This window comes from Lissotriton helveticus, chromosome 11, assembly GCF_964261635.1.
Source record: "Lissotriton helveticus chromosome 11, aLisHel1.1, whole genome shotgun sequence".
In the NCBI taxonomy this organism is placed as follows: Eukaryota; Metazoa; Chordata; class Amphibia; order Caudata; family Salamandridae; genus Lissotriton; species Lissotriton helveticus.
Window position 1 is genome coordinate 921,604,533 of NC_136072.1, and position 143,727 is coordinate 921,748,259.

Genomic DNA, 143,727 nt, shown 5'->3' on the forward strand with positions numbered 1-143,727 from the left:
CTACATCCATATTCGTAGGAGCTGAGATGGAAATGCTATTTACAATAATCTGGAGATGGGAGAAGTGTCAACAAGTTGCCTGTACTTGGGCACTGGTAGATGATTCTGCCCACTCAGCAGCAGAGCTTAATTTTTAGAAGAATTAAGTTTAGATCAGAGAAGCCTGCAACCGGTGCGGTCAAACGTTGGGCTGCCGAATACCAAGGCTGTGTAGTCATGCTTCCACCTCATGCCTCTTTCATCTACCAGCAGACACTCCCTACCCAAAGATGTCATGCTTTCAGTCTTTCATCCCAGTTTTCTTTCTCACTGTTTTTCCGTCTTTCTCTTCCTCCTTCTTTCCCTCTTTTGTGTTTTCCCTCTCTTGCTCTGAGTCAAAGCTTGATCTGAAAAAATATGCGCCGGTCCCCAAAAAACAGTGCTGGTGGGCCCGACCCCTAGCCACTAGCTCAAATTAAGCGCTGCCCTGCAAGATGTGGAGGTGGCCACTGAGTCTTCCATATCTCACAGGCCTTGGATTGACAGGATGTCCCAAGCGTTAGGCCCCTGATTCTGAGCTGGTTTTTAGGTCGAGGACTATCGGTTCTGCCGTAAGGCAGAAACCGGAAGTCGGAGATTTAATGATTCTTAGAGTGCTGCATTTATCCCTCCCTCTTTTTGCTCGTTCTCCATTGGCTGGCTTCCTAAACGGAGGCCAGCCATTGGAGGAGAGAGCCGTCCCTCCAAAGAAGCCCCGTCTTTTTCGGATTTGGGGGCGTCATTTTTGTTGTTCTTTAGACAGTGACGTCGTCTGTCACTCAGAACAGCAAAACACGCCCCCAATCCGAAATTTTCAGAAGTTTTTGGCCGCCATTGTTGCCTGTCCACCGCCGAGTCTTGAAGTGCAGAGAGCCTCCTCATCGAGTCGCCCGCGAGCCTGAAGGCAGCACCGCAGTGAAGGTGAGCCGTTTTCCTGCCTACCCCGGCCTTTGCAAACAGCGCTTGAGCCCGCGACGCGCAAAGTGCTCCTCGTGCCCCCCCCACCCCCCCGCCGTTTAGGTCTGCTGCCGTGCGAAGCTACGCGAGCTCCGAGGCCCGCATGACACTGTTCTCTTGCTGCTCCTCGCTGTTTCTTATCATTTGCATCCAGCCTGATCCCGAGTTTCTGTCTATCTCCCCCAACCCCCCCTTCCCTCCTTCGTCTCTCGTCGCACACACCCCCTACCCCCCCCCTTCGTCTCTCCTCGCCCCCCCCCCCGTTTCTGTTGCTCACCTCCCCCCACTCTCTCCCCACGGAGCTCCCATCTCTCTCGTCTACTTAGCTCTGAAGGACACTCCAGCAGTCGCGACGCCGTGGAGCACACACCTCAGCCCCAGGACGCAGAGAAGCCCCTCGAGCCCCCATTTTGAACTTGCGCAGAGTAGAGGACAGCACCTCATGCCCTCACGCGTCGTCGTCGCGGGCCGCAACTTTACCTCGCCAGCCTGGACTCTGACACTTAGACACAGTAAGTACTGAGGCAGCCTGCTTGCCATTTAGTGCGCTGTTGCTAATTATCACACTCTGCTCCGGTACCCGATAGCTGAATTCAGATCCCCAAAAGATAAGGAGCCTTCCACGTGATATGTGTCTCAGTGTTCTGTTATTGTCAAACAAATTAATGCGACCCAGCAGACAGTGTGTGCCTAGCACCCCCTCGTGGATCCGCGCCCTGCCTGCTGTTTTGTGTGGAAAGGCCTTCGCCCTGCTGACCACGCGTGCGGTACCCTTATTGGCCAGAGGCAGACAGATGGAAAACTAGCAGGCAGCTTTGATTTTCCTTCCCAATACACTCGCTGCCTGCCTAAGTGGCCGTTTTGGTCCACAGCACCCGGCCCACATGTGCAGCCCGGTATTCAGGAGATCATGGGGCCAGTGACATTCAAGGCAGTGTGGCAGGACAAGGGAGTCTGACTGCTGTAAACAACAAATCGAAAGGTTTAATAGGTATGTTAAAAGGTACTGGGGATGTGTGTCATGCCACCTCACTTAACATCTAGATAATAATTAGCTGCGGAATTCGGCACATTTCCCAGTTCCAACCGTTTTTTCTTAGCATGTAAGATTCATAGTTCAGTTTCTATTAGAAAAAAAAACGTAAGCAAAGGATTAGATGATAATCTCACCCCTGGCATGTTCTGGAAAACTTTGGAGCTTTTGAGTTGATAGCGGTGAGATGCTTTCACCAGATCATGGCCTATGCAAACATAGTTTGTGTCTGTTTCCATACTTGCTTTTTTAAAGGGGATATTTGAAACTACACATTTATGAAAACATTACTAGGTCACTTTACACTTACAAGAAGCATCAGATATTACCTTTAATTGAATTTTGGATTACAATATGGACCACACCTTTGCTGCTGGAGTGGACAGGAAGACAACACAAACATGAATGTTTCCTAGTGTAATGTAACTGGTGCTCGTTTAAAGCGCTCCAATACCATAATATCAAGTTCAAGTGGCTGCTGTATTCTGTGAACTGTATGCATTGCTCGTATTTGTGTGGGGGATTCTTTGCCCCCAGGCTTTCTAATCAGAAACCCTGCATCCGCCCCGGGCATATTGCCATTTTGCCGACTTTTGGCCCAGATGTCCCTGTTCCCTTGCTGCTGTTCCGGACTTTTGACCCAGATGTCCCTGTTCCCTTACTGCTGCTCCCGACTTTTGACCCAGATGTCCCTGTTTCCTTGCTGCTCCTCGCTGTTTCTTACCATTAGCATACAGCCTGATCCCGAGTTTCTGTCTCTCTTCCCCCCCTTCCCTCTGCCCGCAGCTCTCCGTCTCTCGTCGCACCCCACGCCCCCCTTCGTCTCTCCTCTCCCCCCCTTCCTTCTGCCCGCAGCTCTCCTTGGTCTCAAAAGTTACATGCAGCGTTGTAAACTCTTTTGCTGGCTGCTGTATTCTGTGAACTGTACACCATGACGCCCAGTGCTTAATTTTAGCCGGTGGCTAGAGACGCTCATTTTTGTAGACCAGGGCATTTTTTATCGTCAGGCTTTGGTTGGTCTAAGCTGGAAAGGCAGAAAAGGTGGAAGACAAGGATGAAGAGAAAGATAAGCAAAAGGTGACAAAGGGAGAAACATTGGCGAAAATACTGCAATATTAAGATAAAGAGACAGGGAGTGTAGGGTGGTGTAAAAAAAGGCTTGCTTGAAGTGGAATCAACTTCATCGGCAACCCCGGCATTTGGCAACAACACGCCACTAAGAAAACTTTGAGCCTCTGCACTTTTGTTTAGACAAATTCCATGCTAATTTGTTCCTGCATTATTATTTACGTTTGAACTTTGAGCTTTTGTATAGCATTGCAAATAATGTGTGTTTTTTGCAGATTAAACAGACTCATGGCAGTTATCCAGCCAATAAATATTCATTAACTATCAGAGCTTTGTAGCTGGCTAGATGTGTGCCAGGTTGAGGTAATATGTGCTTACATAATAACAAAATAAGGTAAGACGTGGTAAAAGTGAATACAATTACTTAGATTGGCAGGTCTCCCACCCCAGCACTCTAACACTAATCCTAGGACTGTATGTGTAAAGTTAACGCTGCACCTGAGATCACCTATTATGCTGCACAGTTGATTCCCACAACACTAACATGAGTTTCAAGAGGTGAAATGTTAGACATTGCTCAAAACGATGAACATTCCTTCAGACTATCTAAATTTTGTGATAATATATGGATGAATTGTAGCAGAAGTGACTTTCTTTTAATGACCTGTAAATGCGTTTTTTGTGCCGGGTAAACCGCTGTGCTGTTTCTCATTTTAATATAATTATAGTTATCATAGAGCTCACTGGGACTATGTCTTCTACAGTGGAAATATGAAAAACTGGACCATTCTTACAGACCTGACAGAGTGAGTGGCTCGATAAGATAGCAGGACTCTCCCCGGGCCGGACAGGGCGACACACTGCTGGTAGGGTGCCTTGGAAGCAGGCGCACTTGTAATCACGCCATTATTATTTTTGTAGTGCGCTGCCTCCTATGACATTTGAAGGGTTTTGTTTGCAACAAAATGGGGAAAACGTACATTACCTGCAGGGGGGCGTTAATTCAGAGTAGAGAGTGCAGAGTAGAGAGTGCAGAGTAGAGAGTGCAGAGTAGAGAGTGCAGAGTAGAGAGTGCAGAGCTGCGAGTGCAGGGTGAGTGTGTGCAGAGTGGTGTGTGCTGTTGAGTGCAGAGTGCGAGTGTGTGCAGAGTGGTGTGTAATGTTGAGTGCAGAGTGCTAGTGTGTGCAGAGTAGTGAGTGCAGGTGCAGAGTGTGTGCAGAGTAGTGAGTGCAGGTGCAGAGTGCAGAGTGTGTGCAGAGTAGTGAGTGCAGGTGCAGAGTGCAGAGCTGCGAGTGCATGGTGAGTGTGTGCAGAGTGGTGTGTGCTGTTGAGTGCAGTGTGTGAGTGTGTGCAGAGTGGTGTGTGCTGTTGGGTGCAGTGTGTGAGTGTGTGCAGAGTGGTGTGTGCTGTTGAGTGCAGAGTGTGAGTGTGTGCAGAGTAGTGAGTGCAGGTGCAGAGTGCAGAGCTGCGAGTGCAGGTGCAGAGTGTTGTGTGCTGTTGAGTGCAGAGCTGCGAGTGCAGGTGCAGAGTGGTGTGTGCTGTTGAGTGCAGAGTGTGAGTGTGTGCAGAGTGGTGTGTGCTGTTGAGTGCAGAGTGGGAGTGTGTGCAGAATAGTGAGTGCAGGTGCAGAGCTGCGAGTGCGTGCAGAGTGGTGTGTGCTTTGAGTGCAGAGTGCAAGTGTGTGCAGAGTGGTGTGTGCTGTTGAGTGCAGAGTGCAAGTGTGTGCAGAGTGCTGTGTGCTGTTGAGTGCAGAGTGCGAGTGTGTGAAGAGTGGTGTGTGCTGTTGAGTGCAGAGTGTGAGTGTGTGCAGAGTAGTGAGTGCAGGTGCAGAGTGCAGAGCTGCGAGTGCAGGTGCAGAGTGGTGTGTGCTGTTGAGTGCAGAGCTGCGAGTGCGTGCAGAGTGGTGTGTGCTGTTGAGTGCAGAGCTGCGAGTGCAGGTGCAGAGCTGCGAGTGCAGATGCAGAGCTGCGAGTGCAGGTGCAGAGCTGCGAGTGCAGGTGCAGAGCTGCGAGTGCAGGTGCAGAGTAGTGAGTGCAGGTGCAGAGTAGTGAGTGCATGTGCAGTTTAGTGAGTGCATGTGCAGAGTAGTGAGTGCATGTGCAGAGTAGTGAGTGTGTGCAGAGTAGTGAGTGCAGGTGCAGAGTGTTGTGTATTGGCAACGTAAATGACAATGCCATGTATTTATGATTTAAAGAAAAAAAAAAGAAATGTCATGAGCAATGCCAATAGCTCTACCTTTAATGATGCCGAGACCATTGCATTGTAAATGCTTGTTCATTTTAAAGAGCAAGGGTCACACACCTTTCTTGTTCCGGGAAGCTGATACTGTTGGCAGCAATGGTTGCTCAGTGCTGTACTTGGTACCTACTTTTCTAAACGGGGATAGATGAATGAATGCTTCTTTGTTGCCATCTAGCGGGGGCTTCGAAGAAGGGCGGTCAATCTGTCTTTTTAAAATGCTTTCTTTGTCATCCAGTTGGGGAGAAAAGTAAACTCGCTCAACTGGCGCAATTTTAACAGTCGTACGAGCTAGTGATAATCAACTCTTAAAGGCCCTCGTAAATTTCTGATTTCTCCCTTGTCTGTCGCCCACCCCATTCATCTGGCTTCCCTCCCCCCCTCCTTCTTTCTCTGATCTTCCTTTCTCACTTGTAGCTACTTGCCAACTCTCACCTTTTTTCCACCTCTATTTATCTTTCTTTTCTCTCTTTCGCACCTGCCACTTTCTCACCCCCTCTCTCTGCCACTTGTTTTGCTCCCTCTCTTCCGGTAAGCTCTTTCGCACCTCTCTCTCTCTCTCTGTCCTGTTAACACCTCACTCTCGTCTGTCTCTTATTTATCCTCTCACATTTCCCCCTCACTTTCCTGCCCACTTCTCCCTCTGTTTTCTCTTTCTCACAAAGCACTGATACAGACGAGGTTATATCTGCTGATACTGGAAATACTGAGCGTAGGGGAACAGACCTCTGCGGCTGAATCGGACATCCCACCACTGCGCAAATAATATTGAATCACTTGTCCACATTGTGTTGTTTAAAAGTTTAGAAAACGTGCTTCGTAAATATTTTAAACCTTGTTTTTTGGGCTTTGTAGATGCAGAAGTAAAGCTTATAGCGTTTTTAATTAATTTAAAGCTGCAACTCATTTGCAAGTCAGGCGTTTCTTTTCTACATGATTTTATAGGTTTGCATATTTAAATTATGTCTGGCAATCAAAATAATTTACACAGTTTATTCCAAGCTTAAATAAACATAGTTTTAAATCCCAAATTTGAACTTGCTGCAGTGGGCGGACTCAGAAGTTCTAATAGAAGGCACGATCTCGTATTTGAAGCAGAATAATAAAAAAATGACATTCCAAGGTCACAGGTAAACTGAACTCTTGCTTGCACTACTGAAATGGGTCGCAAAGCGCAGGTCACGGTTTTGAAACATTTTAGCAGATAAACCTAGATTACATCAATTGCACCGTGTTCCACCGTTTAAATGTTGCATTTTACACTGTGTTTTGAAAGATACATGATGCGTGGGGGTTAATCCTCACCTGCAAGTTATGAGTATACATTGTTTTTCTAAACTTCCTTTTTTAAGGGCAACGCGTACAGAAGTTGCAGTAGGAAGCCCAGTTCCATATTTAAATTCTGAAATACAACTCCTTTGCCACCTTTTCTATATGTGATTCATTTAGAGTCTTACACTCGCAATTATGCTTGAAAATACATTATCCCCACCTAGGCAATTTTTTAAATCTATCCTCGACCTTTTATGTTAGGTTGTACAAATGTTATTTTGTCACTTATGTGTGCGTTCAGCCAGTTTCTAAATTGAGAACTCCCCTTGGTAGACAGATGATGGAAAGTAGCCAGAACCGATTAACTGTGGTCTGGCTAAACTCTGATCGTAGTACGGCCAAGAGAGCCATTCAAGGGACAAATCAAACCCCCTTAAAAGTATGTTTGTCTGGTCATTAAATCGCATTACCAGGGGCAAGACTCGCGCTGGGCAATTCTGTTAGTTGCGCATAAAAGCACAATAACTCAAACAGCAGTACCTTTAAAAATAAAGGATGTTTAGCCCGAATCAAATTGTATAAAAGGAAATATTGCATTTACTACTCATCAACAAAAGAGGATATAGAAGAGATGGGATCAATGAAAACTGGGGGGAAACAGTCTTTGGCTTGATAAGCCCTCTACAAGTATAGTTACGGTTAGGTGACTTAAAAATAAAAATGTTTAAATAGAAAAACAAAAAGAGTTTCTTTAATATCAGATAGATGACCCCAGGTGGTAAGTATAGAACACAAAACAAATTTGGCAAAGCCAATAGACCTGGTTTATAACCAAAAGTATTTCTTCAATGATTGGTAATTTTATCTATGTTAGTTATTGTACTTCTTTCTTCTCTAACTGCCCTCTTTTTCTCCATGTGCAATAGCACTCTGTTGCATCCAAGAGGCAGTATGTATATTGTACAAAACCCCAACTAAAGACAGATTTTACCAAGATTAAGACGAGCAATAGGCCATGGGCCATGTCCAGTAAACTGAACACAGACAATGTCAGCTCCCATACTCACCAATTCCACGATGCTTCCCTCAGCGTTTACATATTTCTGGTGTGTCCTCTCTGAAGCAAACAATACTGATCAGAACTTTGACAAGTATATTATTAAATAATAGATCATCCCTCTACAAACAACTAGTCATTTCTGCTTCTGAAAACACAGGTTTTACCATCCCATTCTGCTTAGCGGAGCCTCAGAAATCCACTATTTTCATTGTGAGTCATTCCGTTTACTCTAACCTGGTTGTTTACACACCTTTCAGCTGTGCCGATTTTGACTGTTTAATCAATCAATTTTGGTAAATTGATTACCATTCAGCAGTCAAAGCAGAGGATGTCCTTGCTTGAGTTGAATTTCACTTCTCTGCCCTATAGAGCGACAGAAAAATCACTGAAGATAAACTGGACTTGACTGCCCTGTGTTTTGCTGTCACTATGTCCTCCAGTAGTTTTCTGTTGACAGCAGATTTGAAATCTGTCACTTCAACGAAGTATTTAAATTTAATTGTTTCCCTTTATTGTCGCTGAAGCACCCTCCCGAGCTCAATGTTAAGCGAGCTCGTTACAGCCTTTGCTGTTTGAAAGCTGCAATTGATATCGACAGCAATAAACTGTGCTTTTCTTGGCACTAGCTCACAGCACACTCTCGAATGAAATAGATGTCAAATGAAATAACAGTGTAGTTCTAAGGCGGTGTGACGTGGCTGAGCTAAATATTAATAACTACGTTTAGCTGCTTCTGACCGCAACGCCAATCCAAATTGAAGCTTTTTGTCAATAACATTTAATACTAAAATACTACTTCAATGCAGATGGCAAATCTATAGCCATTGCTTGAAATGGAAATATAGAAGTGCAGGTACTCCTTGTCCCAGAGTACCTCCTTGCTGCCGAGAAGTGTCTGTACTCTCCCATTAAAAGCATTGGAGCAGTGCTAAGAAGTGCTGGTACTACCCTTTCCAAATTAAAGAAGTGCAGGTATTCTTTGTCCCAGAGTACCTGTTTGCTGCAGAGAAGTGTCTGTACTCTCCCATTAAAAGCACTGGAGCAGTGCTAAGAAGTGCTGGTACTGCCCCTTCCAAATTAAAGAAGTGCAGGTACTCCTTGTCCCAGAGTACCTGTTTGCTGCCGAGAAGTGTCTGTACTCTCCCATTAAAAGCACTGGAAAGCATTGGAGCAGTACTAAGAAGTGCTGGTACTGCCCCTAACCAAATTAAAGAAGTGCAGGTGCGGAGTACCTGCCATTTTAAAGCACTGCTCCAAGCAAAGAAAGACTGATCCAGGCACACATAAAGCACGCACGCTAATAGACTGTAAACACATTCTAATGATACAAGATACTAACTGAAAGCTCCAGCCACTAGGTACATAGCACAGCTACATGTACGCTAATGCAGTGAAGTGTCTGGCGGAGTTTGAAAGAAATGAGGTTCGCAATATTTAAATCGGCAGAAAATGTTTTCAAATAGGACTAGTTATAGGTCTCAGACAAGGAAGGGCCTATCCTAAGACAGCACTATTAGGAATGTAGTGCCTTAATTAAGTAAGGTTACTGTGACGCTATGTCATTAAGCACACAATGCTGCAGTCCTGGGATTTTCTATGGCAAATCACTTTTTTCCAGGTGAAAAAGTTCAATTGGATCAAGTCAAATGCAAAGCTGGCTTGCAAGACCCACAAGGGTCTTTAATCCAAGTCCCCAGCTTTTCTCGCCTAAAAACTCATGATATCCGGAGTAGCCAGAAACTCCGGGTCCGCCAGAGACCTTTTGCTCCAACCTGCATGCTTCCGGAAAAAAAGAACGTACAATCGGGTCTTCTCTGGGGCTGCCCCAAGAATATGGAGCTCACTCCCACCCGCCATCAGAAGAATGCCGTCTATAGCTCACTTAAAAAAGGAGGCCAAAACTTTCCTAATGGGCAAATTCCTCTCCTAACGCTCATGTTACAATCACCTCCATACCCTGGCTCAGCCTATCGTTACGCCATTATCCCTGGGCCTTTTCTCCTTATGATACCCACCCGGCATTTCCGAACAAACCCCCCGGGTGTTGAGACTGCTTCTCTAGCTTAATATATCAATTTGTTCCTACCCCAAAATGTATCCGGATATTATGATTGTTTATTCTACCATATGTTGTATCTACCTGTGTCCCTATCCCTTCGGCTCTCTTCCCCCTATGTCCTTGTATCCCTCCTGTTACTACTGTAAAGTGCTCCGATACCTTCATGGGTCTGGTTTGCGCTCTATAAAACACGAAATAAATAAAAATAGATAAACTGATCTACAACTCCTAGAATAAATTTTGTTCTAAACTAAAGCCGGTGCTTAATTTGAGCCAGTTGTTTCCGGTTTGGCACTGGCATTTCAATGTCAACACCAGAGCTGGTGACAATCTGCCACAAGGTGGTATTGTATGGCTAATTTAGAGGTGACCACAACAGTAAATGATTAAGTCAATATCAGGGTCGGATTGGTAATGCGGGCACTCAGGCAATGCCCGAGGGGCCCGTATCAAAGTCCAGCTATGGGCTGCTTTTTTGAACAGCCTGGGGGCTGATTTGGGCGGTGGCTGTGTTGTCCGGATGCCGCCAGCGGCCCAGTGGATGCCGGAGTGGCCTTTCTGGAGGTAGATGGGCCTCCATTACCTCCCTTTTATCAACGGGCAGAGGTGTCATTTCCTTTCTCCCTCTGGGCTGGTGCATTAATGTATGCATATTGAGTACGGGGCCTGAACAGAAATGGCCTGACTTGTTTTCAGGTGTGTTTCACCAGTGTAAACTAATCTGTGTATTTCTTTTAAAAACCCTTCCCCTTTTTTTTAAAATAAAATTTAGCAGAAGCAGTGTTTTGCGGAAAGGCAATAAGCAACTTTTTTTAGCTTGCCCGGGCCGATTTTTAATCCCAATCCAACCATGAATACATAAAAAATGTCTATTGCCTGCTGCCCAAGCCATTCTTATAGCTTTTGTGGCCTGATATAGTCCAAATTGTCACACTTGTAGGAGTGTGATGGTTAGCAATTATGTTGTTACTAATATTGGCAGCGCTGGAAGGGGCAACATATGGTAAAAGCTGCAGCGGTCTCATGATGAGAGCCCTGGCACTTATGTTTTTTTTTCCTCTTCAAATTAAGCACAGAGTAAGCATAGGTGTGGACAGGGGCGCAACTAGACCCCAACTTCGGGGGGGGGGGGGGCTATGACTCCCAGCCAGGGCTCGCCCTAGCGGTGCACAGTGCAACAGTCTTTTTGGCACCCCTCCCCATTTCCTCCTTCTTCATGAATTCCCACACTACCACTCGCCAACAATGCACATCATCTCTCTATAGCCCCTTTCTGCCAAATATTTAATTTTTTTATAGGGGTACTCGTAGTTTACTCACACTCAGTTCTATGATTTGCATGACACACGTTCTTTTTAGAAGGCACATTAACCCTCTGTGCTGTGTGGGTGACAGGAGTGCCCATGTGAGTACAATGTGAGCGATGCAGCAGTCTGAGAGTAGGGTGAGAGAAGTGACTACAGGGTGAGTGAGGTGACCATATGAATTTGGGTGCGGATATAAGTCCAGAGTGGGACGAATTAATGTATGGTTAGTGATGGCCTTGTTTGAGTGAGATTGCAGAGAAACCAGTGAGGGGGACAGGTGAGTGAAGTGCCCCATGAGTGCAGGGTGAGTAGTGTGCTCGTGTGACTGCAGGGTGAGGTACAGGGTGAACAGCGCAAGTGCGTTGTGAGTGCAGAACGATCACTGCGAGTGCAGAGTGAGCGTTGTGCTCTGGGGACCGCAGGGTATGTGGAGGGAGAACGGTGTGAGTTCATTGTGAGTGGCATAAGTGCTGTGTGGTCATTGTGAGTGCAGGTTGAATGGTGTGAGTGCATGGTGATCAGTGTGAGTGCATTGTAATTGCTGTGAGTGCAGGGTGAATGTGAAAGTGAAGGGCGAGAATGAGGAGTGAGTTGTCTGAATGCCGAGTATATTCCCATACACTTGTAGTAACTCAGTATGTCATTGTGGGCTGGCGTAGGGTTTCAGATACAATTTAAACTATTGCTATTATGGCATTATTCAGGGACAAGTCCTGAGCTGGCATTTTCTCTGTGGTCCGGAAGGGAGGGGACTGGTTTTGGACGAGGGGGGGGGGGGGGGGGGTTGGTGCATGGGACCGGTTTTGCAGCAGTGCTGCAATATCGGCCCCCTGTACCAAAAGCAGCTGTAGTGTTTTCCACGCGTACTCCCCATGCCCAACCTCCCTCCCCTGCGGCCGGTCCGACTCAATTTCCAAGCCCGGTTTGCATTCCCAGTCCGGCTTTGTTCAGGGATCGACGGTGGAGGAAATAAATATTGTGCTCATCCTGCAACAAACTTCCAGTCTTGTGAATAGGGTTGCCGGCTCCTTATATTGATGTCCCAGATGGTACAAAAATAAGCTGCTTATTTTCAGCACTTATCTGTGCATATTTGGAACAGCACATATAAATAGAGAGCATTTTTAATTGTGTTCTAGGGCTGCTTGAATGATACATGACTGATAATTAAAAAGAACAAAGAGAAAAGTCACATTACAAATTAATACATACTTTTTTCATTTATAACCCAATTTAGTGTCACGACGAGGTCTTTGCAGCCTCTTTAAACAACACATGGCTGGCATTTTTCTTTTGGCAACCCTACTTTACATTTCTTTTCATGAAATGCATTCTCACACTAAGTCAGAGTTGTGGTCCACAGGGTACAGGAACCGGAAAAATACTAAGCCTCGGTAACCAGTTAACAAAGGAATGTAAATATGCAAATGGTCTTTAAAGACCTGTGAAAAACTCGGACGAGCCTGAGATAATACTCCAGACACTGCCTAGCCGAGCACACAGCAGCTCGAGCTGCAGGAGACCTGGCTGAGACACACAATAGTGGGGGGCTGAAACCCTTTCAGTCCTATGGGCGTTGCGTGCCTGGGTGTGGAGAACAACATCCTTGATGACACAAAGTCCTCGGATAACTTTAGCCGACCTACTATGGAAATAAAAAATATGGGTTGGTGAACAAAGTTCACCTAAAACAGGACACCTGAGCTTACTGAGGTATCCCCACTCCTCTCAGCGATGCCAGCCTCTCCTCAGCAAGTTTCTTCGCTCCACACACTGTACACTTTTTTCCCCTTTCCCTCTAATTGTATTATCTGTTCCTGCCACTCCACACTTCCCTTGACCCTTTTGTATGATGAGGATCTTGTACCATTGAAAAAACACAACTTGCAGTCATAATCAAAAATGTGAAAACATTGTCAGCAGCTATGCATGGTAAGAACTGTATTATAATCCCTTGTGCATTGCACTTATTAACCATGACAACGCATTGAAGTGCTTTATGGCAGGCAGCATGATACTCCCTAACCAAAATTTAGTGGTTAATCTAGTGGTATGTATATTTGATGGTTATATGGTTAGTCTTTTGGATGTAATTACATTGTTTGAAGCATTTCCTCTAGTTTTCAGTGGTGGATTAAATTAATATGAGTTAGATGTGATTATTGTTTATTGAGTGTCTTCAAGCAAGTGGAAAACAAGACAAGTAAATACGGTGGAGGAGTTTAACTATTGCAATTCTGCAAAAAGATTAAAAAGGAGGAGAATTTACTGTGAATTATTGTCTGCTGAGTCCATGTTTTCTCACCACAGTTGTGAGTAGTTCATCAAGTGCTGGTAGATTGAGAAACGCGAAAGCTAAAAACTCCTAAAAGAAAAAAAGCTCATGACTGGTGAAGTAATCACAGCTATCATGAGACAGCACTAGTACGTGTGAACCTGCAATGGAATCAGGGAACACTGCCGACTCCGTATTTATTTGGTATACGAGTGACTGCGGTGCCATAAACTGGAAAACTATTAACAGACCTCTGTGCAAACAGACAGCAGCTACACTTTTCAAAAGGAGCTTCATTGGGATTTGTTTTTAGTGGATTATCTGCAGCAGCTAGAGGACGCACACACAAAATGCAAGGGATTGAACAGTGTTTCCGAAACACCTCTTCCAAAAGTAGTAGAACTTGCTGTCAAAGGAAAAAACATTTAAAATATCCTACACACATGCTAACACTGCTTTCCTAAAATGAAACATAGCCAGATCTAAAAAAAAAAACACTGAAATTAGGTAACCCTAAATACCATCGACCTGTGTGACACAGGTATTTGAAAATGTGCTGATTAATATTCTGTTTGCCCCAGCTTTATGTATGTCCTGGGTCTTTGGGACTAATTGTGTTTATGATGTAATATGTAATATATATTGTATTTTGTGATATTTTGTTTAGGCCTATTTTATGTGTGTGCCATCTCTGTAATTTTTAATGTGATCACAATATGTTCTGGGCCACTTTGCACACTTCTGTATTATTTAGTTGTGTATTTTTTTCTGTGTTAGTGTCCCTGTTTTCTTTTATTAATTTCTTATGTTTTTGTATAATGTTGGTATGTTTAAGTTTTGGTTATGGCTTATATATTCATATATTTATGTATTTTTATAACTATTTTCAGCCCTGACGAAGTTCCCGTGGCACTGGGGAACGAAACGCGTTGGCTGTGTGCCGCTGTTGTTATCTAATAAAAAGAAGAACCTTCAAAGAACTTACTTCTCCTGATTGTTTATGAGTGCACCTTCCTTCTGTTCTTAATTCTTATTGTTAAATAGGCACCTTCCAGCAGCAGGTGCCGGAAGTTGTTGCACTCGAAGTAGTAATTGAGAAACTAAGTGAGTGAATGTGCTTTACCTTGGTCTGCTGCTGTGTTCCTATGTTACAGGACTTATAGTAAATATGCTGTTTTGTAAGGAGCATTTCATACTGCTGCACCAAATACACTTCCTGTTTACCGCAATCGAATGGGCGGTAATCCGTGGATCATGACTTTACAAGGTTGCAGATATCAAGAGATGAACGAGAAGCTTGGGCAGTGAACATGTAGCCCTGATGCTCTACGCTATTTTGTGATTCTCTGGTTGGAAATTTAGAAAGATTGCTGCTTTGTGCGGTTGAAATGAAGCTTCTTATGTTTTTTTGGTGTGCCAACTCTGGAATGTGCGTTCCAACTTAATTTAAATATATATAAATTCTACAATTAATATTTTAGACCAACAATAGCATTTGCTTCGGGAATTACTGGCTCTGAAGACAGAATGGGAAGCTTCAGGACCAAAAACTTTAAACAAAATATCATATCTGGTCCAGTAACCAACTAAATTTTCTATGATCATAAGGAATACAACATAAAGTACAATAGAGTAGAGTGCAGTGGCTTAAAGTATTGCAGAGTAGGGTATAGTGGTGTAGAGTGCATTGGTTTTGAGTAACCTGGTGTAGAGTGCATTGTCATAGAGTGCAGTGATGCACAGTAAAGTACAGTGATATAAAGTGGAGTGGCGCCCAGTGACTTACAGTAGATTGTTGCAGAGTAAAGTGGAGTGGTGCGTGGTAGAGTACAGCAGCGTAGAAAGCAGAGTAGATTAAACTGGAGTACAGTGGATTAGCATAGAGTGCAGTGGCATAGAGTGGAGTGGTACAAGTAGAGTGCACTGCCGTAAAATGCAGTTGCATACAGTGCAATGTTGCAAAGTAGAGATGCATAGAGTGGAGTGGTTTAGAGGGCAGTGGCAAAGAGTGCAGTGGAGTATAGTGGAGTAGTTTGGGGTAGTGTGCATCAGCGTACAGTGGTGTAGAACAGAGGAGTGAAGTGTGGAGTGGTGCAGAGTAGAGTTCAGTGACGCAGTGGGGAGTGGCATTGAGTGGTTTAATGTGGAATGGTGCAGAGTAGAGTGGAGTTTGCATGGTGTGGTAGCGCACTGCATTACCGACAACGCATCTTCTATTGAAATCACCATTACATTTGCACAGACATATCATTTTACTGATAAAAGTATACCGCGCACAAACGATAACGTTTTGAAATGTCATCAGCTAGTGTACTGTATGTTTTCATTGTATTAAAATATGTTTTCAGCACCACACCACATACAGAGCCTGACATTTGACCTCTATCTTTGCATGCACAGCAAATATGGCAAGATAAAAAGGCCTGTTTACAAGAATCCAGTACTAGTGGAAGAATACAGTAAATAGGATTTTGGCAAAGGAGGGATAAACTCATGCTGGACAGCCTAAAACGAATAGGCCCTGCAAATAGATAGCAACCAAATTTGAGTTACCAAGCCAATGGTAAGCAAAAGGCGGGATGCATTCCCAGGGAAGCTTTCTAAATGCCCCCAAGATGTTGTAGGCAAACCAGATTGCTGTGCTGACTGGGACTTAGACCTAAAAGTTAATGAACCAATGCCCCCAATCATCTAATTTGAAAAGCACAGTCTCATAAAATAACACTGACTTTTGAAGATCTCCACAGCTTGTATTCAAACTTCCCCTTTCCTTTTTAGGTCTCGCCTAGGTATCGCTTGCGCTGTCTCGTCAAGACATGCTGTATTGAGGATATATGCATGAAACTCTGCCTACTTTCCACCCATCTTTTAAATTAGATCTGGTCATGGTCCTTTATAAATGGTGTTGTTTCTTTGGTCATTAGGCTTAGTAGTCCCTCCTTAGAACCACTATTTCTCTTCTTGTAACCTCCCATGAGGAAACCCCGTTACATGTATTGCAACTCAGTACCTTTTAATTATCTCCTCGGAGCACTTTTTTCTGAAATGCCTTTCTCCTGCCTGCTGTTATATGCAGGATATATATATATATATATATATATATATATATTTATATTTATATATCCAAATCCCTGAGGTGCAGCAAATCCACAGCGACACAGCAATCAGGTACAGACCACTCCAGCGTTCTTAGTGCTTTATTTCTCCATATCGGGTGGCACGACGCGTTTCGACCGGGGCAACCCAGTCTTGATATATATATATATATATATATATATATATATATATATAACGCTCCAAATCCTCTCGATTTACAAAGAAGACGACAGCACTCGGGGGCTACTTTTCAACACTGCGGGTTTATTTTTCGCAGGCACTCTCCACAAACGCGTTTCGGCGTGTCGCCTTCGTCAGTGTGGTAACAGTGATTTTTACTATCGGGTGGATTAAATACACCATTTTCACTTTCTATTTTTCATGCATTGAAATAGACAGAGGACAACCTCACTGTAGTCGCTCTGGGCGCCATCTTAGAATGTCAGTATGGGTAACCTAGTGGTGATCACAGGTTATGCAATGAAGCCCCTAGATGGGCTAATCCATACAATTAGTGGGTATAAACGTTAGATTATAAGTTTCTGAGGTAAACAACAGAATCAAGCCGTGGATCGGCTAAGGTCCTCTATCTAATGGGTAGCATAATGGTCCATATATATATTTAATTTAACCAGCATGGCATGTCTCAATGGCGGTCACACCTTTCTTTTATTTGCCTTTCTCCTTCCTCTGCTGTTGCAGGCAGGACAGCCTCTGGACCGTCGGAAGCGCCGGAGGGACGCGGCTACAGTGACTGTGATCAGTTCGAGTCACGGTTTCGGACACGTGGACAGCTGACACGGTGTCCTGAGGAGTGACGCTGGTATGTGCTGATGTAGCGCACTCCAGGTCCAGTACAGGTTGAAAAGACTGAGAATAATAAACCCCTCATATGCCCTGATGAAATCGCCATAGAAGGAGCGATGAAACATGTCGGCTTGAGGAAAGGAACTTTTATGGTATATGAAATATCCATTTTTAATTAAGTAGTGCTCTGCTGCATCAGAATAAAACGGTAATAGCAAGCAAAGCACCACTACACAAATGATTTATTTTTCTCTTGGTGTTGTGGTTTGTTTGGGGTTCTGTTGAGTGTACTTTTGACACTTCTAACAGGTATCAGTGTTTTGATACGTTGGTCACTATTTGTGTTTTTCCTTCACTATTCTCACGTCCGCACTACTCTTCTGTTGAGTGCACGTTTGTCTTTTCACAATAGAGAGAGTTGCCAATGATGAGAAGTGGGTATACCGGTAATCATCAACCGGGAACCCCCTCGGGTTGTTCTACCGTGAGGTGCTCTCTCTATTCTTCACACTTTTCTAGGTGAATGTGCTGTTCCTGTGTGATTGTATTTTTATTGAACACGTCCAGACCTTGGAATTTATGTTATATAACATATATTTCTGGTAGCATTTAAATTGTGTTTCTACCGGGTCTATGATTGTACTTGGATGTGTATTAATGAGTGAGGCATTAATTGTTTGAACACTGTTTGAGTGGGGGGCTGCCTCGCCCATTTCCCCTCCCCCTGTACCCCTTCAGATTTTGTAGGACAGCCTCTCCCACAAGATTTTTTTTTTTTTTTTTTTTTTAAGTTTAACCAGCGTAGCTAAATCTCTTACAGATCCCAAAACTTCAAACGTGTGACACCATGCACATTTCCCAGTATAAAGTACGTATGGAAACTACAACATCAGAAAATACCAATGAGTGTCGTGCTGGGGATGGCCTTGCCACCGCGTGACATAATCAATTAGAGACAATCCGCTCCACCACTTGGGAGCACTATTGCTACTCTGGCAGGCATAGCTCTCAATCATTTTTGTGTACCACAAGACCTGCTACCAGGTTGGGTAACTATAAATAAATGGCCAACGGTAATAAGCCTGTGTGACAGCGACTGCTACCGCTACAGGAAGGAATTGGCAATGGTGAAAGTTTCAACCCCACCATCATTGTACTCATGGGAGCTGCAGGATGGGGAATCTGGATCACTCCTCTATGTGTCCTCGGCAACAAGGCATGTGACATTCCTTCATCTCAAACTATGCGGTGAGCACTACGACTGCTGAGACCCCTTTCCTGCACAAATGCAAACTCAAGGATGAGATTGGGACAGCCATAATGCAAACGAAGCAGAGGGGAGGAGAAAACAAATAGAAAGCTAGAGGCGAGGGTGCAGAGATCCATTTGGAATGCAATAGATGTAGTATTTCAGAAGGTTTGAGCTAATGGAGTTGCATTACTATTATCAACGCCAATAGCTCAAACTTTCAGCAATGTGAGACCCAACCCATTGCAAATGCTTGTTCTTTAAAAGAAATCACAACTCTTGATATCCTTTATCGATAGATGTAATCTTGATGTATTTTAATCATTAAATGTTTCTTCTCCAGACTGATTTCTTGACTTTAATGCAGTTTTGGTGCTGCTGAAATACTTTACAAGCATTTTCTCTTCAAAAAGGCTAGAAGGTAGCCGCCACGCCTACCAAGAGTAAGCAGAGGATTCCTCACTGACACCTGCTTTATTTAACAAGTCAATAAATGACTTACTTCGTGGAATTTCAACCCTCCTCTCCCGGCAGTAAATCATCCAGTTTCTCAGTTAGGCTCCAGAAAATGACAAACAGAATAAGGCTGTACTTGGCTTCGGAATTTAGAGGAACAGGTTGGAGCCAATTACCTATTCCATGAAGTCAAAGAGATTAAATTCATACTAAAAATACAGGTACTTATGCAAACATGCAAAAACAAGGATCCTTGCCAGCTGTGCATCATCATGACGCCCACCTCGGACGGCAATCTCTAGCCCTCCTCTCCTATGCTATCAATGGTAAGGGAAATAATTTTGAGAAGAAAGCACTCAAACCTTAATAGGGTCCAGAGGAGTAAAGGAAATCAATGCACAGGGTGGGAATTATAAGCATCCTGAAAATATTTACAAACTATTATTTTTATTTTTTATTTGTTTTTAAATTTAAAAAATTCAATTCAATTAGCGACAATTCAACGGTGTAGCAGATACAATGTGATGGTGGAAATATATAGTGTAGTATATAACTGTCGGTAGGATGCTCAGCCCCACTGGAGGTTGGGTGGGATCTTCCATCCTTCTGGTGGGGGCGGGTGGAGAGAAGGGGGCAGTTCGTGCACTGGTGGCCATCCAGGAGGGAACTGGAAAATGGGTGCTTCGACTAGTTGAGAACTGAAAAAGCAACACAGGCAGACAAAAAAGTCAGTTTAACTTCAGATCACATCTCTGTATACCTAGTCATGGGTCTAATGAAGGCAGTTTTGTTGTCTTCCAAACACCACTACCAAAGTTCAAACGTTTTCTTAATTTATTCTTGCCCAACGAAAAGTGATAGAATTTACAACAAAAATATATTTAACTCTATACAAACTTCCCAAATAATAACAGAATAAGGATTAAAGGTGCATTGATTAGAAAGACTTTGATTACAAAAGTGGGCGATATGGTGACTTTTGTACTCAACTGTAGCTGGATTACAAGGCCAAAGACCTCAAACATTTCTTCAGGTAAAAAGCCTTTATGCTCGATGTATGTGGAACACATGGCTTTGATTTCGAGGATTTCTAGATTACATTGCCTTTTATTTCAAATGGCTCTTGGGTAAGAATCTTAGATTTCAAAATGGATTGGATGTAGACCGTTGCAACAAAAATTCCTACCTTTTTGATTTATTTTTTCTGCAGTCTCTTTTAGCTAAAGGTACTCTCGCAAAAACGTCCTCAGTTAGGACCTTGGCCAACACTTGATAAACACAGGTGTTATTTGAAGATGATATTCCTATATTCGGAAAGGGGCTGAAGCCTTAAAAGAGGAGGGCTCATGGGGTTGCAGTGCCATTTGAACTTTAGTCTGAATGTGACATGGTACTACGGATTTAAGAGTGGTCACAAGGGTGGAAGTGGCAACTGAAATCCAGCTTTAACACCAGCATTGGTGCTTCAATCTCTAGAGAGGGCAGCAAGCACATCTAGCACGGTCATTTAAATGCAGGTCTTGAGTGGGCTAAGACTTGGGTCCAGAGCAGTAACAGCACCTGCCTGGTGACACCGCTTGGATAACAGTCTTACCTGGTACCACTTGCAAGTTTCTTCCGCTTCAGCCTCTTCTCCAGCCAGTCTTCGATGCTCCCATCTGGGTCTCCATGCTTGGCTTCCTGCTGCTCTTGTGCTCTCTTCTCCTCTGTGGTAGGAGTGCAGAAGGTTAGGACAAGGAATAAGGTGGACATCTACGTATTGAACTATAGCAGGGCTTTTGAAAGTTACCGGCTTACATCGGACATATTTTACCCACCTCCGCAATACGTGATTTATTGAATGCTTATACTCCACATGCACAGAAGGCGATCACCAGACCCCAAGTTTACCTTCACGAAAGGCGATGCTTTGTGCCACTATTCCACCCCATGTTCCTGCTATCACACAGAACATATTCTCCATATGTAGGGTGACTAGAATTTTAAAGCCAAAAACCGGACGTTTCACGAAAATAGAAGGACTACAATTTTACTTCAAGAGTGCGGACAGAATGACAATGCTCCTCAGCAGAGAATTATTGAACAGGCAGTTTGAACATACATAAAATGTAATCTTTTAAACCCAGTAGCTTGCCTGGTAATAAAATTGCTTTCTCGAAACAACTGATAACTATCCCTGCTTTGTACAACATAAAAAAATCACCTCCCACTAGTCGACCCTCTAAAAACCGGGAGAGGAGCTAAATTTCCTGAAATCTGCCGGGACAGCTGATGAAATACTGGTACCATACGGGCAAATCTGGGATGCCTGCCCCCCCCCCCTTCTATATGCTGCGCTTTTCTTTCCATACATATGCATCTCATCAGCACTTAATTTGTAAATAAATAAGTGCCAGGGCTCTCGTCAGGGGGTCACTGCAGCTGGCACCATCCATTGCTCCTCCCAGCACTGCCAATGACACTATCAATACAAATACTAACCCTCACACTGATACAACTGTGACAATTTGGACTATTTCAGGCCCCCAAAGCTATAAGAACGATTGAGTGGCAGGTAATAGTCATTTTTAATGTATGCTAAATTACTAATTATCAGCTGTTGTGGTCATCCCTAAATTATCAAGACAGTGTCACCTTTTGGCAGAAAGTCACAAGCGCCAGTGTTGGCAATTCAGTGCCGGTGCCGAGCACCGGAAACCACTACCACAAATTAAGCATTGCATCTCATGGAGCCAGAGGGCTGTACTGCAGAAAACAGACAGCAGGCATGAGACGTGGTGGTTCTCTCTACACGGATACTCATCTCACTGCCCAGTGAGCCGGAGAAAGTATTACATAGACGCTGTACCATAAACCCTCTGCTCCAGAGTGCTGTGCTGCAAAACACAGGCAGCAGACATGAGACGTGGTGGCTCCCTCTTCATAGATCTGCATCTCACTGCCTACTGTGCCAGACAAAATACTACACAGATGCTGTACCATGAAAATGTATCCATCTGCTCCAGAGTGCTGTGCTGCAAGAGAACAAAAAGTACTGCCCGTTGCTGCTCTCCACCATCCCACTGATATTTCTCTCTCTCAACAAAACATGAACTACAGCGCAACAGGAACTCTTTCCCGGATACTGGGCTTCCTGTGCCACAGATCTGTATCCCAGACTATGTGCTGCAACATCGCAGAAAGTAATACCCTGGATGCGGTTTCTCTTTCTGCATGTAGATGCGTCTCGAAGCCCAAGGGTGCTATGATGCAATGCTACGAAAACAATTACCCAGATACTGGGCCTCGGTCTCCGAAGAGACCCATCTCCCAATAAGGCAAGCATGGTGCCACACCACCACAAAAATGTCCTAGACACAGTGCCTCCCACTCCAGAGTTAGGCATCCGCAAGCCCTGGGCACTGATGGGCACATCCACGGAAAGGAATCACCACACTCTATGCCTTTCTCTCCAAGGATCCGTACTTCAGAGCCACGGAGCGCTGCACTGCACTACTACAGAAAGTGCAATATCGTCCCCATAACAGGTACGAGGTGAACCCTGACTGTACCAGAACATTCCCTGACCCCTGGCACACTGCCAACACCTGCACTCCTACAGGCAGAACCGTGATGTACACTCTGATCCAGTGCTTTAAATGGGCCTGTACTCACAGGTACTGAGTAACAACACTTCTTATTTTTATCACTTTGAGTACCGGTACTCATGAAGGGTAGGCACAATGAATGGCCTCTAGTGGTGGTAGCCTGTCCCTTTGACAGCTAAAGCACTTGTATGGCCCTGAGCTGAGCCCCCGATGAAGTATTCCGCGTGGGCTCATTTGCATGGTATCCGGGTATTCGCCCTCATGCTGTGTTGCAAGGAGTGGAGGCAGCCCAGTGATAGCACAATGAGGCAAGCAATGGGAGGCAAGGAGCTTAAAAGGGCTTTTGGCTGCTTATGTTTGTCTGTTTGCCTGCTTGTGTGTGTTTTTGTGTGAGAGAAATTTTACAAAATAAGGAAATGTTAAAATTATCACTGTGTTTGACTTTCGTTTTGTATAACGAATTAACCAGTTTTGTTTATAAAAAAAACATTTCTCGTGTTTTGGTATGTGCTGCAACTAGTATACAAGTCAATAAGCTTCGCATGCCTTGCCCTTAGCCTCGCCCACTCGCCATATTTAAAACCTGCACTATTGTTCCCCCATTTAAAGCACTGCTATGATATCTTCCCTTCCTATTACTTACTGTTTCCCCTCGCCACTACACTTCTCCCCCAAGACGTTTGGAAGCAGCCCTAGCTGGTAAAAGCATTGAACAAAACAATCACTCAAAATAAAACACAGGTTTCTAGCATTTTCTTGAATGATTACGACCACCTCCAGCCACTCACTCCGGGTCTGAGGTGAATGACAGCTCGCCCTGTTTTCCAGTCACCGAGGCCTCTCTCGCCCTCTGGGCTCCGGGGAGGAATGAAAGCTCGCTCTTACCTCTGACACCCAGTAACTCACTGCTTGACAAATGTGAGCGAATTTGAAACTGCGTGCTATGCATCGAGCAGGAGCAAGAAGCATCATTTGTCAGTCACGAGGTCCATCCCGACAGGCGATGCCCAGAGACCACAGCCATACGTCAAAGGACTGTCTCTAAAGACAGCGAAAGTGATGAAGGGCCGGATGTAAGAACAGGGTTACCCACTCTGTGTCTATGGACACGTGCGGGAGTTAAGGGCCGACTGGTTGAACCCAGGAGTGCGGAACACAAACCAGGGTCTGGGTCTGGGAAGCAGGAGGCGCGTCAGTGGAATCGCCTCCTTTTCGCAGGCCTCACTGCCCGCCCAGCTCATTCTCACCGCGGTGTTATTTTATTATCTATTCTGCGCTCCCAGTCACCACACCCGTACTGCGCAGAACAGCGGAGATGACGCGCCTGGGAAGTTTAGTAACACCGGGAGAAACGTGTCGATTGTGAAGAGTTATCTGAAGGGGTATCTTGCACTGAGGAATGGGGACACAAAAGGGTTAGCACAAGGAATATCCGAAAAAAAGCAGGTGTGAAAGGGAATCCAGCTCTGAGGAAAGGAAACCCCGGGTCGTATTAGGAGCCAGCCCTACCCCGGTTAGAAAAGGCCCGGCAAATGACAGGTAAGAACGGGGGTGGGGGCATGGAAGAGTGTCAAGAGGGGCTCCCAGCACCGAGAACATGTGTTATTGGAAGGTACCTCCAGCATGGGTATTTACCGACTGCTCCATCCCCCTTTACTCCTCACCAATAGCGGAAGCGCATTACAATACATTTATACTAAGAGATACACATTCGTCAATAAAACTCTAATTCTACTCTTCCCAAAAGCAAGAGATGTCAGACGTTGGCTTGGAAAAATATGTATTTCCGCCTGCTCTGTGCGTTAATGCATGAAACGTTTAATTCCTCGTTTAAAAATGGGTGTTCCGGCGCCAACGTGACATTCTGTATCTCCACACATTCTGCCGGTAGGTGTAACGTGTGGACGATAACGGGAAGCGAGAGCCCATCTGGCACAGCCGCAGTATGTGACAAGAATCATAAGGAGGCCGATCAGTTGGTCTTCTGCTGCCCCCTGCTGCCAGGCTTCAGCAGTCACATTTGGATAAGTCACTTAAGATCCTTCAAACTGCAAGTAGTTCACAAAAGGGTTCAGCTGGGGAACGGTGCGAACAGGGCAGGTCCGACCAAACTAAACCACACGGATTTCTGCGAGCTCGCTATTTTGAAATAATTCTGAAAAGTTTTTAGTGACGGTTGAAAAAGTTAAGCCAGTCACGGACGTCTTAAGAAGGCACAGTTCAATTTAAACGTATTAAAAGATTCAGTCAGAGCAGCTAGTTACACGGCATCAGATACCTTTCTCAATGCCCCTAGGGTGCGTTGATCCTAATCATCCCACATACAAAGAACCGCAGTGATAGACTAGACCAGAAGAAGGTGGTGGCGCCGCCCAATGCCGGACTCGGTTAAAGGCTGCTGCCTGTTAATCTCGACTATCTACTACTCGATCATGGGGTCACGCCGCTCGCTCCTTCCAATCTGACAACGAGCTCCCTGACCTCTCAAAGCACATCCGATCATGCCCAGGAGCACACCAATCTCCTTTTACCGCTGATGGAGGCAAGATCCTCTCAAACCAACTCACTCACCCTCACTTGACCGACTGTCGTGTTATTTAAAACCTATCTTTTTAATGTATAATGTAAGATCGACAAAAACTGCAATGAACTTGTTGATCTCTTTGGACAACCCAGGATTATATTTCCATGTAGCTTCTTATTTATTACATTCTATTGCTATTAGGAAATCTATTGTAGTCTGACAATTGAGGGGGTACAGCTAACCGCTCCTAAACCATTGATTGTTATTATGGAAAATGTTACGGCATCATCAATGTAAACATCACGATGCGCTTTACTTTAACATTTTATAGTACTGTTTAAACAATGGAAAACTGAAATTTGAATTGTAAAATGCACTTTTCCCCGTCCTTTCCAACAAAATTGTGAATATATGATCTTCTTTGTCGATTTACGTTTTTCCATTGACTTTTAACTGCTGGTATTTGCTGCCTGTTTTGTATTTTATTATGTCTTATTTTTATTGCTTATATGGCTGTATATTACACCCCAGTAAAAGCGTATGAACTGAACTGAACTGACCAGTCGTGTCTTAACATGCTCAACTTACCACTCACAACCACTCCATACAGTCCACCAACAGTTTTAACAAACATAGCCATGGCGAATACCCTATCCAAACTGAAGTTCTGACTGACTCATTTAGAGTCAGGGGTAGTCATGGGCGTCCGCAGACATTTTTCCAGGGGGGGGCAAAATGTTAACGTCATCACCATCCTCCGACATGATGTGTGCCAGGTGGGGCACAAGAAACACTGGGGCGCAGAACTGGGATAGACTCAATTAAATGCCAGGAATCCAGGACATGTAACTGACCCTGCCACAGGCCAACAAACACCACTTGTAGGGAAAACGCTAAACTTTCTGACAAGGTGCTTTATCTGTCTGCTAGGTGTGCAGAATTCCGGGTCCTCGATCCAACACCAATCAAGGCTGTCTTCAGCACGATTCGATTTTTATCAGAATAGTTTGAAACAGCCTATGATTAAAGCACCAGATTAAATATACTGTATGCACAGTGTATGTTAGGGATTATTTGTAGCACACATATTTACCAATATTGGCTTCTTGGTGCTAGAATTCATGATAACTTTTATCGAAAGTTAAAGCACAACGTCAAAGTTAGTCATAAATAATGCATCAATCACACACGCTAGTGATTCGCCAATGGGTGCTCCCTTTACTAGAATTCCCCAGGCATTGCTAAATTTTACACGCATTCAATTAACTTATACAAAATAAAATGTATAGGTCCAAATGTTAGCTATATTTTTTAAAAGAAACTTAGAGTCCCTCTACGTGTAGTCAATGTCAAACTGACAACATGCCCACGTTTAGGGATACAATAATGGCCAGCTCCCTTATGCGGAAGCCCAGCACCGTAAATGTGTGGCACATGCGGCGCCCGCAGCGGCGGCACATCACAGGTCCAGAAATGCTGAGTCTTACACAGTGGTCGAAGTGGGGGGAAAAAGTAGGGGAACAGTGGGCGGAGAATCAAAGGGCGGGAATAACCCAAGGATTGGATCTGTGGGTGGAGCCAGAGGTGTGGCCAGAATGCGCAGACATCCCAATTTTTAGTATTTGTTTGGCATTTCACTGCCCAATTTAATCAAGCAATTGATACACATGATTATTTGAGGTTATAATGAATTATTGACATTAAAATATATTCACAAAGTGGGATATGCTTCTAATCACAGAATGTACCAAATACGATAAAATGTAGAAACACAAGTCATTTGTCTCCGAGCCATGGATTTTCTGTCATCAGCACTACTCCCTTTTTCCACAACAGCAGTTCAAACATGAATGGAAAAATATCCTAGTTTGCAAATGTTTTCTCTAAAATTATGGCTCTGCCATATTTGCCTCATAATGCAAGATCTGCTGCATGATCTGACCATTTAAACTAATAAATTGTCTGTAGCTCAAACATATCAAAAGTTAATATAAAATGTGACTTGTGTTGCTGCGGAGTGGATGGCCTATTGTAAAGGTTGACTGATCACCTTTCTCACTGCTACGTTTCTATGTTACACTGGTACTAATAAGGCAAAATCTTTCCAGAGACTGTTAGCATGTGTACAGACGTCAAAATAATAAAATATCTGAAAATATACTGCATTACGCTGCTGCCTTTTTTTAATGCATAATTTAGTCAACACTACGGCATAATGTTGTCATCCTTTGCTGCATAATTAATTCCAGTGGCCCCACAGCAGGCAGCACATGTTAAAAGTGCTTGTGTATGAAGCCGGGTGACTGTAAGTTTGCGAACTTAGTTTGCTGTGCGTGCAAATCCTGCATTGCCAATCCCTGGTGAGTTGCAACTACTACTGCTGAAACAAGGCCAATGGAGGTACCTATGGGTGATGCAGACTGGCCTCAAGGGCAGGGCCAGCCAGAGCACTGGTGGTGTCCTGTGCATTAATGGTTGTTAGTGCCCCCCTACCACTCTTTAACTGTGCCCCCCAAGTTTCCATGACCACTCTCTCTCAGATGCATTTAATTTGATTTACAGCGCCACTCATACCATTGTAGGGTGTCGGAGCACTTTACATCACACACATTACACAGAGACAATCAATATGTGTGTAAATCACTGTATAGAAAATGTTACATAAGACTAAGGACTAAAAGGTGTAGGAGTCACATGACAACCATACTAGTAGCCTGTATAGTTTTATAGTGATTGGTCTGGAGAAACACAATACCCGGAATTTAAAACGTAATACCATGGTTGGGGGTTCTCCTTAATAATCAGAATTGATTTCTGTCCAAAAGAACACTTTTTGTGACATTAGGATAATCAAAGAGTGGGGGTGGGGGGGTACATAACACTCTAATTTATACCTTGCAGTTAGTATGCAGCTCTTAGATGACAGTTAATAGCTCACTGTTCTAAGTTAGAATTTTAACTTATAAACTGCAAGTAATAAAAGGATCTCTCTGACAAAAGCAGTAGCCCACTGACCTATTTACATTATGTGCACTTTGTGATCTGCATGGCGCATGTTCTTTGGAGCCGGTACATTAACCCTCTGAGCTACCTTTCCATGAGTCAAAACTTCCACTAGACAAAATTCTGATCTCTCTCTAGGAAGAACATTAATCACCAGAGTCATCATGACATTTTTATTGTAGCCGAAAATTGCTGGGGGCCAGGAAGGCTGCAGCAAGCGTTTTTAAAACCATAATATACTTGCAAACATGATGCCTCCACCTAAAGTCAGCACCCGGTGCGGTCACACTGGTTGCACCGCCCTAGAGCTGGCCCTTCTCAAGGGTCCCGTGACCTCAGTGACAGGATCACTGTTGCTCTAGGGGTGTGCTGCTTCATAGGCCTGCCAGCAAGACTGGAGGTGAACTTCAGTATGGATAGTGGTGGACAAGCCTTGAAGGTTAACCTACACTTGTCGTGCTAGGGTCCACCTGCTGGTGCGAATACACCAGGACTTCTAAGGTGTTGCGAAGCCTTCTAAGGTCAAGCATGTGATTGTGCTCTCGCAGGAGAGTGGTCTGGTGGACTGGTTATTAAGGCTAAACCCGGTTCCCAGTTCCAAATTCAGCAGCTCTGACCATAGTGCCACATCCTCTCCCCCACTGAACACCGTACTGCCCCACTAAGAAAAACTCCCACTGTCTTCAACTACAACCTAATTGTTGCCCGCTATAAACACGTGGATGTGGCTCAATTTAAATTACGCACTAGACAAGAGCAATATGCGACCTACGAAAAAAAAAGTAACAACATCCTGGAAAAAGCAAACACTTATAGGGAATGCAAAATTTAGCAAACCATGGGAAATGTAAGCAGGAACAACATGGTTAACTTAATGCTTTTGCACTCACTATTCAGAATCAGTGAGTGCTTTTTCCTGAAAAAGTTAAGGACACGACTACAGGACCCTGAATGGATCCATTTCAATGGCCATTGCTTATATCCTTACAAAACGTAAGCAGTATGGTAAAAAGACCACAGCCCTGGACGCAGAGCCACAGCACACATTTTGTTTTCCAATCCACACATTTTAGTACCTCCAGGATTGGTGCACTAGTTCCAAGTCCAGGGAAAACAAAGACAAGAAAACAAAAATAGCGCTTCACTGGCAAACTCTGTAAAAGTGGCGCTAATGTGTTTCAGTGTGAATAAAATCAGTTTAGCCAGTTTGCTACCACTCTGTCTTACTTTATTTAGTTATGTATATATTTTTAGCCTTTTATTCCCAATGCTGCACTTTGGTATTAAAATGTCAGAAAAATATAACATTTCCAGCAAAAGCGTCCTTCTTTTTTGGATCCATTTCACAGGGAAGCAAATAAAACAAGCATTTGCAATGCAATAGGTCTCGCATTAGGAAAGTTTGAGCTATTGGTCTTGTAAATGACAATTTTTTTTATTTATGTATTGTTTTGAAAATAGCTAAATTAATAGCTTTGTCATTTACAATGCCAATAGTTATAACTTTCGCAAATGTGACACCTATAGCATGTGTAATGCAACATGTTTTGTATTTACGTGACTTAGCTGTATTAATATTACAAATTACAATGGCTTTTAATTTTTTAAAATAATTAATACTTAAATAAAAGGGATTTTAATTTATAATGGCAATAGCTTAAACTTTTGTAAATAACTTTTGTGAAGATTATGTTTAGTGTATTTTATTGTGACGAAAATCCAAGAACAGAAGTGAAATATTAACAACTTTTTGTGACATTTGTAATAATGTTTGAAACATTGAGAGAACATATTTGAACCAGTTGTTGTTGAATGGTTGCGCAGATTGATGCTGGGGTGGAAATGTACTATATAAACACGCTCAGAGCATGCCATAATATAACACACTTTGTGATGTGATGTAGTGTAGGTGTGCTGCGTGTCAGCTTGCGGTTGCATGTGTGTGTTGCAGCATAGATAAACAGCAACCGTTGCTGTTTATCTATGGAATCATAGGTCTGTATTTTGTGTTTTCCCTGTTTGTGTCTCCGTTTGTTGTCTGTGCGCGAGTGCTTTTGTGCTTGTGTGCACGTTATGTCAATTGTTACATGTATCTGTCTGTCTTTGCTTTATTTTTTTTATATCTGTACATGTCTGAATTAGCTCATGCGTGCGTGAGTGCTTGTGCGGTCATATATGTAACAGTAATGAATGTAACTGCATAAACGTGTGGGTTTGTGCTTGTGTGTGTGCGTATTGGGGACTGTGCATGGTGTGGGTTGCATGTTAGCATCTGTATGACTGTATGTATTTATAATTGCCTGTGTGTGACAAGTCGTTGTGTGTGCATGCATTTTACTTGTCTGTGTGTGTCGGTGAATTTGTGTTTAAAGATTTGTGGCTTTGAGTTCCTGCCATGTTTAGAGCACACCGCAATGATAGAGAAAGAGCGGGAGTGGGCCCTGGAGGAGGTGGACAGGTTGGGGGCAGAGAGGCGGTGAGCGCGTGTGGGCGGTGGAATGAGCAAGAGAGAGAGTCAGGAAGGGAGAGGAGAGGAGAGGATGAGTGGGAGTCAGAGAGAGCTGGGGGAGGCAGGGGTGCGTGGGAGAGACGGAGAGCTAGAGAGAGCGAGGGGGAGGAGGGAATATATAATTTAGCTGCATTCATAAAACCCTATGCGGCTTGTACCAGCGCAGCGCTATAAAAGTAACAGAATGATTGCAATTCCATGGTTCCTGAAAATAAGGGGGGAAATAATTGCCTGCAACGAAGGAAGCAGCGGTCTTTTCATTGGACGCGGTGAATAGGTGTCAGGGGCACGTCAGGCGCCACACTGGGCAGCGGCACCTGGCGAAGGGGGGCGGGGGCGCGCGTGAGTGGAGCGCCTTCAAGGCTGCACTTTAAGCGTGGCTTGGTGCTGGCTATATTGAGAGGCGCAATTCCGGAAGCTTCCAGGGCCCGCAGTGGTGGCGTTTCTTGCTAATGCTGCGCTGATTTAAAGCCTCGAGCACACGTTTCACTGCTCACCTGTTCCCCAGCAGCCTGACGTGCACGAGCTCAGGACACATCCTAAAACACCCACCTGTTTACTCCGAACCACAGCGCAAGGCATCCCTGTACCCCAACATCCCAAATTACCAGGTTTCAGAAGACAACCCAATATGCACGAACCCCAATGCATAGAACTTCTACAGCATAGGCAAACTAGCAACCGGAAGTTCGGCAGCGTGAAGCCGGTCGTGGGGCGGGACTTTCGCCTTCTGCGTGAAGCCCGCATCCACGGAGTGCCAGAGAGCAGCATTGGTGACGCGGGGCTCCGCGGTGGCTGCAGAAGTCCGGAGTGGCGGCGATGAGGTGAGTGGGGCTTAGTTGTAAGGGGGGGCGGGGGTGTGTGTGTGTGTGTGCAAGGGGGGTAGGGGGCGGCGGCGTGTGTATGCGTGTGTGTCTGTGCGTGTCTGTGTCTGTGTGTGTGTGTGCAGGGGGGTGGGGGGGCGGCAGCGTGTGTATGTGTGCGCGCGCCTGTGTGTGTGTGTGTGTGTGTGCAGGGGGTGGGGGCTGGCTGTGTGTGTGTGCGCCGTTAGTGCATGCGAGCCAAGCGAAAGCAGGGGCTGTGTGTGCGTCTGCGCAAGCGCGTCTCAGAGGCGCGCTCCCGCGGTCAAAACTGAGAATGGAAAAGTGCGCGTTTGACTCGTGTCTACATTCCCAGAAATGGGTGACAATAGTTGTCGAACTCGACAATCAATGCTTCGCAGTGATTGCACGTCGAGCTCGACCTAAAAAAGGAGAGGAAAGAGAGTTAGAACCCCGTCTTGAAGTCACGGTTTCCATGGGCGTCCGCAAGGGGGGGGCAAGGAGGGTCTCTCCAAGGTGGGGCAAGCGCCCCTCCTTGCCCCCCCCTGCGGACGCCCATGGGCGTAGTTTAGGTATATCATCGACGTAGACTAATCCGTCTCAGCCTCTAACAGTCCTCCCGACTCCTCCGACGGATACTACTGCCTCTCCGCCTCGAACATTCCTCCGACAGATTAAGGGCCATTAGAGGTTTGGCTGTTTGTCCATCCATTCTATTTAGAGTTGGCTGACAAATAGCCTGTTTTTCTTTCACACACAAAACAAGCAGTAAGGGAAAGAAAAACATTTCAATGATCACGCCATGGGAAAAAACTCCCATGGCGAGGGGGGCATTTCTTCATCATTTTCAAAAAGAATATCCCCTTTGGGATTTTGTTTTTGAAAATAAAAAAAAGATATTGAAAGTGCTGTAAGGCAGTCATGGGGTTCTAAGTCACACAGCACACTTCCAATGTATTGACAGGAACCGCTGTGGTGATAAACGTCTCAAAATCTGGAGTACAGTCTCCAAACTTAACATTAGCTCATAAGTGTTTTGTGACAATGGAACCACAGACTACGATCTACACAAAACTACAAAGGCATAATAATATATTCTGGTCTGAAAGTAAATGACCACAAGAGATATATAAACTACGACATGAATATTCTAATCACAACTGCTGGGGCAGAAGGTCCTCTGCTTGGTAATAAGGAGCACGCACCTGTACCAAGTTCATCACAGCAAGCTGTAGCTTTTTGGCCACTGCCTCAGTACACACAACGATCATGTGAGTGTGTGCTGGAGGTAGTTTTTGTAACATGAATTGAGGCCCAGAGTGGCTCCTGGAGGGCACATCATGTGCATCCTCCTTATCAAGTATAAGTGCTATCGGCTCACCGGGACGCAGAGGACTGATAGTGGTAAACCTTTTAGAGTCGCAAGTCAGGGTTTAATACCTACCCCATCAGCAGAGCTCCTTCAGGACATTCCAGGGATCTTTTGTAATGAATAAGACGTTTGGTTGGAGAGAAGAAAGAGGGGTCCCTTTGAGAATTAGGGAGTTTTCCATATCCTTTTCTGGCCCATTATTCCTTCCCACAAACAGAGTAGCAGGATTTTGCTTGAGCCCCAAGCAGTACGAGGCCTCAACATTTTGCACTCTGCACTTTGCATGTTATTCTCTTTCTTCCACAACCCCAGAAGGTTCTCCTCTTTTTTTATTTTATTTTTTATTTTGTATTTTTATTTTAGTTCTCATTTGCCTCTTTTTCACCCTTCTTCTAACTTAACCAACCCAGGGTTTCATGCCTCGTATAAGCTGGGCAAATCCTCCTGCTTACACAAGGGGGGACTAAACAACCAGCCGAAGCAGATAAAAGACATTAATCATTGGCCTTACAACAGGTTGGAATTTAATTTGAAACAATCCCCCTCACATTTCGGAAAGAGTGGTTCATAAGGCTTGAAAGCGAAATTAGTTCATTTATTTGGGTGTCAAAAGGACCACGGCTTTCTTGGAAAAAATTGAGAAGGAGATTGATAAAGGGGGACTTAGCCTTGCCGGACTTATTTTATTCTTGGGCGTTTCTTTTGAAGAATGGACAGATGCTTTTAGATTCCCTGGCGAATACAGAGATAGGTAGGATGTTTGGAGAAATGCTGAGAGAAGAAGAGGGAGCAGAAATAGGATTTATGTTTAAATTTGCTGATCCGAAGTATTTTAAGAAGGTTAGATTAAAGGTGTTAAAAGCAATGGCAGAGTTATTCATACAATTCTGGCGTACATAAGGTGCAATCTTGACTGGACTATGAGATCTCCCGGGCCGGCCGCAGGGATTGACTGTGAGGTGGAATACCTGGAGAAGGGGATCTCTGACCACTCCCCACTTTTGGTTAGGACAGGAGGGAGGCCTAGGGCGAAAAGTGGAAATTGGAGGTTGACAGCTTGGGACCTGCAGAACACTGAGATATTGCGGGGTCTCCGGGCTGACACGACAGTGTATTTTGCTGAATATGTAGGCTCAATCCCTAGCACTCCCTAGCACTCCCTAGCACTCGGCACTCCCTAGCACTCCCTAGCACCCTGCACTCCCTAGCACTCTGCACTCCCTAGCACTCTGCACTCCCTAGCACTCTGCACTCCCTAGCACTCTGCACTCCCTAGCACTCTGCACTCCCTTGCACTCCCTAGCACTCCCTAGCACTCTCCAGCACTCCCTAGCACTCTGCACTCCCTAGCACTCTGCACTCCCTAGCACTCCCTTGCACTCCCTAGCACTCTGCACTCCCTAGCACTCCCTAGCGTTCTGCACTCCCTAGCACTCTGCACTCCCTAGCACTCCCTAGCACTCTGCACTCCCTAGCGCTCTGCACTCCCTAGCGCTCTGCACTCCCTAGCACTCTGCACTCCCTAGCACTCTGCACTCCCTAGCACTCTGCACTCCCTAGCACTCTGCACTCCCTAGCACTCTGCACTCCCTAGCACTCTGCACTCCCTAGCACTCTGCACTCCCTAGCACTCTGCAGTCACTCTGCACTCCCTAGCACTCTGCACTCCCTAGCACTCTGCACTCCCTAGCACTCTGCACTCCCTAGCACTCTGCAGTCACTCTGCACTCCCTAGCACTCTGCACTCCCTAGCACTCTGCACTCCCTAGCACTCTGCACTCCCTAGCACTCTGCACTCCCTAGCACTCTGCACTCCCTAGCACTCCCTAGCACTCTGCACTCCCTAGCACTCTGCACTCCCTAGCACTCTGCACTCCCTAGCACTCTGCACTCCCTAGCACTCTGCACTCCCTAGCACTCTGCACTCCCTAGCACTCTGCACTCCCTAGCACTCTGCACTCCCTAGCACTCCCTAGCACTCTGCACTCCCTATCACTCCCTAGCACTCTGCACTCCCTAGCACTCTGCACTCCCTAGCACTCTGCACTCCCTAGCACTCTGCACTCCCTAGCACTCCCTAGCACTCTGCACTCCCTAGCACTCTGCACTCCCTAGCACTCTGCACTCCCTAGCACTCTGCACTCCCTAGCACTCTGCACTCCCTAGCACTCTGCACTCCCTAGCACTCTGCACTCCCTAGCACTCCCTTGCACTCCCTAGAACTCTGCACTCCCTAGCACTCCCTTGCACTCCCTAGCACTCTGCACTCCCTAGCACTCCCTAGCGTTCTGCACTCCCTAGCACTCTGCACTCCCTAGCACTCCCTAGCACTCTGCACTCCCTAGCACTCTGCACTCCCTAGCACTCTGCACTCCCTAGCACTCCCTAGCACTCTGCACTCCCTAGCACTCTGCACTCCCTAGCACTCCCTAGCACTCTGCACTCCCTAGCACTCTGCACTCCCTAGCACTCTGCAGTCACTCTGCACTCCCTAGCACTCTGCACTCCCTAGCACTCTGCACTCCCTAGCACTCTGCAGTCACTCTGCACTCCCTAGCACTCTGCACTCCCTAGCACTCTGCACTCCCTAGCACTCTGCACTCCCTAGCACTCCTTAGCACTCTGCACTCCCTAGCACTCCCTAGCACTCTGCACTCCCTAGCACTCTGCACTCCCTAGCACTCTGCACTCCCTAGCACTCTGCACTCCCTAGCACTCTGCACTCCCTAGCACTCTGCACTCCCTAGCACTCCCTAGCACTCTGCACTCCCTATCACTCCCTAGCACTCTGCACTCCCTAGCACTCTGCACTCCCTAGCACTCTGCACTCTGCACTCCCTAGCACTCTGCACTCCCTTGCTGTTGGACAGGCCCAATGAAGGGCTCGCTCCCTCCCCGCATGACAGGGCCCTGGTACCGGTCTTCCAGGTACTACCCGCAGAAGCAACCCCCAACCCGTCCCCCATGGGACGTCTGCTCCTGGGAATCCCTGTGTCCCTGGCCTGGGCCACCGTCAGCACCCTTGCCCGGACCAGCCGCCATCTTAGACACTGCGCCACGAGGCCGCGTGGCCTCAGCTCGACCCCAACCCCGGGCCTGGCCAGGTCCCGACATCCCGGCACCACCATCCACCCAGGAGGTGAACGGACCACTTGGCAGGTCAATGGGAGTAAGAAGTGTCGATGGCTCTCTCCCGCCAGGTGCCGATCACCCCCAGCCTCCTCGGGCGCTGGCTCCACCCCCCTGCTGGGTGTCTGGACTCCCTCATCCCGGACCTCCCGACCTCCAAGAGCGAGGGTCCGGACATCAAAGAGTGCCAGACCTATAACTGAGGCAGCCCCAGAACAGGAAGGCAGTTGTATCCTGGAGTCGAGAGACACCGCGACGAACTCATCCTTGACGGACTGCCGCAGCCCTGCCTTGTGAACTATTGTCCTGCCTGCTGGCGCTGCCGCGGCCTTCTGCAACCTTCATCCTCGTGGGACCTGCTGGCGCTGCCGCGGCCCGTTGTAACCTTCATCCTCGTGGGACCTGCTGGCGCTGCCGCGGCCCGTTGTAACCCTTCATCCTCGTGGGACCTGCTGGCGCTGCCGCGGCCCGTTGTAACCTTCATCCTCGTTGGGACCTGCTGGCGCTGCCGCGGCCCGTTGCCACCTACGACCTCTTCGGGACCTGCTGGCGCTGCCGCGGTCTGACCCGTCCGAACACCGAGCTCGAGGATTGTGAGCTATCACCGTCCCCCCGCCGTACCTACGGGTACCAAGACTGTCCCGCTACCCCCTTCCCTAATAGAGACTAGAATTGAGAGGATCATCGTGTCCTGACCTCATTGTATCGTACTACCTTACTTCAAGAACTGCCTATAAAAGGTGTTAATCTGATCTTCGTGTGGTGTCCATCTGTGGGGGGGGAAGTTACTTGTCTGTACGATCGCTGGGGACGGCCCTCACCGGAGGCCTCTCCCCTTGTGCTCGGCCGACCCTCCAGGTCGCCGTCTAACATTGGTGGCCAGCGGCGCGATCCGAACCAACGCGTACCGTACAGATAGTAACTCACCCTACGACTAAACCACAATGACGACCAAAGAGAGCGGATCGGCAGAGAAGTTCCAGATGGAAAAACTGGAGGAATACAGCCACCGAGAGCTAAAACAATTTTGCATGGACTTAGGCATTGCTACCACCGGGCTAAGCACAAAAGAAGACTTCAAAAACGCCCTAGAGGCCTGGACAGAGACGAATACCGCCACACCCCGGGACCTCGAAGCCCCGGAAGTCAACACCACCCTGACGGAAGAACGGAGAACAGGTCCCTCCCGAGAAGAGATCCAGGAGCGGGAAAAAAATAGACTACACGAGCTAGACTTGGCACGGCTCAAATTAGACGGAGAATTGAAGCTGGCGGAACAGAAAATAAACTTAGAACACTTACGGCTCAGAGAAGAGCGAGAGGAAAAACAGAGACAGAGGGATCTCGAAGAAAAAAGACTGGCATACGAACACGAGTGCAAACTAGCAGAGATAGAAATACGCAAACTGAACACAAACCTAGGGGTGCCCGAGCCACCGCGCTCCCCGGGTACTACCGAACAGAAGGTCCACATCCCCAAGGATGTGGTCCGAGAATACCACCGGAACGACGACATACAGCAGTGGTTCAAGGCCTACGAGATCGCCATGACGGCCCACCGGATCGAAGTGACTGGGGAGCTGGGCTATGGGGAAGATTCGTCAATGAGGGCCGTGATGCCCTGCTGCAGCTTCCGGACCATCAAATGACGTCCTATGACCACATGAAGGCCGCCCTCCTCAGCCGATATGGGCTTACGCCCGAAATGTACCGCCAGAGGTTCCGCAACTGCACCCGGATCCCAGGTACAACTTGGTTGGAGTACGTAAACTATTTCAGCCGAGCCTTCGAGGGGTGGATCAAGGGTAACAACGTAACCACCTAGGAACAACTCTTCAATCTCATTGTGTGGGAGCACCTCTCCAACAACTGTTTCGTCGAGCTCAGGCAGCACCTCCTCGACAGTAAATTGACTGAACCACGGCAGCTCGCCACCGAGGCGGACCGGTGGGAGAGCACCCGAGTGGCCCGGAGTGGGCCGAATGAGCAGAACAGATCCAACCAAGGTCATCATCGTCCCCGAGGAGGAGGAGGAGGACCGGGCCGGGGCAGAGACGCTGTCCAGGTCACTCCCGCTAACACCACCCCGCCCCCAGCCGGCCGGGGAAACCCCCCGATGCGACCGGGGTTCCGAGCCAACGTTACGTGTCACCGATGCCAGCGAGTCGGCCACTACGCCAGTGACCCGACCTGCCCGAAGAACCCGGCTCCCGGGCCCCGCCAGGTGGCGGCCGCCGTCCTAGGAGAAGAACAAGTCTCCGAAGACACTGAAGCATACGAGTCGGAACAGTTCGAGTGGGAACCTGCCGCCATGACCCTGGCCTGCCTAGGGGGAAGAGACATGGTCCCGCGGACTCCCCTGCCAGCCAACACTCGGAAGTACAGCCAATGGGTGAGCATAAATGGGCGCAAGGCCGAAGCCCTGCGTGACACCGGGGCCAGTGTGACGGCCGTCCGCTGTCACCTGGTGACCCCAGAACAAATCCTGCCAAACGTTCTTTGCCCCGTCCGATCGGCAGACAATTCGGAGAGCCTGTGTCGGATGGCCTGCGTCCCCTTCGAATGGGGAGGAGTGTCCGGCATGCTAAAAGTAACTGTCCGCGACAATGCCCCCGTGGACTGCCTCCTGGGGAACGATCTCGAGAGCTCCCCGTGGGCAGCTGTTGAAAGAAGAGAGCATCTGGGGATGTTGGGCCTCCCGGACTGGGCGTGCGTGACCACCCGGTCCATGGCCACCCGCACCATCCCTAGACCGGAAGAACACGAATGGTCAGCACCTCCTCCCCCGATCGCTCCCGAAGACGACTCCATCCATACCGACCACTCGGAACCAACCCCAGAGGGGTCCGCACAGCCCCCCGAACTTCCCGACCTGGCTCAGTGGCGTCAAGAAGGGGGGCCCACCCAAGAACAATTCCGGCAGGAGCAAAAGACCTGTCCCTCCCTCGAGGGACTGCGACAGCAAGCGCTCGCCCAGGGCCAAGGAGACACCACCGGGGCCCACTGGGTTTATTGGGACAATGATCTCTTGTACAGCGAGCAGAAAATCGCAGAGCTGGGGGCCGGTCGAGTGCTGGTGGTGCCCCTCCACTTCAGAGACTTCCTGTTGAACTTGGCCCATGATGTCCCCCTGGCTGGGCACCTGGGGCAAGACAAAACCTACCACCGCCTGGTGACTCACTTTTTTTGGCCCAAAATGAGGAATGACGTCTCCAACCACTGCCGGTCCTGCCCGACCTGCCAGGCCAGCGGGAAGAGCTGCCGCAAACTCAAGGCACCCCTACAACCATTCCCCGTGGTGACCACCCCGTTCGAAAGGGTGGGAATAGACATTGTGGGGCCCCTGGACCCCCAAACAGCACAAGGGCATCGCTTCATCCTGGTCCTGGTGGACCACGCCACCCGCTATCCTGAAGCGGTCCCCCTTCGTACTATAACAGCCCCAGTAGTGGGTCGAGCCTTAATGGGGATCTTTTCTCGAGTGGGCTTCCCCCGGGAAGTCGTCAGCGACAGGGGTACGAACTTTATTTCAAAGTATATGAAATCCCTCTGGCAGCAGTGCGGGGTCACTTACGGATTCACAACCCCCTATCACCCCCAGGGAAACGGACTGGTCGAGCGGTTCAACCGCACTCTCAAGGGGATGATCATGGGGCTAGAAGAACCCCTACGCCGCCAGTGGGACGTGCTACTACCGTGCCTCCTCTTCGCCTACCGAGAAGTCCCCCAGAAGTCCCTCGGCTTCAGCCCCTTCGAACTCCTGTACGGACACCCCGTTCGCGGGCCTCTCAGCCTAGTGAAGGAGGAATGGGAAATGGCCCCCCTAAAAGCCCCTCCAGACGTCTACAAGTACCTCCTGACCCTCCGCAATCAGACCCGGAAATTCAGGGAGATCGCCAAAGCCAATCTTGAGGCCAGTCAAGAGGACATGAAGAAGTGGTACGATCAACATGCCTCCTCCATCGAGTTTGAACCGGGTCAGCAGGTATGGGTGATGTCCCCCATCGAACCGTGTGCCTTGCAGGACAAATGGACAGGGCCCTTCAAGGTGATCGAGCGCAAGAGTCCCGTCACCTATCTCATCGACCTGGAGTCCCCCCGGAACCTCCTCCGGGTTCTCCACGCCAACAGACTCAAACCCCACTTCGTGCGCTCAGAGCTCAGCCTGCTGATGGCTACCGACAGTGGCGCAGAAGGAGACTCCGAGCCCCTCCCTGACCTACTGAGGACCCGTGAAAGAGATGGTTCAGTGGACGGGGTCCGACTCTCCGAGGCCCTGACCCCAGAGCAGCGTCAAGATTGTCGGGCCCTCCTGCTGCCGTTCGCAAACCTGTTCTCCCTCGCACCCGGAGTCACCTCCTGGTGCCTGCACGACGTGGACACTGGGGACAGTCCTCCTGTCCGACACCGGGCGTACCGAGTACCGGATCGGGTACGTACATGCATCCAAGAAGAAGTCTCCAAGATGCTCGCCCTCGGGGTCATCGAACCTTCGGACAGTCCCTGGGCCAGCCCGGTCGTCCTGGTCCCCAAGGCCGCGGCCCCGGGCACCACACCTGAGCTCCGATTCTGCATCGACTATCGGGGTCTGAACGCGGTCACCCGAACCGACGCTCACCCTATCCCCCGAGCAGATGAACTAGTCGACCGCATGGGGGCAGCCCGCTACCTAAGCATCTTCGACCTAACAGCGGGCTACTGGCAGATCGGCCTCACCCCCAGGGCCCAAGAACGTTCCGCTTTCTCCACCCCGGATGGGCACTACCATTTCAGAGTGATGCCATTCGGCATGAAGAACGCTCCAGCCACTTTTCAAAGACTGGTGAACCAGGTATTGGCGGGCCTCGAGGAATTCAGCGCCGCCTACCTGGACGACATCGCGGTATACAGCCGCCACTGGACAGACCACCTCCACCACCTCCGAGAGGTCCTGCAGGCCCTCCAACAGGCCGGCCTCACCATAAAGGCCAGCAAGTGCCAAATCGGCCAGGGGTCCGTGACCTACCTCGGACACCAAGTGGGGAGCGGTCTGGTGGCCCCCCTCCAACTCAAGGTAGCTGCCATTCAGTCCTGGCAACCCCCCGAAACGCAAACCGAGGTCCGAGCCTTCCTGGGGCTCACCGGATACTACCGGCGGTTCGTGAAGGACTATGGCAGCATTGTGGGGCCCCTCACGGAACTCACGTCTAAGAACCACCCAAAAAGAGTCAACTGGACTCCCGACTGTCAAGCGGCCTTCGAGAAGCTGAAGGCCGCCATGTGCACCGCTCCTGTGCTCCAGGCCCCGACTACAGCCGCGAGTTCATCGTTCAGACCGATGCCTCCGACCATGGTATTGGGGCCGTCCTCTCCCAACTGAACCCCGAAGGAGTCGACCAACCAGTGGCCTTCATCAGCAGACGCCTACTGCCCCGAGAACAGCGCTGGAGCACCATTGAGCGAGAGGCCTTCGCAGTAGTATGGGCCCTCAAGAAGCTCCGGCCTTACCTCTTCGGAACCCACTTCCGGGTACAAACAGATCATCGGCCCCTGCAATGGCTCATGCAAATGCGGGGGGAGAACCCCAAACTATTGCGATGGTCCATCTCCCTGCAGGGGATGGACTTCACTGTAGAGCATCGCCCTGGTCAAGACCACGCCAACGCGGACGGCCTGTCCCGCTTTTTCCGCCTCGACGAGGAAAGTCCCCAAGAGGATGGGTGACTCTCCCCGCCTTCAGCTGGGGGGGACGCATGTTGGACAGGCCCCATGAAGGGCTCGCTCCCTCCCCGCATGACAGGGCCCTGGTACCGGCCTTCCAGGTACTACCCGCAGAAGCAACCCCCAACCCATCCCCCATGGGACGTCTGCTCCTGGGAATCCCTGTGTCCCTGGCCTGGGCCACCGTCAGCACCCTTGCCCGGACCAGCCGCCATCTTAGACACTGCGCCACGAGGCCGCGTGGCCTCAGCTCGACCCCAACCCCGGGCCTGGCCAGGTCCCGACATCCCGGCTCCACCATCCACCCAGGAGGTGAACGGACCACTTGGCAGGTCAATGGGAGTAAGAAGTGTCGATGGCTCTCTCCCGCCAGGTGCCGATCACCCCCAGCCTCCTCGGGCGCTGGCTCCACCCCCCTGCTGGGTGTCTGGACTCCCTCATCCCGGACCTCCCGACCTCCAAGAGCGAGGGTCCGGACATCAAAGAGTGCCAGACCTATAACTGAGGCAGCCCCAGAACAGGAAGGCAGTTGTATCCTGGAGTCGAGAGACACCGCGACGAACTCATCCTTGACGGACTGCCGGCGCTGCCGCAGCCCTGCCTTATGAACTATTGTCCTGCCTGCTGGCGCTGCCGCGGCCTTCTGCAACCTTCATCCTCGTGGGACCTGCTGGCGCTGCCGCGGCCCGTTGTAACCTTCATCCTCGTGGGACCTGCTGGCGCTGCCGCGGCCCGTTGTAACCCTTCATCCTCGTGGGACCTGCTGGCGCTGCCGCGGCCCGTTGTAACCTTCATCCTCGTTGGGACCTGCTGGCGCTGCCGCGGCCCGTTGCCACCTACGACCTCTTCGGGACCTGCTGGCGCTGCCGCGGTCTGACCCGTCCGAACACCGAGCTCGAGGATTGTGAGCTATCACCGTCCCCCCGCCGTACCTACGGGTACCAAGACTGTCCCGCTACCCCCTTCCCTAATAGAGACTAGAATTGAGAGGATCATCGTGTCCTGACCTCATTGTATCGTACTACCTTACTTCAAGAACTGCCTATAAAAGGTGTTAATCTGATCTTCGTGTGGTGTCCATCTGTGGGGGGGGAAGTTACTTGTCTGTACGATCGCTGGGGACGGCCCTCACCGGAGGCCTCTCCCCTTGTGCTCGGCCGACCCTCCAGGTCGCCGTCTAACACTTGCACTCTGCACTCCCTTGCACTCTGCACTCCCTTGCACTCCCTTGCACTCCCTAGCACTCCCTAGCACTCTGCACTCCCTAGCACTCTGCACTCCCTAGCACTCCCTTGCACTCCCTTGCACTCCCTAGCACTCTGCACTCCCTAGCACTCCCTTGCACTCCCTAGCACTCCCTTGCACTCCCTAGCACTCCCTTGCACTCCCTAGCACTCTGCACTCCCTAGCACTCTGCACTCCCTAGCACTCTGCACTTCCACTCTGCACTCCCTAGCACTCCCTAGCACTCTGCACTCCCTAGCACTCTGCACTCCCTAGCACTCTGCACTCCCAAGCACTCTGCACTCCCTAGCACTCTGCACTCCTAAGCACTCTGCACTCCCTAGCACTCCCTTGCACTCCCTAGCACTCCCTTGCACTCCCTAGCACTCTGCACTCCCTAGCACTCTGCACTCCCTAGCACTCTGCACTCCCTAGCACTCCCTAGCACTCTGTACTCCCTAGCACTCTGCACTCCCTAGCACTCCCTAGCACTCTGCACTCCCTAGCACTCTGCACTCCCTAGCACTCTGCACTCCCTAGCACTCTGCACTCCCTAGCACTCTGCACTCCCTAGCACTCTGCACTCCCTAGCACTCTGCACTCCCTAGCACTCTGCACTCCCTAGCACTCTGCAGTCACTCTGCACTCCCTAGCACTCTGCACTCCCTAGCACTCTGCACTCCCTAGCACTCCTTAGCACTCTGCACTCCCTAGCACTCCCTAGCACTCTGCACTCCCTAGCACTCTGCACTCCCTAGCACTCCCTAGCACTCTGCACTCCCTAGCACTCCCTAGCACTCTGCACTCCCTAGCACTCTGCACTCCCTAGCACTCTGCACTCCCTAGCACTCTGCACTCCCTAGCACTCTGCACCCCCTAGCACTCTGCACTCTGCACTCCCTGGCACTCTGCACTCCCTTGCACTCTGCACTCCCTTGCACTCTGCACTCCCTTGCACTCTGCACTCCCTTGCACTCTGCACTCCCTTGCACTCTGCTGCACTCTCTACTCTGCACTCTCTACTCTGCACTCTCTACTCTGCACTCTCTACTCTGCACTCTCTACTCTGCTCACTCACTCTGCACTCACTACTCTGCACACTCACTTTGCACTCTGCACTCAATTTTATCAAATACCGAGGAGAGGGGACTGCCTGGAGTGTGCTTATGTGGAGAGAGAGAGGCCGCATGCAGCGTGCTTATGTGGAGAGAGAGGTATAAAAGGGAGTGGTGATGGACGGAGCATCTGAACCAATCAAACACTCACACCCAGTCAACAGATCTGGGTTTAATCCATCACCGTTCGTTAGCCCACTCTGCCACCCCAGTTCAGACATGGCCATATGCAAATCAGTCTGACCCTGTGCCTCATGGGAACAGTCCTGCCTGAACTGCCAAGCCATGCCTTCCCTGGACTGGAAACAAGCTTCCTAGGACCGGTTTCTGGCATTACAGCTGTCTTCAGCCAGGCTTGCTTGAATCCAGTGGCAAAGTGAGCAAGGGACTCACGTCTGAGCATACCCTGCCACACTTACGGCGGCCAAAGCGGTACAAAAGGGGGTGGTGATGGACGGAGCATCTGAACCAATCAAACACTCACACCCAGTCAAAAGATCTGGGTTTGATCCATCACCGTTCTTTAGCCCACTTTGCCACCCCAGTTCAGACATGGCTATATGCAAATCAGTATGACCCTGTGCCTCATGGGAACAGTCCAGCCCGAACTGCCAAGCCATGCCTTCCCTGGACCGGAAACAAGCTTCCTAGGACCGGTTTCTGGCATTACAGCCGTCTTCAGCCAGGCTTGCTTGAATCCAGTGGCAAAGTGAGCAAGGGACTCACGTCTGAGTATACCCTGCCACACTTATGGCGGCCAAAGCGGTACAAAAGGGGGTGGTGATGGACGGAACATCTGAACCAATCAAACACTCACACCCAGTCAAAAGATCTGGCCTTGTCTGAACTGGGGTGGCAGAGTGGGCTAAAGAACGGTGATGGATTAAACCCAGATCTGTTGACTGGGTGTGAGTGTTTGATTGGTTCAGATGCTCCGTCCATCACCACTCCCTTTTATACCGCTTTGTTCGCCATAAGTTGGCAGGGTATGCTCAGACGTGAGTCCCTTGCACCGCCTGACGATCGCAAAGGGGCGGGATGAGTAAAAATCGCGGGAACGCCCACGAATCTGCTCCGGCAATGACGGACAGATCGCTCTTCCAATGGCTAGCCTCCATTTATGGAGCTAGCCAATGGAAGAGAAGGCGGGACCAAAGCCAGTACTGTTCTAACATTAGATTTCGCCTGCGCGAAAGCTGCTGCGCAGCGGATCGCAAGGCGAAACCTAAAAAGGGGCAGACCTCCTGGCGGTGCACCTGTTAGCACTGTTTAAGGACACGGCTCAAGAGGGTTCCTTTCCGCTAGATCTTAGGCTGGCGATGATCATCCCCATCCATAAACCGGGAAAGCCCCCTCTGAGGACTGTGCGTCCCTTCGCCCAATCTCCCTCCTCAATATAGAGGTTAAACTACTAGCGACGATACTGGCCCTCCGTTTGCACCAAGTAATCTCAGGCCTGGTGCATCGAGATCAGACGGGCTTCCTACCAGACAGGGCGGCCAGACTGAACCTACGGCGGACCCACAATTGGCTTATGGCAGTAAAGGGATGGAAGGATCCACATCAGGGTTTAATTTGTGCCAGTGCTTTCCGGTGCTTAGCTCCGGCACTTATTTCTCAGGGCCGGGTCTAGGCTCCATATTGACTCACTTAAGGTCACACGGGTCTACCCTGTGAATGCGGTAAAATATTTCAAATCGAATGCAGCATGCTTTATTACGAGGCCCATTCAGTCTCTCTGGTGAGGGACTGTCTGAGAGCACCCAGCAGAGCAGTGCCTGCCCATGCTCCTACATAAGGGCTGATGACTGAACATCATTCTGATTCTCCCCAACTGTAATCAATCAATCAATCAGAACAATTTGTAAAACGCGCTACTCAACCATAAGGGTCTCAAGGTGCTGGGGGGGGGGTCCGTTACAGCTCGAAAAGCCAGGTCTTGAGTTGCTTCCTGAAGGAGAGCTGGTCCTGGGTCAGCCGTAGGTGGATGGGGAGGGAGTTCCATGTCTTGGCCGCCAGATAGGAGAAGGATCTTCCTCCGGCGGTGGCTCTGCGGATGCGTGGTACGGTGGCGAGGGCGAGGCTGGTCGATCGCAGCTGGCGGGTGGGCATGTAGAAAGTGAGGCGGTTGTTGAGGTATTTGGGGCCCAGGTCGTGGAGAGCTTTGTGTGCGTGGGTGAGGAGTCTGAACGTGATCCTCTTGCTGACGGGGAGCCAGTGCAGGTCTCTCAGGTGGGCGGAGATGTGGTTGTGGCAGGGGATGTCCAGGACGAGTCGTGCGGAGGCGTTCTGTATGCGTTGAAGTCTTTTCTGTAGTTTGGCAGTGGTTCCCGCGTAGAGTGTGTTCCCGTAGTCCATTCGGCTGGTGACGAGTGCCTGGGTGACCGTCTTCCTGGTTTCGGTGGGGATCCATCGGAAGATCTTACGGAGCATGCGTAGGGTGTTGAAGCAGGATGACGATATGGCGTTGACTTGTCTGGTCATTGCGAGGGCGGAGTCCAGGATGAAGCCCAGGTTTCGTGCGTGGTCCGTTGGCTTGGGGGTGGTGCCATGGGCAGGGGGCCACCAGGAGTCGTCCCAGGCGGAGGGGGATGATCCCAGGATGAGGACTTCCGTCTTGTCTGAGCTTAAAAACGCAGCGCAACCCCCAGGGCAGACTCAGCCTTCTCGAACAAGCACCTCCCCCCACCCTCTAACTTCCGCCGCCTCTCCGCTTCGCGCTTCCTGCCCGTCATGGTCCTGACGCCACTGTAATAGTGGAAAAAGATGGGAATTTTCTTTTCTAGAGCTAAAGACTAAAGTAACAACTGAACTACATGCCAGACGTATCATCATGGATTCAGATCAGATTCCCCATAGCGTGGCTGAATGGCAGCCTGCTGTCATGATTCAAGGTAGTATCTAATGAGCAGACAAGTTGTTGCTAATTGCGCCAGTGTCGCAGGGGACGTCACTACCTTCTGAAGAAAGCGGAAAGTATTGAGGAAGGCGCTGCTCCGCGCTTGCAGGTTTGCGGTTTGCATGAATAGCAGAATGCAAGCAGGAAAGAAACCTGTTGTGAAGTTGCAATAAGTGAGACAGAGGGGTGCAGTGAGGCACCGGAGCGAGTATGTGTGTGTGCGTCAAATTATTTGTATTTTACACACAAACTGCAAATATTTCCTTTGGGCAGCTGCCTGCAGTCAGTGGGGCTGCCGTGTTACAGAACTTGCTGTAGCTCACAAGTTCTGCCCTGGAGAGGCCGTGGCCCAGGCTCGGAACAACTGTTTGTTTCTGGTCCCCTTAATATCTTTTCGGTTTATATCTCAAAAGATCCGGGGGTAGTTTAAAAGCTTGTTTCTCACAGTACTAGCAGACAACTTTGCGAGATTACTGCGCAGGTCTCAGGCAGCTTGTGAGATTAATAAATGGTGCACGTCAGCGAGCTAGTTTAGAAGGCATCTGTCGGCAGAGGTGACAACCCTTGTAGTTAGCACCTGTATAGATAAAGAGGGACAGAGTCGTAATGTGAATGCTCATAACTAATAACGTCCAATGTAAACTAATTTGTATACCTCACACAGATACAGCCTGAACATACACACACCTAAGCACGTACCTCTGTTGCAAATCCCTAAGCAAAACCACAAAGGGCATACACACCAGAAAGGTTCATACCAGGCTCTGAAAGAACAGAGAGAAGACAGGATGTCCCTGCCACACACGATGGAAAATTCTGTAGATGTGCCACAGGTGTGCTGAAGCCCATTTCGAGCAATGCACCACCTTACATAGACTCTGCCACAAGTAGTCCGGCACGGATGAAGTTTGTGAGCTCAGCTGTCCATTAAGCGTAATCATTTACCTACAAAACCCAGGCACGACCATGCACTGCATGGGAGACACGTATTATGCATAGAACTCCTGTCACAACCGCGATTACTCTGGCAGAAAGGCAGCTAACCCTAACGTGGACCATCATCCACTCAAGTGCTCACATATGGTAGCATAGTACAAGTCAGCGCCGCTCTAATCGGCGTATCAAAATGTTTGTCGACACTGCAAGCACCAATAAGATATACACAGCCCTTTTATCAGATATACAAATAATAGTCCGGTCACATACATCACACATGCAGTACATCACCTACATCGATATATCACAACTACCGCCCAAAAGTATACCTGTAATATTGACTACAATTGGTAACATGACATATCAAGCTAGGAGGAAGAAAGAAGACATCGCAAGTAGGTGGAACAGGATGCTTTTCATTATATTAAAAAAGTGTAATGCTGCTATACTGGGCGGGTGGTGTTTGTGGTGGATTTCGCATCATTCTTGTGTTTCTTTACCATTCTATTCAGCCCTGCATTAACTGTAGGAGTTCTATGCTTTGGTTATCAGAGTAAAGCAAGTTTACTGTTGAGGTGCATTAGCATAGAAGCTGCGCATGGGTGTCCTGTTTTAATGATGGACACGATTGAGGTGCATTGTGCACAATGCTTATCTTGTAAAATATTAAGCGCAGGGGCCGCAAGGATTTCTGGGGCCTGTTGGCGCATCCTAATGGCAAGGTTGCTTGATTTCCCTCATTCCTATTTTGCACCTCGCTCCACTTCTGTTCGAATTTCTCGCTCTTGCAGGTGCTCTATTCTTCGTCGTCCTTTTTCAATCATCTCTCCCTCCCCCCGTTTTTCTCCCTATTCTGCCCCGCTCTTGCTATTTCTGAGGCCAGCACTGCCCCTTACTCAGTGAAATAAATATTCATTTACTTGATCTTAATTTGTGTTTCTGGAAGGTCCTCTGTATCACTTTTTTAACAAGTCTGTTCTGTCTTTATTTGCATTACTACTTATTTATGGATAGATGACAGGTCTAAACCAGATTCGAATTGTATTATTCTTGTATTTTTTTTTTTTTAAGTGTATGTTTCAAAATGGAAAACGCAGATTTTGGATGACTTCCTCAGTAGTTTTTTTTTCTTTCTCTCTCTTTTTTCTTAATTTTTATTTACCTTAAAAATAAAATCCCACCCATGCCTGTAAAATATTGCCCACAAAAGCACAACAACTGTGTTCAAGTCAAAATACATAAAAATAGTCGGAATCGTATCATTTTTAGGTGTGAGATGGTATGTAGTTGTGTTGGTACTGTCATTGACAGCTCTGTAGGGGCAATGGGTGGTGCAAGCTGTCGTGAGCTCCCGAAAAGGACCCTGGCACTTATGTTTTTTACAAATTAAGGACTGGCGTTGGAGCAACTAGTGTAAGTGGGTGGAGCCAAGGAAAGTGTATATGGCCTCTGGGGGGGAAATTGAGCACCTGCACTTCATATTTTACAAATTAAGCACTGATCCACATATGTTCCTTTCCTTAGACACCGAAAAAGCGTTCAACACTGTCCACTGGCCCTTTTTAGAGGCAGCTTTGGTTAAGTTTGGCATCAGCCCCAAATTCAGACACTGGGTGGGACTCCTATATGCGGACCCCAGAGCCAGGGTTAAAGTAAATGGGCTATTATCTGAGGACTTCCCCATTAGAAGGGGAACCAGACAGGGGTGCCCTCTCTCCCCCCTACAATTTGCCCTCACCATTGAAATAGTGGCATGTGAGGTCAGACAGACAAAAGAGATACAGGGGTTCCAAATTACACAGACTGATTTAGAGGAAGAAAAGATTTCGCTTTCTGCGGACGATATCCTCCCTCCTCCATCCGTCACAGTCTGGTTTCAGAGCGGGTTTCTCCACCGAAACAGCTCTGCTGGGAGTAACCAAAACCATCAGGAAACTCCTAGATGATGGCCAGACAGTCGCACTCATTTTGCTTGATTTGAGTGCGGCATTTGATACCATCTCTCACACCAAACTTCTGGCCACTCTTGGGAGAAATGGTATACAGGGTAATGCACTCAAATGGATTGAGTCTTTTTTGTCCCAGAGAACTTTTCAGATTTCATCCTCCATTGCTTGTTCTGACACGATTAAAACACCGCACGGCGTACCCCAGGGCTCCATTCTGAGCCCTTTGTTTTTTAATCTCTACCTCAGACCCCTGTCTGATTTAGCGGATAGGTTGGGACTCACTTTAATGACATACGCAGACGATTCTCAAATCATCTTTTCACTGACAGAGTCAAATCCTACGGCCCCGTCCACTCTTAAACAAGGGCTTCAAAAAATCTTCAGCTGGATGTCTGCTAACCAGCTGAAGCTAAACGGTGATAAAACGAAATCCTCCTCCTGGGAAAAAAGAAAGACCTATGGAACGCCTCCCATTGGCCTTCTGAGCTAGGCAGTATCCCCACCCCTGCTACCCACGTACGAAATCTGGGGGTCACCATCGACAATACCCTCTCGATGAAACTTCAAGCAAATAAAGTGGTTGGCCTCTGTTTCACCATCCTGAAATGGTTGAGAAAGATCCTTTGGATGCTGCCCCTTGCAACGCAAAAGACCGTAGTCAATGCACTCATTACATCTCGGCTTGACTACGGCAACATTCTTTATCTGGGCTCGAATCAAGCAGTCATCAAACGTTTACAACTGGTCCAAAACTCGGCGGCAAGATTACTTTGTAAAATTCCAAAAACTGCCAGTGTGTCGAAACATCTGAATGACCTACAATGGCTCAGGGTAGAAAACCGCATCAGGTTAAAAGCCCTGAGCTACATGTTTAGGATCAAATCCAGCACCGCACCAAAGTATCTTCAATCCCTAGCGACCCCCTACATCCCCGGAAGAGAACTGCGCTCTCAGACCGCAGCTAATTTTTTGACCCCGAGATTCAAATTGGCAAGAATGGGAGGTAGATCCTTCTCTGTACTAGGGCCTTCTCTGTGGAACAAACTCCCCCCCCCATATTCGCAAGGAAGAAAATTACGACAGATTCAGAAAGAGCATAAAGACCTGGCTCTTCCAGAAATAAGTACATATGCTTTTTTACCTTTTACCACCGTTCATTGAAGAGTCATCGGCGCCGGGAAACCCTTTTTGGGTAGCTGTGCGCCATACAAATGCAAAAAATAAATAAAATAATCCTGTTATATGTTACCCAACCGACTACTACGGTCCCCGCACTGTTCTGGCTCCTGGGCAGGTATGGCTCCTTCTCAAGGCTATGCAATAAACTGGCATAAATCGGTCCTGTATAGCCCACGACCTGAGGAGACGTGGCCCTTTCTCCCTGGGGCTCTCCAGGTGACGCAGACAGGATTAACGTATTTGGGGATCTACCTAACTACAGATAGAAATCTCTCCTACCAAAAAAACATTCAGCGAGTCATAACAAACTTTGCAGCTGATGCCCTACGATGGAAAGCCCTCCCCCTCACGATACTTGGCCGAGCCGCAATGTTTAAAATGATCACATTGCCCCGTTTTTTGTATGCCATCCAAAATGAATATTTCCCTCTCCCCAGACAGACTTTTAGGGTAATAGACGCAGGAATTAACTCCCTGATGTGGTTGGGGAAGCAACCAAGGATAGCCCTGAGTACGTTGCAGCGTGCCGGACATCAAGGCTTATATTGGGCAGAGCATTTGGCGCCAGTAAATGAATGGCTCCACGCCCCGGCTGATCACCCCACCTACAGATTGGAACTGGACACCATGGCACACCGCTCTTGCCTATTCTACTTATATGGCGGTCCAGGTAGGAGACGCCTACTTCCGGCCATGCAAATAACCGTAGAGGTATGGGCTAGGGCGACTAAGACATTGGGATGGACACGTAAACAGACAAAGCAGACACAGATATGGAGCTGTACCTGGTTGAGGGAACTTCACAAACTCAAGGGCTTTGGAGGCTGGGATGACATTGGAATTTCTACGTTGGGGGATGTGGTGGCGAAGGGGGACCTTAAATCCTTTAGGACTCTGGCAACAGAGTTTGGGTTGAACCCCACCCAAATGTTTAAATACGCGCAACTGCGTCATGCATGGAGAGCCGAGAGCTTGCTCTCCTCTCCCCTGTCAGAATATGCCCCGCTGGAGGGTCGCCTATTGCAAGAGCAGATATCCAACAAGACAGTCTCTCCAACGTATAGCACCTTGAACAATAACATGCCAGACAAACTGGGGAAACTGAGAGAAACATGGGAGCAGAATCTGGGTACGATGGATACAGTATATTGGGAGGCGGCCGAGATGCACCATAGGGAAGTGGCGATTAAATCCCCCCTCCGACTCATCCAATACAAGATACTACACGGGGTATATGTCGACAGAGTTCGACTCCACCACATGGGCCACGCCATTGATCCAAATTGTCTGCGCTGTAGACAACCGCAGGGGGACTTCTACCATATTATCTGGGACTGCCCCACCATCCATACATATTGGACACAAGTACTGGGAGAGATTATTAAAGGTGCTAGAGGCCACACTCTGGACCCTAAATTCGTATTACTGGGGATATCCAATGATACTGACTTGAGCTGCCCACAACTGATTTTCGCACTGTTGGCCTTAGTGGTGGCGAAGAGAGATGTGGCACATGCATGGGAGAGGGGGGGCGTCAATTCCCCCTCAATTAGGAGAATGGAGGAGAGGAATGGACATGTATATGGCAGCAGAAAGGGTCAGATATAAAGCGAGAGGATGTCTCCGGAAGTTCCGTAGAATATGGGGGAAATGGAGAAGGTATCATGGTCTGGATGGAGGTCTGGGAGCTGATTAACATAATATGGATCCTTCTGAATTCTGATGCGTGCCGGGATGGCGTGTGGGTGGACATGTGTCTCAGACCCTGGGGGAGTTTCAGTGGGGTGGGGAATGATTACCAAAAGTGTCACCTACGACAGAGCCGGACTTCGTTTGTGTGCATGGCATGGAAATGATATTGTGGGTTGTGGGTGGGGGGGTATTCGGGCGCGAGGATGACTACTTGTGACATGCTAGTTGTTTTTGTGTTGGTTGAAAATGCAATTAAAATTTTTTTTTTTTTTAAACAATGGCAGAAACCTGGTACAGAATTAGACGAGCCTTAAAAATTCCGTACTTAAGTTGGGCAGCCCCGATATGGGATGTGCCAGGTTCTCCATTGTGGTCTAAGGATCTTCTGGTTCAACCATTCAAAAGAGGCAGGTATTTTAAGGTGGAAGCAGTTGTTTCCGGACGGACACCTAGTTCCTTGGGTTTGGTGCGAGCAGGAGTTGGGTTCGAGCGTTTCAAAATCTAAATATCTCCAGATTCAAAGTTGACACAGGGCGTCGGGTGAAGAAATAGGCGGATCAAATGAACTGGAGGAAAAACTTCTGTCTAGTTCCGTGTTTAAGAAAGAGATTGCGCTTTGGTACTGGCTGATACTTGAAACGTAGGACAGTGCAGTTACACTACCTGAAGATCTGTGGGGAAGATGCTTACCGGAGACTGCGATGGAAGATCAATGGCAAGTATCTAAGCCTATGCTATATAGAAGGTTCTCCTCTTGCTGTAAAGGGAAAAAAGCACTTAAATAACTTTAACCTTGTTTTAACTGCTTCTGTTAATATGGCTTAGAACTCTACCCATGAAATACCATTGTCTGTATTCCTTTAAAATCTCTATCAATACTATGCCAGCAGTATTATTTGTTGTTTTATTTTATGCATAATTACAATGCGTAGTTCTAGACAAGTAATGATTTTAATTATTCGAACATGAATTACGTACAACAGGTTAGCAGGAGGTTTAGGAGGACAGTTACTCTTTCTTACATACCCTTTTTGGGATTCTACGGACAAAAGAGCCATGCTCAGAATCGACTGTAGCAATACACAACTACTCTCTGCAATTTTAGTACAAGGATGGGGAAATTACTTGCAGTCAGTGTGCCAATATTTCTCTACCAGAATCCAGGTCCCACACCAGTAGTGACCCAGAACCTCATCTGTGGTCCAGGGTTGGGGTACCACAGCCAGCTCCCCTATCGACAGGGTTATGCCCCGAATCGAGTGAAGTTACACAGCCTGCCAGGAGAAGTTGCTTCGAGAGCGGACCTTGAAGGAAAGAGCTGACAGGCAGCTGAGCAGGGTACTGGAGTTGCCTTTGTAGAAAGGCGGCAAAGGACATACCGGAGGAGTTGTAATGGTGGCTGTAGCCGAGAGAGACCTCATGACGGTAGGTGATGTCCAAGTGACCTGGTGCATGCACAGCATGGAAGTGCAGAGGTCTAGGGGTCTTCCAGAAGAATCACAAAGTGTTCAGTGGGTGAACCCACTACAAGAAGAGAAGGGTGATTATCACCTTACAACCACAGTTGGCAGTAGCAATGCACTGAGCTCTGTCATGAAGCAAGGAAAATCCCCCCCACCGTTCACAGACATCCGACATCTCGTGGCCCACCATTGCAAAGGGGGTGGGCTCCTAGCTTTGTCTTGGTGGGGGTAGTTACTGAGTCCAAGGAAGAAACACAGAAGCAGGAATCACAGACTGCAACAGAGCTGCTCCACTGTCAGTACTGGAGCTGCCTGCACTCCCATGATCATGCATACACCGGAGCTGCCTGCACTTCATGGACGTGCATACACCGGAGCTGCCTGCACTCCCATGGATGTGCGTACACCAGAGCTGTCTGCACTTCCATGATCGTGCATACACCGGAGCTGCCTGCACTCCCATGATCGTGCATACACCGGAGCTGCCTGCACTTCCATGATCGTGCATACACCGGAGCGGCCTGCACTCTCTTGATCATGCATACACCGGAGCTGCCTGCAAGCCTATGATTTTGCATACAACGGAGCTGCCTGCACGTCCATGATCGTGCATACACCGGAGCTGCCTGCACGCCCATGATCGTGCATACACCGGAGCTGCCTGCACTCCCATGGACGTGCGTACACCAGAGCTGCCTGCAATTCCCATGGACGTGCGTACACCGGAGCTGCCTGCACTTCATGGACGTGCATACACCGGAGCTGCCTGCACTCCCATAATTGTGCATACACAAGAACTGCCTGCACTTCCATGGATGTGCGTACACCAGAGCTGCCTGCACTCCCATGATGTACATGCACCGGAGCTGCCTGCACTCCCATGATGTACATGCACCGGAGCTGCCTGTACTCCCATGATCGTGCATACACCAGAGCTGCCTGCACTTCCATGATCGTGCATACACCAGAGCGGCCTGCACTCCCTTGATCGTGCATACACCGGAGCTGCCTGCACGCCCATAATCGTGCATACACCGGAGCTGCCTGCACGCCCATGATCGTGCATACACCGGAGCTGCCTGCATGCCCATGATTGTGCATACACCAGGTCGTCTCCGACAGACCACAACCAATGTTGGGTGGGATGGGGAAGAGCAGGAGAGTCGTGAATAATGGGGTGTGCACAGCAAAAACCATCTACAGCAGTGAGGTCGCTGACCAATGACGATCTGCAGGCCTGGGCGACACTCCAAGAAGAGAATTGTTCTTTGTCACAGTGACCCTAGGGCGCTGTAAAGATCACATTGTTTGGACTGCAAACATGAACATTTTGGAAGCAGGGCAAACCAAACCACAGGTACAACTCCTTAAACCCTACACCCCACTGAATTTTCCACCGAGATTCTCCTGGACAGTAAAGGGCCAATGATTATTATCCAATTGTCAGTTTACAAACGGTAGGCAACCAAATGTCTATCCCTAAATCCATGTCAATGAAATACATAAGGTTAAGAGTTGAGTGGTAACACAATATCTCCCGATTTTTACCACTGATGGAGGCAAGATCCTCTCAAACCAACTCACACACCCTAAACTTGACCAGTCGTGGCTTAACACGCTCAACTTACCACTCACAAACACTCTCCATACAGTCCTCCAACAGTTTTAACAAACATCGCCATAGCGGAATACCCTCTCCAAACAGAAGTTCTGCCTGCCTTAGTTAGAGTCGGGCGTAACTCAAGTATATCAGCGACCGAGACTACTCCGTCTTTGCCTCTAACAGTGCTCCGATGCATACTACTGAGTCTCCGCCTTTAAAATTCCTCCGACGGATTAAGGGCCATTAGAAGTTTGGCTGTTTGTCCACCCGTCCTATTAAGAGTGGGCTGACAAATAGCCTGCTTTTCTTTCACACACCCATACAAACAAACTAACAACGAAAAAGGCGAGTGTCAGACCAAAGTCCTGCACATACAGTCCTTATGTACTGTATATTCTAGGGTGGTGCAATCACTTCCCACACCCGCCGTCCAGAGGTGTCAGAAACCGTCGTTTTTTCAAAGAAAGCAGAAGGGCACATGTTGCAGAGTCAAGAGGCAGCAGTCAAAGTATATTCTAAAAGTACTTCTGGAATATACTTTGACTGCTGCCTCTTGACTCCGCAACGTATGCACCTTCTGTTTTCTTTGAAAAAACCATACAAAACAAGCAGTAAGTGAAAGTAAAAACATTTCAATGACCACACCATGGTGAATTAACTAGCCTGGCGAGGGGGGCATTTCTTAATTATTTTCAAAAAGAATATCCCCTTTGGGATTTTGTTTTTGAAAATAAAAAAAGCTATTGAAAGAGTGCTGTACGGCACAGTCATGGGGTTCAGAGTCACACAGCACACTCCCAATGTATTGACAGGAACCGCTGTGGTGGTAAACGTCTCAAAATCTAGTACAATTACTCCAAACTTTACATCCGCTCCTAAGTGTTTTGTGACAATGGAACCACACACATCGTACGATCTGCACAAAACTACTGAGGCATAATAATATATTCTGGTCTGAAAGCAACTGACCACAAGAGATGAATAAACTACTACATGCATATTCTAATCACAACTGCTGGGGCAGAAGGTCCTCTGCTTGGTAATAAGGAGCACGCACCTGTACAAAGTTCATCACAGCAAGCTGCAGCTTTTTGGCCACTGCGCAGTGTTAAATCATCAGATTGTCCTCCAGTGGAGAATGCCCAGGTGGAATTACCTCTATCATACTATCCCTGGACTGGAGAAAGATCTGCTGTTGCCAACACACTCTAAATCAAGCATAGCATATTTTTCTTAGTTAAACTATTCTCAGTTATAATATTAGAAATTGTTTATTTAAAAGGAAATGCTAGCCCTAAAATCTTGGAAAATATTCTAAAGTAATCCGAACCGTGCAACCAACTTAAATGTTACCATTAACCAAAACTTACATTGAAATCAGTGTATTTAAGAAGGATGGCTAACAAACTCTAAACCCCAAAATATTGGGCCCGATTCACAGAACTAACTTAAGACAATATCCTAAACTTACTACCATTTTGGTATTCACAGAAGGCACTTACTCATTTTGGTATTCACAGAAGGCACTTACTCATTTAGGTATTCACAGAAGTTAGGAGTCCTAACTTTAGGACTCCTAAATGCCTTCTGTGAATACTGAAAGTCTTAAAGTTAGGATTTTTCTCAGTTTAGGAGTAGTAAAGTTAGGACTCCTACCTTTAGGACTCCTAAATGCCTTCTGTGAATACCGAAAGTCGTAAAGTTAGGATTTTTCTCAGTTTAGGAGTGGTAAAGTTAGGACTCCGAGCACGAGCACCAGAAACCACAGGCTCAAATTAAGCACAGCTGGGATAGCATTATATTAATTTATTATTAATCCCATAAAACTATTTAAGGAACGGGTATGCTGTTGCTGCTGCATATGAGAGAAAGCATAAGATATGTTTATCAAGAAACAAACAGGCTTACACACACCTTCCATGCACTGTTGCAGAGGCTGTAGGTGAGCCATGATCATGAGACATACCACTGAAGCATCTGTGCCTCTCTAAAAAGGTAGGTCAGCATTACATGTACCACTCTAACACTGCATTGACGGCATTAGTAGGCGTACTGCCAACATGACTGTGTGAAATAAATTCAAGAAACAAACTCACCCCAGTAGATATCACCATTCGGAAATATGGCAAGGCAAGGAGTGATATCAATTTGCAATTTGACCTGTGGGTGAGACTCACGCACTCACTGTTATACCAATTATTATTTTAAACCAAATTGTTGGTGCAGGTTGGTGAATCCTCCTGAGTACAAGGTAAGTGAAATTAAATTAGTAGCTCTATCCCTAACTAGTAGGGAGCGACCCCAAACTGCACTCAAAGAAAATACATTTGCTATATGTATTCACTTGTTTACCTGAATACATATGGTGAATTCATTTTCGTTGAGTGCGGTGTGGGGAAGCTCCCAAATAGTTAGGGATAGCGCTACTAATTTAGGGCCAAGAGTGACACAGACCCTGGGTCGAAACGTCAACGGCTATTCTTGGTTCACCCGTAACAAATCTCCGGTCCAAATCACTAAGCAATTACGCTAGCTACCAGAGATATTGTGTTTCTTCGTACCAGTTTCATATATATTGTTTATATATTGTTTCACTTTTTATATATTCACTGCACCTCGATCACCGAGCACCTAATGTCACTGCAATTTTTTTTTCCTGGCGTTGACAGCTCTGTATATGTTTGTAAATATTCATGGGAACTTCAATTCTTTTAATACAATACTGCTACATGCATCTACCAAAGAGTGCTGCATATTATTATCTTGCTACATTCATACATACATTATATACTAAGCAACCACCTTTGATTAAATCTGCATTGTAAATATATTCTTGTTCTCACCCAGACTGAAACACTGTAGCTTTATCTAATATATACCCAGGCTCTGAGGTACACTGGGTCTACCCATTGTGGTTATATTACATTAGTACAGGGGTTTGACCCCCAAAGGAAAAGATCCACTCAGAAGGCCTTAACCCCCTTTTGTGTTGAACAGTAACCCTCTGTGTATACTGCCTACCCTATGTCGCCACTAAAGGTCCATCTTGAGGCTATAATTGGAGTCCTATGCCTTCATAATGTTTGTTTCATGGATGTATGTTGCAAGTACATCTAATTGGCTAAAGGTGGGATTAAGATGGATTCTACAAAATGGTTGTTTTCTTTTTGTCGAGGTGGTGATATCCATCTAGGACATCCCAGGCTGCATGTACACACTCCAATCAACATCACCAAAACTGTGAAAGTGGTGGGCAGGGGAGTTTTCCTAATCATTCTCATTGCAAGAGTTTAGCTTTTATCTGCTGGATGAAACACAGCCATCCCCATTTCCAGTGTTGAACCCATCTCCCAAGTTGCCCTTAAGCAATGCAGGCATCAGTATGAGGTCAAAACAAATCCGATCTTATCCTTTTAAAATATTTAGAAACACAATCAATGTTTTGTTGTTGCTTTCTCTCCAAGAAAGATTGGGTACATTTGGGTATGAGTGATACCCTTGACACTGTGGTCAAGGGCTTCAATTTAGTATTGAACAAGGACATAATGTTCCTCCTGAATTTAGCATACCTGGAGGCAATCACATACAGTGCATAGTGAATAAATAGTGCTATATAGAAAATATTAAAATAAATGTACAGATAAAGTAGTGGGGTATGGGCGCTCCTCTGATGTGTCCAGAAAATTTACCTTTACTCTATTAAATGGCCAAGAGTTTGCATAAAGTTGGCTCTAGGGCCCAGCGGGCGATAGATGAGAAGCCCATTCAAGGAACAGGTATGGCCGAGTTTAATTTGAAAAGAGAGCACCTCACAGTGGGGCTTAGACGGAATATTAGAGAAGATTGCCCTCAGTTGATTTCGGTAGACTATGCTAAGCCCCTCCCTTTTTACACTCCAGGTATTTCCTAGCAATGTAGAAGCCTGCTGGGGTGGTGTCAAACATGTAGGAGCCAGATGCAGCATCAGCCCAGATTTCTACCACAAAAGCTAAGTCAAGTGCATGTGCGGACATATTGTGAGGAAGTGTGGGTGGGAGTAGATATCGGTTATTACTAGGCGATGCGTCCGATCTCGGCCTCCCTGATATATGTACCTTAATAGAGTCTGCAGCTCTTACCATGGACCCAGTTCCTTGATGCTGTAGACTCTCTAATTAGATACATATACCAGTCCCTTATCAGGAACGCCAAGATAGGACGCATTGCCTAATAATAACCAATATCTACTTCCACCTACGCTTCCTCACAATATGTCTGTATCCTGCGGTGCGCCATTATTCAACAAAACAACTCTGATGAAGTTCAATCCTTATTGAACGAACACCGTTGGCTGGAGCCTACATTGTTTGATGACATTGAAATAAAGAAACTCTTCTTATAAAGGAACTGGTCAGTCTTTTGTTATCAGGAAAGGCGGCCTGGTGGTGCACCGCCCCTCGAACATCCAGTATCTCCTCTGCGTTGCAGTTTGCACCCAACAGCGGCAGGTGCAGGAGTCGCATGTGCACACCTTTACTAATCTTCATTCCAACTCCTACAAAAGGAACTTAGCATTGAGGTGCGGCCTCTTGGGTCCGCCGTTGGTCTGTGCTGGTTTTTCAAGTGCATGTGCCTCTACAAAATCTACGAATTTGTGTTTATGTTTTATCATTGATCGAGCATTTGTTAATGTACAATGAAAGGGTTGTGTAACCTTTTTTTCGTTAACCAAGGGACGGGGGCTGCCTGTCTTCGTTGTACTCACCTTGATATTTTTTAATGGTAGATTGCATTTTGAGCACATACGTAGTACCTCATTGTTATAACAGCTTAACAATGGCCCAGAGCAATGTCTACTCCTAGAAATACTCAAGGAGGTTGCTTCTGAGTAGCTGATTATTTTGCTTGGTTGCGGCATAAAACCGGCAGGGGGGCTGACGCTGAGCGTGATACGAGCGCAGACAGGCACAGATGGGCTTGCCTTTGGTGCACCTTCAGCGTGGACGAGCTTCTATGGTGATTAAATCTCCCACAGAGTGCAGGGGGTGTGGCTTCGCCAAACGCTTCAAGTAAGCATGAAAACAAAGGGAAGAAAATAAAATATCAACTGAGGTTCAGCAACCCCTTAGTCCTGCAGCAGGCTCCCAGCGGAGGGCTGATACTAGTAAAGAATGTCTAACTAAAATAAGCTTGAGAACACTTAAACTCATAAAATTATTAAAATCTGCGTAAAAAGCCACTACAAGATGGCGCCCATCCTAACCGGAGCTAGGCACATCCGTGCCTACAAGGAAATCAAAGTGGGCTATAGGAAGGGTAACTGGAGCCAGGCACCTCCAAAGATGCACGTCAGTGCTACAAGGAAATAAATAAAAGGAAGTAGGCTGTAGCCATAACAACAGTGCAGGTAAGCGCAGTCAAATACTTAGAAATCCCCGTTAAGTATGCCGAAGCTCTTATAGATATTCCTATTGGATGTTGTGTTAGGCCTTAAATAAGAGGACTGACCAATTGTCAGGCCCTCGCTCTTCTAGTGGGGTGCATTGGATTTTGTTCGAGAGAGCTTGTGAAGGCCAATATAATTTCTCTCATTCTTTCCTTGTGGGAAAGTGGCATTAGTGTTGTGTCCCAGTAGTAAAGGATAGTAGCTATATAGGATAACATGAACTGCCTCAGGAACCCAAGGAAAGACCTCTTACATGTACCTTCTTTTTGTAAACAGAGTTACATAGAAATCGCCACAAATTCTAAATTCAACAGTGTTTTTTCATGAAGAAAAATTAAAGATAATGTATCACAATTATCAATTGTCCAAATTGCCTATTATTTCTTCATCATTTACTGTGAAATCACTTCCATATGACATACAGCAAAAGATAAAGATTTAGGATTTCAAAATGTTTTTGCATGCTCCTGCAGATCTAAACATGACTGCATGCCTCTTATTGTCCGAGTTTGCCATCAAACAACTTCACATGCTTCTATAAAAGATCCTCAATGAAAGGTGGTTGGGAGTCTTTCTAAATGAATAACTGGTTGCAGGCAACAATTTCTGTTCATGAGGTTCATCACGAGGTCGTCCAAGTGTAGCCTATTGTTTAAGGAGGCCTTCAATACTTCAGCAATTCACATGCTTTAGTAATGGTCTGTGAACATATCCAAAACTACAGCCCAAAGCCATGATTTAGAGTTTGGCAGAGCTTAAATATATCAGTGATGGAGACTACTTCAGTATATCAACGACGGATACGCTTCCAAAAGCATGACGAAGCCCATTTGACCACCCACCAGATTTAAGAGAGGGTCATTAAATTACCAGTTTTTAGTAAATACTACAAAATGACCCCTACACCATGGGAGGCAGCTCCTATGGAGCAGGGGTCATTAGTGTTTTTGAAGATAAAAAATAGGTTAAAAGTTTGAGGGATGGTACGGTCATCGTGACATAGCCATGTGTCAACTTTTTACATTTTTTTTATCTATTTTATTTAGTTTGTGCACTTTCGTCTGTTGTTACATGTATACATGGTGTGTCACGGATTACAGATACAGAGAAGATCATGTCAACAGTTCAACAGAACATCCGTGGAATACTGGCGCTGAAACTGTCAACATGGTTTCTGTGACTGGTGTCCAAGTCGCCATAACATCGACTACGAAGTTAAGAACATTTGTTTGCCTAACCATTAGTTGCTGTTTGCATTATGTAATATACACAGTTCGGTGCTTGTAGGTACGGATACAGCCAACTTCAACTTATTGCAGAGCTCTTTCGATTTTAACAAGTCCTACAAAAAAGGCAAAAATAAACTTTAAAGAAAAAGCATTGACCCTCCCGTAGTCCCCCCTCCACCTCTCTATATATACATTCGTACATTGCTGCCCTATTATCCCATTACCCCCTTCCTCCTAGTTGTGTCGCGTTAGCCTGTGTAAGTCATGACGGATATTTATTCGCTAGTATGGGAAGATGGAACATATCTGCATAGCACATCTTTGCGTGTCAGTTACCCGCGCGTTTCTCAGATTGGGTAGCCCCCCCCCCTCAAAGTCCCCACTTGTGCCTTCTTGTAGATCGGTTAAGCACACGTTCCAGTGGGTGGCTATGGGGACATCTAGGGCATGCTGTGTCTATTCTACTAAAGTAACGGTTAATGATGAAAGGTGTAAAGTAGGCACTGTGTATTATATACAGTTGAATTTGTCTGAACCGCATGTGTCTGGGTATGCATGTTGGGCTTTGTAGTGTATGAGCCCATTCCTTGTCAGTGAGTGGGTGTCCCTGGTCTTGTTCCCATTTTTTGCAAAGGGATTCCAGACTTATCGCTAAAAGAAATCTGAATGACGCAGCGACCCAACATACGAGATGCCTACCACACCCCATGACATGTAAATATTGCATCACAAGTGGTGTCTGCGGTTCTGTAGCCATGTCTCCCCATTTGGTTGCTAGTGTGGCTACCAGTGAGCGATGCACAAGAAACTGCCCAGGCAGAAACCCCTCTTCCTCCACCAGGGACGTGTATGGTATAAGTGTTCCGTCTCAGTAGAGGTCCCCAAGGGTCTGGACGCCTTTCTCCTGCCATCTCTCGATTGCTTGCGCTGTCAGCGCTGCATGGCCACTAGGGGACCCCACTAATGGTATTGCCGGCGCATAGGGAGTCACAGCCCGTGTGATATATAAGCCTCTGCGAAAACATTTGTATGCCAGGACCAGTAGCAATGGTCTGGGTGTCTCCGCCTTCGCGCTAGGATGAAAGAGCCCAATGATTTGACTCAGTGTATATGGGGCTGTGAAGTTGCCTTATCTGTGCGGTGTCTATCAGCCAACCACCGAGCTATCCATTGCAATTGAGCATCGAAGTAGTACCCCCGCCCCCTAGTCTGTTGGTAAACAAAGCTTTTGTAACAGTATTGTGTGTCGTGCCTTGCCCCATATGAAGTCCCTAACCTGTTTCTCCAGAGTAGCAAAGAAGGAGGCTGGAATATACAGAGGTAGGTTTGCAAAGTAATACAGAAGCCGTAGGAGGACTACCATTTTGGTCAGTGCCACTCTTCCTATTACGGTAAGTGGGAGTGTGCCCCAGAGCCCTATGTCAACTTTTATTACATTGACATGACTACTGTGACGGTGTTTCCTGCCAGTGTAAGAGATGTCCACTGGGCTGGTGGACATCTCTAGATTCGGAGGACTGATACTCAATCAGGGCAACTGAGTATTTTACTCTGTCACCTTGACAGATAAAGACCGTCCTCCGCGGTCTAAATCGGCCCCCAAGTTTCTATTACCATAGTTGCATCAATCCAGTATATTTGAAATGGAAGTAAACATGAATAAATTCTGTTGACCACAAGATACATTAGTGAATGAGTGACACTTCATATATTGTAGATCCCAATTTGTAACTGTTTGTTTATAATAGGAACAGGCAAAGTGAATCACCGAACACGCAGCACGACTCTATGTTGCAAAACAATGTACATTGGCACAGCTAGGGATTTTCCAGTGAGCAGGGCAACAGTTGCAACACGTAACCTGCATGTCACCTGTTTGCAGTTAAAGTTTCTAATAAAAGTCAATAATGGGATTTTCTACTAGCAGTTGAGCAACAAGCAGACTACAGCAGATATCAAATTCATCTATTGTTCTTAAAAGCATGTAAATAAGTTGAACCAAATGACTCCTCAAAAACACCACCGCAAAGCTATCTCAAATGTGGCCTGCCTCTTTTCTCCTCCTTGCAGCCAAGAAAACAAAGAAAAAGTGTTCCTTGGCACATGAGAATTCAGAACTTGTATAATTGCCAGAGTTTTAGACTAAATGGCAAAAATTAAGGGGTGCCAGCTGCCTGGCACATCCCTTTCATTTGGGATAAACATGTGACGGCAAGTTAATACAAGGTATGCACGTCAGGTAGAGACCAATGTGCATCCATCTCCTAGTGGGCCTAGTTTGGCCCTAAAAGTGGGCAGATGCTCCCTAATAGTTCCCGTAAACCTAGGACATTCATAATCACAGACACATCAATACCTCCACACCTTTTGGGTTCATGAAGAATCTGACCCAACCATATGTTTCACCTTCTATTTGTGCTAAGCCCCTCCCTTTTTGCACTCCAGGTCTTTCCTAGCAATGTAGAAGCCTGCTGGGGTGGTGTCAAATATGTAGGAGCCAGATGCAGCATCAGCCCATATTTCCACCACAAAAGCTAAGTCAAGTGCATGTGCGGAAATATTGTGAGGAAGTGTGGGTGGGAGTAGATATCAGTTATTACTAGGCGATGCGTCCGATCTCGGCCTCCCTGATAAGGGCCTGGTATATGTACCTTAATAGAGTCTGCAGCTCTTACCATGGATCCAGTTCCTTGATGCTGTAGACTCTCTAATTAGATACATATACCAGTCCCTTATCAGGAAGGCCAAGATAGGACTCATCGCCTAATACTAACCAATATCTACTTCCACCCACGCTTCCTCACAATATGTCCGTATCGTGCGGTGCGCCATTATTCAACAAAACAACCCTGATGAAGTTCAATCCTTATTGAACGAACACCGTTGGCTGGAGCCTACATTGTTTGATGTCATTGAAATAAAGAAACTCTTCTTATAAAGGAACTGGTCAGTCTTTTGTTATCAGGAAAGGCGGCCTAGTGGTGCACCGCCCCACGAACATAACAGCTTAACACTGGGCCAGAGCAACGTCTACTCCTAGAAATACTCAAGGAGGTTGCTTCTGAGTAGCTGATTATTTTGCTTGGTTGCGGCATAAAACCGGCAGGGGGGCTGACGCTGAGCGCGATACGAGCGCAGACAGGCACAGATGGGCTTGTCTTTGGTGCACCTTCAGCGTGGACGAGTTCCTATGCTGATTAAATCTCCCACAGTGTGCAGGGGGTGTGGCTTCGCCAAACGCTTCAAATAAGCATGAAAACAAAGGGAAGAAAATAAAATATCAACTGAGGTTCAGCAACCCCTTAGTCCTGCAGCAGGCTCCCAGCTGAGGGCTAATACTAGTAAAGAATGTCAAACTAAAATAAGCTTGAGAACACTTAAACTCATAAAATTATTAAAATCTGCGTAAAAACCCACTACAAGATGGCGCCCATCCTAACTAGAGCTAGGCACATCCGTGCCTACAAGGAAATCAAAGTGGGCTATAGCAAGGGTAACTGGAGCCAGGCACCTCCAAAGATGCACGTCAGTGCTACAAGGAAATAAATAAAAGGAAGTAGGCGGTAGCCATAACAACTGTGCAGGTAAGCGCAGCCAAATACTTAGAAATCCCCGTTAAGTATGCCGAAGCTCTTAAAGATATTCCTATTGGATGTTGTGTTAGGCCTTAAATAAGAGGACTGAACAATTGTCAGGCCCTCGCTCTTCTAGTGGGGTGCATTGGATTTTGTTCAAGAGAGCTTGTGAAGGCCAATATAATTTCTCTCATTCTTTCCTGGTGGGAAAGTGGCATTAGTGTTGTGTCCCAGTAGTAAAGGATAGTAGCTATATAGGATAACATGAACTGGCGCAGGAACCCAAGGAAAGACCTCTTACATGTACCTTCTTTTTGTACACAGAGTTACATAGAAATCGCCACAAATTCTAAATTCAACAGTGTTTTTTCATAAAGAAAAATTAAAGATAATGCATCACAATTATCAATTGTCCAAATTGCCTATTACTTCTTCATCATTTACTGTGAAATCACTTCCATATGACATACAGCAAAAAATAAAGATTTAGGATTTCAAAATGTTTTTGCATGCTCCTGCAGATCTAAACATGACTGTATGCCTCTTATTGTCCGAGTTTGCCATCAAACAACTTCACATGCTTCTATAAAAGATCCTCAATGAAAGGTGGTTGGGAGTCTTTCTAAATGAATAACTGGTTGCAGGCAACAATTTCTGTTCATGAGGTTCATCACGAGGTCGTCCAAGTGTAGCCTATTGTTTAAGGAGGCCTTCAATACTTCAGCAATTCACATGCTTTAGTAATGGTCTGTGAACATATCCAAAACTACAGCCCAAAGCCATGATTTAGAGTTTGGCAGAGCTTAAATATATCAGTGATGGAGACTACTTCAGTATATCAACGACGGATACGCTTCCAAAAGCATGACGGAGCCCATTTGACCACCCACCAGATTTAAGAGAGGGTCATTAAATTACCAGTTTTTAGTAAAAACTACAAAATGACCCCCACACCATGGGAGGCAGCTCCTATAGAGCAGGGGACATTAGTGTTTTTGAAGATAAAAAATAGGTTAAAAGTTTGAGGGATGAGGAGGTGCTTCGCGCGCATCCGAGATGGCTGCGTGAGCACAGGGCTCCCGGGACCCTCGCCACCTCCCGCATCTATCCTGAACTCTATCCTGATTACGAAGACGGGTTATTGAAGACGCAACCCAGCTGATATAATAGCTGCTTTCAGAAATCGATTTGGACTCCGGGAACCGCAACTACGATAATTTGAACTTTTGAGGCCCGCTCCATGGAGCTACCCCGGGCTCGAGTCATTATGGTGCCCAGGCAGTAGTTGAACAACAGCGGCCTGCGGGGCTCTGTTCACAACCTTGGAGTTGACTTTCGGTTTCGTTTTTGGTCCCCCAGCCTCCTCCTATCTCAGGACCGCTCTAGCCCCGGGGTGCAGCCGGGCCCCTCAACTTTGTCGTGTGCCAACGGCAGAGTGTTTATGGTCGTGGTGATATGCTGCTGAAATTCGATTTTTGGAGATCTCGTTGGGTGAATCGTTTGGAGCCATTTTTACCAGGTCTCAAAGGCCCCTCCGGGGCGCAACACCTACTATGGTGGGCAAACCCGATAGCGAGAAGCGAAAGACCAAGACCATTCACCGGGGGGGGGTACTATTCAAACGAATGTTATGGATCGCTATACCCATCCTAAAGGGTCCCCAGGTGGTGCGAGGAGGACTCTGGTGGAGGCAGGTGACGGCTCAGCCGAGTCGGATGATTTGACTCTACAGGACGACATGGCCGCCATTGCCAGTATGAAGACCTCCATTGGCCAGCAATACGAGGCTCTGGCCCTTATATTTATATTATATTTTATCAATTTATAGGGCGCAGCAGCTACCCAAGAAGGGTTTCCCGGCGCCTAGACACAGCTGGAAAAAAAGGACAGAAAGGAGGGAAACTGTGTGAGGTGGTTATTGTTCGTACAGCCAGGTCTTTACAAGCTTTCTAAATCTACAGTAGTTTTCTTCCTTCCGGATGCCTGGAGGAAGCGTGTTCCACAGGGAGGGTCCAAGATAGGCAAAAGATCTGCCCCCTGATCTTGCCCGTTTAAACCTAGGTATACAGAAGCATGCTGCTGTCTGGGACCGGAGGTTTCTCTTTGGCGTGTAGAGGCAGGCAAGGGATTGGAGGTATTTTGGAGCTACTCCTGTTTTTATTTTGAACATGTAGTTCAAGGCCTTGAAGCGAACTCTGCTCTCTATCCTGAGCCAGTGAAGATCCCGACGATGGTTCGAGACTCCAGCGTTCTTAGGAATCTTACATAGGAGTCTGACCGCAGCGTTTTGCGCTACTTGCAGTCGTCCAATGACAGATTTATTTGCGCCTAAATATAGGATGTTGCCGTAGTCAAGCCTTGATGTGATAAGGGCATTGACTACGGTCTTTTGTGTTGACATAGGCAACATCCACAGGATTTTCCTCAACCATTTAGCTATGGTGAGACACAAGCCAGTAACTTTACTGGCCTGCTTGTCCATGGATAAGGCATTGTCCAGTACAAAGCCCAGATTTCGAGCATGGGACACCGGGGTAGGAAAGATGCCCATCTGGTCTGGCCAATGCGCGGGGTTCCAGAGATCTTTGTCTTTTCCCAAAATCAGAATTTCCGTCTTGTCGCCGTTCAGTTTTAACTGGTTTGCTGTCATCCAGTTCAATATTTTTAGTAGTCCTTCCTTAAGTGACGACGGGGAGTGGGGACAAAAATCAGACAGGGAAAAAATGATTTGGGTGTCATCGGCATAGTTCATAAGCGTTAGACCTAGCTTTTCAACAAGTTCTACCAGCGGTTTGAGATAGATATTAAAAAACAGAGGGCTCAGGATGGACCCCTGCGGCACTCCATGAGCTGCAGGTAGGGTGTCTGACACGGCCTGTGCTGATGCGATCTGAAAGGTTCTGTTTGCCAGGAAGGATTTGATCCAATCCAGAGCCTTTCCTCTTACGCCATTAGTGTATAGCTCTCTAATAAGCGTTTCATGAGAGATGGTGTCGAACGCCGCACTTAGGTCCAATAGCACAAGTGCTACCGTCTGGCCTTGGTCAAGAAGTTTTCTGATATTTTCAGTGACACCTAACAGGGCGGTCTCCGTCGAGAACCCAGCCCTGAAACCAGATTGCGAAGGATGGAGTAAGGAGTTTTCTTCTGCAAAAGTGGCTAACGTGGAGTGAACGTGTCTCTCGAGGCACTTTGAGAAAGCAGGGAGTAGAGATATAGGCCTATAATTGGCCAGTATTTCTGGGTTAGCATTTGGCTTTTTCAAGAGGGGTGTCACCATGGCATGCTTCCATAAGGCCGGGACAGTGGCGAGGTTGAGGGACAAGTTTAAGAGATTGGCTATGATATTCAAGGACTGGTCATCCAGTTTTTTTATAATTTTAATAGGGATGGGGTCCCTAGGGGAACCGGATTTAACAGTTTTTAGGATTCCTTTGAGATTCTCTAATGAAAGAGTCGGCCAGGATTCCAGTAAGCTTTCGGCCAAAGCAGTGGGTTGAGGCAGAATAGGGTCCGATGGAGGGGGTGGGTCAGAGTCAGAAATTTTAGTATTGATGTCTGAGATAATTTTGTCGATTTTCTCAGTAAAGAAACAAGCTAAGGCCTGACATTGTTGAGCGCTTAGGGGGGGTGCAGTGGCTGTAGTATGTGCGCCCGCCAGTTCCTTAACTTTAGAAAAAAGAGTTTTAGGCATGTTGGTTGCTTCAGTAATTGTTTTTGAGACGAAGGCAGCTCTTGCCTTTGTACACGCCGCATGATAATGATTTCTGGCTTCATGATAGCATTTTTTGGCATTAAGGTCGTACTTTTTACGCCATTTACGTTCTAGTACTTTGCATTTTGATTTTTCGGTTTTAAGGCTGTCGTTAAACCATGGGGCCGGGGGACGATGCCTACTCCCTTTGGTGTGAGTAGAAGGCAGACAGCTATTTGCTGCATTTATTAGCCAATTTTGTGTCTCAATTGCTACGTGGTCCATATTGGGGTTAGGGCTTGGAGGGTTATGTTTGAGTGCCGCATTTAAAGCATCGATGTCGACTGACTTCCAGTTCCTTCTATTAGTGGCATCAGTGTTTTGTTTCACACTGGGGGAGGGTGGGAAGGAAATGCTAAAGCTGATGAGATGATGGTCGGACCAGCCAGAGGGTACGGTGGCGATGTACGTGAGTTCCCTGACGTTAGATATTATGGGGTCCAACAAATGGCCAGCAATATGAGTAGGGCTAGAGTTGATAATAGGTAGATTCAGTGCAGCTAGATCTTCCAGCAAATTATAACATGAGGGGATGGTGGGATCTTCCAGGTGTAGATTTAGATCACCCAACAGGGAGAAATTGCTAGATGACATATAGTAAGGGGTAATAAGATTTGCAAAGTTTGATACCCATTGAGAGGGGTTACCTGGTGGACGATAAATCAGAAGGCCTGACATTGTGAAATTGGGGTTCAAAGTGATTTTAAAAAGACCCGCTTCACAATCTGGAAAATGTACAGATTCCAAAGTGCATTTGAACTCTCTGTTAAAAATGATGGCTATCCCGCCCCCTACCTGTTTTTCCCTATCAATTCTGGCAATGGCATAGTTGTCAGGGAGGGCAATAGCAACATCTGGGCCGGCGCTGTCATGTAGCCATGTCTCGGTTAAGAAGACAGCGCTAGGACATTCTTCAGTGAGGAGATAAAAAATTTCATGCTTATGCTTGGGCAGTGATCTACAGTTTGTACTGTAGAATACGTATGTTGGCTGTAAATTTTTTCGTAATATTTTACATTTCCTGTGTCTCCTAGGTGGGTCGGGGTAGGGTTGATATACGTTAGTGGATAGTTTACACTCGGAGCAAACATGGGTTCCGACTTTGTGGAGGTTGGACAGAAAGCAATTCGGCTTAGGGGTAGGGCGCAGCGCTCTCAAAGCGGAGGAAGTTCTTACCAATTTGGGTGGTGCAGTGGGAGTGAGAGCCTCGGCCTCGTGCCCCGTCCTGACACGGACGGGCACAGACGGGCTAGTCTTCGGCGTGCTGAAGGTGTGCCCGCTGCGCTCGACCGCTGCGCTGTCGGGTAGTGAGCATAGTAATGGGAGGAGAGAGGAGTGGGCGTGGTTAACGAGGGTGGGCGTGGCCCCGTGTCACGTGGTGCAGCGACGCTGAAGAGGGAAATTGAGGTCTTCCCCTTCAGGCGCTGTTTAAGTGCGTTTCGGCAGAGATCAGATTGAGCATAAAAACATAGACAAAGTGCAAATGAGCAAGGTTTTAAAATAAACGGAGGTTCTGTAGCAGCCCAGTCACCCCGGCTTTCCGCCTCAAGGTACTAGCTGGTCAACACCGGCTTCAGGCGAGCGCGGCGATTATATGCTTCCTGGAGTGGGCGTGGCTAACGAGGGTGGGCGTGGCCCCGTGTCACGTGGTGCAGCGACGCTGAAGAGGGAAATTGAGGTCTTCCCCTTCAGGCGCTGTTTAAGTGCGTTTTGGCAGAGATCAGATCGAGCATAAAAACATAGACAAAGTGCAAATGAGCAAGGCCCTTAAGCTTGACACTGTGGCAATCGACGTCAACTTGATCAGAGTGGACTTATCAAAGACTAACGAGAAGGTCTAATCCCTAGATTTGGGGACCTCCAGCCTTACGACTGATGTGTCCGATTTACAGACGGAGGTTCGCAATCTACGATCCTCCAATGATCTCTTTGCTCGTCGGCTGGAGGATTTTGAAAGTCGGGCCAGACGCAATAATATACGTATTATTGGGGTCCCTGAAAAATCGGAAGAACCAGCTGCAGACCTCCTAGTCGAGGACCTCATCCTAAATAATCTCGCCCCCAGAGGCCTGAGCAACTTTTTTGCGGTGGAACGTGCACATAGAGTGCCGGGTGGGAAGCCGAAGCCGGGTGCCCCTCCTCGGCCTATTATCGCCAGAATTTTCAACTTCAGAGATAGAGACGCTATCCTGCAGGCATCGCGGGTGGGCGGCCCCACGAAATTCGAAAACACTACAGTGAGCTTCTACCCAGACTTCACCAAGTTTGTTCAGAAGCAAAGGATGGAGTTTCAGGGGGTGAAGCGACGACCGAGGGACATGGGTATGAAATACGCGATGCTCTTCCCTACTCGGCTACGTGTTGAATACGAGGATCGGACGTTTTTCCTTGACCGCCCTGAGAGAGCGAGTGACTGGCTTGACACATTGCCTGCGCAGCGTAATCGCTCGGAACATTCTGGAGGTGCTGAAGGTGGCCCGTCGGAGCAAGAATGAGCAGTGGTTCCTGGTTTCCGGACATTGTACATAACTTGCAGCTGTGGTTCGATGACTTATACACTTATGTTACTTATGGTGGAAGACCCAGGGGTGGCGGGGGAAGTGGGACTCTTTCCTCCTCCGGGTTTCTTTTTGTAGACTAGTTAATGTTAGGGCGACAGGCACACTGCAAGTTGAGGTGGCTTTTGAGTCTAACGCAGGGGAGCAGGGTGGGGGGAGTTGTATCGGGTGTTTATCCGGAGGCGGGGGGGGGGGGGGGGGGTTGGGTATGTTTTAATTTTTCTCAAGGCAACGTATTGTTTTACTTATGGATCTGGGTGTTGTGTTCGCCGTGGGGTGGGTTCCGCATTCACTTCTGGGATGGGGGCTAGGGGGTTGAAGTTATTGTGTTGCAATGTTAACGGGTTGGGGGATAGGATAAAACGTGGGGTTGTGTTGCAGCTACTGAGACGCCTCCCCCCTGATGTAGTGTTACTGCAAGAGACACATCTGATCGGAAACACATGCCATGCTATGAAGAGGCGAGGATATTGTCTTGCTGCACACTCCGGATTCACTACTGGTTCTAGAGGGGTGGGTATTTTAGTTAAGAACTCCCTCCCCCTAGCATATTTGATAAGATCTGTTCTGTGGGCGCAACCTGGTACTAACTGATATATACGTACGTAAAATGAGAGTGTCTTGGGTGGGATTCTTGCAGGTGGCGGGAGGGAGTTTTTTCTATTCTTAAGGGGTTTTGTTCACTTACTCGGAACTACAACGAAATTTAAAATGTACAATATAACTGCTATTATTAGGCCTGGAGGAGCACACTTACTTCTGGTTTCGCCATATGGTAACAATTCTGTACTGTTGCTCTACACAATATGCTAATAAACAGATTTTCAAAAAAAAAAAAAAAACTCCCTCCCCTGCAGGTAGATGACATAGTCCTCGATGACAATGGGCGCTACGCTGCTCTCACTGGTAGGTGGGAAGGTAAGACTGTTCCATTGCTTTCTGTATACGTCCCTCCTGGTCTGCAGACTACGACTTTTGCTGATTTGGGGAGAGTAGTTCTGGGACTTCCAGATGGCGTCCTGGTGATGGGTGGAGATTTCAATTCTGTCGTCTCTGGCAGGGAGGACCGCTACCCCCCCAGGGACCTTACGAGATCACAATCTTGGCTGAGTGGCTTTCTGGAGACGCTGGGACTGGTAGATTGCTGGAGGCTACTGCATCCGGGACAGGCACAATACACCTTCCAGTCTGGTGTTCATGGTAGTCTCTCTAGACTTGACTATGTCTTATATAATATGTCTTGATACCAGCAGCACAGGCCTCATCAGTTAGGGAAGTTAGACACCTGGCTCGGGTATTTCAGATCACTCCCCATTGTGGCTTGCGATAGACACGAGGACGGGGGCTTAGGGTCGATTGGCCCCGATTAATCCTTGGTATCTCCGCAACCCCAAAACCCGGGCAGAGTTGGTTAAGTCTCTGGATCTGTACTTTGCTGAGAATGAGGGATCTGTGTCCTCCTCTGTTTCACTGTGGGAGGCTTTCAAGACGGTCATCCGCGGGCAGGCACTATCGTTAATCGCTGGTGCCAAGAAAAGCAAAAATGAGGCGGTGGTCCGCCTCGAGACTGAAATAGCTGAGTTGGAAGGGGATTTGGAATTGGGTATTACTCATGATAGGGTTCACGTCCTCAGTCTCAAACAACTTGATTATAGAGCATTGGTGACGGACGCCGCCAGAGTCATGAGTAGAGAGCAGCAGGGACGGCTATATGACTTGGGAGACAAGGCTGGGAAACTGATTGCTTGGTTAGACAGAAAGGAGAGGGCGAGTCGTGTGGTTCCTGTGATTGAGAGAGCTGATGGCGTGCGAGTGACTGACCCTGTTGAGATTGTTGAGTGTTTTGCTGAACATTTTCGAAATGTGTATTCCCCAGGCTCCGATAGACTAGAGGAAGATTTTCATCTGCTGTTACGAGATATCGCGTTGCCTTGCCTGTCGGACTCAGACAGGGACCTGATGGACGCAGCACTTTCGGTTGACGAGGTGGCACTCGCTATTCGTTCTGTCCGTTCGGGAAAAGCTATGGGCCCTAATGGTCTTCCCATCGAGCTTTACAAGCTGCGTCCTGACAAAATGGCGCCGTATCTTCGTGATATGTTCCTGGAATCGCGAGACATCGGCTCCCTCCCCCATGATCAGCGACTTGCGACCATAGTGGTGATTCACAAGGAAGGGAAGCCGCGGGATCGCTGCGCATCTTATAGGCCTATTTCGCTTCTAAATGCGGAACCCAAGATCCTCGCGAAATTGCTGGCAAACCGCTTGATAACAGTTATCAGTGACCTGATCCATCCGGATCAATCTGGTTTTATTCCACATCGTAATACAGCATTGAACTTGCGGCGCCTACATGGCGTTCTCGCGAGGGCAGCGTCACTGTGTGAACCGGCCATCTTGGCTTCCTTGGATGCTACGATGGCCTTTGATACAGTGGAATGGCCGTATCTCTGGTCTGCCCTTGCAAAGTTTGGTTTTGGTCCTGGTTTCATTGGCTGGGTGAAACTTCTGTATGTGGATCCGTTGGCTCAGATTGTGGTGAATTGTCGGGTTTCTCCGTCCTTTGTTCTTGGGAGGGGCCCGCGGCAGGGGTGTCCGTTGTCCCCGCTTCTTTTTGCCCTCGCCTTGGAACCCATGGCTGCGGTGGGAGCCGTCGATGAGGGGTATTCAGTGGACCCCAGACTTCGAGGATCGAATATCACTCTATGCAGACATCTTGTTGTATCTCACTTCGCCTCGAAAGTCGTTGATTGTATTGTTTGATGTGTTGAACTCGTTCGGGAGGAACTCAGGCCTCGTGAATAACTGGGCCAAGTCTTGTGTCTACGTACTTTCGGGCGACACTCCCTCTTTGCCGCGCGGCTGCCTCATACAGGTGACGCAGATGGGATTTAAATATTTGGGGATCTTTATTACATTAGACCCCGGGGTCCGTTATGATCGTAATTTGCTTCCTCCGCTCCAACGGTTATAATCTGACGTTGTGGCCTGCCGCAGGCTGCCATTGTCCCCCCTCGGGCGCGCAGCTCTTTTTAAAATGATGTCCTTGCCGCGGTTTTTATACGCGCTTCAGAACACGTTTGATGTCATCCCGGCTAGCTATTTCCGGGAGGTGGAGAGTTTGCAGAGGCGGTTGATATGGGATGGGTGTTCGCGGAATGCCCTCGCCAAACTGACGCTCCCCTGGTATGATGGCGGTATCACACTTCCGGATATTAGGCGATACTATTGGGCCTCTCAGCTGGGAGCGATCAACCATGGAATGTACGGTCCTGCGTTGAATCCTGCGTTCGAGATGGATAAGTGGCTGCTACCGGGTGGAGACTATAAAAGGGCGTTGTATTCTAAATCGGATGGAGGGGAACTTTCGGGACCCACTAAGATAGCGGTGCGAGTGTGGCATTGTGCGACTGCAGCAATGGGATGGAGGGATCGACTGACCCGGGCGACTCCGCTTTATGCGTCTGAAAGACTGGGCAGCCTATGGAAGACGAAAGGGTTTGAGAAGTGGGATATGATCGGTATTTCCAGGGTGAGTGATCTCTGAGGCAAGGGTAGGATTAAAACTTTTGAGGAGTTGAAGGTAGAATATGAGCTGAGTGACAAGGAATTCTTCCATTATGTGCATATTCGCCACGCGTTGCGTTCGGTTTTTCCTGAAGGTACTGTTATCCCGGAATCGTCCCCGCTCAAAGATCGGGTGCTTGACGGACACGTTCCCGACAGCACTATTTCTCTGATATATAAAAAATTGATTAACGATCGAGTTGACCTGTTGGCGCAACTCAGAGAGGTAAAAAAAAAAAGAAAAAAAAAAAGTTTGAGGGATGGTACGGTCATCGTGACATAGCCATGTGTCAACTTTTAAAAATGTTTTTAGCTATTTTATTTAGTTTGTGCACTTTCATCTGTTGTTACATGTATACATGGTGTGTCACGGATTACAGATACAGAGAAGATCATGTCAACAGTTCAACAGAACATCCGTGGAATACTGGCGCTGAAACTGTCAACATGGTTTCTGTGACTGGTGTCCAAGTCGCCTTAACATCGACTACGAAGTTAAGAACATTTGTTTACGTAACCATTAGTTGCTGTTTGCATTATATAATATACACAGTTCGGTGCTTGTAGGTACGGATACAGCCAACTTCAACTTATTGCAGAGCTCTTCCGATTTTAACAAGTCCTACAAAAAAGGCGAAAATAAACTTTAAAGAAAAAGCATTGACCCTCCCGTAGTCCCCCCTCCACCTCTCTATATATACATTCGTACATTGCTGCCCTATTATCCCATTACCCCCTTCCTCCTAGTTGTGTCGCGTTAGCCTGTGTAAATCATGACGGATATTTATTCGCTAGTATGGGAAGATGGAACATACCCGCATAGCACATCTGTGCGTGTCAGTTACCCACGCGTTTCTCAGATTGGGTAGCCCCCCTCAAAGTCCCCACTTGTGCCTTCTTGTAGATCGGCTAAGCACACGTTCTAGTGGGTGGCTATGGGGACATCTAGGGCACGCTGTGTCTATTCTACTAAAGTAACGGTTAATGATGGAAGGTGTAAAGTAGGCACTGTGTATTATATACAGTTGAATTTGTCTGAACCGCATGTGTCTGGGTATGCATGTTGGGCTTTCTAGTGTATGAGCCCATTCCTTGTCAGTGAGTGGGTGTCCCAGGTCTAGTTCCCATCATTTTTTGCAAAGGGATTCCAGACTTATCGCTAAAAGAAATCTGAATGACGCAGCGACCCAACATACGAGATGCCTACCACACCCCATGACATGTAAATATTGCATCACAAGTGGTGTCTGCGGTTCTGTAGCCATGTCTCCCCATTTGGTTGCTAGTGTGGCTACCAGTGAGCGATGCACAAGAAACTGCCCAGGCAGAAACCCCTCTTCCTCCACCAGGTATAAGTGTGCCGTCTCAGTAGAGGTCCCCAGGGGTCTGGTCGCCTTTCTCCTGCCATCTCTCGATTGCTTGCGCTGCATGGCCACTAGGGGACCCCACTAATGGTATTGCTGGCGCATAGGAAGTCACAGCCCGTGTGATATATAAGCCTCTACGGAAACATTTGTATGCCAGGACCAGCAGCAATGATCTGGGTGTCTCCGCCTTCGCGCTAGGATGAAAGAGCCCAATGATTTGACTCAGTGTATATGGGGCTGTGTAGTTGCCTTATCTGTGCGGTGTCTATCAGCCAACCACCGTGCTATCCATTGCAATTGAGCATCTAAGTAGTACTGTTCAAAACAGGGTGCGGCCAACCCCCCCCCCTCTAGTCTGTTGGTAAACAAAGCTTTTGTAACCGTATTCTGTGTCGTGCCTTGCCCCACATGAAGTCCCTAACCTGTTTCTCCAGAGTAGCAGAGAAGGAGGCTGGAATATACAGAGGTAGGTTTGCAAAGTAATACAGAAGCCGTAGGAGGGCTACCATTTTGGCCAGTGCCACTCTTTCTATTACGGTAAGTGGGAGTGTGCCCCAGAGCCCTATGTCAACTTTTATTACATTGACATGACCACCGTGACGGTGTTTCCTGCCAGTGTAAGAGATGTCCACTGGGCTGGCGGACATCTCTAGATTCGGAGGACTGATACTCAATCAGGGCAACTGAGTATTTCACTCAGTCACCTTGACAGATAAAGACCGTCCTCTGCGGTCTAAATCGGCCCCCAATTTTCTATTACTATAGTTGCATCAATCCAGTATATTTGAAAGGGAAGTAAACATGAATCAATTCTGTTGACCACAAGATACATTAGTGAACGAGTGACACTTCATATATTGTAGAACCCCAATTTGTAGTTGTTAGTTTATAATAGGAACAGGCAAAGTGAATCACCGAACACGCAGCACGACTCTATGTTGCAAAACAATGTACATTGGCACAGCTAGGGATTTTCCAGTGAGCAGGGCAACAGTTGCAACACGTAACCTGCATATCACCTGTTTGCAGTTAAAGTTTCTAATAAAAGTCAATAATGGGATTTTCTACTAGCAGTTGAGCAACAAGCAGACTACAGCAGATATCAAATTCATCTATTGTTCTTAAAAGCAAGTAAATAAGTTGAACCAAATGACTCCTCAAAAACACCACCGCAAAGCTATCTCAAATGTGGCCTGCCTCTTTTCTCCTCCTTGCAGCCAAGAAAACAAAGAAAAAGTGTTCCTTGGCACATGAGAATTCAGGACTTGTATAATTGCCAGAGTTTTCCTGGCACATCCCTTTCATTTGGGTTAAACATGTGACGGCAAGTTAATACAAGGTATGCACGTCAGGTAGAGACCAATGTGCATCCATCTCCTAGTGGACCTAGTTTGGCCCTAAAAGTGGGCAGATGCTCCCTAATAGTTCCCAGAAACCTAGGACATTCATAATCACAGACACATCAATACCTCCACACCTTTTGGGTTCATGAAGAATCTGACCCAACCATATGTCTCACCTTCTATTTGTGCCTTCAGCTGTTGCACATCCCCCTCAGTCATGTGGGAAAATCTGCAATTAGTGCCGAAATCACATTCACCTGAAATTATATAAAGAAACAACGTGAAAACCAGAGTTTATGATGCTCTGAAACAAAACACCAACAGGCGGCATGACTTAAGACTCAGAGGGACTTTGAAAAATACATCCTTTGTTACTTTGTGACGTAAAGCAGATGGAATAACTCATCACATAGGAGAAACTGGATAGTGTCCAGGACATCAGAGAAAGAGATCATCCATTGCCCACTGTCAGGGACATAGCAATGGGCTGACATACATGGTGAAGGACCCGGACAGGATAAAACTTAAGGGTGTGGACTGTAGTGTGGGTATTGGTCTCATAGTGAAGAGCATGGGAAATAGCTCAGGCAGTGTCCATTTCAAGTGAGGGAGAAACTCCCTTCATGGACATATCTTTTTTTATGTTTAAAAAGCTTTATTTGAATAATAACAGGAAATACAGAAGGCCAGCAATACAGAGAAGAGCATATTGAAATAGATACATAAACGATAAAATAGCTAGCGCAAGAGCAAAAAAGAAAGCTGTTTAATTTTTATAAGGAAGTAAGGGTGGGGAGGAAGGGGAGACAAGGGGGAAAGGGGCAACGCTTACAATTGAATAGTATGTAATATTGCATATCTATAAATGAATGTGAACAATAATCATATTATAGTTAAAAATTCAGTAAGCCAACAAGGGTCAGAAGAAAAAGAACAGAGAAAATAAATAATGACGGAGGCTTGAAATTTTCAGAATTTAAACGAGAATTATCTGTTACTACCATTTTGTCTAAATAGGTAGTAAGTGGCAACCAAAAGAGATCTCTATTAACCATTGGATTGCACGAGGAGGCAAAAGCAATATCAAGTCGATGAAGATGGCAGAGATTATTCCACCAGTGTTGGACAGAAAGTTTTGTAAGAGTTTTCCAATTAAGAGTTATGTGTTGAAAAGATAACATAAGGTCAAAAAGACCATGTTTGTGAGTAGGAAGATCTAAAGATTCAAACCGACTCCCAGAGAAAAGAATAGGGATAGAAGAAGGAATGACAATGTTAAATAAGCGGGAGATATTGGACCAAATTTTCCCCAAAAAATGAGAAACTGAAGGGCAAAGAAAGAGAAGGTGCATGAGATCAGCATTAGAGAGCCACAGGTCCAGCAGATTGTATCAGTAGAGTGGGAAAATGTAGCTATAGCAGTAGGGGTGAAATAAAGTCTATGGTAGAGGAAAAACATGGATTGAGTGAGAGAAACAGATCCAGAGATTTTAATAGACCTTCATGGACATATCTAACTGGTTAAAGCTATGATGACTAACTGGACGGTACCAATGTGAGTGAAACAGAGCTACTGTTATGTTCAGTAATAGAAGGATGAAGGGAGCATAGGCTTTAGTACACATAGGAGTGTTTAAGTGGGGGAAAATCCATCCTGCAAATACTGGTTGGGAGAAAATCAACTGGAGCTCAAGCTAGAAAGGGATTGAGGGTATCAGCTAGAGTACAAACCGCAAATTAGGGGATGGAACAAATTGATAGGATGCACCTCGTGATAGAGACAGATGGTGAGGAAAAGAGGTGGGAAAATGACTGACCAGTCATAATCCAGACTGTGAGGGTGCGAATGTCAGTGCTCATCATGAAGAAATGAGGAACATGGTCACCAAGAAAGAAGGTGATCAGCTGGCATGCACTATTAAGGAGAGAGAATAGAAGACACTGGTCACCATGTATAGTGAATGAGGAATGGGTGAGGGGTGCGGGGTGCACGCTCTAGTGGCTCAGTCGACGACCTCCTCTTAAGGGAGGTAACCAGGGGGCTCGGTCTTGACATCCTTAGCTCCGCTGATTTCACGAGCGGACACGAGACCTACCTGAGCGCTACACGGCGCTATGCTGAGCTGAGGCGCGCTTTTAATAGCAATATTGCGGCGTGTTTTTAAAATCCTTTCTAGATATTTACTTTAATCTTCATTTGTTTATCCCCTGTTCTTAAAGCAACTCCACATACCTGCACCATAATCGTGACTGCCACCGCGCTTTGCGGGTCCCGGTTCCTGTGGGCTGGTAGTGGGAGCAACAGCGCTTCTGTGGCGGCCATATTGGGTGAGGGGTGCGGGGTGCACGCTCTAGTGGCTCAGTCGACGACCTCCTCTTAAGGGAGGTAACCAGGGGGCTCGGTCTTGACATCCTTAGCTCCGCTGATTTCACGAGCGGACACGAGACCTACCTGAGCGCTACACGGCGCTATGCTGAGCTGAGGCGCGCTTTTAATAGCAATATTGCGGCGTGTTTTTAAAATCCTTTCTAGATATTTACTTTAATCTTCATTTGCTTATCCCCTGTTCTTAAAGCAACTCCACATACCTGCACCATAATCGTGACTGCCACCGCGCTTTGCGGGTCCCGGTTCCTGTGGGCTGCTAGTGGGAGCAACAGCGCTTCTGTGGCGGCCATATTGGGTGAGGGGTGCGGGGTGCACGCTCTAGTGGCTCAGTCGACGACCTCCTATTAAGGGAGGTAACCAGGGGGCTCGGTCTTGACATCCTTAGCTCCGCTGATTTCACGAGCGGACACGAGACCTACCTGAGCGCTACACGGCACTATGCTGAGCTGAGGCGCGCTTTTAATAGCAATATTGCGGCGTGTTTTTAAAATAATTTTTAAATATTTACTTTAATCTTCATTTGTTTATCCCCTGTTCTTAAAGCAACTCCACATACCTGCACCATAATCGTGACTGCCACCGCGCTTTGCGGGTCCCGGTTCCTGTGGGCTGCTAGTGGGAGCAACAGCGCTTCTGTGGCGGCCATATTGGGTGAGGGGTGCGGGGTGCACGCTCTAGTGGCTCAGTCGACGACCTCCTCTTAAGGGAGGTAACCAGGGGGCTCGGTCTTGACATCCTTAGCTCCGCTGATTTCACGAGCGGACACGAGACCTACCTGAGCGCTACACGGCGCTATGCTGAGCTGAGGCACGCTTTTAATAGCAATATTGCGGCGTGTTTTTAAAATCCTTTCTAGATATTTACTATAATCTTCATTTGTTTATCCCCGGTTCTTAAAGCAACTCCACATACCTGCACCATAATCGTGACTGCCACCGCGCTTTGCGGGTCCCGGTTCCTGTGGGCTGGTAGTGGGAGCAACAGCGCTTCTGTGGCGGCCATATTGGGTGAGGGGTGCGGGGTGCACGCTCTAGTGGCTCAGTCGACGACCTCCTCTTAAGGGAGGTAACCAGGGGGCTCGGTCTTGACATCCTTAGCTCCGCTGATTTCACGAGCGGACACGAGACCTACCTGAGCGCTACACGGCGCTATGCTGAGCTGAGGCGCGCTTTTAATAGCAATATTGCGGCGTGTTTTTAAAATCCTTTCTAGATATTTACTTTAATCTTCATTTGTTTATCCCCTGTTCTTAAAGCAACTCCACATACCTGCACCATAATCGTGACTGCCACCGCGCTTTGCGGGTCCCGGTTCCTGTGGGCTGGTGGTGGGAGCAACAGCGCTTCTGTGGCGCCATATTGGGTGAGGGGTGCGGGGTGCACGCTCTAGTGGCTCAGTCGACGACCTCCTCTTAAGAGAGTCATGCTCACGCGCAGCGGATACGCCGGATCACCGCCGGAGTCACGCCAGAGTCCAGCCCGTCTGCGCCCGTCAGCGTCCAGGAGGCGAACGGGGCGGCGGGTCGGGCTCTGCCACTGGACGTATATGCCCCTGGGCCTCCCATGCTCCGATATACATCATGTGAGCTACGCTCCTTCCAATACTCCTCGGGTGACTGCTGTACTGTCTTCCCCGGTCGCTATAGGGGTAAGTCTCGCTGCCCTGGATGCGGATGGCGCCCTAGCTGTGTTACGTCTTTGCTTCCCAATAAAAAGATCGACCATATTGGGTATCCTTGCATGCTGCTAAACACTAGATCTGTGGGCAGACATGCGCAGGATATCTTCGATCTTTTAGATATGGAAAAGCCACTCTGTCTCATGTTAACTGAGACGTGGCTGGGGGAATTTTCAAATCCCGATGTGGCTTTAGCCATTCCACCTGATTATAATGTTTTCAGGAAGGACAGACTCAAGGGAAGGGATGGGGGAGTGGCATTGGTGGTGAAGAAATGCGTGGCTTGTTCCATTCTGCCTGTAGATGATATCCGCGGCTCTGAGTCCCTTGCCTTCTCCATCACTCTGGCGCCTCATCAATCCTTTAAAGGTCTATTAGTTTATAGGCTACCCGGCCCCCCTGGAACCTTCTTTGAAGAGTTCGAGTCGGTCCTATCAGGACTGGCCCTGAAGGCAGAACATTGCATTGTTGCTGGGGATCTTAACTTCCGCATGGATGAGCCATCGGACCCGGATACTATTAAACTTCTGGAGGCCACAGCTCCCCTGGGCCTGATCCCGTATCTTCAGGGGCCAACGCATGACAAGGGACATACTCTTGATCAGGTCTTCTCGACATCTCCTTTGGAGGTGAAGGAGATTATTCCGGTGCTCTGGTCAGACCACAGGTTAGCCAAATTTTTGGTTAAAGGCACGGTGAAACTGGCTAATCCTGCGTCTCAGCAACAGGGCCGTGCCCTTAGGGCCTACCATTGCGTGACTCCAGCTATGCTGGCTCAGGCCGCTTTGGATCACCCGTGCCCTCTCTCAGGAGATTTGGAGAAGGACCTTGAGTCTCTGCAGGCTTGGCTTTTGGACAGGCTAAATGATCTTGCCCCAGTGATGGCCCCCCGCTTAACACCGAAACGGGCTTCGGCCCCTTGGTTCACTGCGGCACTGTCGACTGCCCGGCAGCTTTGTAAGGTGTCGGAAAGAGCCTGGCGATCTCAATATGACCCTGTGGCAAGGCTGGCCTATAAGACAGCGGTTAAGGCCTATCAGCGGGACATTCGCCTAGGAAAAAAAGCCTACCTTGCAGGGAGAATAGAAGCCGCCTCCAACTCCTGTAAGGAGATTTTTTCCATAGTTAGAGAATTTACGGCCCCTCGTTCTAATGCATCCAGAGGCATGCCCTCTAAGTCCTGGGCTTCTGATCTTGCTAACTTTTTCACCAGCAAGATTAAGCTTATCCAGGACTCTTTTCAACTGGTGGCGCCCGTGGGGTCGATTAACCCCGAGGATGATTCGTGCCTCGAGGTCTCATCAGGCCCGATGCTGGCTGTCTTTCCACCCATCTCAGCCCCTGCTTCCCTAGCGCTTATGGGCAATCTCAAATCTGGGTCGCCCTTGGACCCCTGCCCGGCCAAATTTTTGGCAAAAATGGCGGAAGTTATTAACCCGTTGGCTAATCCACTTCTGAATCTCTCGCTTAGCCAGGGTTTGGTTCCGCAAGCCTGGAAGCAGGCAATGGTCATCCCTTTGCTGAAGAAGCCTGGTCTTGATCCTGAGGCACCGGTCAATTATAGACCGATTTCTCTTTTACCAGCTTTCATGAAAATTTTAGAGAAGCACATACACACGGCGCTCTCCAATTTCCTGGAAACGCATGAGATTTTGCACGCTACTCAATCCGGCTTCCGTCCAAAACTCAGTACAGAGACAGCGCTCCTGGAGGTGTCAGAAGTCATTAAAGGGGTACTGGACTCCGGGGGCAAGGCCATGCTGGTCATGTTGGACTTGTCGGCGGCCTTTGACACCGTTCCCCATGAGAGCCTTCTCGCCAGACTCTATGAGATTGGCCTTAGGGGGACGGTGCTCAGCTGGTTTTCATCTTTCCTAGCTGACCGCCGACAAACGATCTGGGTCCCCCCAGACTCGGCCGTGATGCCGCCACTGGGAGTCGGGGTCCCGCAGGGCTCTATATTGAGCCCGACCCTCTTTAACATCTTTATGACCCCTCTGGCGGCATTGGCGGAGTCGTTCGGGGCCCGGATCGTATCCTATGCCGACACACAGCTCCTCTTCTCTTGTAAGAGGGGAGGAGATTTTAATGGAGAGAGTATCCGGGACTGCCTTGAGGCTGTCTTTAGATGGTTTCATCTGAGCGGCCTCAAGTGCAACTCAGAGAAGTCTGAGGTACTCTTCTTCGGATGTGCGTCAGATCCTGACTGGCTAGCTTGGTGGCCTATTAACATGTTTCCACCATCCTGTCCATCTCTAGTAGCTAAGAACCTGGGGGTCAAGTTGGACAAGGGTCTGACGGGCACATGTTTTGGCCTCCTTAAAATGCTGAGGAGGTTTCTACCCCTTCTATCTGAAGAACATAGGAAGCTGACCGTGCAGGCTCTGATCGGTTGGATTATGCTAATGTCCTTTACCTGGGCCTGCCAGAATATTTGCTGCAGCGACTCCAGGTTGTGCAGAATGCTGCCGCGAGAGCCATTTATGGCCTAAATAGGCGAGCCAGTGCTGCTGGTCTTTTGCAGACCTTACATTGGCTGCCTATCCGTAAGCGGATTGCCTTCAAGGCACTAACTTTGGCCTATGAAGCCCTCCATGCTGTTGGAGCTAAGTATCTCCAAAGGAGACTCGCCTTTTACCATCCGGCCCGTTCTCTCAGATCAGAATCTTTGTTCTTGGCGACGGTGCCGCGCGTAAAAAGAGCCCGCATTGGAGGCCGCTCCTTTGGACTGCTGGCACCACAGCTGTGGAACACCCTGCCGCTGACACTCCGTGGAGCCACTAGCTTACTTGCATTTAGGAAAGGTTTAAAAACTTGGTTATTTGCTCTTTAGGTTGTTTCTTTCCTTTTTTTCTGTTATGCTTTCCACTCTGTTTTTATCACTGTGTTGTGTTATTCTGCTGTAGGTCTCATCATTAAAGCGCCGGGACACTCTTTTTGAGTAGCCGTGCGCTATATAAAAACAAATATAACATAACATAACATAACATAACATAACATAACAATGGCAGTGACCACCCAGAGCACACCCTGAGGGAGCACCAAGACTACCCAAAACAAGAAAACTCATTAGTGCACACCTCAAGGAATGCAAGGAAACAAAAAGGGAGAAGACTGCCACACACCTTAAAGGAAGGAGAAACGAGTGTTTTGTGCAGAATGATGGAGAGAGCAAACAAGCCACCGTTTACCCAAAGGAATGATTTGATGGCATGAAAGTCAAGTTGATGTGTCACATGATAAAGGAGATTGGTCAGGGCATGCCATAATTTGATAAAGGTGGGAGGTACGTTGAAGCATAATCCAAGGGAGGGAAATGTGAGACTAGAATGATGAATGCAAGACACAAAAAGATAAGCAAGAGGGGAGACAGTGAAGGAACAGGCAAGGAAGAGAAACAGGGAGAAAGAAGGAGACTGGGGGAGAAAGCTTGAGGTAGAGTCCGGGGTGAGGGTGCGGGGGGGGGGGACAGAGAGAGATAGCGCAAACGAAAGAGAGACCAGTCACTTAACACATGGAGCTAAAGCAATGCGTTGGGAGGGAGTGTTGGAAGAGAGGACAGTTGGGGAGCAAGGAAGAGAGATGATCTGTTGAAGGCCTTACAGGGGAAGAGAACCAGATGAGGTAACAGAAAGACACTGGAAAATAGAAAGCAATTTGATGTGAACATTTTCGCACCAAGGGCTGTCTTCTTTTTCAGTGAGTGAAAGAGCAATTCTTACCCCTTGAGAGCAAGAATGTAATGGAGCAAAACATTGCATACCGGTCTGTAGAAATTTCCGGCATGGCTTTTTATCCTGTTCATCTGCGAGGATTGCAGGGGCATCTGTGAACAAAAGTCAATCTATATCAACACCCAAATATAATACTTGAAGGATTGAGAGGTCAGGGAGCACAGGGTGAAGTTGGAATATGAGCAGTCAGAAGATAAAGTGGGATGGAGTTCTACACGCTACAAGAAAACTGATGTTCAAAGAAGAGTTGGTATGCTCTAGATTGTGAACAATGAATAGTCAGAAACACCATCATTTGGAGCACAGAACTGAAGCAGTGTCTAGAGCTCTGCATTACCTGGACATACCTAGGGTTGGGTGACAAATCTCTAGACAGTGCACTAAAGTACTTCAGTCTAGTGGCCTCAGGGTGATTAACCAGTGGTACCGGAACTCAATATCTTCGGAATCCATACTACCAAAGTTCTAAGTTCCATTGGTTCTAGGCTAGCGGAGGCTGGGGACAGCCATTGTCACCACAAAAGAGAGTGCAGAGAGATGATCAAGGCACAATACAGGTCAAGAACTAAGCAAGCAAGCCGCAGATACCCAGCCTACTAACATAGAAGAAGGATTAACACCCAATCCTACCCAAACCACCCATGATATTAACAATGTAATCACATAGAATTCCCTTGACAACAGAAATGGTTTGTGGACAACTGTCACACCATTAGACAAAAAACATCTATGAGATGAGACCATAAAATTAACTGCAAGAATGAAACCCAGCAGAGTGGAAAGGTGAGTGTTGTAGTTAGAGGGCAGGGTCTTTATACAACAGAGTGGAGCAACTCAGGCAGGAAGTAAGTTCTTTATTTCATGTTAGGCCCTTAGGTTACATTCACAGCGGGTAGGTCCTGTTAATTTTTTATTCTTTCTCCAACTGTAATTCTCTCCCAGCTCCCACTACAAACCACACACCATTGTTCTGTCAGTGGTGTGTTAAAATGCTGAGAGTGAATGATGTGATTGAACAGTGGCAGGGGTGGTGTCCACCGTGGAAGAGACAACCTAGCTGGTGAGATGGAAAGGCAAGTAATCACAGGAAAACAGGCAGCTACCAAATGTGTGAGTCTCAGTCGGAATGTGCACAGTGCCCCAACAGAGAAGAGACCAGTCCTTGAAGCCAGAACATTGGTGGCCAGTTTGGAGCTGTATGGAGATGAAATCATGACAGGTCTAATAGTGTGTGCCCTAGTGGGCGAACATTAACCGAAGAACAACAAGTAAGCAAGCATAAGATGTAGCAACATATAAAACCTTTGCAACAAGCCACAAAATTGTGTGGCAGGCTGATACTGCATGACAAAGAAGGGCATTTCGAGGTGAAGTGGGCTAGTCCAAAGGTATATGCTGCATCTATTTTCTTTAAGGGTCCTGTAACATAACTAAGAGAATAGAATAGTGCTACCCTCCACCCTGTACTGTATTCAGTAAAGAGCTGTGCTGGAGCAAACTTTCATCACATTGAACTAACAGTAGTCAGGACACTGCACAGCACCAACAACACACACTAAGCAAATGCAACATACCACTGCATCTGAATAAATGAAGATCTATAAAGCCAGAGATGCTTCAATGACAACCAATAACGAAATGAAGCTACACGCCACACTGCAGTGGTTCTAACAAACTAAAGACACTATCATAAACAGATCGAGGGATAAAAACGTGATGTAAGTAAACTAAAAGGAACAAGAACTAATACCAGCCGTTGCTGTAGCCTCACATTAATCTCGCTCAGGCAAAGAGATGTGATTTCTGCAAACAAAGCAGGTGAATTTAACTTGTTTGAAACCATATAACTCATAAAAACAAACTGCAATCAAAATGTAATTCATCTATTACCATCCTATGCCTTACAACATAATAGGAGACCGGACAATCTGTTACCCACAGGTATCAACCTAGGCACTGAAGGCGATATAAGAGGTGATCTGAGAAGTAACATAACCTTCTCTACTGTCCATGGACCCCTTTCATGTAACATTTTCCTATCACTAAACCTATCATGGTACTACAAGGATGAAGAATGCTCATCAACATTTCACTTTTCCTGACCATCTCAATGGCCTAAATAATGCTAGGAAACCGGATATCACAGTGTCCCTTAAATGGAAAAACCAAAGCACATGAAAATAAAACAAATAAAGCATTCCAATACTAGCCAATTGGAAAAAGACTACATCAACATCTGGAACACTATTGTGGCAGATACAACTCTACCACTGATAAGATGCACAGCAAAATGTACTTAAATCATCAAGCAGGGTCAAAACGCTCTTCCACACAATAAAGATTATTGATAAGGCAAACTAATCACAACAAATGTTCAAGATTTTCTACAAGCTGATAAATTCTGTCTCTCTCAAAATTCTCAGCATAATCCTCACAACAGCAATGCTAAGGACATCGCATATTCAGCATAACATTACTGAATAAAACGACTATGATTCATCAAAGTACATCACATGTCCACTAACGTCCAGTCTGCTCTAACAGCCTTTTGACCAATGAGCCCAGTTCAAGTTCTTAAGACGTGAAACAAAATTAAAGTCTCCTAAGTTAGTAGGATCTGACACGCCTTACACTCATTTAGCATCACACTTTCTGCTTATGCACTTGGCAACCAACAACACGGGGGTACTCAAACGTATTATTAACAGAGAAAAGATGATACAGAAGTGTTCTAAACCAGCCTGCCTAGGCTAGAATCATTGCATGACAACTAGGTTTGGGAGATCAGAATTGAATCTTCAATTTCCCCTGGAAAAAAACACTGCATGATATCCCACAGTGTTCTTTTCACTTTCCATCTGTAAACACAAAAATTGGCAACCTACATGGAGAGTTTCATGGAGATCGTCCACTGGGGGAAAAGTTGGATGGAGGCAGCTATAAATTCTGCAAGGAAATATTGTCAAAAGAGGGTTGATGGTAGGGGTGGGATTTTCTTTTTAGGACAAGGCAACAACCTGTGGCTGTCTCCAATGACATCTGCATTACCTATGGAGCTAAAAGACTAAAACTGGCATCCCCCTCGTTGCCGAAGCCACTTTGTCCCTCACTTCCCAATGTGGATTGCTTGTAAGTGAAGGTGTCAGCCTGCATGAATATGTAGCGTAGGAGAGGCAGAGGCCACAGTCACAGTAAGCTCACATGGACATCTAAGTAGGGAGAGGACATACTAAGAATCGTAAAGAAATCACTGCTAAAGACACCATAAGTTGTGTAGGGCACAGAGTAGAGGTAGAGTAGCACAACAGCCCTAGGGTTACTCAGGGAGGGGCCGTAACTGCCATAAATTGTTATTTCCTGGATTACTAGGCCCAGAATATGACAGGACAGCTATCTAAAAGCCAGAAGAGTCTGTGGGAGCGAGGTCTGCAGAAATTACCAGAGGGCCAACCTTGCATCTGGCAGACATAGCCTTCTTCTGCCCCATAGTAAATGTATTGATATCTTGTTCTGTGTTGTTATATGTACAGTATCACACTGATGTATAATAAAGTATTTTTATTTAGACAAAGATCAAGCACTGGTTGGAAGAGTGATGTATTACGTATAATACGTTGAGTTCTGACTCTCTAGCCCCATACTACCTACCCGAGTACGTTTTGGCTCCCTCTGCGTCGATTCCCTGGTGATCAAATGCTAAAGAATTGTCCTTGAGGCCTTTAGGTCCAATAAGCCATTAGGCCCTGGAACATCTGTGATAAAAAGGCGCCAATTGACAAAACTGCCGCCCACTAACTCCTGTGTGTACCGGGACCACAACTCAGTTTCCACAGCCATGATGACCCAGAATGCCATCTTTGTTTCTCCTATTTCAAGCACTATGGCCTTGGTCTTCTTTCACCTATTTGTATGTGTTTGTGAGATGCTGAGGCTGGTGAGCTAAGCAACCTGAAATCTCCAAAGTTAGATTAGGCAATAATTGCTAAGAAGGTAAAATGTTGGACCAGAGGAAGGAACTGGCTAGTCAAACAAGTACACTACAGCTTCTCGCGAGAGAGATGACATTCTTTCTGAGCCAGCAAACTATATGTAACTGAAAGCTGGCTGAAACTTTAACAAACAGAGGACTCTCGTGGGTCTGCAGATAACAGAGGTATCTAACTTGACATTTGTACGGTGTATAAGAGTGAGAGAAAGGAGTTAATACGAGTGCATCTTGGAGCTCAGTAAAACAAAAGGAAAAGAGATTGATTACAGATCTAATGACGTTGTGATGTGAAAAGGTCTTCTTTTACAGGCTTCTATCCGAGTGCATTATTTTATTCTTCAATGCCCACTGTGAAATGGGGCAATTCAGCACTTTTAGTGCCTGGGAAAACAAGAGCTCTTTAAGATTCTGGTCGCAGATATCTGAGAATCAGAGACCAGGAGTAGCAGGGTAGCATTAAGCAGTGAGGGGCTTGATAGGCAAACGTCATACCCCAGTGGTGGAGTGATCGGGTGACGCAGGGCATAATATCAGGTTGCTTTTTATCTTCTCAAGTTGATATTAACACTCACAAAGGCTATCATAATGTTCCTATTAATGACATTCTGTATAAAAAGAACAGCAGGCTCTGTATTCTTTTTAAAACATAACAACCACTCATTTTAAAATAATCAACAGAACGATCAGAGACTATAATGCAGGTTATGACACAGAAACTGGTGTTTTATAAATTTTAGATAGTGTGCCTCCTGTACTTCTTAGAATGAAGCTTTGCAGAAAAAAAGTTTTTAGGGCCACCTTGAGCTTTATTGCTGAGCTCCTGATATGAATTTGCACCAGTTTGTGTAAAGATGTTCTGACTGTGGGAATAAAAGCCAGGTGATGAATACATATGATTATTCATCTAAAAATGATTTGGATCTAACTCACATGTCATTTTCTCACCATTGCCATACTATGGAAATAGAAGTATTCTGGTGCACGGCTAATGTCTTGCCTATACCAACCGTGTATGAGCAGGGCAGACAGAGTTATACCTTGACTTAAAATTGCATCACATCGCATCCAATGAGTGAAAGCCATGGACCGGAAGGTCCCTTAAACCACTTATATTTTCCAAAACAACCAAATGGGTGTAATGAAAGGACAGCAAAACCTCGAAGATTCATAATCCCCTGTTTCAGACCTCTCAGAATAATGTCTTTGGGTTAGCCTTGGAGTCCTCTGTCTGGTAAATGCAACTGAATTATAGTTATTTTTATATTCAGCTGTTAGAAAACAAATGTTTGGGCACACATAAAACCAAGTGAGCCTTCAAACTTATAACCGTGTGACCTGAGCTGAAATCCAACATAGAAATTCGGCAGAAGTCAATGTTTTACTGGTACTCCAGGCAGTTGCATACATGAAGGGTCATAATCTTTACTTGAAAGTTGTATCTTTGTTATTTTAAGATTGTCCTAGGGAATACTTTTAAGGACCCGCCTGAAGGTCACCACAGTGCCCAAGCCATGAGATCTTCACAGTCTGGCATCAGTACACTAATGAGTCCATAAGTGGACCACCTCCTTCTGAACCCTGCACTCCCATGCTGCACCAGCATGTAACAGGTCATTTCAATCTTAGAAGCAGCAATGATCCAAGTGTAAACTGTACAGTGCTGTGATCACAATGGGCTCCTTTGTAGGAGTACCTTCTTTCCTATAATGCCCTGCTTTTCACTAATCCAGGAAACAATATGTACTTAAACATTGCATGGACATCTTTACAGTTGATACTTTCTCTCAATGGCATGATCCTCTTATATCATAAATTATGCCGGGCCAGTGTTGCAAATCACATCCACACAGAAAGTAAGTGGTTGGACCCATGCCTCAAGAAATGGTCATATTGGGCATTCTTCAGAGGGACCACTGTGGGCTCTCTCTCCCCTTCACTAGGCTTTTTGACCCGGTCAGCTGAGGGTCTGGAAAGCAGCCTCACTGACCGAGGCTGCTTATGAATGGTGGGAGCCTAGTCTGAAGAGGTTTTGGCTGTGGTTCCCAAGGTTAACAGTGCCAGGACTACCAGCCTTCAGAGGAGGCAGACAACTTGTGGGTCAAGTAAGCATCACAGATGAGTGTATAAGAACTATTAGTCCTAGCTCGAAACCCTGTGTGACCTATAGTCTTTTGGAGGGATGGATGTATATATGGGGTGCCAATGCCTTATTGTCCATGCCAGAGTCTACTGGGTCTGCCTTTTAAGTACCTGACTGGTATTCACTTCTGTAGACCTGCCTAAGCATAGCTTGCAAACAAGCCTGCAACCCTCTCAATCAGATATTGACCCTAATAAAACTCCGTAATTCTAGATATTGGACTAAATCACAGATGGTGGTCCTGAAAGAGAAAGCTTAACATTAAATTGAAATTAATGTGTTTCCTCTCTTATGATGTAGGCTCATTCCCCTGGCTGGTGTTACAGTATACATAGTTTAAGTCTACAAGAATTTAAGTAAAATAAAGAACTATTCTTTATTACAAACGCTGCCGGCTTGACCCTCTCCAAATGTATTCAAATGTTCTTTTTAAATCTATACCATGCTCGATAAACATCACTTCCCAGGAAGCTTGGCCCTACCTTTTCTTTCTTAATACCAAAGGTAAGCAAACAAAGTGACCTAGGCTGAGTTTGTCCCATTTATTAAGGTAAATGAGGCCACCTCATCTTTGATGTTGAGTGCTTCTTACATGTACCTGGACATATCAAAGCCAAACAAACCTTGTCCACAAAAATTTATTTTTTTGTTTAAGGAATAGCACAAACACGAAGGTACTCTGAACGGAGTAGAAAAACAGATTTCGAAAGGTGAACAGCAAGCTGCGCTATGTAGAATATATACAAATTAGAAAAGAAGCAAAGGGGTTCTTGGGAAGAAATATGTACAGCTCATCTGCCCCACTCCTGGCAAACAACCCCCACCACAAGGATCTGCACTGGCAGAAGGAAAATATACTTCATTGGACTGTCAACAGAGTCTATAGACTGGCAGCAAAAAAGCCATATGAATGCATTTCTACCTGTCTTATGAACACACGGAAAGGGCGCAGCCTTGGAGAAGTTTGTTCAAAATCTAGAGAGATCACATGTGGGACTGCACATAAGCTATATTTCCAGCACACAGTACACAAAGGAAAGTTTTTTCAAAGAACGTCTACTAGTTCCTTCCCACTCCATACTCACAAATATTGCCTTCTTTCTAAACTACACTTACAAAGTTGTAAAGGAATTCACAGTTCCTAAACTCCATTATGCATGTGCCATTAGGTCCACATGAGGTAGTATTATTTTATTCATTTATAATGCTTAAACCTAACCTGAATATGATAGAACAATGTACAAACAAAGATTTATTGATAAGAAATTATTTCATAGTCTAACGATCTGAAAAATAATCAGCAATAAAGAACATAGAACACAACCAATAATTAATAGAAACAAAGGTGACTGACATTGCATATGTTATTGCGAATAATTGCTACAAACATAAGAACTGCAAGGTTGGTTGAAGTACTGTGAATACAAGAAACTAGAGATGACTGCTCTGCTGTACGCGAAGCGTGCAGTAGGAATAAGTGAACATTCTGGGTTTTTTTTCTTCTTTAAATGATTCGTTTTCATAAAAAAAATCTTTTTGCTTCATTTTGGGTGTGTTTATTTTGTTGCTTTGTGGGGATCAAAAGGTAACCCCACAAATAAAAGAAAAAGAAAAAACAAACCAGAAGCTAAACCATTCAGGGTTCTGCAAGTTCAAACATTGTGGGCTGAGATCCCATCTTGTTCAAGAAGGTGGGACACGCTCAGTACTGTAAATCCCACACATGATACAGAGGTTTGTCCTCTAGTAGTAATAACATACAACCATCTCTAGTGGTGTGGGGTGAAGCCTCACCTCGGAAATAGTCGTACCAGACCTTCTTTGAGCGCTGGTGCTGTACTCCGCTCAGGTGTTTTTTCCTGTTGTGTAGATTGTCTTGGAAGGATCGATTGCAGTAATCACAGAAATACCGCCTGCCCATTTTTCTACATGCCTTACAGCACCTACAACAAAGAGGAGATAGTTACATCCCATGACAACCGTGAGGATCTCAAGGAACAATGAAAATTAGAGGTCAGAGTGACAGATACCTCTGGTTCTGGTTAGTGTAGTCAGTATATGGAGTTATTCCAGTTAGCTCCAAAGTGAGGGAATACTAGTTGTGTCTGAAATGACTTGTAAAAAGTGGAAAATTACCTCTACCCATTGCCACAAATGAGATGGAAAAAAGTCCACAATGTGCATAGTAACAAGGGAAGGACAGAGTTAGCTAATAAATTCTACATCTACAAATTGTGATAAGTGAGAAGGAAAAAGTCCACCATATGAAAAGTTACAGAGGGAACAGGGTTAGCTTATAAATTCAGCCCATGGTATATCATAGTTAAGGCCTTGTGTATTGCACTGTAGATGGAAAACCCAACATTGCTCTTGCGTGAATAGGGTTCTTGTTGACCAGTTAGGGTTGGAGTCGATGATGGTCCATTGAAGACTATCTTGCGTGTGGTGTGCCTCATAGAAGTGACTTAGCTTTCTAGTATTGGTTTGTTTTTTGCATCGGATCGTACTCGATGTTCACTAATCCAAACTTTGACAGGTATTGTGGTCATGCCCACATAGCAGAGATTGCAGGGACATGTAATCAGATGCACACGGTTTTTAGTATTGCAGTTTGCGTGTCATTTCTGATGCCATGGCCTTTGCAAACCTAGATCTATATGTTTAGTCATGTTAATGACATGGCATACTGAATATGACCCACATGGGTAATGTCCTTCAACTGGTGGTAAGGCCCAGAGTGTGAGTTGTTTGGTATGTTGAATAAGTGGGTGGGTGTGAACCAGAAGTACTCTCCAGCAGTCATTCAACACGCTTACAAGATGGCAACAAACAACCACAGAGAATGCCTGCTGGAGAGTAGAGAAAAAACACACACTGACACCCTTACATGTGTGACTACTTTCACCCCCTCTTGCAACTAAATACATAAGGAGATTAAAAGGCACTGGGGGATCCTTCAGACGGACAACTTCACGCCAGGACCAAGTCCCCTTTCCGCTTTTAAACGTACTTGGAATATGAGGGAACTTATGGTTCATACCACCATACTCAACATACCAAACAACCCACCCTGTGGCCCTTACCACCATATTCAACATACCAAACAACCCACCCTGTGGCCCTTACCACCAGTTGAAGGACATTACCCATGTGAGTCATGTTCAGTATCATCATTCACAAACAAGCATTTACAATGCAACGGTTTCGCCTTTGGAAAAGTTTGAGCTATTGGCATTGTAAATGACAACATTTTATTTATGTGTTGGTTTTGAAAACAGATAAATAAATGGCATTGTCATTTACATTGCCAATAGCTCTAACTTTTCCAAAGGCGAAACCGTTGCATTGTAAATGCTTGTTCTAAGAAGAAGTCAATTTTTCCAAATGTTTGTGTTTTCAATCTATTTGCTGTTCGTGGTGGAAACAAGTGCAACACCCATTGGTGAACCCGGATCTATACATTTCTGAAAAGCAGACAAAAATCTGAATTCAGCAAGGTGCTATTTGTGTTGATGCCTGAACTTTTTCCCAAACACACTGATCTTTTGAAAAAAAAGAAAAATGGGAAAAAAATAGCGACGGGGACAATGTTTTTACCTGTATTTTACATAAATTTACAAGACTGTAGTGCACTTCTTAGAACAAGATTAGGCACTTTCTATTGCATTTGCACTTTAGAGGAGATAAAAATGTTATCTGGTTAGAGTATATGAGTTGTCTCAGATAGTTTTGGCTATAAGTATATATTGCACTTTAGGAGAAAGGTTAGTTTTACCCTCCTTTGCTGGTGATTTTGTATGCAGTGGCTGCTCTAGTCTATACTGATACATACAATAATAATTGGTTTTACTTGTGTTTTTAGCACTGCATTATGTCAGATGTTAATTACAATGCAAATTTTAGAAATGGAAAATATTGTTGCTGTAGCCCAAGCATATAAAAAACAACACTAAGTGGATCCTCGCATCTTTGCATTATACAGACTCATCATACACTGGCAGACGTACGTTTTGGAGCACAAAGTCCTACCCATGGAACAGCCTCACTGCGCGAACAGCTTTACACATTGTTTGTGACCCTCTCTGAAGGGCAAAGTCTCGGTTTATTGTCATATGATGTGATTTTACATCATGAGTTTGCCCCGCCTTTTTGTTTACTGTGACCAAACCGTTACTGTAACTGAAAAGGCCTACATCTTTTTAGTCGCAGAATGCTGGCAAGAAGAGACATCAAGTCTCATTCTTTGCGAATGAGACACACATTTCGGGGTTGGATTTACCTCTCACAAAAAAAGACCTGGTGAGAAGGGCTAGAGCTTGAACTCTAAATGGGACTATTCAAATAACTGGTGTCTGAAATAGCAACTTCTGCGAGAAATCCTAACGCTCTTCCAACCACTACACGAGGTCCCCATACAGACTGCTTCAGTTGACAGAAAAGGGATCACTTTGGACACATTAGAGAGCTGACTTACTACTTTGCGAAGTCACTCCTTTTTAAGTTATTGATGCTTTCTTGTATATTTTTATACTGTCACGGTGGGTGGCAGCGTTTTCTCTGGCGTCATTAAATATATCTCACTCCCATGTGATTCATCAAAACTTGTGAGATCTGCATTTACGAGGCAGGGCCACTAACCGGTAAGCACTGCAGGGCGCTGGAGTGCTCTCCATCGGCAGTGCACTCTTGCACGACTGATGCATCCTGGCTGCGTGTCCTCCTCACACTCGGCAGGTAGAGGTCCCTGTAGTGTCGAAAGCTGCTGAGGACAGCGGACTCCAGTCGACTCCTCCACTCGCTAGGGTGGTCCTCATTCTCTGCCATGGGCAGCCCAAGATCTGTTTGCTGCTAGCGAAGACCTTCAATAAGTCAACAGTGCCGAGTGTTAAACTTTTGCAAGTGCGCCGGTGTTCTGATAATGTATTTGGATATACCAGGAAGCGCAGGTTGTAGTGGGCAGAACCATCACTAGCACCGCCCTTGCGTTGACACGCCACTTTACAACACAAAAGAAACAGGAAATATTCTCATCTCCTGACTCAGCTTCCACGTTTGCGGGCTTTACATCTTTAAGTAGTTCAGTGCGGAAGTTGTCGGGACTCCGACCTGCGCGAACTAGGGGGTGGTGGCGGGTATTAATTAACAGTGACAACGGCCATCTTATAGTAGGAATATTTCCTTTGCGTCGGTTAGCATACTGTAACAAGCACTCACCTGGGGAACAACGGAGGCCCAGCACGGAGCGGGCATTTCGGCAACCCCGCCCACGGCCATGTGCGCTCGAAAAACATGAAGCACGGGGGGGGGGGCGGGAGCGGGAGGGGGATGTGCGCTCGAAAAACATGAAGCACAGGGGGGGGCGGGAACGGACAGCGGACTTGTCTCTGGGTCCGGTGTGGACGTCAGGAGGAAGCGCAGGCTACGGAGAGTACCAGGGGCGCCCAGGGGACAAAGAGCAGTGCGAGCCTCGCTGGAAGCACGGCTTGAACCGCGGCTGTGCTCACACGCTGCGGGACTCATGGGGGTGGCTGCAGCTGGGCAAGGGCGATGCGAGCCTCGCTGGCAGGGCGGCTCGGGTCGCGGCTTACAGTACTTTAGAGCTTAGGATCGGCTGTCTCTACTGAATGGCTCTGAAAAATGTGTGCCTGCAGCAGCCCGGGTTAGGAGAGCCAGTGTGAGGAGAGGGAGGCGGGGTGGAGGGAGCAGGGCAGGCCGAGCAACTCCATTGTCTGCCGTGAGCCGGGTGACTAATCTTCCGTCGTGGGACCCAAAAAAAATGGCGGCCAGCAACTCCTGAATTTTTCAGATTGGGGGCGTGTTTACAGGGGCGGGAACGGCGCACAGACAACGGGAGGGGGCGGGAAAGGGTAATCAAAAGGCAGAGCACTCACCTGGGAACGCCTAGGGAAAAAATCTCGGGAACGCCCCCGAATCTGGTCCGGCCTTGACGGACAGATCTCTGTTCCAATGGCTAGCCTCCATTTATGGAGCTAGCCAATGGGACAGGGGGGCGTATTCCAGAATCCTTACTGAAATCAAGAGATTTCTCTTGGAGGCGGAGCTTACGCTCCGTTCTCCAGGCGAAACCTAAAAAGGGGAGAGGGTCAAAACAAAGCTCCACTATCCCAAACCCCCTGGTATAGCATATATACACACGAAGGGGTAGAGAGGACAAGAACCCAGCATGAAAAAACAAACAAGCAGTGACACAAATCGTGTGTTTTTAACCCCTTCGATGCGGATGACAAAGCCAGCTCGTCATGGGCGTTACCTGCGCTACGCGGATGACGAGCTGGCTTTGTCATAAACAAGACATTTTTGAGATTCCAGCGCACAGCGTGAAAACGCGGTAGCGCGGTAGCGGTTAAAAAAACTGCCCTCCCTCACACACAAATGTGTGTGACATGCTTCGTCATCGGGTCTGCTTACAAAACACCCTGGCGTAGCCACGCAGAGGGCGGAGCATAGGGAGGGGGAAACACACAATACAATATACAAGACAACGCAAAAGGTGACAAGACAGTGATAACCAGTTAAGTGTTACCCTGAGACTGGGTATGGTGATAGATAAAGGTGCAGTGGATAGATCGTGCTATTAAAACTGGCTCATGGATACCTGTCAGACCTTTATTCATAGGTTCCATGGTCAGGATTAAAATAATGAAGGATGGCAAATGTTTCTAGAGAAAAGCAAGTTCCCAAAACACCCCTCCTTAGACTGCAAAAGCCAACATGTCTTCTAGTGCCCTCACTGAACAGGTCACGTCGGTCTTCTTCAGGACATCTATCAGTCCCAGTCTATTCTCCCCCTTACCTCAGTCAGGAAATTTAATGGGGGAAAAAGGATCAGTGGATCAAAACCTTGTGGAGGTAAATTATGCCATCACGGGGTACAAATACTGTGGAGAGACATAAACAAATATAACAATACACTATGACTCATATGCATATCATTAATAGGCTTCCAAATTCATAGGTATACTTATCTTCGTAAGTCCCCCCATTCTTTGGTGTTGAAAAAGGTACTTATACAATGAATCTTCCCTCCAGCATATTGTTTCAATACAAATGCCCCCTCGTCAAAGTATGGCTCTCATTGATATATATATATATATATATATATATATAACGTGTTTGTATGTATATAAATTGCTGCTGCCAAGGTTTACACACTCCCTTATTAAAAACCAAACTCAGGCGTTTACAATAATTCATATTGAACAGTCCGTGTGTTATCAGTAATCATGTTCTTACAACTCACCGAGTTTATTGGTAGATTAAACTCGAACAAGCGCCAGGCGGGGCGACCCCCAAACAACACTACCTGTGTTCGAGAGAGATATAAGGGGCACATCTTTTACCAAATACAGGGATGTACAGTTTAAACATACCTTATTACCCCTACGTTTGTTCCCGCCATAACCGATTAATCAAAGTGGAGAACTCTGCGGTCAGTGGAAGGCCCCCCTGGGTCACCCATGGGTTACCTCCCTCCATAGCACATAAAGGTCTAATTCGCAAAGTACTCGGCATTTAGCGTCTAGCCCCCCCCCCCGGAGTTCTTACTGTTGCGATGGAGGTCTGAACACCACTCGTGCCCGCTCCTACAGCGCCGCGAAGATGCTGACAGGACGCCGGCTCCACCATTAAATGCGTGTTTTCCTTAACAGCCCCCGTATGTAGGATGACGCCATGAAGCATGCGCATTCATCACGGGCAACTGGGAAATGTAGTTGTTACTATGGTAACAGCCCGTCAGTGGTGTTGCGCATGAAGTTAAAGACACCAAAACACTCCATACACGTTCCTGCCCGCATAGCAGAATGTTTTCAAGCCTTCTAGCCCATGCAGATCCTAAGTTCTCTAAATCAGTGATATCTAAATAGGTAATTCCCCATCTCTCACATATTTCTTTAATTTTAACTTGGGGATCGTAGTGAGATATCATGTTCAGTATGCCATATTACCAACACGACAAAACATATAGACCTAGGTTTGCAGAGGCCATGGCATCAGAAAAGACACACGAACTGCAATACTAAAAACTGTGTGTATCTGATCACATGTCCCTGCAATCTCCGCTATGTGGGCATGACCACAAGACCTGTCAAAGTTCGGATTAGTGAACATCGGAGTACGATCCGTTGCAAAAAAAACAACATGAGAATGCTGAGTCACTTCTCTGAGGCACACCACATGCAAAATGGTCTTCAATGGACCATCATCTACTCCAACCCTAACTGGTCAACAAGAACCCTATTCAGGCAAGAGCAAAGTCGGGTATTCCGTCTACGGTCCAATACCGGAGGCCTTAAACCACTTGGATGCTAATGACAAGGGTAACTCGTCATGGAGTTCCCATTCATTTCAATGGAATTTACATGCCATCGTTGGACATGGCTTAGCATCCAAGTGGATAGATGATATACCATGGGCTGAATTTATAAGCTAGCCCCGTTCACCCACGTAACTGCGAATATGGTGGACTCTTTCCTCCTCACTTACCGCTATTGGTAGAGGTAGAATTTATTAGCTAACTCTGTCCTCCCCGTTACTATGCACATAGTGGACTTTTTTTCCATCTCATTTGTCGCAATGGGTAGAGGTCATTTGCCACTTTTTACTAGCCATTTCAGATATGACTAGTACCCCTCACTTTGAAGCTAACTGGAATAACTCCATATACTGACTACACATACCAAAACCAGAACCAGAGGTATGGGTTTGTCTGCACTCTGACCTCTTATTTTCATTGTGTCAGGTCATAACCACCTTATCCCCCCTTATGTTAGAATACTGAGGCCGCCCTCTTTTGTGATCTACACCCAACATGACCACTATACATCCCCAACACAAGAGCCACGACATGTGCTATTTTCAACGAAGACCGCTATACGGGCTACATACCCAATATGGCCACCATACTGCCCATATACGAGTGCTACTACAAGCGTCTCTCTCTTACACACACCTAATATGGCCGGCATATACCCTTAACACAAGAGCCACGGCCCACGCTATTCCTAATATCACTACCCGCTACGGGCTATACTCTCAATATGGCCACCAATTTGTCCATACGGGAGCACCAATACACGCGCTAATCTCCTGCGTCATTCCACACCAAGGAGTTGAGGCGCTGGAAAATGGATGTGGTTAAAAGTGGTAGCAGTGTTCCTCCCTCCCACCAGCGATTGAGCAGTGGAGGGCAGGTAACTAGCTTGCTTCACAGGAGGTTAATGTGAGTATTCTCTTACTGCTATTTACACCAAAGAGGTGCCTCATTTACAAAACACGCTACCACACAGGGATTATGCTAAAGCTGTGTCCTCTCTTGGTTTATTTCTCTACGTCGCCCTCCCAGCCGATGAATCCTTCCCTTACGACTCTTGGGGTAAGGTTATTAATGATTGTTTGCCAGAATGTTTACTGTTTACAATGCCAGTATCATGTACCGACCACAGCTGATACGAGTTTAAACTCCGCCGAGCATGCCTTTTATAAAAACCTCACCACTGACTTATTTGCCACTCTCTGGCAGGGATCCTGTGTGTGAGGGCATGTTTTCATTTGTGTTTACTCACTGCTTGCCACACTCACTACGGCAGGGATGAGCAGTATGACAGATCACTTCACAGCCATGGGCATCTGTACTGCGTATGCAGAATTTGAACTTAAACCCACCCTCACGCTGAGATGGTTATCTCAGCTATGTATAAGACTAGCCTTACCACGAACGCAGTACGATTGGATAGACGCATGATCTGTATTACGTTTCTGATGGGCAAGTGTTGCCGCTGTCTTTTTTCTCTCCATTTTCTTCTCTCGTAGGTTAGATTTTGCTAATAAAGTGGTCATATCTGTTTGGGTGCAGGATTACCCCGACCACACCTGAATATAGGTATCATTACAGGGTTACTGGGTGTCGCCATCCCAGACCCCCTTTTCTACACTTTATACACTTTTGCACAGTGCTGAAGAAACGCCCCTAGATCCACTAGGAACCACGAGAGGCGTGAAGCATGTCAACCTGATACCATTAATATTTTACCATCACCAGCACTAAAAATATGCAGAAGAATTCTCCCTACCCTGACCGCCCTCTCATGAGTATTCCTCTTGACTCCAGTTTTTAACCATATTACACGGACCCCAGAATAAAGTCTCTCCAGAGTACGTGTGATATTTTTAAATCGCTACTCACCACACCCCACACACCCGTACTCACCACTGCGACGTTCCTCAAAAGATCTTCAAAAAAGAGCCCACTTGCAGGGCCCATGGGGGACTGCAGCGCCACCCCCACGAGGAGCAACGCCCGATGATGAGGCATGACATCCGCCTGGGTGTGCGAGGGCACTTCCTTAACAAGGAGAAATTCCCCCCTTGAAATTAATATTATTCAACCTACACTCAACAGAGTTCTTGTCACTTATCCTTCTAGCGACTTGACTGGTCAACTCTTTTCCAGGAAGAGCTACCCTCTTGTGATTGAAACATAGGCTTTAGGGGGAAGCACGGGTACTGGATCTCTGCTTCCATCTGCTCCCAGTCCCCCCTCTTTTGTATATCTGAGGGTACAAATGAAGACAGTGCGGGACTAAGGAGGGACTACTATGGCTATTCACAAATCAAAAGCGACCACTTAGAAAGGAAAATAACAGGAGCCATTTGAAAAGATGGGCGGAAAATGGACGGAGCTTCTATTCCATACCTCAATACAGCATGTCTCGAAGAAACATCTCAAGCACTGCCTAGGCGATACGTAAAAAGTGAAACTATAAGTCCCACAGTGCTATAACCTATTCTTATTGCTAAAAATAAATGACTACCTTAATGTCCAACACTTGATGGAGCAACCCGGTAGCCCTTAGGAATAGCTCGCCAACTAGCCGTGCCATAATATTTTTAAATATACTACACAGGCTGTTATCGTCCAGATTCCACGAAGCACTGCAGGTTAGGTCCCACATCATCGTCACAGCCCCTGAGTCTCATCTGCTACGCTGATAAAATAAATTTGAAAGGAAGTGATATCATACAGTTATTTTCAGCTTCTATTATTGACCACAAAATACAATTCCCTAGTATGGGCAACATTATCCGACCATTCTGCACAATAAAACACAAATACCAGTCCCCATTAGTATGTATCGATGTGTGAAGGGAAGGAGGTATTTAAGAGTGGCAAGCTGCCAATTCGCACCGTTTGTCCAACTATCCCCTTCGGACAGTATTTACTTGTTAGCAAAGACCACTTCGCACATAAGGTGATAAGTTATTAATCTTGCATTAATATTTCAGTGATGCTGGCTTCACTTGTAAGGCAATTCCCAGTATTAAGCTTTGCTACGAAAAACAGGATCCTTTCTTACAATGTTGCTTGTGCAACCCGCAATAAAGCGGCACTCGGAGTGTCACAGGTAATGCATAGAAATATCACATAAGCACACTCATCTCTAGAAAATACCATACCAAAATTAGGCGTCCTAATTACAAACCTTTGTCGTCATTGGTTTCGTTGGATAGAATCGCTCACATGACACGACTTTTAGTCTCAGATATGAGGCTAAAATGTAGGTGGGAACTGGGAACGGGACCCAAGGCAATGACCACCCTAAAACCCTCATCTACAGCGTTCGCACAGCAGGATGTTCACTCCATCCTCTTGAGTGTCTTCCATCCTCTTGAGTGTCTTGTCTGGAAAGAAGTTTAGGAAGCCGCCATTTTAGGATCAGGCAAAATATTGCTCAAATGCGTCCTACAGCGTGCGACCTAATCCTGAACCACGTCGCTCAAGAGTGAAGTCACGAGCAGACACAGTTAACTGAAAGGTCGCGCAGGCGCATACGTGCAGCAAAAATGGCGCTGGGCTCTACGGTGTATAATCTGCTCTTCCGCAGGACTTCAACATTCACCTTGACTATTGTCGTGGGTGCCTTGTTCTTTGAACGGTCATTTGACCAAGCGGCGGACGCTCTCTATGATCACCTAAACAAAGGGGTAAGCGAGATACTGGGTCACCTTCAGAGAACAGGGTAGAGTCTGGAGAAAGTCACCTTGAGGGTTAAGGAAGAGGTGCTAGTGGGGGGGGAGGTAACCCGTAGCTTTAGGTGATTAAGGGTAAGCAGCGACTGTTGCGGGTATTTGGGGGGTCCGTTGATTGGATTAGACAGGAACTAAAACCTGGAATGTTGGCAGCCTCTTCGAGCGCGCTGGCGAGAGGATGGTCGTCAGTGAGGCTGCGTTGTTTTCTCGCGCACACCGGGCTGAAATCGACACTGATTTCGTAGTTTGGTACTCGAAGATAAATGTTCCTCCAGACGAGGATTTCCTTGAATGTACTCGGCTCAACCAAAATGGGTATTTTTAGATACATAGGGGCTGATTTACAAGCCCCTTGCGTCACTTTTCCCATGTTAAAAGTGGCTTGTAAATCTGCCCCATGGTGTTTTGTGCTCATCCTCCGGGGATACAGATATATGGCGTTCTCTTGCGCCCACTTCAACGCCATCGTACTTAGTTTACCTCACAATGCTCTGTAAGTTTATGTACTTTAAAATGTTATGCGGTTATACTGCCACTGCCCGTCCACCATCTCTTTCTTATCACACTCCAAATAGTTCTAGTTAAACTGTTTTCAGAGCCCATCCACTACAAGTGAGGTACCTTAAACCAGCTATGTTCAGTAGTTTCATAGTGACAAAAAAAATGAGTAACGCACACTGTCAGGAGCAACAATGACACTTGCTCAGACCGCATTTAGCCTCTTCGACTGACTCCTCGAAAAGCAATCCCATCCAGTAATCTGGTAGGTTAAATGCCACAAGAATGGACCATGAGAACACACACACACAAGACATGGAACTGCACATTTCCAGACAAGACACTGGAGGTTTGCAAGTTTCCAATTCAGTGCTTCTGTACTACGTTTCTGGTAGAAACACCCATTGACCTCTTGGCAAATAAAATAATTATTTGATTTTCCCTTCATTCCACCTGTTGAGTGCGTAAACAACATTAATATAACTAAAGATGTTCCTTGATGCTAACCAGACAGATTTCATGATGTTACCCCATGACCACCACTTACGCACTGAGCACGCACTTTAGAGGTCGTATAAAGACCCCTGCTTTCCTTCATTTTCCTGAAAACCAGCAACGCACAAGGTTGTTGGGAAATCTGCATTGTGGTGCATAGTCGCAGAAATTAACACAGATCCTCTCTGCCGCCTTGTAAGCAGATCCTTTGGGTTAAGAGATAGTAAATGCAACCCTAACTAAAACTATATGTATACAGAGAGATGCTGTTTTGTAACATTAAGTAGTTCAAGCAAATTCTAGTGTTCAGTCTGCTACCGTTAAGGGATTTTCATGAGATTTAAATAGTTGTCTAGCCGTTAAGCCGCCTAGACTTTGACATGGTGTCTGAATGAATGCAAACACCTATGGCTAGTCCGAAAGAATCTGCTGTCGCTCCTCTTTGTTACTAAGAGGTTTGTTATCATATAGGTCCCAGACAAACAGCAGATCTGGAGTAGTATTGTGTATGGGTTGTCCTCATTGCATCAACATCTTCTTCAGCATTGGTCCAAGAATGGCTTTGTTCTACAAATATGTATGACTGCAACTCTGCCCTCTCAGAGAACTTAAAATCCCTAGGTTTTATCCTGAACAGTAATTTTAACTTCACAACATCAGCAATATCTCAGGTAGAAATGCAGACTACCAAATCCAAACTGGTCGCAGAATTACAGATTTATCTCTCAATCCAACCAGAAATCTGAACCCTAACCACTGTAATGAGCGTCAAAACCTAAAGCATTTCACTTTGACAAATTCATCCCTATATCCACTGGTGACTGCTAAGTGAGACGGTTTGTTTATGTTTTATTCCATCTGTGTTTGGGCTTGGAAGCGTGGTGTACTTAATGGCTCAGCTTCTCGCAACCTTGTGTGCGGATATGTGACTTCTATTTGATTGTCAAATATTACCTTTTTCCTATTTCGCAGAGTTATGCCCCCCTCTAATCATCTCATCGTGTTATCTTTTTATGTGGTATTAATTAAAGCGCTTTGATTTTGAGTCTAGTATGCGCTATATAAAAAGCTTTAAATATAGACACACACTGTATGCACACTTCTGGGGAGAAAAGAGCTAACCTGCTTTGTGCACCTTTAGTAAACGCCCCTCTTCTTTATCGATGCATGCTACATGTACATATTTTAGAGATAGATAGGTGAAACATCCCCCTCACATTGTCAGCAACCTGTGGGAGAAAGAAAGGGAGCATTACTCTTATCATGCATACGTATGGCGACACATTGAACACTTTATACACTTTTTAGGCATAGGAGGGTTGGAGCAATCCTTCATAGAAACTGTAGGCACACCTCTGACGACTGAAAGAATTGAACAAACCCACCTCCAGCCTCCTCACCCTTTAAAGAAATCTGAAGACTGGATGAAGTATTCCATTGAGAAAACAGAAGTTGAATAGGATTCATGATTGAAGAGGACAAGAAGGGTTAATTATCTTATGTTTTCCAAACCCACTGGCGCTGCACACATTTTATATACAGTAGACAGGCAAGCAAAGGAGGAGTGGTAAGGAGAGGTAGATCGTAAAGTACGGAGATACAGGAGAGTGCCAGAAAGGAGAGTTTATGTATGTTTACAACCTTTATTGCTGCATTATGCTAATAACTGATTTATCTTGTAGAGACTCTGGAAACACATAAAACACAATTATGAACAGAGCGAGGAGTAGACGGCAAGTGCAGCACTGATGACCAGGCTGTCGGAACCCATTGAAATCTGGCCGTACCCACGGGCTGAGGATGGAGCAAGAATTGTCAACAGTTAATGTTTCCCCTTGGAACACAGACGACCATCAACCACACAAGACCTCCCAATGCCTGAACTTTATTTTGCTTTCAAAATATTTTCCTGGATGAATGACTTGTATTGAGGAAATAAATGTTCTTGAACACCTTCCAAGTATGATGCTGTTTTAATCAAGACCTTTGAGACGCAAAGAATGTAAGCTGTAGTTAAATGCTTTGGTTATTGTGTATAATGAGACGAGATCCCAGTACATCACTGCTGCTGAGTTGATTAACAGAAGGCCCCAATTTATAGATTTTTTTTTAATCCAAATTTGTGCAACACTGTATTCGAAGCACATCATACTAGAGGGATGGGACCCTAGATTTATGCCATCCGTATGGCTTTTAGTACCAGAATTAACATTGTGTCTGTTTTATTTTTTTTTAACTAACCTTCCATTTTTTTCTGTGCTTTCACAAATATATATTTCCAACAGACCCTTTGGTTACTCGCTCATGGTAGCTTATTGACCTATTGTGACAGCCGGCATTTTTAGCTTTTTGCCATGACCATTCCACCACTGACCCTGCCCCCCAAAAAGGGGCCATAACTTTAGAAATACTTTTTGAAAAGCTACACTTTTTAAAAGAGAGTAGGTTCCACTTTCTGTGCAAAGATACCGAAGATTATTCCAGTCATACTAAAGATTTCAGTTTGAACGCCACAAGCCAACCAATCACCCCCTCCCTCACGCTCCTATCACTGTTGTTTTCTTTTGGTTTGATGAAAAAGATTAATGAAATGGACTGTTACAATGCCACTACAATGTTCACTATTTCTTTTACACGTAAAGGAACACTAATGCCTTTCACTTGCATTATGTCCTGTCAAAGCATCCCACCGTCGTGGTTGATTAGCAAGCGTTGGAAAAGTCAATAGGTCTTGCCTATGAGACCTATTGGTTTTGGCATTTCTTTTTGGCTGTTACATAGCATGACTGAAAATGTTTAACCGCATGCGCGCTAGCGGGTTTTCCCGCTGCGCGCTGAGATTTTGAAAATCGCGCGTTACGTGTCAGCTCGTCATGCGCGTAGGGCAGGTAACGCCCATTACGAGCTGGATTTGTCATGCGCGTCGAAGGGGTTAAAAAGGCTATGATGCAACTTGCATAATTTTGTACGCATTTGCCTGCAACATGTGTTAAGCTTTTTTATTATTTACCAATCTAGTAAGGATTTGTAAATAAAGAGTGGTATAAAAAACTGCTTTTTTGACATAGGGCTAATGTACTTTTTAGGTCGAGCTTAGCGCATGTGTTGCTCTAGGAGAAGGCCTCTTGGAATCACTCCAGACTTCCAAGAGACTTCTCCGTGTGGGTCAGCCTCCTCCCACACATTTCATTGGCCTTTGCTTGTGGCTTTCAATAATGAAAGCACGCAAATTGCCAAAGAGGGGTGCATGTCCCGCCTTTCCTCTAAACTTTCACTCCCATGCCCTAGGGGTCTCTGGAGTGGGCACAGGCGTGCATTGTGCCAGCTGAATTCCTCCCTTATCGTTATCTTGGATCATGTTATTAATTAAAGCACAGTCGCTTCGCGGGCGCGCTCGTTTAAACTTTGTTTCTCTCCCTCTTTGATGCTTAGAGCTCCTGCCATTTCAAAAGGCCCCTTTAAAAAAAATAAACACAAGCGTTTAATGTTAGGGTATGCGCCTTAATGTAGTCATTTTGCCTCGTATCGCTTCTAAACTTTTGATGTAACTATTGTTCTCCAGCTTAATGTATACACTATTAAGGGTTTGGGGATTGATATTAAAATCCCAACGCCAAATTTTTAAATCGTTTTTTTGCATTAGTGGAACAGCCGCCTTTCTTAATAGACCAACATTTAAAATTGTGGGGTACCAAGGTGTCATCGTTTAACGTGGCTATACTCCTCAACTCTGACGTGACGGTAAGCTTACAGCCTCTTTCCTTTTCAAAACTTATGAGAAAGCAAGAATGGCTTTGCCTTATGATAAGCGCTATGCAACATAAATGCACTCCACCTAAATGCACTGTATGCCATATACCACCAATCAACATAAATGCACTCCACACCATAACACAATTTCACTAAGAATAATTAAACTCAACACCACAGTTCCAGGCCAAACAATTCAACTTCACACATTTCCAAAACACACCACATAATTACACACCAAACCTCATATTTCAGCTGCACAATCCACAACGTACCTCCAATCCAAACCATATAGTGGCACCACTTGAGCACCAAACATCTTTCACGACCACCATTTTGCATCAGTGCACCACCTAAACATCACTTCAGTCTGCCCTCGGAATCTGGCATCTGTTGATTCTCTCCTAGTGTCTGTCCGCTGCTTGTGTTCTAATTAAATTACTGTTTTCAAACCTCCGCTCACCCGTTATTTATGTCCCACTCCCCCGTAACAAAAAAATTATAACAAACCAGCATGAGAACAGGCAGGAATAATTTGCCTGCAGTGCAAGTACAAAAGAAATAGAAGACATTTATGTTAAAATCTTTTTTTTTAATCGGGGTTTTTGTTAGAAGGGGACGCCTCAGAGGGCCAGGTTGTGCTCACCCCGACACCCCCAAGACCCACCTCTTCCCCAGAACTTGCCGAGTCTTGATTGTGAGGTCCTCACCGGGGAGGACTTCGGGTCTAGGATCGTGCACACGGAGCTCACACCACACTATGAACAGACACCACACTGTTGGATTCTAATAGCAAGGTCTTTATATAAGTAATAGACGAAGGAAGCACTCTTATATACACGGTGGTCGAGGGACCATAAAGTCCTGGAGGATTCAGGAAGGGGGAAGCGGGACAGTTTTTAGTTTCTGGGTCAGTACGAGGCGTACCCTACGCACAGCTCTCAATCCTCGAGCTGGGGGATACGGGATGATGGTCGTACTGGCTGCCTCACCTCCGTCGAGTCGGCTTGGGCGTGATGATGGTCTCGATGATCCAGCCGGACCAGAGTACTCCTCGAGCCGCGACGAGGTCAGCAGGGCTCGAACCGGAGAAGTTCGTGAGGAGCCGCGACAGCGTCAGCAGGGCTCGGAGGGTTGCAGGTTCAAACCTGAGCCGCGACAGCGTCAGCAGGGCTCGGGGGGGTCTTAGAGGTCGAGCCGCGACAGCGTCAGCAGGGCTCCAATGGTTACAAGTTCAGCTCGAGCCGCGACAGCGTCAGCAGGGCTCCGATGGTTACAAGTTCAGCTCGAGCCGCGACAGCGTCAGCAGGGCTCCGATGGTTACACGTTCAGCTTGAGCCGCGACAGCGTCAGCAGGGCTCCGATGGTTACAAGTTCAGCCTGAGCCGCGACAGCGTCAGCAGGGCTCCGATGGTTACAAGTTCAGCTTGAGCCGCGACAGCGTCAGCAGGGCTCAGAGGTTCGGGATGAGTCTTCTTAGGGTCAGCCGCGATCAGATCAGCAGGCTTCAGGTCCAAGATACAACTGCCCGCTAGTTGTCGGGCGGGCCCAGTTATAGTCCTTTTTCTCTTTGATCTCCGGACCCTCGCAGGCAGAGGTCTCCTGCCCGGGGGGCTGGCCGTTGGCGAGGTCCGGCGGCTGGCTCTTTGATCCCTGGGAATTTCCAGACGCCCAGCGGGTCTGGAGCCAGCCCTCGGGGAGGTCAGAGGGGTGATCGAAACTGGCCCACAGGGGAGGGCCAAAGGTGTGACAGATACCAGACTCTCAGGGGAGGCCGGAGGTGCCATCGAAACTCCCCGGCTTATCTCACTCGGGGAGCCCTTTTACCCCCCATCTGGGACTGGCGCGCCTTTGGAGTCTGGGTTTCGCGGGGGCCGGGGTCACGCTAGGCCCAGGGAGTCAGGGATAGCAGAAAGGGAAGACGGCGTCCGGGCCTTGTGGGGCATGCACGGTTTAGGGGCTCGGAGCCGGACGTGGAGCGGGAAAAGGCAGGCCTGGTCGAGGTTCTAGGGGGATCTAGGCTTAACTGGAGTAGGACGACCAGGCTCGGGGTGCAGGCTACCCTAACGGGGAGGCTGCGCAGGGGACTCGGGGTACAGGCTTACGCTCACAGGGTGTGGAGGGACCGAGATGAACCACGCCACGAGGCCGGGTCCAACAGTTTTCAGTTGTATATAATGTCCTGGTTTGCATAAAGGTAACAAAAATGCTTAACACTTTTTATTATAACTTTTCAATATGAAGCACAGTAGCCACAATGCTCTATAACATAGCCAAAAGTTCTGGCTAAACACACATGGTCCCAAAGACGAGACCTATTGGTTATGCCAATGTTAGTTATAAACATTAGATGACGTTGGTTGGTGGTGGGGAGCAGGCCGGAGAGAAGGATCTGGGTGTTGGAAAGAAGTATTAGCAAGAGACCACAATGGGGACAGAACAAAGGGCAGGCTGAGGAAGCATATGGATAACAGGATAGGGGAAAGCAAGAACGGCAACTGAGGGAGGGTGAAGGGAGAAACAATGAAAAAGAGGAATGTAAATAACACTGGGGAGAAGGCTCAAAACACAACTAAGAACAGGTCGGGAAATGTAGTCAGTAGCAAATTGTTTTTAGAACTTCTGATGCTCGTAGCTTACTGTTTCTGCTATTGTAACACGTATCACGCCAACAAACAGTGCGACACTTGTTCTAATCAACTTTATTTGTTGTTTCTTCAAAGTTTGTGTCAGGTGAACGCATAACACACTAAAACGATGTTTAGAAATTGCTGTATTTCCGGGGGGAGGGTAGAATTACAACAAAGAAAAACATAGGTTTTATTTTTTGGCTGGGATTTCAACTACATGATCATGTTGTCGATGCGTATTTTGCTTTCTGAATTGCAAGGTAAAGTATAATTCATTTTTCAAAACACGTAGGATAGGCACTTTTACATGCCGAAAGCGCTAATATAGGGGAACTAGGGGCAATTTTTCAAATTCTCAAACCCTGAATGCTTAAAAAACAAGCATTAGAAATGCAATCTGTTAGACGGGGACCCTGAGGGTCGGACGGATACTGAGGGAGAGATCCCCGAGGGGGACCGTCTCCGGCGATCGTACAGACACGTTACCTCCCTCCCCACAAATAGGCACTACACCAGGTCGAGTTCAATACTTTATATAAGGTTCGTAAGGCAAGGATATCAGCGATACAGGATATCTCGGACCCGGGGGATCCTCTCACTTCTAGTCTCTGTAGGGAAAGGGGGTAGCGGGACAGTCTTGGTACCGGGTCGGTACAGGTGGTGGTAAGAGGCGAGCTCACAATCCTCGAGCTGGAGAGTCTACGAGTTGGGCCGCGGCAGCGCCAGCAGGCCAAGATGGTGGTTTCACGAGGCAGAGGGCCGCGGCAGCGCCAGCAGGCCAAGACGATGGGTCCACGAGGCAGAGGGCCGCGGCAGCGCCAGCAGGCCAAGATGGTGGTTTCACGAGGCAGAGGGCCGCGGCAGCGCCAGCAGGCCAAGACGATGGGTTCACGAGGCAGAGGGCCGCGGCAGCGCCAGCAGGCCAAGACGATGGGTTCACGAGGCAGAGGGCCGCGGCAGCGCCAGCAGGCCAAGACGATGAGTTCTTCTCGGGTCTCTCGACTCCAGGATACAACTCCCTTCCTGGTCTGGCCCTGCCCCAGTTATAGGTCTGGTCCCCTTTGATGTCCGGACCCTCGCGCCTGGGGGCCGGGAGGTCCGGGATGAGGGAGTCCAGACACCCAGCAGGGGGGTGGAGCCAGCGCCCAGGCGGCCGGGGGTGATCGACACCTGGCGGAGGAGAGCCGTTGACGATTCCTTCTCCCATTGACTCGCCAAGTGGTCACTCTGCCTCCTGGGGGGAGGTTGGTGCCTCGATGTCGGGGCCGGCCGGGCCCAGGGTGAGGGTCGAGTTGAGGCCACGCGGCCTCGTGCTGCAGTGCCCCAAGATGGCGGCTGGGCCGAGGCCGTGGTGTGGATGGTGACCCGGGCCAGCTGGGTCCGGAGCTGGTGTCTTGTGGTGGAGGAATTGCAGTGTACCTCGGGTGGTCGTCGGGGACTCTGGCTGGGGATGCAGGGGGAGCCAGGGTCCAGGTCCCATTGCGGGGAGGGGGGGCAGCCCGACCATGCGGCCTGTCCAACATGCGTCCCCCCCAGCTGAAGGCGGGGAGAGTCAGCCATCTTCCTGGGGACTCTCCTCGCTGAGGCGGAAAAAGCGGGACAGGCCGTCGGCGTTGGCGTGGTCCTGGCCTGGACGATGTTCTACCGTGAAGTCCATCCCCTGCAGGGAGATGGACCAGCGCAACAGCTTCGGGTTCTCCCCCCGCATTTGCATCAGCCATTGCAGGGGTCGGTGGTCTGTTTGCACCCGGAAGTGGGTGCCGAAGAGGTAGGGCCGGAGCTTCTTGAGTGCCCAGACTACGGCGAAGGCCTCCCTCTCAATGGTGCTCCAGCGCTGTTCTCGGGGCAGCAGGCGTCTGCTGATGAAGGCCACTGGTTGGTCGACCCCTTCGGCGTTGAGTTGGGAGAGGACGGCCCCCACACCATGATCGGAGGCGTCCGTCTGCACAATGAATTCCCGGCTGTAGTCGGGAGCCTGGAGCACGGGGGCCGTGCACATGGCGGCCTTTAGTTTCTCGAAGGCCGATTGGCAGTCCGGGGTCCAGTTGACGGTTTTGGGGCCCTTCTTGGAGGTGAGCTCTGTGAGGGGCCCCATGATGCTGCCATAGTCCTTCACGAACCGCCGGTAGTATCCGGTGAGCCCCAGGAAGGCCCGGACCTCCGTCTGGGTCGTAGGGGGTTGCCAGGCCTGGATGGCAGCAATCTTGAGTTGGAGAGGGGCCACCAGCCCGCTTCCCACTTGGTGTCCCAGGTAGGTCACGGACCCTTGGCCAACCTGGCACTTGCTGGCCTTGATGGTGAGCCCGGCTTGCTGGAGGGCGTGTAGAACCTCCCGCAGGTGGCGGAGGTGGTCGGTCCACTGGTGGCTGTACACAGCAATGTCGTCCAGGTAGGCGGCGCTGAAGTCTTCCAGGCCCGCCAGTACCTGGTTTACCAGCCGTTGGAACGTTGCCGGGGCGTTTTTCATGCCGAAGGGCATTACTTTAAAGTGGTAGTGCCCGTCCGGGGTAGAGAAGGCGGAACGTTCTTGGGCCCTAGGGGTGAGGGCGATCTGCCAGTAGCCCGCTGTTAGGTCGAAGATGCTCAGGTAGCGGGCGGCCCCCATCCGGTCAATTAGCTCATCTGCCCGGGGGATGGGATGAGCGTCGGTCCTGGTAACTGCATTCAGCCCCCGATAGTCCACGCAGAACCGGAGCTCAGGGGCAACGCCCGGGGCGGCCGCCTTGGGAACCAGGACGACTGGGCTCGCCCAGGGGCTGTCTGAGGGTTCGATCACTCCCAGGGTCAGCATTTTGGACACCTCGGTCTGGATGCAGGTGCGCACCCGGTCGGGTACGCGGTACGCCCGGTGTCGAATAGGAGGGCTGTCCCCGGTGTCCACATCGTGAAGGCACCAGGGGGTGACTCCGGGGGTGAGGGAGAACAGGGAGGCGAACCGCCTCAGGAGCGTTTGGCAGTCTTGGCGTTGCTCCGGGGACAGGGCCTCGGAGAGCTGGACCCCTTCCACGGAGCCATCCCGTTCGAGGACCCTCAGTAAGTCCGGAAGGGGTTCGGAGTCTTCTTCTGTCCCATTATCGGTAGCCATCAGGAGGCTGAGTTCGGATCGCACAAAATGGGGTTTGAGCCTGTTGGCATGGAGGACTCGTAGGGGGTTCCGGGCAGTCTCCATGTCGATTAAATAGGTGACGGGCCCCTTGCGTTCGATCACCTTGAAGGGCCCGGACCATCTGTCTTGGAGGGCACAGGGTTCAACCGGGGACATCACCCAGACCTGTTGTCCTGGTTCGAACTCAATGGAGGACGCGTGCTGATCGTACCACCTCTTCATGTCCTCCTGACTGGCCTCGAGATTGGCTTTGGCGGTGTCTCGGAACCGCCGGGTCTGGTTGCGGAGAGCCAGGAGGTACCTGTAGATGTCCGGGGGAGTTTTCTGGGGGGGCTGCTCCCAACCTTCCTTGACTAGGCTGAGGGGGCCCCGGACGGGGTGCCCGTACAGGAGTTCAAATGGGCTGAAGCCGAGGGATTTCTGCGGGACCTCCCGATAGGCAAACAGGAGGCATGGAAGTAGCACGTCCCACTGGCGTCGAAGGGGTTCTTCTAGGCCCATAATCATTCCTTTGAGGGTGCGGTTGAACCTCTCGACCAGTCCGTTTCCTTGCGGGTGATAGGGGGTCGTGAATTTGTAGGTGACCCCGCATTGTTGCCAGAGAGACTTCATATATTTGGAGATAAAGTTCGTGCCCCTGTCACTGACGACCTCCCGGGGGAACCCCACCCGGGAGAAGATCCCCATCAGAGCTCGGCCCACCACGGGGGCCGTCACAGTCCGAAGAGGGATGGCCTCGGGATAGCGGGTGGCGTGGTCTACTAGGACCAGGATGAACCGGTGTCCTTGGGCTGTTCGAGGGTCGAGGGGCCCCACAATGTCTATTCCCACTCGTTCAAACGGGGTGGTGACGACCGGAAAGGGTTGTAAAGGTGCTTTGATTTTTCGGCCACTTTTTCCGCTGGCCTGGCAGGTGGGGCAGGCCTTGCAGTGGTTGGTGACATCCTTTCGCATTTGGGGCCAGAAAAAATGGGTCACCAGGCGGTCGTAGGTTTTATCCTGTCCCAGGTGTCCGGCAAGGGGGACATCGTGGGCTAAGTTCAGGAGGAAGTCTCGGAAGCGAAGGGGCACCACCAGCACCCGACTGGCTCCTAGTTCTGCAATTTTCTGCTCGCTGTAGAGCAGGTCTTGGTCCCAGTAGATCCAGTGGGCCCCCGAGGTATCCCCGGTGCTCTGGGCCAGGGCTTGCTGCCGGAGTCCTTCGAGAGAGGGACATGCTTTCTGTTCGGCCCGGAATTGTTCCTGAGTGGGGCCTCCCTCCTGCCGCCATTGTGCCAGGTCAGGGACGTCCCGAAGCTGGTCGGATCCTTCTTCGGTTTGGGTCGAGGGACTGGCTTCTGGGGCGGCCTCCTCTGGGATGAGCGCGGGAGGAGGTTCCGGCCACTCTGGCTCTTCTAGACTGGGGACCGCGCGGGCGGTCATGGACCGGGTCGTGACGCAGACCCATTCGGGGAGGCCGAGCATCCCCAGGTGTTCCCTCCGTTCGACAGCTGCCCAGGGAGAGCTTTCGAGGTCGTTTCCTAGGAGGCAATCCACGGGGGCATCATCGCGGACAGTTACCTTTAACATCCCCGTTACTCCTCCCCACTCGAAGGGGACGCAGGCCATGTGGCATAGGCTTTCGGAATTGTCTGCTGAGCGGACAGGGCAGAGAATGTTCGGCAGGATTTGGTCTGGAGTGACGAGATGGCGTCGGACCGCCGTTACACTGGCTCCGGTGTCGCGGAGGGCTCCCGCCCGGCGGCCATTAATGTTGACCCATTGACTGTACTTCTGCGTGTTGGCGGGAAGGGGGGCCCGCGGAATCATCTCTCTCTCCCCTAAGCAGACCAGTGCCATGGCGGCGGGAGCCCAGTCAGAGGGGTCGGTCTCGTACTCTTCTTGGTCTTCCGGGATTAGTTCTTCCCCTAGGGCGGCCGCTGTGACCTGGCGGGGGGTAGTGTTCGGATTCTTTGGGCAGTTGGGATCACTGGCGTAGTGGCCGGGTCGCTGGCATCTGTGGCACATAACGTTGGCCCGGAAACCGGCCCGGATGGCAGGGCTTCCTCGGCCGACCGGGGTCGAGGGGCTGCTGGGGGGTGACGAGGGGCCGGGGTCTCTCCCCCGACTCTGGCCTCCTCCTCCTCCTCGGGGGCGATGGGGCCCTGGGTACGGTCTGGATGATTCGCTGGGTCCGTTCCGGCCAACTCGGGTGCTTTCCTACCGGTCGGCTTCGGCGGCGAGTTGTCGAGGTTCGGTTAGCTTACTGTCCAAGAGGTGTTGCCGGAGCTCCACGAAGCAGTTGTTCGACAGGTGCTCCCATACGATAAGGTCAAAGAGTTGTTCGTAGGTGGTCACTTTGTTGCCCTTGATCCACCCCTCGAAGGCTCGGCTAAAGAAGTTCACGTACTCCACCCAGGTTGTACCCGGAATCCGTTTGCAGTCGCGGAACCGTTGGCGGTACATCTCAGGGGTGAGCCCGTATCGAGTGAGGAGGGCGGCCTTCATGTGGTCGTAGGATGTCATCAGATGGTCCGGGAGTTGCAGCAGGGCGTCCCGCCCTTCGTTGACAAACCTCCCCCATAATCCGGCTCCCCAGTCGCTTCGGGGAATCCGGTGGGAGGTCATTGCCACCTCATAGGCTTTAAACCACTGCTGTATATCATCGTTCTTGTGGTATTCCCGGATGACATCTTTGGGGATGTGAACCTTGGGCTCGGTAGAGGCAGGCAGGGTCGGTCGTTCGGGGAGCCCGAGGTCTTTATTCTGTTTCTGGATCTCCAGTTCTTTGAGATTGCGCTCATGTTCGTACGCTAGTTTCTTTTCCTCTAGCTCTCTCTGTCTTTGCTTCTCTTCTCGCTCCTCTCGGAGCCGTAAGTGTTCCAGAGTTATTTTTTGTTCCGCCAGCTTGAGTTCCCCATCCAAGCGAAGTCGGGCTAGTTCTAACTCGTGGAGTCTGCTTTTTTCTCTTTCTCGGATCTCTTCCAGGGAGAGACCCGCTCTTCTTTCTTCAGTTGGTGCGGGGCTCGTCTCGGTTGTTCGTGTTCGGGATACGGCCGTACCCGTTTCCGCCCAAGCTTCTAGGGCTCGTTTGAAGTCTTCCTTCGTGCTCAGACCTGTGGTTGGGAGACCAAGTTCTATGCAATATTGCTTCAGTTCTCGGTGGTTGTAGTCTTCCAATTTTTCCATCTGGAATTTCTCCGTTGTTCCGCTCTCTGTTGTCATGGTGGTCGTGTGCCGTGGGTCGAGTGACTTTCTGTACGATTATGCGTAGGTTCGGATCCCGTCGCTGGCCACCAATGTTAGACGGGGACCCTGAGGGTCGGACGGATACTGAGGGAGAGATCCCCGAGGGGGACCGTCTCCGGCGATCGTACAGACACGTTACCTCCCTCCCCACAAATAGGCACTACACCAGGTCGAGTTCAATACTTTATATAAGGTTCGTAAGGCAAGGATATCAGCGATACAGGATATCTCGGACCCGGGGGATCCTCTCACTTCTAGTCTCTGTAGGGAAAGGGGGTAGCGGGACAGTCTTGGTACCGGGTCGGTACAGGTGGTGGTAAGAGGCGAGCTCACAATCCTCGAGCTGGAGAGTCTACGAGTTGGGCCGCGGCAGCGCCAGCAGGCCAAGATGGTGGTTTCACGAGGCAGAGGGCCGCGGCAGCGCCAGCAGGCCAAGACGATGGGTCCACGAGGCAGAGGGCCGCGGCAGCGCCAGCAGGCCAAGATGGTGGTTTCACGAGGCAGAGGGCCGCGGCAGCGCCAGCAGGCCAAGACGATGGGTTCACGAGGCAGAGGGCCGCGGCAGCGCCAGCAGGCCAAGACGATGGGTTCACGAGGCAGAGGGCCGCGGCAGCGCCAGCAGGCCAAGACGATGAGTTCTTCTCGGGTCTCTCGACTCCAGGATACAACTCACTTCCTGGTCTGGCCCTGCCCCAGTTATAGGTCTGGTCCCCTTTGATGTCCGGACCCTCGCGCCTGGGGGCCGGGAGGTCCGGGATGAGGGAGTCCAGACACCCAGCAGGGGGGTGGAGCCAGCGCCCAGGCGGCCGGGGGTGATCGACACCTGGCGGAGGAGAGCCGTTGACGATTCCTTCTCCCATTGACTCGCCAAGTGGTCACTCTGCCTCCTGGGGGGAGGTTGGTGCCTCAATGTCGGGGCCGGCCGGGCCCAGGGTGAGGGTCGAGTTGAGGCCACGCGGCCTCGTGCTGCAGTGCCCCAAGATGGCGGCTGGGCCGAGGCCGTGGTGTGGATGGTGACCCGGGCCAGCTGGGTCCGGAGCTGGTGTCTTGTGGTGGAGGAATTGCAGTGTACCTCGGGTGGTCGTCGGGGACTCTGGCTGGGGATGCAGGGGGAGCCAGGGTCCAGGTCCCATTGCGGGGAGGGGGGGCAGCCCGACCATGCGGCCTGTCCAACACAATCGGGCTCGGATTTATTTGATTTTGAGCTAATGGTATTGTAAATGGCAATGTCTTTTCGTCATGTGTGATGGAGTGTGTGCATGTGGTGTGTAGTGGTATTATGTGAGTTGTATTGTAATTTTACCAATGCTGTCATGCTGTGCTTTAATTGAATATGTTTAAAAGTAAAGTGTATCATACTGCGATTGGTACAAAAGTTAATTGTGGATGCGTTAACAATTGATGCATGCACTGATGACTGTTGGTGTGTGTGTTTGGTGGAAGAGTGCACTGGTGCCTGGAGGTGTGTGTGCCTAGTGCACTCCCTATGCACTCTGCACTCCCTATGCACTCTGCACTCCCTATGCACTCTGCACTCCCTATGCACTCTGCACTCCCTATGCACTCTGCACTCCCTATGCACTCTGCGCTCCCTAGGCACTCTGCGATTGGTACAAAAGTTAATTGTGGATGCGTTAACAATTGATGCATGCACTGATGACTGTTGGTGTGTGTGTTTGGTGGAAGAGTGCACTGGTGCCTGGAGGTGTGTGCCTAGTGCATTCCCTATGCACTCTGCACTCCCTATGCGCTCTGCGCTCCCTATGCGCTCTGCGCTCCCTATGCACTCTGCGCTCCCTATGCACTCTGCGCTCCCTATGCACTCTGCGCTCCCTATGCACTCTGCGCTCCCTATGCACTCTGCGCTCCCTATGCACTCTGCGCTCCCTATGCACTCTGCGCTCCCTATGCACTCTGCGCTCCCTATGCACTCTGCGCTCCCTATGCACTCTGCGCTCCCTATGCACTCTGCACTCCCTATGCACTCTGCACTCTGCGCTCCCTATGCACTCTGCACTCTGCACTCCCTATGCACTCTGCACTCCCTATGCACTCTGCGCTCCCTATGCACTCTAAACTCTGCGCTCCCTATGCACTCTGCGCTCCCTATGCACTCTGCGCTCCCTCTGCACTCTGCGCTCCCTCTGCACTCTGCGCTCCCTCTGCACTCTGCGCTCCCTCTGCACTCTGCGCTCCCTCTGCACTCTGCGCTCCCTCTGCACTCTGCGCTCCCTCTGCACTCTGCGCTCCCTCTGCACTCTGCGCTCCCTATGCACTCTGCGCTCCCTATGCACTCTGCGCTCCCTATGCACTCTGCGCTCCCTCTGCACTCTGCACTCTGCGCTCCCTGTGCACTCTGCGCTCCCTATGCACTCTGCGCTCCCTATGCACTCTGCGCTCCCTATGCACTCTGCGCTCCCTCTGCACTCTGCACTCTGCGCTCCCTATGCACTCTGCGCTCCCTATGCACTCTGCGCTCCCTCTGCACTCTGCACTCTGCGCTCCCTGTGCACTCTGCACTCCCTGTGCACTCTGCGCTCCCTGTGCGCTCTGCGCTCCCTGTGCGCTCTGCGCTCCCTCTGCACTCTGCGCTCCCTCTGCACTCCCTCTGCACTCTGCGCTCCCTCTGCACTCTGCGCTCCCTCTGCACTCTGCGCTCCCTCTGCACTCTGCGCTCCCTCTGCACTCTGCGCTCCCTATGCACTCTGCGCTCCCTATGCACTCTGCGCTCCCTATGCACTCTGCGCTCCCTATGCACTCTGCACTCTGCGCTCCCTGTGCACTCTGCGCTCCCTATGCACTCTGCGCTCCCTATGCACTCTGCGCTCCCTATGCACTCTGCGCTCCCTATGCACTCTGCGCTCCCTATGCACTCTGCGCTCCCTCTGCACTCTGCGCTCCCTCTGCGCTCCCTCTGCACTCTGCACTCTGCACTCCCTGTGCGCTCTGCGCTCCCTGTGCGCTCTGCGCTCCCTGTGCGCTCTGCGCTCCCTCTGCGCTCCCTCTGCGCTCTGCGCTCCCTCTGCACTCTGCGCTCTGCGCTCCCTCTGCACTCTGCGCTCCCTCTGCACTCTGCGCTCCCTCTGCACTCTGCGCTCCCTCTGCACTCTGCGCTCCCTCTGCACTCTGCGCTCCCTCTGCACTCTGCGCTCCCTATGCACTCTGCGCTCCCTATGCACTCTGCGCTCCCTATGCACTCTGCGCTCCCTATGCACTCTGCGCTCCCTATGCACTCTGCGCTCCCTATGCACTCTGCACTCCCTATGCACTCTGCGCTCTGCGCTCCCTCTGCGCTCTGCGCTCCCTCTGCGCTCTGCGCTCCCTCTGCGCTCTGCGCTCCCTATGCGCTCTGCGCTCCCTATGCGCTCTGCGCTCCCTATGCGCTCTGCGCTCCCTATGCGCTCTGCGCTCCCTCTGCACTCTGCGCTCCCTATGCACTCTGCACTCTGCGCTCTGCGCTCCCTATGCACTCTGCACTCTGCGCTCTGCGCTCCCTATGCACTCTGCACTCTGCGCTCTGCGCTCCCTCTGCGCTCCCTATGCACTCTGCACTCTGCACTCTGCGCTCCCTATGCACTCTGCACTCTGCGCTCTGCGCTCCCTCTGCGCTCCCTATGCACTCTGCACTCTGCGCTCCCTATGCACTCTGCACTCCCTATGCACTCTGCACTCCCTATGCACTCTGCGCTCCCTATGCACTCTAAACTCTGCGCTCCCTATGCACTCTGCGCTCCCTATGCACTCTGCGCTCCCTCTGCACTCTGCGCTCCCTCTGCACTCTGCGCTCCCTCTGCACTCTGCGCTCCCTCTGCACTCTGCGCTCCCTCTGCACTCTGCGCTCCCTCTGCACTCTGCGCTCCCTATGCACTCTGCGCTCCCTATGCACTCTGCGCTCCCTATGCACTCTGCGCTCCCTATGCACTCTGCGCTCCCTCTGCACTCTGCGCTCCCTCTGCACTCTGCACTCTGCGCTCCCTGTGCACTCTGCGCTCCCTGTGCACTCTGCGCTCCCTATGCACTCTGCGCTCCCTATGCACTCTGCGCTCCCTCTGCCCTCTGCGCTCCCTCTGCACTCTGCACTCTGCGCTCCCTGTGCACTCTGCACTCCCTGTGCGCTCTGCGCTCCCTCTGCGCTCTGCGCTCCCTCTGCACTCTGCGCTCCCTCTGCACTCTGCGCTCCCTCTGCACTCTGCGCTCCCTCTGCACTCTGCGCTCCCTCTGCACTCTGCGCTCCCTCTGCACTCTGCGCTCCCTCTGCACTCTGCGCTCCCTATGCACTCTGCGCTCCCTATGCACTCTGCGCTCCCTATGCACTCTGCGCTCCCTATGCACTCTGCGCTCCCTATGCACTCTGCACTCTGCGCTCCCTGTGCACTCTGCGCTCCCTATGCACTCTGCGCTCCCTATGCACTCTGCGCTCCCTATGCACTCTGCGCTCCCTATGCACTCTGCGCTCCCTCTGCACTCTGCGCTCCCTGTGCACTCTGCACTCCCTGTGCACTCTGCACTCCCTGTGCGCTCTGCGCTCCCTCTGCGCTCTGCGCTCCCTCTGCACTCTGCGCTCCCTCTGCACTCTGCGCTCCCTCTGCACTCTGCGCTCCCTCTGCACTCTGCGCTCCCTCTGCGCTCCCTCTGCACTCTGCACTCTGCGCTCCCTGTGCACTCTGCACTCCCTGTGCGCTCTGCGCTCCCTGTGCGCTCTGCGCTCCCTGTGCGCTCTGCGCTCCCTCTGCGCTCCCTCTGCGCTCCCTCTGCGCTCTGCGCTCCCTCTGCGCTCTGCGCTCCCTCTGCGCTCTGCGCTCCCTCTGCGCTCTGCGCTCCCTCTGCGCTCCCTCTGCGCTCTGCGCTCCCTCTGCGCTCCCTCTGCACTCTGCGCTCCCTCTGCACTCTGCGCTCCCTCTGCACTCTGCGCTCCCTCTGCACTCTGCGCTCCCTCTGCACTCTGCGCTCCCTCTGCACTCTGCGCTCCCTATGCACTCTGCGCTCCCTATGCACTCTGCGCTCCCTATGCACTCTGCGCTCCCTATGCACTCTGCACTCCCTATGCACTCTGCGCTCTGCGCTCCCTCTGCGCTCTGCGCTCCCTCTGCGCTCTGCGCTCCCTCTGCGCTCCCTCTGCGCTCTGCGCTCCCTATGCGCTCTGCGCTCCCTATGCGCTCTGCGCTCCCTATGCGCTCTGCGCTCCCTCTGCGCTCTGCGCTCCCTCTGCACTCTGCGCTCCCTATGCACTCTGCACTCTGCGCTCTGCGCTCCCTCTGCACTCTGCGCTCCCTCTGCGCTCTGCGCTCCCTCTGCGCTCTGCGCTCCCTCTGCGCTCTGCGCTCCCTATGCGCTCTGCGCTCCCTATGCACTCTGCACTCTGCGCTCCCTATGCACTCTGCACTCTGCGCTCCCTATGCACTCTGCACTCTGCGCTCCCTATGCACTCTGTGCTCCCTCTGCACTCTGCGCTCCCTATGCACTCTGCACTCTGCGCTCCCTATGCACTCTGCGCTCCCTATGCACTCTGCACTCCCTATGCACTCTGCACTCTGCACTCCCTATGCACTCTGCACTCTGCGCTCCGTATGCACTCTGCACTCTGCGCTCCCTATGCACTCTGCGCTCCCTATGCACTCTGCACTCCCTATGCACTCTGCACTCTGCGCTCCCTCTGCACTCTGCGCTCCCTCTGCGCTCTGCGCTTCCTCTGCGCTCCCTCTGCGCTCTGCGCTTCCTCTGCGCTCCCTCTGCACTCTGCGCTCCCTCTGCACTCTGCGCTCCCTCTGCGCTCCCTCTGCGCTCCCTCTGCGCTCCCTCTGCGCTCCCTCTGCGCTCCCTCTGCGCTCCCTCTGCACTCTGCGCTCCCTCTGCACTCTGCGCTCCCTCTGCACTCTGCGCTCCCTCTGCACTCTGCGCTCCCTCTGCACTCTGCGCTCCCTCTGCACTCTGCGCTCCCTCTGCACTCTGCGCTCCCTCTGCACTCTGCGCTCCCTCTGCACTCTGCACTCTGCGCTCCCTGTGCACTCCCTGTGCACTCTGCACTCCCTGTGCGCTCTGCGCTCCCTGTGCGCTCTGCGCTCCCTCTGCGCTCTGCGCTCCCTATGCACTCTGCACTCTGCGCTCTGCGCTCCCTCTGCGCTCCCTCTGCACTCTGCGCTCCCTCTGCGCTCTGCGCTCCCTCTGCACTCTGCGCTCCCTATGCACTCTGCACTCTGCGCTCCCTATGCACTCTGCGCTCCCTATGCACTCTGCGCTCCCTCTGCACTCTGCGCTCCCTCTGCACTCTGCGCTCCCTATGCACTCTGCACTCTGCGCTCCCTATGCACTCTGCGCTCCCTATGCACTCTGCACTCCCTATGCACTCTGCACTCTGCGCTCCCTCTGCACTCTGCGCTCCCTCTGCACTCCCTCTGCACTCTGCGCTCCCTCTGCACTCTGCGCTCCCTCTGCACTCTGCGCTCCCTCTGCACTCTGCGCTCCCTATGCACTCTGCGCTCCCTATGCACTCTGCGCTCCCTATGCACTCTGCGCTCCCTATGCACTCTGCGCTCCCTATGCACTCTGCACTCTGCGCTCCCTGTGCACTCTGCGCTCCCTATGCACTCTGCGCTCCCTATGCACTCTGCGCTCCCTATGCACTCTGCGCTCCCTATGCACTCTGCGCTCCCTATGCACTCTGCGCTCCCTCTGCACTCTGCACTCTGCGCTCCCTCTGCGCTCCCTCTGCACTCTGCACTCTGCGCTCCCTGTGCACTCTGCACTCCCTGTGCGCTCTGCGCTCCCTGTGCGCTGTGCGCTCCCTGTGCGCTCTGCGCTCCCTCTGCGCTCCCTCTGCGCTCCCTCTGCACTCTGCGCTCCCTCTGCGCTCTGCGCTCCCTCTGCGCTCCCTCTGCACTCTGCGCTCCCTCTGCACTCTGCGCTCCCTCTGCACTCCCTCTGCACTCTGCGCTCCCTCTGCACTCTGCGCTCCCTCTGCACTCTGCGCTCCCTCTGCACTCTGCGCTCCCTCTGCACTCTGCGCTCCCTCTGCACTCTGCGCTCCCTATGCACTCTGCGCTCCCTATGCACTCTGCGCTCCCTATGCACTCTGCGCTCCCTATGCACTCTGCGCTCCCTATGCACTCTGCACTCCCTATGCACTCTGCACTCCCTATGCACTCTGCGCTCTGCGCTCCCTCTGCGCTCTGCGCTCCCTCTGCGCTCTGCGCTCCCTCTGCGCTCTGCGCTCCCTATGCGCTCTGCGCTCCCTCTGCACTCTGCGCTCCCTATGCACTCTGCGCTCTGCGCTCCCTCTGCGCTCCCTATGCACTCTGCACTCTGCGCTCTGCGCTCCCTATGCACTCTGCACTCTGCGCTCTGCGCTCCCTCTGCGCTCCCTATGCACTCTGCACTCTGCACTCTGCGCTCCCTATGCACTCTGCACTCTGCGCTCTGCGCTCCCTCTGCGCTCCCTATGCACTCTGCACTCTGCGCTCCCTATGCACTCTGCACTCTGCACTCCCTATGCACTCTGCACTCCCTATGCACTCTGCGCTCCCTATGCACTCTAAACTCTGCGCTCCCTATGCACTCTGCGCTCCCTATGCACTCTGCGCTCCCTCTGCACTCTGCGCTCCCTCTGCACTCTGCGCTCCCTCTGCACTCTGCGCTCCCTCTGCACTCTGCGCTCCCTCTGCACTCTGCGCTCCCTCTGCACTCTGCGCTCCCTCTGCACTCTGCGCTCCCTATGCACTCTGCGCTCCCTATGCACTCTGCGCTCCCTATGCACTCTGCGCTCCCTATGCACTCTGCGCTCCCTCTGCACTCTGCACTCTGCGCTCCCTGTGCACTCTGCGCTCCCTGTGCACTCTGCGCTCCCTATGCACTCTGCGCTCCCTATGCACTCTGCGCTCCCTCTGCACTCTGCGCTCCCTCTGCACTCTGCACTCTGTGCTCCCTGTGCACTCTGCACTCCCTGTGCGCTCTGCGCTCCCTCTGCGCTCTGCGCTCCCTCTGCACTCTGCGCTCCCTCTGCACTCTGCGCTCCCTCTGCACTCTGCGCTCCCTCTGCACTCTGCGCTCCCTCTGCACTCTGCGCTCCCTATGCACTCTGCGCTCCCTATGCACTCTGCGCTCCCTATGCACTCTGCGCTCCCTATGCACTCTGCACTCTGCGCTCCCTGTGCACTCTGCGCTCCCTATGCACTCTGCGCTCCCTATGCACTCTGCGCTCCCTATGCACTCTGCGCTCCCTATGCACTCTGCGCTCCCTCTGCACTCTGCGCTCCCTGTGCACTCTGCACTCCCTGTGCACTCTGCACTCCCTGTGCACTCTGCACTCCCTGTGCGCTCTGCGCTCCCTGTGCGCTCTGCGCTCCCTCTGCACTCTGCGCTCCCTCTGCACTCTGCGCTCCCTCTGCACTCTGCGCTCCCTCTGCACTCTGCGCTCCCTCTGCGCTCCCTCTGCACTCTGCACTCTGCGCTCCCTGTGCACTCTGCACTCCCTGTGCGCTCTGCGCTCCCTGTGCGCTCTGCGCTCCCTGTGCGCTCTGCGCTCCCTGTGCGCTCTGCGCTCCCTCTGCGCTCCCTCTGCGCTCTGCGCTCCCTCTGCGCTCTGCGCTCCCTCTGCGCTCTGCGCTCCCTCTGCGCTCTGCGCTCCCTCTGCGCTCTGCGCTCCCTCTGCACTCTGCGCTCCCTCTGCACTCTGCGCTCCCTCTGCACTCTGCGCTCCCTCTGCACTCTGCGCTCCCTCTGCACTCTGCGCTCCCTCTGCACTCTGCGCTCCCTCTGCACTCTGCGCTCCCTCTGCACTCTGCGCTCCCTCTGCACTCTGCGCTCCCTCTGCACTCTGCGCTCCCTATGCACTCTGCACTCCCTATGCACTCTGCGCTCTGCGCTCCCTCTGCGCTCTGCGCTCCCTCTGCGCTCTGCGCTCCCTCTGCGCTCCCTCTGCGCTCTGCGCTCCCTATGCGCTCTGCGCTCCCTATGCGCTCTGCGCTCCCTCTGCGCTCTGCGCTCCCTCTGCACTCTGCGCTCCCTATGCACTCTGCACTCTGCGCTCTGCGCTCCCTCTGCACTCTGCGCTCCCTCTGCGCTCTGCGCTCCCTCTGCGCTCTGCGCTCCCTATGCGCTCTGCGCTCCCTATGCACTCTGCACTCTGCGCTCCCTATGCACTCTGCACTCTGCGCTCCCTATGCACTCTGCACTCTGCGCTCCCTATGCACTCTGCGCTCCCTCTGCACTCTGCGCTCCCTATGCACTCTGCACTCTGCGCTCCCTATGCACTCTGCGCTCCCTATGCACTCTGCACTCCCTATGCACTCTGCACTCTGCACTCCCTATGCACTCTGCACTCTGCGCTCCGTATGCACTCTGCACTCTGCGCTCCCTATGCACTCTGCGCTCCCTATGCACTCTGCACTCCCTATGCACTCTGCACTCTGCGCTCCCTCTGCACTCTGCGCTCCCTCTGCGCTCTGCGCTTCCTCTGCGCTCCCTCTGCGCTCTGCGCTTCCTCTGCGCTCCCTCTGCACTCTGCGCTCCCTCTGCACTCTGCGCTCCCTCTGCGCTCCCTCTGCGCTCCCTCTGCGCTCCCTCTGCGCTCCCTCTGCACTCTGCGCTCCCTCTGCACTCTGCGCTCCCTCTGCGCTCCCTCTGCACTCTGCACTCTGCGCTCCCTGTGCACTCTGCACTCCCTGTGCGCTCTGCGCTCCCTGTGCGCTCTGCGCTCCCTGTGCGCTCTGCGCTCCCTCTGCGCTCCCTCTGCGCTCTGCGCTCCCTCTGCGCTCCCTCTGCGCTCTGCGCTCCCTCTGCGCTCTGCGCTCCCTCTGCGCTCTGCGCTCCCTCTGCGCTCTGCGCTCCCTCTGCACTCTGCGCTCCCTCTGCACTCTGCGCTCCCTCTGCACTCTGCGCTCCCTCTGCACTCTGCGCTCCCTCTGCACTCTGCGCTCCCTCTGCACTCTGCGCTCCCTCTGCACTCTGCGCTCCCTCTGCACTCTGCGCTCCCTCTGCACTCTGCGCTCCCTCTGCACTCTGCGCTCCCTATGCACTCTGCACTCCCTATGCACTCTGCGCTCTGCGCTCCCTCTGCGCTCTGCGCTCCCTCTGCGCTCTGCGCTCCCTCTGCGCTCCCTCTGCGCTCTGCGCTCCCTATGCGCTCTGCGCTCCCTATGCGCTCTGCGCTCCCTATGCGCTCTGCGCTCCCTCTGCGCTCTGCGCTCCCTCTGCACTCTGCGCTCCCTATGCACTCTGCACTCTGCGCTCTGCGCTCCCTCTGCACTCTGCGCTCCCTCTGCGCTCTGCGCTCCCTCTGCGCTCTGCGCTCCCTCTGCGCTCTGCGCTCCCTATGCGCTCTGCGCTCCCTATGCACTCTGCACTCTGCGCTCCCTATGCACTCTGCACTCTGCGCTCCCTATGCACTCTGCACTCTGCGCTCCCTATGCACTCTGCGCTCCCTCTGCACTCTGCGCTCCCTATGCACTCTGCACTCTGCGCTCCCTATGCACTCTGCACTCTGCGCTCCCTCTGCACTCTGCGCTCCCTCTGCGCTCTGCGCTCCCTCTGCGCTCTGCGCTCCCTCTGCGCTCTGCGCTCCCTCTGCGCTCTGCGCTCCCTATGCGCTCTGCGCTCCCTATGCACTCTGCACTCTGCGCTCCCTATGCACTCTGCACTCTGCGCTCCCTATGCACTCTGCACTCTGCGCTCCCTATGCACTCTGCGCTCCCTCTGCACTCTGCGCTCCCTATGCACTCTGCACTCTGCGCTCCCTATGCACTCTGCGCTCCCTATGCACTCTGCACTCCCTATGCACTCTGCACTCTGCACTCCCTATGCACTCTGCACTCTGCGCTCCGTATGCACTCTGCACTCTGCGCTCCCTATGCACTCTGCGCTCCCTATGCACTCTGCACTCCCTATGCACTCTGCACTCTGCGCTCCCTCTGCACTCTGCGCTCCCTCTGCGCTCTGCGCTTCCTCTGCGCTCCCTCTGCGCTCTGCGCTTCCTCTGCGCTCCCTCTGCACTCTGCGCTCCCTCTGCACTCTGCGCTCCCTCTGCGCTCCCTCTGCGCTCCCTCTGCGCTCCCTCTGCGCTCCCTCTGCACTCTGCGCTCCCTCTGCACTCTGCGCTCCCTCTGCACTCTGCGCTCCCTCTGCACTCTGCGCTCCCTCTGCACTCTGCGCTCCCTCTGCACTCTGCGCTCCCTCTGCACTCTGCGCTCCCTCTGCACTCTGCGCTCCCTCTGCACTCTGCGCTCCCTCTGCACTCTGCGCTCCCTCTGCACTCTGCGCTCCCTCTGCACTCTGCACTCTGCGCTCCCTGTGCACTCCCTGTGCACTCTGCACTCCCTGTGCACTCTGCACTCCCTGTGCGCTCTGCGCTCCCTGTGCGCTCTGCGCTCCCTCTGCGCTCTGCGCTCCCTATGCACTCTGCACTCTGCGCTCTGCGCTCCCTCTGCGCTCCCTCTGCACTCTGCGCTCCCTCTGCGCTCTGCGCTCCCTCTGCACTCTGCGCTCCCTATGCACTCTGCACTCTGCGCTCCCTATGCACTCTGCGCTCCCTATGCACTCTGCGCTCCCTCTGCACTCTGCGCTCCCTATGCACTCTGCACTCTGCGCTCCCTATGCACTCTGCGCTCCCTATGCACTCTGCACTCCCTATGCACTCTGCACTCTGCACTCCCTATGCACTCTGCACTCTGCGCTCCCTATGCACTCTGCGCTCCCTATGCACTCTGCGCTCCCTATGCACTCTGCACTCCCTATGCACTCTGCACTCCCTATGCACTCTGCACTCCCTATGCACTCTGCGCTCCCTCTGCGCTCTGCGCTTCCTCTGCGCTCCCTCTGCGCTCTGCGCTTCCTCTGCGCTCCCTCTGCACTCTGCGCTCCCTCTGCACTCTGCGCTCCCTCTGCGCTCCCTCTGCACTCTGCGCTCCCTGTGCACTCTGCACTCCCTGTGCACTCTGCACTCTGCGCTCCCTGTGCGCTCTGCGCTCCCTCTGCGCTCTGCGCTCCCTCTGCGCTCTGCGCTCCCTCTGCGCTCTGCGCTCCCTCTGCGCTCCCTCTGCGCTCCCTCTGCACTCTGCGCGCACTCTGCGCTCTGCGCTCCCTCTGCACTCCCTCTGCACTCTGCACTCCCTCTGCGCTCCCTCTGCACTCTGCGCTCCCTCTGCACTCTGCGCTCCCTCTGCACTCTGCGCTCCCTCTGCACTCTGCGCTCACTCTGCGCTCCCTCTGCACTCTGCGCTCACTCTGCACTCTGCGCTCACTCTGCGCTCCCTCTGCACTCTGCGCTCCCTCTGCACTCTGCGCTCCCTATGCATGCGCTCCCTCTGCGCTCTGCGCTCCCTCTGCGCTCTGCGCTCCCTCTGCACTCTGCGCTCCCTCTGCGCTCTGCGCTCCCTCTGCGCTCCCTCTGCGCTCTGCGCTCCCTCTGCGCTCTGCGCTCCCTCTGCGCTCCCTCTGCGCTCTGCGCTCCCTCTGCGCTCCCTCTGCACTCTGCGCTCCCTCTGCACTCTGCGCTCCCTCTGCACCCTCTATGCATTCTGCGCTCCCTCTGCACTCTTCACCCCCTATGCACTCTGCGCTCCCTATGCACTCTGCGCTCCCTATGCACTCTGCGCTCCCTATGCACTCTGCGCTCCCTATGCATGCGCTCGCTCTGCGCTCTGCGCTCCCTCTGCACTCTGCGCTCCCTCTGCGCTCTGCGCTCCCTCTGCGCTCCCTCTGCGCTCTGCGCTCCCTCTGCGCTCTGCGCTCCCTCTGCGCGCACTCTGCGCTCTGCGCGCACTCTGCGCTCTGCGCTCCCTCTGCGCGCACTCTGCACTCCCTCTGCGCTCCCTCTGCGCTCCCTCTGCGCTCCCTCTGCGCTCCCTCTGCGCTCCCTCTGCACTCTGCGCTCCCTCTGCACTCTGCGCTCCCTCTGCACTCTGCGCTCCCTCTGCACTCTGCGCTCCCTCTGCACTCTGCGCTTCCTCTGCACTCTGCGCTCCCTCTGCACTCTGCGCTCCCTCTGCACTCTGCGCTCCCTCTGCACTCTGCGCTCCCTCTGCACTCTGCGCTCCCTCTGCACTCTGCGCTCCCTCTGCACTCTGCGCTCCCTCTGCACTCTGCACTCTGCGCTCCCTGTGCACTCTGCACTCCCTGTGCACTCTGCACTCCCTGTGCGCTCTGCGCTCCCTGTGCGCTCTGCGCTCCCTCTGCGCTCTGCGCTCCCTATGCACTCTGCACTCTGCGCTCTGCGCTCCCTCTGCGCTCCCTCTGCACTCTGCGCTCCCTCTGCGCTCTGCGCTCCCTCTGCACTCTGCGCTCCCTATGCACTCTGCACTCTGCGCTCCCTATGCACTCTGCGCTCCCTATGCACTCTGCGCTCCCTCTGCACTCTGCGCTCCCTATGCACTCTGCACTCTGCGCTCCCTATGCACTCTGCGCTCCCTATGCACTCTGCACTCCCTATGCACTCTGCACTCTGCACTCCCTATGCACTCTGCACTCTGCGCTCCCTATGCACTCTGCGCTCCCTATGCACTCTGCGCTCCCTATGCACTCTGCACTCCCTATGCACTCTGCACTCCCTATGCACTCTGCACTCCCTATGCACTCTGCGCTCCCTCTGCGCTCTGCGCTTCCTCTGCGCTCCCTCTGCGCTCTGCGCTTCCTCTGCGCTCCCTCTGCACTCTGCGCTCCCTCTGCACTCTGCGCTCCCTCTGCACTCTGCACTCTGCGCTCCCTGTGCACTCTGCACTCCCTGTGCACTCTGCACTCTGCGCTCCCTGTGCGCTCTGCGCTCCCTCTGCGCTCTGCGCTCCCTCTGCGCTCTGCGCTCCCTCTGCGCTCTGCGCTCCCTCTGCGCTCTGCGCTCCCTCTGCACTCCCTCTGCGCTCCCTCTGCACTCTGCGCGCACTCTGCGCTCTGCGCTCCCTCTGCACTCCCTCTGCACTCTGCACTCCCTCTGCGCTCCCTCTGCACTCTGCGCTCCCTCTGCACTCTGCGCTCCCTCTGCACTCTGCGCTCCCTCTGCACTCTGCGCTCACTCTGCGCTCCCTCTGCACTCTGCGCTCACTCTGCGCTCCCTCTGCACTCTGCGCTCCCTCTGCGCTCTGCGCTCCCTCTGCACTCTGCGCTCCCTATGCATGCGCTCCCTCTGCGCTCTGCGCTCCCTCTGCGCTCTGCGCTCCCTCTGCACTCTGCGCTCCCTCTGCGCTCTGCGCTCCCTCTGCGCTCCCTCTGCGCTCCCTCTGCGCTCTGCGCTCCCTCTGCGCTCTGCGCTCCCTCTGCGCTCCCTCTGCGCTCTGCGCTCCCTCTGCGCTCCCTCTGCACTCTGCGCTCCCTCTGCACTCTGCGCTCCCTCTGCACCCTCTATGCATTCTGCGCTCCCTCTGCACTCTTCACCCCCTATGCACTCTGCGCTCCCTATGCACTCTGCGCTCCCTATGCACTCTGCGCTCCCTATGCACTCTGCGCTCCCTATGCATGCGCTCGCTCTGCGCTCCCTCTGCGCTCTGCGCTCCCTCTGCACTCTGCGCTCCCTCTGCGCTCTGCGCTCCCTCTGCGCTCCCTCTGCGCTCTGCGCTCCCTCTGCGCTCTGCGCTCCCTCTGCGCGCACTCTGCGCTCTGCGCGCACTCTGCGCTCTGCGCTCCCTCTGCGCGCACTCTGCACTCTGCGCGCACTCTGCGCTCTGCGCTCCCTCTGCGCTCCCTCTGCACTCTGCGCTCCCTCTGCACTCTGCGCTCCCTCTGCGCTCCCTCTGCACTCTGCACTCCCTATGCACTCTGCGCTTCCTATGCACTCTGCACTCTGCGCTCCCTATGCACTCTGCACTCTGCGCTCCCTATGCACTCTGCACTCTGCGCTCCCTATGCACTCTGCACTCTGCGCTCCCTATGCACTCTGCACTCTGCGCTCCCTCTGCACTCTGCGCTCCCTCTGCGCTCTGCGCTCCCTCTGCGCTCTGCGCTCCCTCTGCGCTCTGCGCTCCCTCTGCGCTCTGCGCTTCCTCTGCGCTCCCTCTGCGCTCTGCGCTTCCTCTGCGCTCCCTCTGCACTCTGCGCTCCCTCTGCGCTCCCTCTGCGCTCCCTCTGCACTCACTCTGCGCTCCCTCTGCACTCTGCGCTCCCTCTGCACTCTGCGCTCCCTCTGCACTCTGCGCTCCCTCTGCACTCTGCGCTCCCTCTGCACTCTGCGCTCCCTCTGCACTCTGCGCTCCCTCTGCACTCTGCGCTCCCTCTGCGCTCCCTCTGCACTCCCTCTGCACTCCCTCTGCGCTCCCTCTGCACTCTGCGCTCCCTCTGCACTCTGCGCTCCCTCTGCACTCTGCGCTCCCTCTGCACTCTGCGCTCCCTCTGCACTCCCTCTGCACTCTGCACTCTGCGCTCCCTGTGCACTCTGCACTCCCTGTGCGCTCTGCGCTCCCTGTGCGCTCTGCGCTCCCTGTGCGCTCTGCGCTCCCTGTGCGCTCTGCGCTCCCTGTGCGCTCTGCGCTCCCTCTGCGCTCCCTATGCGCTCTGCGCTCCCTCTGCGCTCCCTCTGCACTCTGCACTCTGCGCTCCCTATGCACTCTGCGCTCCCTCTGCACTCTGCGCTCCCTATGCACTCTGCGCTCCCTCTGCACTCTGCGCTCCCTATGCACTCTGCACTCTGCGCTCCCTATGCACTCTGCGCTCCCTATGCACTCTGCACTCCCTATGCACTCTGCACTCTGCACTCCCTATGCACTCTGCACTCTGCGCTCCCTATGCACTCTGCGCTCTGCGCTCCCTATGCACTCTGCGCTCTGCGCTCCCTATGCACTCTGCGCTCTGCGCTCCCTATGCACTCTGCGCTCCCTATGCACTCTGCGCTCCCTATGCACTCTGCACTCCCTATGCACTCTGCACTCCCTATGCACTCTGCACTCTGCGCTCCCTCTGCACTCTGCGCTCCCTCTGCGCTCCCTCTGCGCTCTGCGCTCCCTCTGCGCTCTGCGCTTCCTCTGCGCTCCCTCTGCACTCTGCGCTCCCTCTGCACTCTGCGCTCCCTCTGCGCTCCCTCTGCGCTCCCTCTGCGCTCCCTCTGCGCTCCCTCTGCGCTCCCTCTGCACTCTGCGCTCCCTCTGCACTCTGCGCTCCCTCTGCACTCTGCGCTCACTCTGCACTCTGCGCTCCCTGTGCGCTCTGCGCTCCCTGTGCGCTCTGCGCTCCCTGTGCGCTCTGCGCTCCCTGTGCGCTCTGCGCTCCCTGTGCGCTCTGCGCTCGCTCTGCGCTCCCTCTGCGCTCCCTCTGCACTCTGCGCTCCCTCTGCGCTCTGCGCTCCCTCTGCGCTCTGCGCTCCCTCTGCGCTCCCTCTGCACTCTGCGCGCACTCTGCGCTCTGCGCTCCCTCTGCGCTCCCTCTGCACTCTGCACTCCCTCTGCGCTCCCTCTGCACTCTGCACTCCCTCTGCGCTCCCTCTGCACTCTGCGCTCCCTCTGCACTCTGCGCTCCCTCTGCACTCTGCGCTCCCTCTGCGCTCCCTCTGCACTCTGCGCTCCCTCTGCACTCTGCGCTCCCTCTGCACTCTGCGCTCCCTCTGCACCCTCTATGCATTCTGCGCTCCCTCTGCACTCTTCACCCCCTATGCACTCTGCGCTCCCTCTGCGCTCCCTCTGCACTCTGCGCTCCCTCTGCGCTCTGCGCTCCCTCTGCGCTCTGCGCTCCCACTGCCCTCTGCGCTCCCTCTGCGCTCCCTCTGCGCTCCCTCTGCACTCTGCGCTCCCTCTGCACTCCCTCTGCACTCTGCGCGCACTCTGCGCGCTCTGCGCTCCCTCTGCGCTCCCTCTGCGCTCCCTCTGCACTCTGCGCGCACTCTGCGCTCTGCGCTCCCTCTGCGCTCCCTCTGCGCTCCCTCTGCACTCTGCGCGCACTCTGCGCTCTGCGCTCCCTCTGCACTCTGCGCTCCCTCTGCACTCTGCGCTCCCTCTGCACTCTGCGCTCCCTCTGCACTCTGCGCTCCCTCTGCACTCTGCGCTCCCTCTGCACTCTGCGCTCCCTCTGCACTCTGCGCTCCCTCTGCGCTCCCTCTGCACTCTGCGCTCCCTCTGCGCTCCCTCTGCACTCTGCGCTCCCTCTGCGCTCCCTCTGCACTCTGCGCTCCCTCTGCACTCTGCGCTCCCTCTGCACTCTGCGCTCCCTCTGCACTCTGCGCTCCCTCTGCACTCTGCGCTCCCTCTGCACCCTCTATGCATTCTGCGCTCCCTCTGCACTCTGCACTCTTCACCCCCTATGCACTCTGCGCTCCCTATGCACTCTGTGCTCCCTATGCATGCGCTCCCTCTGCACTCTGCGCTCCCTCTGCGCTCCCTCTGCGCTCCCTCTGCGCTCCCTCTGCGCTCCCTCTGCGCTCCCTCTGCGCCCTCTATGCACTCTGCGCTCCCTCTGCACTCTGCACTCTGCGCTCCCTCTGCGCTCTGCGCTCCCTCTGCGCTCTGCGCTCCCTCTGCCCTCTGCGCTCCCTCTGCGCTCCCTCTGCGCTCCCTCTGCACTCTGCGCTCCCTCTGCACTCCCTCTGCACTCTGCGCGCACTCTGCGCACTCTGCCCTCCCTCTGCACTCTGCGCTCCCTCTGCACTCTGCGCTCCCTCTGCACTCTGCGCTCCCTCTGCACTCTGCGCTCCCTCTGCACTCTGCGCTCCCTCTGCGCTCCCTCTGCACTCTGCGCTCCCTCTGCGCTCCCTCTGCACTCTGCGCTCCCTCTGCACTCTGCGCTCCCTCTGCACTCTGCGCTCCCTCTGCACTCTGCGCTCCCTCTGCACTCTGCGCTCCCTCTGCACTCTGCGCTCCCTCTGCACTCTGCGCTCCCTCTGCACCCTCTATGCATTCTGCGCTCCCTCTGCACTCTGCACTCCCTATGCACTCTGCGCTCCCTATGCACTCTGCGCTCCCTATGCACTCTGCGCTCCCTATGCATGCGCTCCCTCTGCACTCTGCGCTCCCTCTGCACTCTGCGCTCCCTCTGCGCTCCCTCTGCGCTCCCTCTGCGCCCTCTATGCACTCTGCGCTCCCTCTGCACTCTGCACTCTGCGCTCCCTCTGCACTCTGCACTCTGCGCTCCCTATGCACTCTGCGCTCCCTATGCACTCCCTATCTCATCTTGTCACAGTAGTGTTACATTCCTACGCTTCCCTGTGGCCTCATGCTTGAAAGAGAGGGGCCCAATAGATTGGATGCTTTGTTCTCCCACGAAGGCAAGGATTAAAATAAATTACAAAAAAAACTGCATACTCTCTAACACATAAGTCCCTTCAAACTTTTTGTGTAATAGGAAATGTAACAATACCTGCAACAGTAAGCCATGTATCATAACATCTCACGTACAATGTTTTTAACTTTAGATGTTATCCACACAGTGGGACACATTGCCCAAGGCTACTCAAATAACTTTGCAAACTGCAAAATATTCTCAATAAAAACTAGTGAAAGACAATGACACCTGGTAATTTCTATAATGGACAGATTTAATGAGGGGGGAGTAGGGTCGGTGTGCTAGAGGGGTGGCTTTCTTGAAATGCCGTTTTTGTGAAGCAGAGGTGGTTCGAGCTGTTCAGGCAGCTATTCTTGTACGAACACAACTGGGTGAAATGGCCTCCCTTAAGTAGTTGCGAGTGTTAATACGCATTCGAAAAAGCTGTCAATTGCACAGTGCTTAAACGATTTTCACTAAATAGACATTATTTTGTGGTCATGCTAAGACGCGCTAGACTTTTTGCCATCTGGTTAGCACTGACATTATTGTGAGAATATTTGAAAGAGAGCAAAATAAAGCACCAAAATGAGAGTATTCAGGAAGCCTAGAACTACAGTGTAGACGAGCACGTACGAGTCATCTTCTGTGAGCCTCGCCTGCTGCCTCTCCTCTCGTCATTTTACATTGAACGCGCTCACCGCTCAGACCATCTGGATTGCATTACACGGGCACTCTGACAGCTCCTAATTAAGATTAATATTCTGCCGTGCGCGTAACCGCACAGAATATGCCAACATGGCCGCCTAACATTACATATGCCCTATGGCATCAAGCCTACTACAAAAACAGCACCGCAACGACCAATCACCATTCAGATAATAAAAAAAAGCTCGCGCACTAAGGAATGTTTCTTTCCCGAGCCCTAAATAAACTTTTTTTTTTTCTTTAACAATAGGAGCTCGGAGCTCCGCCCCACTTCGTGGTGACGTAGGCCGAGCCCTAAAAAACGTTTACATCAACACAATGAAGAAGAGAAACTTCCAATAAGACAGGTGGAAAGCAGCCATAAACTAATAATGTGCAGATACAGACATACAGCAAAGTAAAACAAGCATTAAAAATGCAATAGGTCTTGCCTTTAATTAAGTTAAAGCCATTTGCTTTGCTATACATTACCATTAGCACAGCAAATGGCTTAAACTTAATCAAAGGTGAGACCTATTGCATTTTCAATGCTTGTTTTATTTTTCATCGTTTTCTTTTTGCAAGCAGCTTGTACTCATGCACGGTGAGAGACGTATTTAAACAGGGCTTTTAGTTCCAACATAGCAAACGAATGGAAATAAAGTTTTGTGTCGTGAAAAGTAAAAGCGGGCGTATCGAGTTACTTTTTATTTTTACTTTTCTAACCCCTTGCACGATATATCTGCATCACATGACTCATAAATCTACGCTGCGGCGGGGACTTGGATGGGCCTGTTCTGCATTTGGAAAGGGTGGCGTCCCCCGATTGGGGCCATGTTGGACAGGCCACATGAAGGGCTCGCTCCCTCCCCGCAGGACAGGGCCCGGGCCACCGTCCGCACCATTGCCCGGCCCAGCCGCCATCTTGGACACGGCACCACGCGGCCGCGCGGCCTCAGCCCGACCCCAACCCTGGGCCTGGCCAGGCCCCGACATCCCGGCACCACCCTCCACCCAGGAGGTGAACGGACCATGTTAGACGGACCGGGAGGGTCGGCCGAGGATAAGGGGAGAGGTCTCCGGGGAGAGCCGTCTCCCGTGAATCGTACAGACAAGTAACTTCCCCCCCACAGACGGACACCACACAAGGATAAAGTTCAACGATACTTTATAGGCAATTCTTCAAGTACGGTAGAATGGTACAAGGAGGTCTGGACTCAGGGGTCCCCTCTATTCTGGTCTCTGTTTGGGAAAAGGGTAGCGGGACAGTCTTGTTACCAAAAAGATGGAAATAGCTCTCAATCCTCGAGCTCGGTGGTGTAGATGAACGGGCCGCGGCGGAGCCAGCAGGTCCCGAGAGGGATGAAGGAAGACGACGGTCCGCGGCAGAGCCAGCAGGTCCCGATGAAGGTGGTGGTTACAAACGGTCCGCGGCCACGCCAGCAGGTCCCGACGACGATGAAGGATAGGGTGGTTCCCAAAGCCGCGGCAGCGCCAGCAGGCAAGACGAGGGTGCACAAGACAGAGCTACGGCAGCGCCAGTAGTCCGTCAAGGATGAGTTCTTCTTTGCGTCTCTCGACTCCAAGATACAACTCCCGTCCTGCTCTGGAGCTGCCCCAGTTATAGGGCTGGAGTGCTTTGATGTCCGGACCCTCGCACTTGGAGGTCGGGAGGTCCGGGATGTGGGGGTCCAGACACCCAGCAGGGGGGTGGAGCCAGCGCCCGGGGAGGCGATGGGCGAGCGGCACTTGGCGGGGGAGAGCCATCGACACCTCTTGCTCCCATTGACTGACCAAGTAGCCCGCTCACCTCCTGGGTGGATGTTGGTGCCGGAATGTCTGAGGCCTGGCCAGGCCCAGGGTTGAGGTCGATCGGGGGGCCAGGCGGCCTCGTGGTGGAGTGTCCAAGATGGCGCCCAGGATGGGCGCGCAGGCCGGTAGTGGGTCGGCCTACGCGGTCAACAGGTTCGAGTGTAGGGGTCCCTGCGGGGACGGTGGACGTGCAATGGTGGTGTGTGGTACTTGCGTGGCTGGGCTCGGGCCTGGTTGGGCCGGGGGAGAGCGGCCCTTCATGTGGCCTGTCCAACATGCGTCCCCCCCAGCTGAAGGCGGGGAGAGTTACCCATCCTCTTGGGGACTCTTCTCGTCGAGGCGGAAGAACCGGGACAGGCCATCTGCGTTGGCGTGATCTGGCCCAGGCCGGTGTTCAACTGTGAAGTCCATCCCTTGTAGGGAGATGGACCAGCGTAGTAACTTCGGGTTTTCCCCCCGCATCTGCATCAGCAACTGCAGGGGTCGGTGGTCGGTCTGTACCCGAAAGTGTGTGCCAAAGAGGTAGGGCCGGAGCTTCTTGAGGGCCCATACCACCGCGAAGGCCTCCCTCTCTATGGTGCTCCAGCGTTGTTCCCGTGGTAGGAGTCGCCGGCTGATGAAGGCCACCGGTTGATCACGGCCTTCGGTGTTCACTTGAGACAGGACTGCCCCAATGCCATGGTCGGAGGCATCCGTCTGGACGATGAACTCCCGGCTGTAGTCGGGGGCCTGGAGCACAGGGGCGGAGCACATGGCGGCTTTCAATTGCTCAAATGCAGCTTGACACTCTGGGGTCCAGTTGACTTTCTGGGGCTGATTTTTTGACGTGAGTTCTGTGAGGGGCCTCACGATAGTACCATAGTCTTTCACGAACCTTCGGTAATAGCCCGTGAGGCCCAGGAAGGCTCGTACCTCGGTCTGGGTGATGGGGGGCTGCCAGGACTGGATGGCGGCAATTTTTAGCTGCAGAGGGGCCACCAGGCCGCTTCCCACCTGGTGCCCGAGGTAGGTTACAGACCCTTGCCCAATTTGACACTTGCTGGCCTTGATCGTGAGGCCAGCTCGCTGAATGGCTTGCAGCACTGCTCGGAGGTGGTGGAGGTGCTCGGACCAATGGTTGCTGTATACAGCGATGTCGTCTAGGTAGGCGGCGCTGAATCCTTCGAGCCCCGCCAGGACCTGATTGACGAGCCGTTGGAATGTTGCTGGGGCATTCTTCATGCCGAAGGGCATGACTGTGAAATGGTAATGGCCATCGGGAGTGGAAAAGGCAGAACGTTCTTGTGCCCGGGGGGTGAGGCCGATTTGCCAGTAGCCTGCCGTCAGGTCGAAGATACTGAGGTAGCGGGCAGCTCCCATGCGGTCGATAAGTTCATCTGCCCGGGGGATGGGATGTGCGTCTGTCCTGGTGACCGCATTCAAGCCCCGGTAGTCGACGCAGAACCGGAGTTCTGGTGTGGTGCCGGGGGCAGCTGCTTTGGGGACCAGTACTACAGGGCTGGCCCAGGGGCTGTCTGAGGGCTCGATGACCCCGAGCGTGAGCATTTTGGCTACTTCTTCCTGGATGCAGGCCCGTACCCGATCTGGCACGCGGTAGGCCCGGTGGCGGATAGGGGGGCTGTCCCCCGTGTCCACATCGTGCGTACACCAGGAAGTGACACCTGGGGTGAGGGAGAACAGGCTGGCGAATTGTGACAGGAGAACTCGGCACTCCTGGCGTTGCTCTCGGGTGAGGGCCTCTGAGAGTCGGACCCCATCTACGGAGCCGTCTTTCTCCCGAGTTCGTAGAAGGTCAGGGAGGGGCTCGGAGTCCTCTTCAGCCCCATTGTCTGTGGCCATCAGGAGGCTGAGTTCTGTCCGTACAAAGTGCGGTTTCAGTCTGTTAGCGTGGAGGACCCGGAGGGGGTTCCGGGAAGATTCCAAGTCGATGAGATAGGTAGCCGGACCCTTGCGCTCGACCACTTTGAAGGGCCCTGTCCACTTGTCTTGTAGGGCGCAGGGTTCGGTGGGGGACATCACCCATACCTGTTGCCCAGGTTCAAATTCGATGGAGGAGGCATTCCGGTCATACCACCTTTTCATGTCCTCTTGACTGGCCTCTAGGTTGGCTTTTGCTAGTTCTCGGAATCGCCGGGTCTGGTTGCGGAGGGTTAGGAGGTAGCGGAAAACATCTGGTGGGTTCTTTAGAGGGGGCATCTCCCAGCCTTCCTTGACTAGGCTGAGCGGTCCCCGCACGGGGTGTCCATATAGCAGTTCAAATGGGCTGAAGCCCAGGGACTTCTGGGGAACCTCTCGATAGGCGAAGAGGAGGCACGGCAGCAGCACATCCCACTGGCGACGGAGGGGCTCTTCCAACCCCCCGATCATCCCTTTGAGCGTGCGGTTGAACCGCTCAACGAGTCCGTTTCCTTGAGGGTGATAGGGGGTCGTGAACCGGTAGGTAACCCCGCACTGTTGCCAGAGAGACTTCATATATTTCGAAATAAAGTTCGTGCCTCTGTCACTGACGACCTCCCGGGGGAAGCCCACCCGGGAGAAGATCCCCATCAGAGCCCGGCCGACTACCGGGGCTGTCACAGTCCGCAGGGGAACAGCCTCCGGGTAGCGGGTGGCGTGGTCCACTAGCACCAGGATGAATCGATGGCCTTGTTTTGTGCGCGGGTCCAGGGGCCCTACGATATCGATTCCGACCCTCTCGAACGGGGTGGTGACCACGGGAAAAGGTTGCAGGGGGGCTTTCAGTTTGCGGCCGCTCTTTCCACTGGCTTGGCACGTGGGGCAAGATCGGCAATGCTGGTGTACATTGTCCCTCATTTTGGGCCAGAAGAAGTGGGTCACCAGGCGGCTATAGGTTTTGTCTTGACCCAGGTGTCCTGCCAGGGGGACATCGTGGGCCAGGTTTAGCAGAAAGTCTCTAAAACGGAGGGGTACCACTAGGACTCGGCTGGCCCCCAGCTCCGCGATTCTTTGCTCACTGTACAGCAGATCATTGTCCCAGTAGACCCAGTGAGTTCCGGAGGTATCCCCTGCGCTTTGGGCTAGCGCTTGCTGGCGGAGTCCCTCGAGGGAGGGACAGGTCTTTTGTTCTTGGCGAAATTGTTCTTGCGTGGGCCCCCCCTCTTGAGGCCACTGGTCGGGGTTAGCGAGGTCTGGAGGTTGAGCTGGTTCGGGGGGGACGTCACGGTCGGTGGTTTCGGCGGGGGCGACCGGAGGCGGTGGCGCCGGCCATTCGGGTTCCTCTGGGCGGGGGTTGGCACGGGCGGTCATGGACCGGGTGGTGACGCACGCCCAGTCCGGGACGCCCAACATCCCCAGGTGCTCTTTTCGTTCGACTGCTGCCCATGGAGAGCTTTCCAGGTCATTACCCAGGAGGCAGTCTACGGGGGCATCATCTCGGACCGTCACCTTCAACATGCCGGAGACCCCTCCCCATTCGAAGGGGACGCAGGCCATCCGACACAGACTTTCTGAGTTATCGGCTGAACGTACAGGGCAGAGAATGTTTGGTAAGTATTGTTCGGGGGTCACCAGGTGACAGCGGACGGCTGTTACACTGGCCCCAGTGTCACGAAGGGCTTCAGCCCGGCGTCCATTGATGCCCACCCATTGGCTGTACTTCTGGGTATTAGCGGGTAGGGGGACCCGCGGGACCATGTCTCTCCCCCCTAGGCAGGCGAGAGCCATGGCGGCTGGCTCCCATTCTTGGTGTTCCTGTTCATATTCTTCTTGTTCCTCTGAGATCTGTTCCTCCCCCAGAGCAGCAGCGGCTACTTGGCGGGGTCTTGGGCTCTGGTACTGGGGGCAGTTTGGGTCGTTTGCATAGTGTCCGACTCGTTGGCATCGATGGCAGGTACCATTGGCTCGATATCCCGGTCGCGCTGGGGTGCTGCCCCGGTTGGCCGGGGGGGTGGTGCTGGTAGTGGGGGTGACCGGAGCGTTGCTTCTTCCGCGTCCTTGGCCTCCTCCTCCTCGGGGACGGTGCTGACCATTGTTGTTCCGGTTCTGTTCGTAGGACCCACCTCGACCCACTCTGGTGATCTCCCACCGGTCAGCTTCGGCTGCGAGCTGCCGGGGATCCGTTAACTTGCTGTCGAGGAAGTGCTGGCGAAGTTCAATGAAGCAATTGTTCGACAGATGCTCCCATACCATAAGATTGAACAGTTGTTCGTAGGTTGTGACCTTGCTTCCTTTGATCCAGCCCTCGAAGGCTCGGCTAAAGTAACTGACATAGTCCACCCAAGTTGTACCCGGGATGCGGGTGCAGTCTCGGAACCTCTGACGGTACATCTCGGGTGTGAGGCCATAGCGGGTGAGGAGTGCAGCTTTCATATGGTCATAGGAGGTCATCTGGTGGTCCGGGAGTTGCAGCAGGGCGTCGCGGCCCTCATTGAGGAATCTCCCCCACAGACCGGCCCCCCAATCGCTTCTATCGATCCGGTGTGCAGTCATAGCGATTTCATAGGCCTTAAACCATTGCTGGATGTCGTCCTCTCGGAAGTATTCTCGAACGACATCCTTGGGGATGTGTACCTTCTTCTCTGTTGCCCCTGGAGTGTGGGGTTGCTCGGACACCCCTGCTTCTTTATTCTGTTTGCGTAGGTCGATTTCAGCTAGTTTCCGCTCATGTTCATATGCCAGTTTCTTTTCCTCGAGCTCCCTTTGTCTCTGTTTCTCCTCTCTTTCTTCTCGGAGACGCAGGTGCTCTAAGTTGATTTTCTGTTCGGCCAACTTCAGTTCAACGTCCATTTTGAGCCGGGCCATTTCCAGCTCGTGTAGTCGGGTTCTTTCTCGTTCCTGGATCTCGTCTGGCGAGAGACCCGTTCTTCGCTCTTCAGGGGCCATGGGGGTTTGTGCTGCGATGTTTTGATCGGGGGTTCCGGCAGCCCCGGTTTCTGCCCAAGATTCTAGGGCCTGCTTAAAGTCATCTTTGGTATTTAGTCCGGTGGTAGCGATACCTAATTCGATACAGAA

The 143,727-nt window shown here is 50.2% G+C and overlaps 2 protein-coding genes and 1 long non-coding RNA gene across 6 annotated transcripts; 2 read left to right on the forward strand and 1 right to left on the reverse strand.

Moving 5' to 3' along the window:
• Positions 1 to 791: 791 nt before the first annotated feature.
• Positions 792 to 14,267, forward strand: LOC144792278 (uncharacterized). 2 transcript variants are annotated; one of them, XR_013602529.1, is made up of 3 exons: positions 792 to 939; positions 3,805 to 3,942; positions 14,178 to 14,267. It is a non-coding gene; the product is annotated as an uncharacterized LOC144792278 (long non-coding RNA). The 2 variants fall into 2 exon arrangements; XR_013602530.1 differs by lacking the exon at positions 14,178 to 14,267 and adding an exon at positions 4,870 to 5,284 and having other exon boundaries at positions 3,805 to 4,829.
• A 5,067-nt stretch (positions 14,268 to 19,334) lies between these two features.
• Positions 19,335 to 104,146, reverse strand: ZMAT5 (zinc finger matrin-type 5). 3 transcript variants are annotated; one of them, XM_078667205.1, is made up of 7 exons: positions 103,848 to 104,144; positions 103,179 to 103,352; positions 94,141 to 94,289; positions 86,248 to 86,310; positions 78,595 to 78,675; positions 20,490 to 20,601; positions 19,335 to 19,593 (listed from the first exon to the last, which is right to left on the reverse strand). In XM_078667205.1, exons 3-7 carry the CDS (start codon positions 94,265 to 94,267, stop codon positions 19,464 to 19,466), a joined length of 513 nt encoding a protein of 170 aa, XP_078523331.1. In that variant the 5' UTR covers positions 94,268 to 94,289; positions 103,179 to 103,352; positions 103,848 to 104,144; the 3' UTR covers positions 19,335 to 19,463. The 3 variants fall into 3 exon arrangements, with proteins under 3 accessions (XP_078523331.1, XP_078523330.1, XP_078523332.1); XM_078667204.1 differs by lacking the exon at positions 103,179 to 103,352 and having other exon boundaries at positions 103,848 to 104,141; XM_078667206.1 differs by lacking the exons at positions 86,248 to 86,310; positions 103,179 to 103,352 and having other exon boundaries at positions 103,848 to 104,146.
• Positions 104,147 to 104,170: 24 nt separating this feature from the next.
• On the forward strand, positions 104,171 to 107,342 carry UQCR10 (ubiquinol-cytochrome c reductase, complex III subunit X). The gene is made up of 2 exons (XM_078667207.1): positions 104,171 to 104,349; positions 107,070 to 107,342. The coding sequence occupies exons 1-2, from the start codon at positions 104,209 to 104,211 to the stop codon at positions 107,115 to 107,117; spliced, it is 189 nt and encodes a 62-aa protein (XP_078523333.1). The 5' UTR covers positions 104,171 to 104,208; the 3' UTR covers positions 107,118 to 107,342.
• Positions 107,343 to 143,727: the final 36,385 nt, after the last annotated feature.

What these genes read in the sequence shown, in the direction of transcription:
- UQCR10 (XM_078667207.1), top strand. Translation starts at nt 104,209, where the DNA reads ATGGCGCTGGGCTCTACGGTGTATAATCTGCTCTTCCGCAGGACTTCA. An exon ending in ATGATCACCTAAACAAAGGG is followed by an intron (nt 104,350 to 107,069) that starts GTAAGCGAGATA and finishes TTTATCTTGTAG; the next exon opens with AGACTCTGGAAACACATAAA.
- ZMAT5 (XM_078667205.1), bottom strand. Translation starts at nt 94,267, where the DNA reads ATGGGCAGGCGGTATTTCTGTGATTACTGCAATCGATCCTTCCAAGAC. An exon ending in CTGGTACGACTATTTCCGAG is followed by an intron (nt 86,311 to 94,140) that starts GTGAGGCTTCAC and finishes TTTTGTTCACAG; the next exon opens with ATGCCCCTGCAATCCTCGCA. An exon ending in CCGGAAATTTCTACAGACCG is followed by an intron (nt 78,676 to 86,247) that starts GTATGCAATGTT and finishes ATATAATTTCAG; the next exon opens with GTGAATGTGATTTCGGCACT.